Consider the following 144,179-nt stretch of genomic DNA (forward strand, 5'->3'; position numbering starts at 1 on the left):
TTTTTTTCGTTTGCTCTTTTTACTTTGGTAACTTTATTTAAATAAATTATTTGTTTGTTTATTAAAATTAATTTTATATATTAAATAATAAATTAATAAAGACAAGTGATCTGGTGGACGTTATTCCAGAAATAAAAAGTTAAATCAAATTATGGACATTCCTTCTACTTTTCCTGTCTGAATGTGAAAGGAAGGAGCAATCCACTGTCCGCAGGGGCATTGAGAGCCTGAGAAGTGTAAAAGTAGGGACATGCCTGATAGTTTATATCTCCCAAGTTTAGCCGAACATTTGGGACAGTAAATCTTTCCCTGGTTGCCTGAAATGGTCTCACTTATCCAGTCCTGACAGTCAATAAATATGGAGGCGTTGCAGGGAGTGGACATTGCTTTTAATTGGGTTGATAATTCTTGTGATTCCTTCACTTTCTTTACTCTCCAGTCAAATGCGATCTCCCCATATCCTGTGGTATGTGTTACCAGTGCATCATAGTCGAAGAGGTACATTCTGGCGATAATTGTTACAGATATTCTCACCTACATTGACGACATCTAAAACGAGAGTCTGCACCACACAGCATTGCTTTATTTAATAATATATTTTTAAAATTTATTTTTATCATCGTGATATTATTTATTAGATTTATAATTTTCTATTCGTGGATGGCCAGGGTAATTATCCATATTAAGAAATATTTTCTCTCTAAAAGAGAAACAAGAAGAAATATGACTTGTCCTTTGAGTCGTTTGGAATTTTGTCTTTATCCTTGCGTGTCAAAGCAACTGTTCGGAATATTTTTGGGCTGGTTTTTGTCCATTCGGCGTAATATTCTAATAAATGGTTGCTTTATAATCCTGGACTAGGATTGATAAACAGTTCTTTAGTAGGAAGAGTGCAGTGTGACTATAGGCACAGGATAAGTTTCCCGAAAAGAGAAATTCGAAAAATTTTAGCTTTATGACAGAGGGTCGGTTTTCACTCAAATATAGAACATTTAAGGAAAAGCAAGTATTCATTCGAAGGAAGTGCATTTAGGCAGCAGTTTGTCGAATTCTGTACATTCTAATGCAAGCAAAAGATTAAAAATTCAACACGAGTGATTCGAGTGTCTTCAAGATGGTTTCATTATACCGTCGTTCATAAATCAAGATGCGTTTTACAGGAAAAAATAAGAGTGGGCATCAATGATAATCTTGTAGAACTCCACTTGCAACGTCAGTTATGGAAATTTCAAATATTAGCGCAGAAGGTTTAGAGCTGAGGTCGGCAGATAGTGGGCCATTAACAACAATTTGTCCACCGCAAAACCAAAAGCGTGTAGTTGACTAAGGTTTCGTTTGCCCCAGCCACACAAAGAGAACTTTTAAGAAAAAACAAGGAAGTTAATTATTCTAATGTAATTAAATCAACTTAAATAAGACTACGAAAATCGTTAAGTCCCAGCGGCAAGGACGCAGTGTGCGTTGCCCCGAACAATGGCCAGGCCGATGCGCTGGCGGAACCAGAGGCCCTCTCTCGAGTCCTTGAGCCTCCTCCCGATCGACTGCCCGACTTCGTTGAGAACGAGTCAGTCTCCTTTCCCGCAGCTCCAGAGGTCTCCAGGGCGATTGCCGTAACGCGGTAGCGGTCCGCGAGCGAAGAATATTTTTGTATTTTGATCTTTTCGGCGTGGTTTGCAGCCGAACAAGGGTTTGCGGCGGAAGAATGGATCCTCGATTTTGAAAAAATATCCACAACGGTAACATCCCATACGAGGGCCTTCCCCGACGAGTACGGGAATATTGTCATCCCGTCAGGCCTTTTGCCATCTGCCCGATCGAGTCCGACCGGTTTGAGGAGGCACGAATGGCCCGCCGATTCGAGACCGGCCTTCACGATTTCATTGAGGGCCTTGTGTCTGTGTTCCCTGCCTGCGCTTCTCTTGCAGGAAAGTGGGTGCAGTCCCTTTTCGTCAACGTCCTCACCGCATCTGCAGCGGTGTTTTGCGCAAACATCCAGGCCGAGACGATGAGCCACTCCGATGCGTATGGCAACATCGTCTAGCCACGTCCCGATGCTGGAAAGAGGAAGAGCATTCAGCCAGCCGCCAGAGTGAGGGTCGGATGCCGCACGAAGGCATGCAAGGCGGTGTTGATCAAGGGTTGCCGAGAGCTCAGACACACGCGCTCGGCATGCGATAGAGTCCCAGGCACGTTGGGAGGAGCAATCTTCGGGCCTCTCAGAAAAGCAGCGATCCCAGGTAGTGAGCCCATCCGAAAAAGCACCGTCCAGGCAAGATCCGAAAGATTTGAGTAGGATCTCAGAGGCCAGGTTGTTGCACATCGAAAGGGAGGATAGATATGCCGGAAGTGCCAAATCGGATGCAGTGCGGATTCCCGCACCTCCGAATCTCAGTGGGAGCGAGCATTGGGCCCATCCCGGACCATCGAGGTAGACATTGAGGACGGATTCGGCAGTCTTTTTCAGGATTGCGTCGTATGTGGCGAGTAGGTCTATATGCAGGAAGCAGGGATTGCTCCTGAGGGTGAAAATGAGTTTCGGCAGATGAATAGCTGTTCTTCAGGAGGAAAAAGGCAGTGTGCGAGTCCAAGATATAAAGATTTGTTGAAAGTCTTTGGAAGTGTTCGGCTTTGGCGGAAAGCATGCATTGGAGCTTTGGGGTAACGTTCGCGCAAGATAGGGTTGCTCTGAAGCGGGCCACAGCGGATCGGAAGTCGGCCCCCGAACACGAGACATTAATGATCTCGGTCTTCTTCGCGTTGACCGAGAGGCCGAGGGTAGCCAGTGCTGGTACGATGTGTTCGACATCCCGAATAACCTGGTCAGCATGGCCACCCAATGTGGCATCATCAAGATACCACAGATTGAATTGAGAGACAGCAAGTCGAGCTGCCTCATCGATTGTCATCGCGAAGAGGAGTGGCCCTAGCGGATCACCCTGTTGCACGCCGGTCTCCGAACGGATGATCTCATTCCCGTATACAAGACTGCTCTCCGAGCTGTAGGCAAGCAAGCAAGACAAGATTGATTATTTCTGGTGCTCTTCGAGCGCATGTTTCCAAAATAGCATCGCGGCGCACGCTGTTGAAAGCGTTGGTGATATCAAACTTCACAGCGATAAAATCGGTAGTAACTCGTTGGCCCATGTAGAAGAAACCCCTGGTGGCGTGAACGGCTCCTTTGCAGCCGCCACGCACACCAACACCGACTTGCGTAGGCGAAAGCTCGGCCCCGATTCTCGTTGCAACCCTTCTGGCAGCGACTTTGCCGCAGAGCCTTCTGAAGTAGTTGCCAACCGCAGTTGGGCGGACACCTCCGTCCGGTTTTTGAAAAGCGTGAAGGTGGGCAGCGAAAAAGAGATTCCTCGCGAAGAGGGGGATCCTTCCGTCGATGATCCTTCCGACCAGTTTCGTGATTGAACACAAGAGCCGAGAGCCGGATTCCCCGGTGATCGCAGAAGTCATGTCCTTGATATGCCCCGGCCGAAGGCCGTCAATTCCCCCGCTGCTGCTTGCTCCGAAAGATCTGATTCCCGACAGAACTTCTTCCTCAGTGATGATCATCGGTGTGGGGCTTCGGGGGAGAGTCCAAGGCCTTGGGTCTTCAGGGGCCGGCGGATGCTTTGACCTCAGCAGAGTTGATGTTCTGGACGTACACTCGGCAACAGAGTCCCCGGAGCACAAGACTCGGAGGGCAGCTCTCACGTCTCCTTCGAGGAGCTTTCGATTCACCCGATCGATCATCCTGGCGTCCTGTCCGATGCCATTTTCGCATAAGCCGGACTTCCTCTGAGAGGAGGGAAGAGGGAAGGGTAGGACGAGATTGTCGCATTCCTCGCCAAAGGAAACTGCCCGAGACTTAATTGCGGACGAGATTCCCTTGCCGCGATTGGCCGGCTCGTGCATGTTTCCAAGGACGAGAGGTGCAAACAGGACGATACGTAACCACGGGAGGTCTTCTTCGGAACTGAGTGCTTCTGAGATAATTTCTTCGAGGCAGGAAGCGGCCGTCAGGCGAGCTTGTTTGGGGATACGGAGAGGGATGTCTCTTGTGCCACGAAGAGAGGACAGGGACAGAATAAATTCCTCAGTCGAGAGATTGTGGGGGGTAGTAGTACGAGAGGGTCGCCGATTTGGCCCAGCGCCCTTTGAGTTGAAGAGGCAGCGGGCACAGTGCCATGCGCCCAAGGCACTTGCAGTCGCTTTAGACAAAGATACACAGCTCAGGTGGAAATGGGCATCACAGAGGGCGCAGTGGATTCCCCGTTTGCGGGGGTTTGACACGAGGCACGACTGACATACTGTCGGGGAGCGAGTGAACTGTTCAAGTTTTTTCATAGTTCGATTTTCTTCAGAGTTCGTCATATATTTCACACAGATCGAAAAGCGTTTAAAAACAACGACAACGACAACAACGCACGTTGGAATCGCCTTTGATTGTTGTACCACGCCGAAAAGATCAAAATACAAAAATATTCTTCGCTCGCGGACCGCTACCGCGTTACGGCAATCGACTTTGATTGTTGTACCACGCAGAAAAGATCAAAATACAAAAATATTCTTCGCTCGCGGACCGCTACCGCGTTACGGCAATCGCCTTTGATTGTTGTACGGTTGTATTATTCTAATTAATTCCGAATTATGAGTCCTTGTTCTTAAGTTTCCTTTGATTGTTGTGCGGTTGTAAAAATGCTAGCAAGTTCGTGAATTCCTCAATGTACTTATTATTTTTTTGAATTGTATAAAAAATAATAAAGATTTTCTAACTCGTACATATAACTCGTAATTAGACTTGTGACTATTTCATTATTGAAGATAATGTAAAACCCTTATCTTTGATATGAAAACATGGAGTTGCTCTCCAAAAACTTTATAACATCAAGCGACATTACAAAACTTGTCATTGCAATAAATTCAGCAAAGTTACAGGAGAACTACGCTTACTGAAAATTAATAGACTCGATGACAATTGCCAAATGCAGACATCTTTCTTTAATTTGAGTTGTAAAAATGACGATATCACTCGTACTAGTTTTAAAATTTCAAAGATAATTACAAAACAAATGAAACCATTTACAGACGGCGATTATATCAAAGAATGCCTAATTGCATTAGCAGAAAATTTATTTTCTATCAAAAAAATTTTGAATCTTGAACTGCACGATAAAAATAGAAGAAATCGTTGGATTTAAATTTCTCTTTAAAAAACGTTTTTGTAAATTTTGATTATTTTTCAATAGTATTGACAAAAAAAATATTTCTCAACTTGCCGTATTTGTTCAAAGGCTAACTGATACATTCCAATTTTTAAAAAATTTATCGGGTTCATTTCAATGATGGGCAAAGTCAGACGTCTTCAGACATTTAATGCAACTTTTAACAAAATCCAATCTCCCAAATTCAAAATTTGTTGGAATTACGACAGATGGGGGTTCTTTTATACTTTATAACCAAAAGGAAACAATTACATTATTCTGTCTGGATTCTATCGCAGTGGAAAACAGAGTGAAGGCATATATCCAAACACTCGTTTTAAGAAAAACATTGGAAAGTATGCAGGTGGAGACAAGACATGGAATATCGGTTCCCGAAGAGGAGCAAGCAGTGATTAAGTGTCAACCGAAGGATTCTTCTGAATCAGCAATACGAGTGGACGAAGACCTCTATGTACCGACTATGATAGTTGGGTATAAGAGACGAAGATTGTCCTAAAAAAGTATAGATGCTTAAAAAATGCTATTATAAATTTTTATTACTCAATAAAATTTCGACATAGTTTAATAATTGTATTATTCATCAAAAGGCTTTGATTGCTAAATCAGTCAAATTCGGTAAGACACTACTGTTAATGTAGTTTTTTTTCAACTGATTGATTTTTGTACAAGTTAATGTAGTTAATTTTATTTTATCCCGTGGCTTAAATTATCGGAATTTCAGGCAATTTTTAATGGATACTGAAGCAGAATATCAAAATCTCTTATTTTTTGACTAAGAGATTATTTAAGCAGAGGGAAGTACAGTTACAGAAAGGAAATATCACGCATTTTGTGCATTTTCCAACCACAAATTCATTTTAAGACATTTATTGATGACCAAAGAACCAGGGTAAACCAGTTAATTATAATCCAATTAATCACCAATGCACTTCGCAGGCGACGGAGTTTCTTCGGAAGGGTTCGATCCTGTCAGATGATCGACCTGAGACGACGATGTCTCCCAGGGTCCGATGTTCATGAAGATGCAAACGTATTTATAAAATAGAGATTACAATTTTTATTACTGTTATTTATTATTCTATTGATATGCGTTGGAAAAGCCATGTCCGTTCCCGATGATCATTTCTCCTTCTGCTTGCTAAATCCTCCAGTTTAATAAGGAATTTTTTACCGAGGACTCCCGATGTCTCCACTGCGATCGGGGCAAAGATATGGCGGTGAGATAATGCACTGTATTTCTTGATTTTTAGCGTTTCGGCCAGGTTAGCTGCGGAGCCCGGCTCTGCGGCTGACGTAAAGATGTTTCCGGCAGAGAAGGTGTCTGTGCAAGTTGCGTCCCAAAAGAGCGACTTGCCATTTTCGAAGGGGAAAGTCGTTAGGCCGTCAGGACGTTTACCATCCTCCGAACCAGGCCGACCGGTTCCAACTGTGATGGGAATCCGGCAGTTTCGAGGGTCCGCTTAACTATGTCGTTCAGGGCAGTGTGTCGGGGAAAGCGTCCGGAGCTTCTCTGGCACGATAATGGGTGCAATCCAAAGGGGTCAACAGTCGATCCACAGCGGCACCGGTGTTCTCGGCATACGTTTAGTCCCAGGCGCAATGAGACGCCGCTATCAATAGCCATCTTGCGTGGGAATTGCCATTCCATCTTATCCTCTGCTGCTAAATAAATACTAAATAACAGATTCAAAAAAAATAATAAAAATCAAAAAAATAAATAAATTTAGAACATTTTTATTACTTTACGTGAATTTAAGAGTAAAATGTTGTTTTATTAATTTTCCAGGCTCATAAAAATGTTTTCTCAAAATAGTGTCGCGATTTGCATACATTGCGTGTGCTTAATGAACAAAAAGTAACATCAATGGACTAATGAAAATTACCACTAATGAAAAGACGCACTGATCATTTAACGTGTTCTTCCTCACTGACTGTCGTTGATTTTTGAATTGTGATTAAATGAACTACCAGATTATCCAGCTGCACAATTAAGCCATTATTGGTGATAAATATGCAGTTTGATTTGCATTTTAATGAGGATGACTGATTCGCATTTTGATGATATGTTACTTTTAGGAACTAGTGAGATTAACTTGGATTTTTATTACAAAACTAAATTTATTTCATTGAAAATTCAATATTTTTTGTCGTTTTTCTCGTTTTGCCTGCATCACATAAAAATAAAATTTTGACTCGCGAAGCCAAAATTGGTTTAGAGTAAACCAGGCACTGATCGGTAGGGTACGTTGAATATCTTTTCTCTTACTGAAATGAGCTTTACAAATACAGCCTCTTCTTACTGAAATGAATCCATTCATTAGGTCGATCGTGGGTAGAATTCTTTAGGAAACAATTATTTTCCAGACGAATGGGCATATAAATAGGATCCTTTTAGAGATTTCAATGTTAGTTTCTAGCACCTCAGTCCCATTTTTCTCTGCGGTCCTGCACATTAAATAAATATTATTTTCAAAGTTAATATAAAACAATATGTAAAAATGACAGTTTTAAAGTAATTAATTAATTAGCTTAATCTTCTCTTTTTGGGCCCATAATACAGTGACCGTATGGGTGTGTTCTCGTCGAAACACACTCCACATTCTGAGGCTGCCCTTGGTTGACATTCCGTGTCAGCTTTCTCCTCACTAGGTATCGATATACCATGCCTCTCTTCAGCCTGCATGCTCTCCAGTGTCTTCCTCAGAACCACTGTCTGAATATATGCTCTCACTCTTTCTTCCAGCTTGAGGACATCAAGATGACTCTTGAAAAATCTTCAACTTCGACCTGCTTGAGGCAATTTTGCGAAGTAATCTCAAAGTTAATAAAATAAGCAATATTTTTAATTAATTTAATTACATTTTATTTAAACAACATTTATATTCACGAAATTATTCAATAAATTCCTTAATTACCGACTAATGTCGCATAGCTGCATAGATGGTAATATATTCAGAGTTAATCCGCAGACAAAACAGATTGTTTTCAGCCAATAAACACAACAATTCTCTCGCTTAACGACGTTTATAACCGCAAAACAAACCAAATAAATATCCAAGTCTTGGAAAAACACCTTTTTTCCCAAGGCCGACTCACTCCCGAGGCTGTAATTAAAATAGTGTCCATGGCAACTCTCCTTTTTAAAAAAGAGTCGAATGTTCTGGATATTAGTTCCGGTCCTATTACTAGTATCACTCTCCCCATATTTTTAGCAAAATAGTCTGCGGAGACATTCATGGGCAGTACTATGACCTCATTAAGCTATTCCAAGTCGGGGGAACTGCTTCTAACAACAGGTACCTCTTCCTGGGGGACTACGTCGACCGAGGATTCTTCTCAATCGAAGTACTTTTTATAACTAGTCCGTTAGTGTGTCCTTCATCTTTGGTCGTTAAAGATAAATAAGCCAAATGGAATATTTCTCCTCAGAGGAAATCACGAATGTCGGCATCTTTCTGACTTTTTCACTTTTAAGAGAGAATGTATTAAAATCCTCAAAAATCGTTTTAGGCCTTTTAAAATACAACCAGGAAGTGTATGACGCGTGTATGGAATCGTTTGACTGGCTTCCGCTTGCCGCGGTCGTCCATCAGCAGTTTCTCTGTCTTCATGGCGGGCTTTCTCCGGATATAAAAACCCTCAGAGATCTGAAATTGGTTCGTATTATTCAGTTTATGCATCAAAATACGAATTTGTGATGTTCTAGATTGAGAGGGCAAGGGAACCTCCTTCTGCGGGTCCCCTATGTGACTTGCTGTGGGCAGACCCTCACGAGAATTATGACGACACCACTTCCCCTGCCACGTTTACTTGTAATGTTCTTCGAGGGTGCTCATATTCGTTCTCATTTAACGCTTGTTGCAAATTCTTGAACCGAAATAATTTGATTTGTCTTATAAGAGCTCACGAGGCTCAGGATGCTGGGTTGTCGGATGTTTTTTTGATTTAAAGTTATCGGATGTATGCCAAGAACCCCAAAACGGACTTTCCGTCGTTGATAACCATATTCTCAGCTCCCAACTATCTCGATGTGTACGGAAACAGAGCTGCTATTTTAAAATACGAAAACGGAGTTTTGAACGTACAGCAGTTCAAGGCCAGTCCTCATCCTTACTGGCTCCCCAACTTCATGAACGCCTTGACTTGGTCCCTGCCCTTTGCTATCGAGAAAGTAAGCGAAATATTGGTCCAAATGCTCAACGTGTGCACAGAAGATGAATTAGTCGAGGAAGACCCTTCAATTTGTATTTTTGTGTTGAAATATATTCTAGTGTCGAGTACTCTTCGGAAAGATGTGATCAAATCAAAGATCATGGCTGTTGGTAAGATGGCTAACAGTTTTTCTGTTTTGCGGTATTTTTATGTTAATTTATTTTTAGAAATGAAAGTGAATGTATTCTCCAATTGAAGGGACTGACTTCGGACGGTCTCCTCCCTCAGGGAACGCTTTCTGGTGGTCGTACGGGAATTAAAGAAGGTTTTTTAGTTAGTCAAAAACTGAAGCTCTTGCCAAACTCGGATTTGATGAATGTCCTAAATTTAATTTTGAGGAAGCGAAAATGATTGACAAAGTAAACGAACGATTCCCCCCTCCGCGGACGGATAAACATTAATTTAGTAGCTTTAGGACTAACGTGACGATTTATAATTAAATAATAACATTTTTCATTGAAAAGGAACCAATTGATTATGGTTATTGTTTAGATCGATTTATTTTGTTATTGTTTATTTGATATTTACACATTTTGAACGATTTTTATTGGAATATAAAATAGCAATTATACATTGAATTATATTATAATTGCAGATTACAAAGAAATTATACTCTTATTTAATAAATCTCTTATGCTTTAAAAGTTTGACCCAGGCATTATTTTCTTATCCTTGCAGACGACCTGATTATCGCTGCAAGAGATAAATCTCCTTCTGTGGCTGTTGAAATGGTCCAGTCGCACCTCAACCGTGTATGTGATTGGCTATCTGCAAACATTTTGTGTGTGTCTGCATCTAAATCCCAATTCACCCTCTTCACTACTGATAGAAGATTCAAGAATGGACCGGAACTATTCATTGGAGACAAACATATTCCCTCTTCGCGTACCCAAAAGATCCTTGGCGTAGTTTTTGACTCCTTAATGACGTTTTCAAGTCACGTGGAGGAGGCCCTTGCTAAAGGTCTTCGGAAGTGGAACGTCTTGAAAGCTCTGTTAAAAAAGAGTCCCTTCCCCCTGAAAGATTGTGTCAGCAAGGTCTACCAACAAGTGATTGCCCCGACGGTTGAATATGCCTGCTCAGCCTGTAGGTTTGCAATTGCTTGTTCGAAAGCAGAACGTTTGAACTCACTCAGAAGGAAGATTATGCTCCACACTGACACCTCAGTTGGCAGGTTTGTTTCCGAGGAGGCGACGCGGAAGAATGGACAGGGTTTCCTACGTTTCTGCAAGGAACTGGGAGACCCATTAAAGGAAAAGGTGGCCCATGCAGAGGAATTTCGGTCGGTTATAAAGAAATGCACTTCGATTGAGTTCCTCTGCAGAAGGAAGAGAAGGCGTTTCCGGATTACGGTTGGGTCATCAGAAGATCATGTAAGGAGAGTCCGACTGTTGTTGGAGGCAGGGATCATCTAATTAGTTAGTTCTGACCTATCTTTCTTGGTGATCTTGGAGTCAATAAATAATAAATAATGTACAACAGAGATTCTCAACCGTAGCACAACGAGCCACATGAGGCCCTTTTTAGATTATAAAGATATAAGTTAAGTCAAGCCATATTCAGCCAATTCCGGCTATTGGCAATTCTATTGATCAAATTCCTCCATACATTCTTGTCCCTAACAAGCTCTACAATCTCCAAAAGTGATGTCAAGCTATTTTAACGACTTTTGAAGTTCAACTTAATTTGTATCTTTCTTTTTCCTCTTTCCACTAAACGCAGAAAGCAGATTTTCTTTTCTATATCATCCCTTCTAAGCACTTGTTTCAAGTATGATAATTGCTGTTTCCATATTTTTGCCACAAGCGACAATGATAGTTTAATTTTTATAAAATCTTTATCATTTAATACTTTCTCGTATCAATTTACTTTCAAAAGTTTACGCCAGCACGATAATTTCAATAAATCTACTCTACTGCTGTCTGCTTTGAACAAATGCAGCAATTTACAATGATATAGGAAGACTAGAAACACAATCGTGATGAACAGTCTTATCTATGTTCTGAGACAGACATTCTTGCTATTCTACATCCAATACAGTTTTATTACCGTACTTTTTCAAATAGCCATCTGCCTATTGATTTCCGAGATACAACCACCATCTCAAGTTATCAGACTACCCAAAAAGATATTGCTCTCACCACATTCTATTTCTCCTTTATTGACAATAACTCTCATTTTCCAATAAATATACACATATTTCAAATATTCTAACTACTCTTTTTATTTTAAACAGTTTTTGCATTAAATTTTGATTAATATTCTGTGTGAAAGCACAAAACATGTTTAGTTCGGGCCGCAAAGGAACTCTTAATAATCAATTTGGCTCTTGAGCTAAAAAGGTTAAGAACTCCTGATTTATACCAGTAAAAAACTTAAGTGACATTTCTTTTTTCAATAATTGTTTACTCTTTATACATAAAAGTAAATGTTTGTTTTATTAATAAAAGACAAAGAGAAAAATGGTCATTGGCAGATAGCCAGAGTATTGCCTCTGACTATGGCTATAGATATTCGTTCGGTTAAATACCGGTGCTCAGACGGGTCGCCTGTAACCCTTTCGATTAGTGAGCCAATCCGCTGGAGTAGGGTCCGAGTAGAAGGCCCCTGTATTCCTGACATCTCAACAACACTCTGTCATTCCCAATTCCAGCGTATTTCTCATCCTTCCTCTTCTCAGCCCGTTCAGACGGGGCTCCCGAATTTTCGATACACAACTTGATATTCTGATTGGAAAAGGATTTCACGCACATGACGTCCCAAACTAAAGTAAATTATATGGGGAATGAGTATAGTGAGATTAGTGTTACTAGTCGGGTATAGTATGTTATGTAAAGTTTTATTTAAAATAAACACAAGTAATTAATTAGCTTAATCTTCTCTTTTTGGGCCCATAATCCAGTGACCGTATGGGTGTGTTCTCGTCGAAGCACACTCCACATTCTGAGGCTTCCCATGGTTGGCATTCCGTGTCAGCTTTCTCCTCACTAGGTATCGATATACCATGCCTCTCTTCAGCCTGCATGCTCTCCAATGTCTTTCTCAGAACCACTGTCTGAATATATGATCTCACTCTTTCTTTTAGCTTGAGGACATCAAGATGACTCTTGAAAAATTTTGAGACAATTCCATCCCAGATCATTACAACAGGGATTACTTTCACTTTTGCGTGATAAATTGCTTCAAGTTCATTTGCCAATAAGTCATATTTGTGGAACTTCTTAACTTCGACCTGCTTCAGGCAATTTTGTGAAGTAATCCCAACTTCGATAAGAGTAATTTTATTCCTTATTTGTCACGAACAAATATATCAGGTTTGTTATTCGCCACAGCTGTATCCGTACTAATCGTAGTATCCACACGAATCTCCACAAATTCATTGCTAACAACAGATTGAACTGAGTGTGTCTTTAGTTTCTTAGTTTTCCTTATTCCATATTGACGACAGAGATATAAGTGAATACATCTGACTACTTAGTTATGCCGTCTAAGATATGAGCTATTCAGCATTCTCCCGCACCTAGTTGCAAAGTGATCAACTGTTTTTCTTGCCGAGTTACAATGCGTTCACTTATTTTTCTATTATCAAAAAACATGTTGCGGTCCTGAAGTAGACAGTCTCCCTTCAGTCATGGGGGAATGATTTCCATTAACCAACCATCCAGAAGATTCACAAACATTTACTTCCGTGTCATTTAGACATTGAAATAAGATAGAGTGCATCTGCTTTTTTTCAATTTCTTTAAGCAGATATTCATGCTGTATTTCCATCAATGTCGACATTGTCAAATCCTTTGCAATCTCAATGTTGTACTTTCTGGAAATGAATTCTATGATAGTGGCCATGTGTGTTTTCTTTGAATTAATGACCGTAGAATTCCTGCTCTTCCAGGCAATAATTTGCCTTATGTTCTAAGTCATTATAAAATTGGAGAAGCATCCGTTCAGCTTTATTACTAACAGACTCCATGCCTCTTCCAAATTTATTTTTTGGTAGATAAAATCTTTCTTTGTTTGCGTGTTAGAAATGTATACGTCTGTTCATAAGAATTCGGCAAATATTCTTATCAATCTGCTCAAATTCTCCAGGCTTAACATCAATCAATAGTTATAAAGTGAGATTGCATATTCATTTATCCCTTTAAACAGGTTAACTGAGTTTAAATCAGTTTTTGTCAAATTTTCAATACGCGTAGATGCTTCTTTATTGATTTTATTAATAATTTCTTCTTTAAGGACATTACTGTTCTTATCCTCAAAGACTCCCAAATATTGATATCCATCCAATCCATCAAGAAGACGGGCTTTGCCAGACAATAACTTTACATTTGTTGCGGATTTTTAAAATTTCTCTCCAGCCCAGCTGCATAAAAAACAAATCCACTTCTTCCATCATCATAACTATAGAATCACTATGGTGAGAAAACAGTTTTATATCATCAATAAAGAGGAGGTGATTAGTTGCATAAGTGGGTTCCCCATTTCCTGGAGTCCCCATCGTTATTTTCGGAAACTTTCCATTCAGCAATCGACTTAGAGGGTCCTTTAACAAAGCAAAGATCTGCGGTGATGTATATCTAGATTGAGATTATATTACAAAAGTATTCTGTCAGACTGGACTGTACAGGTCAATAAAATGTGTTATTATCAGTATTTTACGTTGTAATATTGTAATACTTAAAGAAGAAAAAAGTAAGCGATTGGGTGGCTAAGGGAATTGTCGAGAGCCTGAGGGTCAGCTCAACGATTATCAGTATTTGTCATGATTTTTATTTATTTATGATTGAACTCAAGGTGAATTATTTTATACAAATGACGTGTGGGTTATTAATATTTTTAATTTATTTTAAATTAGAATATGTTTAATTTGTTATAATTAGGATAACCTCGTTGGGAATAAATATTTAACTAATTAGGACAACTTAGTTGGGAATAAAATGCTAGTATTAATTCCTGTGCTATTTTTAAATATTTTAACTGATCCAATATCGTTCAAATATTGTGGGGGAACTGCAAATATAACATATATTGATATCTCAAATTGTAATAAGAAATCATGCAATGCTTTCAGAAATGAAAATATAAAAGCTAAAGCTAAGATAATTTTTGGTATATAAATGTATTTTATTTCTAGCGGAAAAGCATGATGTGCTTTATTCAGAAATTCACACAAAACATAATTTTGAAGTGATGAAAAGGCACAATTTATGTCAGCTTATTGAATCCGGATGTCCAGTTTTAAAAAATCAAAAAATAATAATTAGAAGGTCAAAAAAACTGCCATTTTACTTTCCTTTTGTATTCTAATTAATTTATTTTAATTAGGGATTTACAAGTACACTAGTTTGGAAAATTTTTGATGAAAAAAAACTAATTTCATGTGCGAAATTTGATATTAATTGCACCACACCGCCAAAAAATGTAATTAATGTCAAAATCAGGGTCAACTAGTTACCATTCGTTAACATAAATTAATTAATTCATAAAGGAAAAGGACTTTAATAAGTAAATTGGTTTAATTTATTTTGAATCTTTTAATTATCCTCATATCCAATGGCTAGATTAATGTGTTGTATTTTCAGGTAAGTTAAAAAATTAAACGTTTGAAAATCAACTAATCGATGTGGACTTGAATTATCCAACAAAATTAATATATTTCTTTCTTCTGAAAGCATTATTGCATTTATTTTTAAGATTCAGGTTTTAAAAATGTCAATTGTCATCCACAAATTTCTACAGGAGTTCATGACGTTAAAAACATCAAAATTAAATTGTTTTAAGCGTCGAGGGTTTTTATATTTGGCAATAACTAATGAAGAGTATTTATCCAAGATAGCTGCGGCAGAGAAGCAGACTAACACTTTCTTTTTCTGTTTAAAACCGAACGAATATTCGCCGTGCTGCACAAATTACTTAGTTGCTGTATATTTGAAATAGAGTACAGTTCCGTCGCATTTAAAAATATTTTCTTTAACATAAAGGACAACTTTAGCGTCCAATGTTTTGTATTGTAAATTGTGTCGCTTCCTAAATCTTTGAAGCTAAACATTAGACGATATGAAATCATTCATTTATATTTTAGATGCGAACATGGATCTAATTTGTTAATCGTAGGCCCAGACAGAGGAACCAAACCAAAGTAAATTATATCAAAAATATTTTTTAGAAATTATTCAAGCTAAACACTAAATAATGAAATTATTTGCAAATGATTATTTATTTTAATAATTTAATTTCCACCCAAAATCACAATTATTAAATTTATTTAATCATATCAATCAATCAGATAAATTTTGCCTGAAAAACTACTCAGTTAAATCTTTAAGTGTTCAGAGACAATTTTTTTAAAAAGACCAAATATCGAGAACACTCAAACAAGACGTTTTGGTTTAGTAAAAGAACTGTGATCTCATATGAGTAGCTAGAGTTAATTTATGTTTTGCTTACATACAAACGTTTTTAAATTGTATACATTTTATTAAATAAAATATAAAACTTTAAAAGTTTCTAGTAGTAATTTTTCGTGACATTTCAATCCATGGCACATCTTGATCCAAATCAATTAAAAGAAACCCAAGAAACTTGCTTTAATAAAGTTTTTTGCCGTTAAAATATTTTAGATTGACCAAGAACCAAAAAGCCTTCATGTTTGGGCTCAAATAGCTCAAGAAACATTTTCATTATCTAAAAGTAAGTAATTGTGTTGTCTTCATAGCATAGCTCCGCCCACAAACGACTGCACTCGCGTAGAACGTGATGTCGAATCATTTATTATTCCTCCAAATGTTATCAATGCTCAAAATATAAACTCCAATCGACGAAAAAGAGATTATAGCTTAGTATTTAAGGTCTATTTTTTAATAAATATATTTAGAAATGTTATTGTAAAGACATGCCAACTGTGAAACCGATAAGCTATAAAATAAGCCCAAAATCGTTGATTGAAGCAAAAAATATTTGCTCATCATTGAAAGAGACAAATATTGAGCTAATCTGTATTTTTATGAATCATTGATAGCACGGATTGTTGAAATTGGCGGGAAAGAAGCGGCAGAGACCGCCCTTTCAAAAACATTGGAAATTGAAAAAAACGGAGGAATGACGACTTTTGTTGATATTCTCTCATTGAGGCTGTCTAGGACGGAAAACGTAGGAGGACGCCTGGCGGAGTGTTTATTTATCGAATTAAGCACGATTTTGGGTTTTCTGCTGGTCGGCTATATTTGATGTTTCTAGACGTGAATGTGAAAAATAAGCCCACTCGTGAATAGTATGTTATTCTTGAATTAAATAAAAGTACAATTCATAAACAGGCTCTACTGGAATTGCAAGATATTTTGTCTACAAAAAATAATTAATTTCTTTTGATATTTTGAATAAAAACTTACTTTTTGAAATATTCTCATATTTCTGTTGAAAAATAAACATTTTTAGTTTAGAAAGGGTCCGCCCCTTCTTTTTCGAGGTGATGGCAAGCACGGGCGATGTTGACGACACAGTTATTTGGTGATAAATCTTGTTTATTCTTTTGTCCAGTTCAAGTGTTCTTTCCCACGTTTCAACTCTGTTTATATAAGAAACAATCATGCTCTTAGGTGTTTCCTTTATAGTAAGTGATTGAATGTATGCGTGCATACTCTTAATGATATTAATGCATATTGTAGAATTATTTCAATAACTAGCCCATCCCATGTTAATACAATACGTACTATTTTTACTCCCGCATGATAGATTAATTCCATCTCTTTAGATGGGATGTCATATTTCCTCATTTTTTCAATATCCACTTGGTGTATGTTTTGGAAAGATGTTATCCTAACTTAAGCCAACAAAGTCTAATTCTTTATATAAATCCTCATTTTGATTAAAAAACTGTGTTGATTTTTTAATTATTTCAATGCTTTGTTGGAATTTAAAACAGAATTTTCATCATGAAGTTTTTCATTCTTACCCTAAATGGAAAGTGAATCAGAATTACTATTAAGGTAGTCCATCTAATTTAATTCCGTAAATTCGTGATAGATAAATTGGTTTTTATCAACTGGATCCAATATTTGTAGCGCTTTTAAGTCACTAGCACAAAATACTTCACAAACTTATTAAGAACAGAAGAAAGGAACCGAGTTGATGAGGTTTGAAGAGGCCTCCATGGATGGCAAGAAGGCTAGGAGGGGAAGATTAAAAAAATAAAAGAAATAAACAGGCAACATGAGCCTCAAACTTCAAAAGACGAGGAATGAGGGACTCGGCGTTTTTCGATTTTCATTAAGGTACCGAGACAAGCCATGAATTGGAGATCCAATTAGAATCAAAATATAAAAGGGGATATTCCTTAATCCAACGATCATATTGCTCATGGGCGAGAGAGATGACTCGACTGCCTACAAACGAGTGTTCTCAAATTTTGATCATTAGGGAAAAACCAATGCCCGAAAAACAAAAGATTATCTAAGATATCAAAAATTTACTATTGTGATCAAGGCCAAAGTTGAATCCAAGTTTCGGACATAATAATTTTGTCGAAAAAAATTAAATAACTTGACGAAAAATAGGCCAAGCGTACAAATAGGTATAAATCAGGATAGCAAATATAAACAAATTAAAGAAAATAATCAGTTTCAAAATAAAAATAATTCCCGTGGGATTCTTCAGAAACATTTGTCGAACGCCGCATAGCGCTACATCGCCAGCTTTTTTGACACCCAAACAGAGTTGGTGTGGCATTAGCAGTTTGTTGAATCTGTGGATGATTTTTAAACAAGCGACTTTTCAGGTTAAACGTCTGAAACGTTCTCCACAACCAGCCTGTCCTTATTCAGGGCAGTTTAATTAGCTATAAAAAACGATCCCGAGCAAATATGAAAATGTCGCCATTCATTATCTGAGTACAGAAATTTCAAAATCTAGTTCGTCCTTCAAAACTGCTTTCTTGAAAACACGGGCGGGAAACAACGCGTCGGGTACATTTTTCGCAATTGTCGGCCTGAGAGTCAATCCACTTAATCGTGGAAGATGAAAGGGCGAATTTTTGAAGCGGAGCAGGCATAGTCTACAGTTTTAAAGATTGTATATTACAGAAACTGACTCTTTTTTTAAATCGTCTTCAGGACATTTAAGTTGCGAAGATTGGCACTTGGTAACATCATTAAATAATCGGAAATTACGTTTTTTTGCTAGAATACGAGTTAATCTTATCCCAATGTAACATCTTTTAAATCTAGTGGTAGACGGTTTTCTTCCATCTTATACAATTGGAATACGTTGAATTTCAAAAAACTTAGTAGATTAGTTGTAATTATTATTATTTAATTTTAATAAAATATTTGTTAATTACATTAATTTGGAAAAATTAAAAGCATGACACACAATATGTTAGTCAGTGACAAAAAAATGATTAGTCAGTGACAAAAAAAATGATTCAAAATTAACCCATTCCTAATTAATATCTGGTATGCTCTCCTTTTGCCGTAAAAATTTCCCAGCATCGTTTTTTAACTAATAGAATGAGTTTTTCAATAAAATGTTTTGGAATATTTTCCCAAAAATAAATTTCTATTTTGCACGAGACAGAATAAGCCTTCAGACCGTAGTGAGTTATTGCCTTTGGCTCATTCACAAAATCGTCAGTTGTACTTTTGTATAGGATGGAATGAAGACATTTTGATAGAATCTGGTCCAGTAAATACTTGTTCTAAGTACCGACCACAACACGTTTTTTCACCGTTATTATCAAGAATTTAAAGTATGAATTAATTAAATAGTCTTCTTCTTCTGATCGATATATCCTCTATTCCAGGGTTTCTCAACCAGGGGGTACATGTGCCTAAGGGGTACGCGGAACATTTTTTAATTTGTTATTATTATGTCACATGCCTCGGCGATTACTATGCCCCACTCGTTATCTCTGAGAAATATGATTTTTCATTTTTTAGAAAAATTAAAAAAATCAATCATAAGGTAGGTAAGGTAACAACTTTATTTAGGTAACAACGAATAGTATGTGGGGTAATAATTAATGAATCGGTAAGGCTTGCTTACCGACTTCTTCCGCGAAACAAAAAGAAAAGAGGGACCCCAACGTCTCAGTATAGAATTACCTTTGCAGGTAAGTCCCAGTGACTGTTGACCAAAGTTTGTAGTTTTTGATGCCTTTTTCAACGATTTCCCCCACCGTGGGCGTTTTAGCCTCGAGCCATGGGGGAATCGGGCATTCCGGGCTTTGGGAGTAGGCGATTTTTAACGCCAGTCTCCGAGTTTTTTCGAACTTCTCGATAATGGAACTCCTCTTTCTAGAGAAGTACCATGCCTCTTTTCCAAATATAAGTCCTGGTAAGATCACCGTGTTAAAAACATAAAGGAAAGTATCTGGTTCCAGATTAAACTTTCTTAGGCAAAACAGAGCGTTTGTTGCTTTCTTTTTCCGAATTTTCGCATATTCAGTGTATTTACCATTTTCTTCAATTTGCAATCCCAGGTATTTTATTGAATGTTGTCGTGGTATGTTAGTAATCAGGCATGGTGAATTTTTAAGATTTCTACTTTCTGTGATTCTCAACAGGGCAGACTTCTCACGTGCGACAGTCAGCATGTTATTTCTGCACCAATGTTCGACCTCTTCCATATATGACAGCATTCGTTGTTCAGATAAGGCAGGTTTCGGTGAAACATCGAGGATGACCACATCATCCGCATATATTAGAATTTCCGTCCGTACATCATTTGGAGAAGGTAGATTACTCATTACAATGTTGAATAACAGAGGACTGAGTACTGATCCCTGGGGGACACCTCTTTTTAATTTTAGCTCATCCGAGTCATGGTTCAGTAAGCTAACCACTGATCGTCTGTCGCGGAGGAAAACGCATTAAATATGATGATCAAAAACGCATTAAATATGATGATCACGGGACCCTTACATCATACGTATTGTCCCAGACCGCAAAACCATATATGGAGGTTTTATATGAGGTTTTTAAACATGAATTATTTGTAGATTGCTCAACTTATAGCCAGAAACAAAGTATCTCATTGTTCTGGAGAAAAACTAATAAAACCAGGCGCGTTACTAATGGCAAGATTACTGATTGGGAAAGATGTTGAAAAAGAATTTAAGAATATACCACTTTCAAATGATATCATCTCTATGCTAATTCATGAGATGTCAAAAGATTTGCTAGAACAACTAATTTTTCGTATTCACCACAGTCAATTTCCAATATGCATCAAGTTGGATGAATCTACAGATATCAGTTCAATATGCTACTTAGTCGCATTTGTTCGATTTGTTGAAGACGATTCTGTCGTGGACGAGTTTTTATTTTGTTTGGAAATGACAGGAAGAACACGAGGAAATGATATATTTCATCTCTTTTTGTCTTTCCTTGTTTCCAATAATATTCCCTGAACTAAAGTTGGGTCGATATGCACTGATGGAGCACCTGTCATGCTCGGACATCGATCTGGTTTTATTGCACTGGTTAAAGATGTCGCACCTCATATTATCGCAAACCATTGCGCAATACATAAGTATGCTCTTGCTGTAAAGAAGATGCCTCAAGAATTAAAAATTGTTCTTGATTCGACCGTAAAGTCAGTTAATTTGATTTGTGCGAGGGCGACTAATCATAGACTTTTTAAATTATTATGTGAAGAAATGGGAACAGAACATTCAGTACTAATTTTCCACACTAAAGTTCGGTGGTTGTCAAGATGAAGGGTGCTTAAACGGGTTGCCGAATGAATTGGTGCACTCACTACTTTTTTACAAGAAATAAATAATATAGAACTCGCTAATATGTTCGCAGATTATGCTTTCAAACAAAAGTTATTCTATCTTGCTGATATATTTGGAATAATAAACGAATTAAATTTACTAGAATTTGGATCGACGTCATCGACGGGTTCGCTATTGGACAACGAAACACTGCGCATCGGGGTCGCTCTTCGGCTGGGGCTCGATGTCTGCGCCTCTCATCCCTGTCGATGCGGAGGTACGGTGGACGTGAAAGGCCTTCACCCCCTCTCCTGCCGCCGGAGCGCAGGCCGCTCGCCTCGCCATGGAGCAATCAACGACGTTATCTCAAGAGCTCTCAACGCTGCTGGCTTCCCCAACGTGCTTGAACCAGACGGATTGGACAGGGGGGACGGCAAACGCCCGGACGGGATGACCACCTTCCCATTCTGAAATGGCAATTGCCTGATCTGGGACGCCACGTGCGCAGACACGTGGTCCCCATCTGCTCTACTGTCATCTGCTTCTTCTTCCGACTCGGTCGCGGCCGTGGCGGAAGCCCGCAAAGTAGAAAAGTACAAGAATCTTGCCACTCGGCATTCCTTCATGCCTGTGGCTTTTGAGACATCAGGCGCTTCCGGTCCGCTGACTTCATGCTTCGTAAAAGACCTCGGTATCCTCATCGCTCGGAAGAAGATGGATGCTCGCGAGTCTTCTTGGTTGAGGCAGAGGATTTCGCTCGCAATCGTGCGCGGGAACGCGCAAGCAATCCGTTCGGCTGGGTTAATTTAGTTAACTGACAATTGTTTTGCTTCTGTGAAAAAAAAAGTTTAATAAATAAAAAAAAAAAAATTAAATTTATCCATACAAGGCAAATCTTTCTTTTTTATCCTGGAAGTAATAATATCTCAAGCATAGAAGCTTTTCAAAAACTATCAAAAGTTGAATTTATGGAGAAAAAAATTAACTAAAAATGTTTTTCTTGTTGAAGAACTTTCTTTTCGTCCCCAGACTGACCTATATTCTCCGTTCCTCCCCGTGTTTCGCTGCCACAGACTCATTATCCAGAATCGATAATCTTGTCCACCAATCGCTAACATTCCACCTCAATTTGAGGTTCACTGGTGACGGTTTTACCCGTGCCAGTTTACCAACTCGCTTCGGGGGGATCGGGATCCGCCCTTGTGCGGACCTGGCCCTACCCTGCTATCTCTCATCCATGTCGGCTTCCAGGAATTCCGTTTGCTCAGTTCTACTTCCCTCTCTCGAACTTAATGAGCTCTCGGAATTCTCATCTGCATGCCGTACGTGGTGCTCACTCAACCTTGATTTTCCCACGATCCCTTCAGTTCAAAGGGGCTGGGACGAAATTCTCTGCTTGAACACATTACGAAAACTTCGCTCCAAGTCGGACCAACTCCAGCTGGCCACCCTTAACTGCGCCTGTCAGCCGCACACGGGCGACTGGCTCAAAGCTCTCCCCACTCCTAGTACGGGGTTACTACTGGACGACGAATCCTTGCGGATTGGGATCAGCTTACGATTGGGTTTGGACATCCGCCAGCCCCACCCTTGCCGGTGCGGGTCCTCAATTTCGTCAAACGGCTTGCACGCCTTGTCGTGTAAGAAGAGTGCCGGGAGAATTCCCCGTCACACTCATCTGAATGACGTTGTGAGGAGGGCTCTAGAGTCGGCTGGTTTCCCTTCCACCCTAGAGCCAGTCGGCCTTTCCCGGAGCGACGGCAAGCGTCCCGACGGGATGACGACCTTTCCTTTTAGGGAAGGCAAGTCCCTGGTTTGGGATGCCACGTGTGTCGACTCTTTTTCGGCGACAATGCTTCCCAGGACTGTCGCAAACCCGGGTTCCGCCAGTGCGCTGGCTGAAGAGACAAAGATGACGAAATACCGGTGTATTTCGGACGCTTTTGAGTTTGCCCCCCTCGCCTTCGAAACCTCTGGAATCGTCGGAAAGGCTGCGACTCAACTCCTCACCGCCATTGGTAGAAAAATCTCCACAAAAACAAACGACCGGAGGGAGACGAGCTGGCTGTTCCAGCGAATCTCGGTTGCTGTGCTCCGCGGAAACTGCCACTCAATACGCAGCGCGGCATCGTTGAGCTGACCCTCAGGCCCTCGACAATTCCCTTAGCCACCCAATTGCTTACTTTTTTCTTTCTAGTTTGATTTTGAAAAAAAAAAAAAAATTCTCTGTGTTGCACATGCGGGGCTATAAACATTATGGCTTTCGTGAAAAGTGCTTATATCTTAATAATAAAATGGTATGGTGTGTGTCTGTCTGTCTGTCTGTCTGTCGTTCTGTCTGTCTGTCTGTGTGTGCACACCAACTTCAAATTGGCAATACGATGTCCTCGACTTACATGATGAGGTCCTTAAAACTTTCCCTCCAAAAAAAAATTAAAAAAAATTTTCTGCATTTTGGTTAAAATGAACAACTACGATGTCCTCGACTTACATGATGAGGTCCTTAAAACCTTCCCTCCAAAAAAAAATTAAAAAAAAATTTTCTGCATTTTGGTTAAAATGAACAACTACGATGTCCTCGACTTACATGATGAGGTCCTTAAAACCTTCCCCCCAAAAAAAATTAAAAAAAATTTTCTGCATTTTGGTTAAAATGAACAACTACGATGTCCTCGACTTACATGATGAGGTCCTTAAAACTTTCCCTCCAAAAAAAAATTAAAAAAAATTTTCTGCATTTTGGTTAAAATGAATAACTACGATGTCCTCGACTTACATGATGAGGTCCTTAAAACCTTCCCCCTAAAAAAAAATTAAAAAAAAATTTTCTGCATTTTGGTTAAAATGAACAACGCGAATGTCCTCGACATTCATGATGAGGTCCATAAAAACCTTCCAGGCAAAAATCTCACGTATTAAGAATATCCTTGATGAAAACGACAGCGAGAATATTAACAATGATGAACTCCTAATTATTCTCGAGAAAGAAATTCAATTCATCCTATGTTTTTCTCTTTAAAATTAAATGCATATATCATTATCGACCATGAATCAAAATTAAAGCTATTATCATATTTGACTTTGACAGAATGTGCAATTAACAGATTTTGAAAAACACTTTGATAGTTTTTTTTTATGATAATTTATTTTAATATAGTTAAGCAATGGAAAATTAACACCGAAAATAGTTAAGTTCCAGCGGCGAGGACGCAGTGTGCGTTGCCCCGAACAATGGCCAGGCCGATGCGCTGGCGGAACCAGAGGCTCTCTCTCGAGTCCTTGAGCCTTCTCCCGATGGACTGCCCGACCTCTTTGAGGAACGAGTCAGTCTCCTTTCCTGCAACTCTTTGATAGTTGAAACCACATTAGCACAATCATTAACACAATTTACCACCAATTGACAGCGCAATCTGAAGAATTTGCGTAAAAATATTCACTATTTAGTTAAGTTTTTCGTAAAGATAGAATTTATTTTCGGTATGTCTCTTTTCCTAAACTTTTTTATTATTCAAAAATAATTTTTTCAATAGATAACCGAAGGAGAGAAGACGACCTTAAGAAAATAAGTTTTTCGTAAAGATAGAATTTATTTTCTGTATGCCTCTTTTTTCCTAATATTTTTTATTATTCAAAAATAATTTTTTAAATAGATAACCGAAGGAAGAAAAACGAAGCTAAAGAAAAAACGGGCACCTTAAGGTAATTAATTAAATCTTTTTTGTGTGTCGCTTTTTTGGCTGCTGCTACTCTGCCTGCCCCATTTCCGCCAGTGGTTTTATTACGAAATCTTGCGCCACCTAAATTATGCAACGGAACGAGGTTAGTTATCAAAAATTTAATGGCTAACGTAATAGAGGCGACGATATTAACAGGTAAGTATAGAGGTGAGGATGTTTATATTCCACGAATTCCGATAATTTCTGATGAATTACCATTTAGATTTAAAAGGCTGCAATTTCCTTTGAGGATGAGTTTTGCAATGACAATAAACAAGGCCCAGTGACAGTCATTAAAGGTAGTTGGGTTATTTTTAGAGAATGAGTGCTTTTCACATGGACAGCTGTATGTGGGATGCTCGAGGGTAGGCAGAAGAGAAAATTTATTCAGATATGCCAAGGAAGGACGGACGACAAATATCAACAGGCGATAGAATAGGGTTACATTAAACCAGGTAGTTTTATACATCTACATAAACTTATAGTTGTTTGATGAAACAGGCCCTCCGCAGGAGCTAGGTCGCGGTGAGCGAAGCGAGCTGCCGAGCTAGTAAATAAATAAAAATGTTATTTCCATGTTTCCGATGTTGGAGGAATTAATTGGAAATAATAAACCTGAAAAATGATTTATTTTACAAATCGACGAACACATAAAAAAAAATTTGCAAATTAAATTCGGAGAATATTTTAATAGCGATCAGATTGTTCCCGATTGGATTTTAGAACCATTTTTGTGTAAGATTGATGTGGCTCAGGAACTTCCTTTTCTACAAGAATTAATCGATTTAAGAAGCTCTGCGACTGCAAGGGTTACTTTTACAATTTTTATGATTATTCCGATACTTTTCAATTCTTGCACACTTTTGGAATTTTGGAGTAAAATGATTCCAAAGTATTCGTTACTGACTATGGCTAGTATGCAATATTTAATTCCTTATCAAACAACATTGTAATTTTTTAGCACGCGGTTGCGCACGTTGGTTTCTATTAGTGTGTTGCGTTGGCCACCAGAATCACCTAATCTAAGGATTTCCTTCAGATGTATGCATATGTCTGTTGTAACGGAGTCGGTTCTACTCCCCTTTCCGAACATAACGGCGACGACTCAGACTTGTGCACATTCCCTGTTGGATCTTCAATGGAAAGGGTTTTCTGGAGACAATGATCTTCTTAATTACACGCGTGTGTTGCGTTGGCCACCAGAATCACCTAATCTAAGGATTTCCTTCAGATGTATGCATATGTCTGTTGTAACGGAGTCGTTCTACTCCCCTTTCCGAACATAACGGCGACGACTCAGGCTTGTGCACATTCCCTGTTGGATCTTCAATGGAAAGGGTTTTCTGGAGACAATGATCTTCTTAATTACACGCGTGTGTTGCGTTGGCCACCAGAATCACCTAATCTAAGGATTTCCTTCAGATGTATGCATTGTCTGTTGTAACGGAGTCGGTTCTACCCCCTTTCCGAACATAACGGCGACGACTCAGACTTGTGCACATTCCCTGTTGGATCTTCAATGGAAAGGTTTTCTGGAGACAATGATCTTCTTAATTACACGCGTGTGTTGCGTTGGCCACCAAATCACCTAATCTAAGGATTTCCTTCAGATGTATGCATATGTCTGTTGTAACGGAGTCGGTTCTACTCCCCTTTCCGAACATAACGGCGACGACTCAGACTTGTGCACATTCCCTGTGGATCTTCAATGGAAAGGTTTTCTGGAGACAATGATCTTCTTAATTACACGCGTGTGTTGCGTTGGCCACCAGAATCACCTAATCTAAGATTTCCTTCAGATGTATGCATATGTCTGTTGTAACGGAGTCGGTTCTACTCCCCTTTCCGAACATAACGGCGACGACTCAGACTTGTGCACATTCCCTGTTGGATCTTCAATGGAAAGGGTTTTCTGGAGACAATGATCTTCTTAATTACACGCGTGTGTGTGCGTTGGCCACCAGAATCACCTAATCTAAGGATTTCCTTCAGATGTATGCATATGTCTGTTGTAACGGAGTCGGTTCTACTCCCCTTCCGAACATAACGGCGACGACTCAGACTTGTGCACATTCCCTGTTGGATCTTCAATGGAAAGGTTTTCTGGAGACAATGATCTTCTTAATTACACGCGTGTGTTGCGTTGGCCACCAGAATCACCTAATCTAAGGATTTCCTTCAGATGTATGCATATGTCTGTTGTAACGGAGTCGGTTCTACTCCCCTTTCCGAACATAACGGCGACGACTCAGGCTTGTGCACATTCCCTGTTGGATCTTCAATGGAAAGGGTTTTCTGGAGACAATGATCTTCTTAATTAGTTCGGATACTTGTTCTCTCATTTTCATATTGTAACTTTTTTTGGACAAAAAAAAAAACAACATACTTATGCGAAACTGCGATGTCTTGTTTATCATTTATTAAAAATAAATCTCGTAATCGATTGAAAGTTGGAGATGATATGCGAATCGCTCTTAGCAACATGGATCCGAATATAGAAAAATTGTTGCAGAAAAGCAACAACAAATATCTCACTAGAATTAAAACTTTACACTTTTTAGGCATAAAATATTTTATTGATTTTATTTAGTTAGAAAATAATTTATATTTTATTTTATAATTAAATCATTTATCTCAAAAAAAGATATATAAAAATTTAAAAATCGATAGCCCCCTTGGCTGAAGACTAAGCTATGGATAATGGATTTGGACAGTCGTGAGTTCGATTCCGAAGAAGGCAGTTTTCATCCTGGGGCCAATTCTCGTTATCGTTCCCCTGCCCGTGAGGCAACGAGTACTTCTGGCACGACACAGTTGGAAATGAGGATCTCTTACCTTCCTTCCGGTCTTAGCGTGGCGTTATGGGGTCCACCATGTCAGTTGAAAAATTCCATTCGGATATGGCAACGCACTTAATGCCTACCGAAAAAGGACTTCTAGATCTCAGACCCTGGGACATCGTCGTCTCAGGCCGATCATGCGGGCAGGATCGAACCTTTCAGTAGGATCTCCCTTGTTTGGATCGGCGATCACGGGGATTATTATAATTAACTGGCTTATTCGTCTTTGGTCTTTAATAAATAAATAAATAAAAATCGATAGGGGTACGCGGGATCCATTTTTAACCCCAAGGGGTACAACTTATCACAAATTTGAAAAAGGTTAAGAACCGCTGCTCTATTCGCACAACAATTCAGCTAGACAAATCCGCCTCTTTCCTTTCGAGGTGATTGCAAGCACTGGCGATGTTGTAGACACCTTTTTTGGTGATAAATCTCTTATTCTTTTGTCCAGTTCAAGCGTCCTTTCCCACTGTTTAACTCTGTTTCTATAAGAGACGATCATGCTCTCAAGTTCAGTTTTTATCTTCAACTGCAAAGTACCGTAATTTTAAGTCAATATATGCCGGTCACATTTTATTTTTTTCAATCATTGTTTTTTACCAATTTTGAAATTATCTCATTTTGTGTACCTTTTTTTGTCTTTAAATAACAAATTTTACTGTACGGAAAAAACTGAAACGAGTTGAGATGGAGCAAGCTGGTCGTGTCTACATCTTCACATTGCTGCGCACTTAAAGAATAAAAAATTCTTGAAGATCAGTGGCAGTAATCATGGATGTAGATCGTACTTTTGGAGTTTTTATACTTTAATTTGTTAAATTTTTTTGTGGATGTAACTTGAACGAGAATTAATTTATTTTTGGCTTCACACAAAAAGAAAGGCGTTTCGAGCCACATTATGTTTCAACTGAATTTTTAGTCCTGTCAGCGAAGAAATCATGTTGATCACCTAATCATAGATCCCTGTTCCTGATTTAATTGATGTCGTTTTTAATGTCGACACTTTCCGCTGAAATATGCAGGCAAAGACCTTTTTCCTCAATTTTGTCGATATTTTTAGAATCAACCAAAAGTGAGATCCAATACTACGACCTGTTCCTGCATCTACTAGACTTGCTCTGAATTTTACTTTTTTCTTTTCAACAAATTCTTGAGTGCTATATTTTTAAAGTCTATTTAGCGCGTTTCACAAGTCCATATTTGACATAAAATTCTATTGGTCTGGTCGATCACAGCTGTCGATGGAATTAATTACCGCTTTTAGACTATAAATAAGTTAGTAAGCAATTCAAACTTCAATTAGTATGCAAGTTACAAAACTGGGCTCTTTTCCTCTAAACCTACTTGCCAAAACGCTGATCAGAAAACCGGATGGGAGGCACTGTGTCTTACAATAAACAAGACAAGGATGTGTATCTAATCTCTCTATTTGGAGTATGAGCCTTTTTCAGGTTGAAACGATTGTTGACTCTGAAGTTAATGTCTATTTTGTCGTACACATATTTTTATAGCTCCCTCAAATAAACTAGGTAATAATAATTTCCTAAAGTTATTTAAAATCGATTTTGAGCCTATTTATGTGTTAATTATTGGAATTATTGAAGGACAAAATACCGTAAAATAACTTTTAGATAAATTCCAAGACAAATAATTATTAGAAAGGATATTCCTTCATGTGGACGTAACTAAAGAACTAACAGATTCTCAATTACTTCTCCAGTCGAACGGCACGGTAGTCCTGTCCCAGTTCATTCAACCTCGCAATGTCCTCCGCGGACAACTCAAAATCAAAAATCTAAAAAAACACAAAAATCTCCCACATCCAAATTGCTCTGAATGTGAGCCGGATTCAAACTCTTAGGAATGACAGCACATCCTCTGTCGATGTGGAATCGAAGGAGCACTTGGACGGCCGACTTGTCGTATTTGGCAGCAATTTCCCTGACTGTTTCATTTTCCACAAACAGAACATCCTTGGTGGTGTCAGCCCTGAAATGAGGACAAATGTCACCATGGACGGTCGGGGGAGCCCAGAGGACTGTAGGCAGTGGTAATGATGTTATTGGCCTTGCCAAAGTCAATCCAATCTCGATTATCCAAAAAAGGGTGAGCCTCGAATTGGTTGACTTCCGGCTGGATGTTAGAACTGGACAGAATTCGCTCGAGTTGAGTGGGGTTAAAGTTGGACACGCCGATATTCTTGGCAAGTCCTGCTCTCTTGGTGGCCTCCATTCCTTTCCACGTGCTCTCGATGTCTCCGGGTCCCTCAATTGTCCGCCCGTCCTTATCCTTGGGGAATAAATCGTCCCCGGCCTAAATGGAGCAATGTGACAACCTTGAAGCTCATTGGCCAATGGACCAAGTACAGATCGACGTAATCCAGTCCCAGGTTGTTGAGAGACAAATGCAGGTTCATCATCACGTCATGTTCCTGGTGATATGTCGACCACAGCTAAGCATGGGGATAACGCTCAACCTTCGTGGTCACAAAAATGTCTTCCCGTCTGATAGTTCCGTCCGCTATTTTTTCGCGGATTGCCTTCCCGACTTGAGTTTCGTTTTCGTAGACAAAGGCAGTGTCGATGTGGCGGTATCCGCAGGAAATGGCCTGCCTCACCGAGTTGTACGCCTCATCCCCTGTGGCCTACAACTCGGTTACTAATTCACAGGCACCTTCCAGGTTCCTAGACCAACCACTGGAAATGCAGTCCCATCAGTAAAATAAAGACACGAGTTCATCAAAATTTTTTAATATATTTAAATTACTTTAATTTTTTTAATAGACAGTTTTATTTATTTAAATGATTAATTTATTATTATTTAATTCCAATAAATGGAAATATTACCACCCAGGGGTGTGGTTGTGGTTTTGGATACCCTTGGATATCTCCTAAGCATTTGATTCGGGGAATAGAACCAAGTTTCTACGCGTTAGACGACTTGGCGGTTAGAATGGTTTGGACATTTGTGATATGCCTAACAGTGATGCTTAGAGATGTATCGTCGATAGGGTTCTAAACAACAATCGGCAAGGGTATCTCGTCACTGCCAATGTCGGCGAGCATTTTTGGAACTTTTACCAATACAACGGATTCTTCACATCACTGACAATAAAGCATTGGAGGTCGTTTAGTATTTCGATATTATGGATTTCACAATTCAAAACTTTAATGAATTCGAACTTTATTCTGAGTGTTGTGTAAATGGTTAATTGGAATGCAATATATGCTTTAACTGCTTCGTAAATTGTTTTTTAAAAAAATCATTTTGTTTATTACTTGTTGATCTCTGTTTAATAAGGCAGTAAAAAATTGTCATTTCACTAATTTTGTAGAAATACTTTGTTACAACCTGACAATTCACTTTTTATTTTCTTATTAAAGAAACTAGAATAACTTCATGTTTATTCTTAACCTAGGATAATAGTTCTCTCTATCGCATCTAACGTCAATGAGAAAGTCCGAATTTTGTATGGGAATCCTTAGAAGCAGAGCCTATGATATTCCAACAGAGGAATTTAATCCCAGTCAAAAATGGTTTGGAAAATATAAGAAATAAACTGCCGTTAACTGGTAGCATGTCTATCAAGTTAGTTAAAAATAAAAATTTTCGGAAAGGAATAGGAAAGATACAAAATTGAGATTTGCAGCCTTCCTGAAATGAAAGTTTCTTCTGGTTTTAAAGGAAATTTCACAAAATACCTTATCATCTTGTTACCGTCAAAGAACTGTCACTACGGTCTTGGCTTTGTGGTGAGGACATACTGAAATAATTTTTTAATGATAATAATTGTCGTAAGTTATAGCGTCGGGGCCAGTTCTAAGTGTCCGGAGTGATAAATCGGATTTATCACTCCAAATCATTATGATTTTGGGAATAAATTTTATTTGTGTCGCCTAATTTTGGTTAAATAACGTCCTATACGGGGATACGGATGAAATTATTGGTAAAATGTACCCGCATGTTTTTCTGGTAGGCAAAAAATTGAAATTTTATTTTTGTTGAATTAGATAGGAAATGGGTCGAATTGGGGATAAAATGTCTATATTTTTTTCCGGATTTTTATATTCAAAAATTTAAATTTTTATTTAACAGTTTTACGTTTTTTAAACTGTAACAATTAAAATTGATTTCGATAAAAATATAAAAACAAGAAAATATCCACTCACTAGTTTTTTTAGCAAGGAACAATTTCTAGTAGTGGAAGAAGTTTCTCTGCATTCCGTTCTCGTTGAGAATTGCACATCTGGTGAAAGGAAGACAATTCCAAAGTCAATGATTAAAAAAATTAACTTTTAAAAATTACATTTTCATTTTATATTCAATCAATTTGTAATGTTTCTTTAAAAATTGTTTCATAATATAAGTGAACTTTTGCTTTGTTTTATTCGACATAGGAGACGTTGCTTCTATACTGGAAGAAGGTCATCTCGTCTAAACCTCTTCGTCACATAAAAAAGACCGGAAGAGTTTGCACAGAATCATTGCACAGAATGGATTAAAAGAATTACAGAGGGACATTACTCGACAATGATCACAAACTTATCATCACACGCATACGGATATAGCAGTTTTTTGACAAGCAAATGAAGAAGAATGAGGCAGTCGGTTGTCTACAAAGATGCTGAAATAACCTGAAAGACATGACATAATGTCGAGATGCTTATATGAAGTTGACATTGTCAAAGACCCAGCTATCGCATTTGAAACGACGTTGAACTTGCTTACGTAGACGGCTGTGAAAAGTGGTCAAAAGAGAGGCTTGTAATATGAAGTTACAATCAAACAAGTATCTAAAAACCAAATGGAAGTACGCCTAATCCTGAGATTATTTATCACTCAAAAATATGGAATGCTGAGAAAAAAAGTAATCAAATTTTTCATCAAATAAAAGAATTTCAGAGGAGCTAATATTTTGACGATAAACGATGTTGATATGTCGCAAGACAAAATAATTTATTTTTATTTATTAAGACCAAAAACACCGCCATAACCATAATTAACTATTTCACTTTCTGACTGGAAGACACCTGGGGTCGATAAGGTAATTTCTTTATAAAAAATTGCAAACCAATCCATGATTGCATGTGTCGAGCAATCGAACAGTTTACACTTGACTCTGGCTCGATTCCAGAGTGGTTATGTACTGGGGTCATTTATTTAATCCCTAAAGTAGATAACCCTTCCGCTCTGACAGATTATCGTCCGATAACCTGTATGCCCAACCTGTACAAGTTGATGACTAAGGTGGTGGCTACTGAGATCAGAAATTTCGTGGAGGTGAATGGGATTCTATCCGAGAACCAGTTAGGTACTCGGCAGGATTGCCAGGGAGCTAAGGAGCAGGCACTGATCAACAAATGCCTCGCGAGAGCCCACGGAAACTCACTAGTGTCGATGAGGGTGGATGTGAATAAGTCATATGACTCGGTTGATCATGTCTACCACGTTGAGTGTCTGCGAAGGCTTTAGTTGCCTATGTGGTTTATCAAGTTTGTTGCAACTGTGATGGACAGGTGGAACGTGCATCTACACTACAACAAATGCGATATAGGCGAGGTTAAGCTAGAGAGGGGCATATTACAGGGCGACAGCATGTCTCCGCTGCTGTTTGTCCTCTGCCTAGAACCGCTGAGTAGAGTCCTCACTGCCCAATTCGAACAAATGTCGATCGAACATGAAGGAGGGTGTTTTAGCACCAACCATCTCATGTTCATAGACGACATTAAACTGTTCGCTCGGTCTTCAGAGATCCTCCACTCGATGGGCAAAGTCTTGGAAGGTTTCATGAAGGCCGTGGGTCTGGAGCTCAACTACAAAAAGTCGGCGACTAACACCCCGGTGTGCGGTGACCTAGTCAAAGTCTTGGAGGAGCACCAAGGGTATAAGTATCTTGGTGTGGTTGAGAGCCCAGCCTCATTAATCACACCCGAAACGAAAAAGTGTGTAGTGGAGGGTGTGCGTAGTAAGGCGGCAATGTTATGTAAGACTTGGCTCAATGCACGGAACTTATTTCATGCCTTGAACGAGTACGCCATCTCATTGCTAAACTATTACGTTGGCCTGATCGAATTCGAGCCGAGTGAGTACGATGAAATGGACCTTATTGTCCTAAGAGTAGTCCGAGAGAATCACGTCCACGTGTTGGCAAGCAATAAGGAGAGATTATACTTGTCTCGCGGGCAGCTAGGACCACAAGCGGTACTTAAGACAGTTGGGTGTAAATAAATCTCTACAGGCTTATATACAGTCAACTGTTCTTAAGAGGACTCTGAAGAGTATCTCGCTTGATGCTTGCCGATCCAGCCCTTTCTTGACGTTTAGTCAGCGAGAGGCGCTGGACTGCACCTTCTCGAAAGTCTACAGTGCCAGAGAAGAGGAGGAAGAAGGGGAGGAGGTGCGTAGAGTGCCACCATCTGCTCACTTCGAAGGCTCTGGACTTAGTTAGAAAAATTACTTAGCTAATTAGTTTCTTTTTTAATAAAGATGTTTAATTTGTTATAATTAGGATAACCTCGTTGGGAATAAATATTTAACTAATTAGGACAACTTAGTTGGGAATAAAATGTTAGTATTAATTCCTGTGCTATTTTTAAATATTTTAACTGATCCAATATCGTTCAAATATTGTGGGGGAACTGCAAAAATAACATATATTGATGTCTCAAATTGTAATAAGGAATCATGCAATGTTTTCAGAAATGAAGATATAAAAGCTAAAGCTGAGATAATTTTTGGTTTATAAATGTATTTTATTTCTAGCGGAAAAGCATGATGTGCTTTATTCAGAAATTCACACAAAACATAATTTTGAAGTGATGAGAAGGCACAATTTATGTCAGTTTATTGAATCCGGATGTCCAGTTTTAAAAAATCAAGAAATAATAATTAGAAGGTCAAAAAAACAGCCATGTTACTTTCCATTTGTATTCTAATTAATTTATTTTAATTAGGGATTTACAAGTACACTATTTTGGAAAATTTTTGATGAAAAAAAACTAATTTCATGTGCGAAATTTGATATTAATATCACCACACTAATGTAATTTTTTTTTTGGACACAAAAAAATATCTAAAAGTAAAAAGATAGCCAAGCTAATTAAGGGCCTCACGAGACACCCGGCCAGCCTCGCGAATGGCGAAGCCGTTCTCTCGGATCACAGCAATCGACAGACGTTCCAGGAGCCAAGAATACTCTCTTGGATCGTGGCTAGTCCTTGAAATCCGTCGACCGAGCGAGCGAAGGAAGCGGAGTGTCTTGGGGCCGAAGATCCCGGAGGACTCCACGGCAATTGGAGTAAAGAACAGCGAGTTGGAGAGGTGGCCGATGTAATTAATGTCAAAATCAGGGTCAACTAGTTACCATTCGTTAATCATTAATTAATTAATTCATAAAGGAAAAGGACTTTAATAAGTAAATTGCTTTAATTTATTTTGAATCTTTTAATTATCCTCATATCCAATGGCTAGATTAATGTGTTGTATTTTTAGGTAAGTTAAAAAATTAAACGTTTGAAAATCAACTAATCGATGTGAACTAGCATTATCCAATAAAATTAATATATTTCTTTATTCTGAAAGCATTATTGCATTTATTTTTAAGATCCAGGTTTTAAAAATGTCAATTGTCATCCACAAATTTCTATAGGAGTGCATGACGTTAAAAACATCAAAATTAAATTGTTTTAAGCATCGAGGGTTTTTATATTTGCAATAACTAATGAAAAGTTTTTATCAAGATAGCTGCGGCAGAGAAGCAGATTAACACTTTCTTTGTGCTGCTTAAAACCGAACGAATATTCGCCGTGCTGCACAAATTACTTAGTTGCTGTATATTTGAAATAGAGTACAGTTCCGTCGCATTTAAAAATATTTTCTTTATCATAAAGGACAACTTTAGCGTCCAATGTTTTGTATTGTAAATTGTGTCGCTTCCTAAATCTTGGAAGCTAAACATTAGACGATATTGAAGTCATTCATTGATATTTTAGATGCGATCATGGATCTAATTTGTTAATCGTAGGTCCATACAGAGGAACTTTTTTATGTTCTAATTTTTAAAATTTCAAAAATTTCGAGATCCAGATTTTTCAGCATTTGAGGATCACTTTTATGTTCAGAAAAATTGAAATAAGTTCCATTATCAAGAAACGAACCATCCTTTAAGAAAAGGAATAAATTCCATTATCAGGTCTATTTTGATCTGTGCATATTCCTCTTAGACATGTCATGTCCAATTTGAATTCCAAACAACATTGTTTAACTATTTCAAATATATCTTGACCCCGTACATTTCCATGTAGTGACTTCATGGATAGAAAATCCTCATGTATTTCAAAATCGAAGGACAGAGTACGAATAAATATTATCAGCTGAGCAGAATCACATATATCATTCGACTCATCAATGGCAAGTGAAAATAACGTAGTTTGAGAATTTAATTTTTGTAGGAGTGATAGATTAAGATGCTCGGCAATATGAAACTGTCGGCGCTGAATTGTGTCACGTGAAAGTGGAATTGCTTCAAAGTTATGCTTCTTGTCGGGATCAATGCATTTAACTGATTCCATGATACATCTTTTCACAAGTTCGCCGTCTGAAAAAGGTTTTCCAGCAGATCCAAGGATATGAGCAACTCGAAAGGATGCTTCAACTCTTGCATTTGCCACATTTAAAAAAGTTTTTAAACATTTTTTTGTTGTCTTAATTTGTATTTCAAATTTTCGACGGAATCTTCTCTTGAACACTTGGACTTGATAACTAGGTGGTCTAAATGTCTTTGAAAATGTTGTTTAGCATTGTCCCGTTTTATAGTTTTCACAATCTCATGGCACAATAAGCATTGCATGCTATTGTTGTCTGTTTCGACTACGAAGTATTCACTTTCCCAGTTGATATTAAATTTTCTTTTTTCTTCATTCAAAGAACGTCGTCTTTTAACAGGTAATGACATAAATAAATTAAGCCGTTTATGATAATTACTTTTAATAAAGGTTAACCATTATATAAAAATAGAATTTTATTTAATATGAATATTTTTAATTATTATTTAGGGTTTTTCTTGTTTAATTAACACCATGAGCATTATATTTAAGATTAGTTGCTCGATGACCTAATTGTGCCCACGGCCGCACATTCATCGACTCACGGCCGCACTTGCGCACCCCTGTGCTAGAGTGTTCAGGGATCTCTTCGTGGATAACGACCTTTGTGAAGAGTATTGTTAAAAGATGGAATGTAAACCTCCATATTGACCTACGAAAAATTGGTTGTGTAGAACTTGGTTGTGGGATTCATTAGCGGATTCATTATCCCCACAATTGTTCGTTATGGTAATGGATCCCCTTAGTCGAATATTAAATGAGAAATTTCCAATATTGGTGATTAACCAAAGTGACTCTAATGTGGAGACTTACTCGACGAATCATTTATTCTTTGTGGACGATCTTAAACTACTTGCATATAGAGAGAATACGATTGTAGAAATGGTGAAAACAGTCCGCAAGTTTTTTGAAACTACCGGGTTGGAGATGAATCCTCAAAAATCTGCGTCCAATCAATTTTTCGTTCTGTAAACCTATGGAAGGGGAGGAAGGATATCGTTATTTGGGGATGTTAGAAGACAAAGGGAGTGTTTTTCTCAAAGAAAAAGTTATGGGGTCAATCTTACAGAAAGTTAAGGAAAGAATAATCAATCTCTGCAAAACAAAACTAAACTCTGCAAACTTGTTTCATGCCATAAACGAGCACTATCGCTATATAATAATTATATTGGCTTGATCGACATTGAGCATTCCAAATTCGAAAATATTGACCTGCAAATCAGGGGCTTACTCGTCTCCCTCAAAATACACTTAAAGCCGGCAAACGGCTGTATTTATGCAGGAAAAATTTTGGAAGAGGATTAACGTCGATTGTTTTTAAAAGTGAATTGATGCTATTCCAGTTCTTGGGTGGCCTTGAGAGAATGTCTTCAGTTTGCCTGAGAGGTCGGGAAATCTGTGAGCAATTAAAACAAACCGCTGGAGCTGCGGGAAAGGAGACTGACTCGTTCCTCAACGAGGTCGGGCAGTCCATTGTTCGGGGCAACGCACACTGCGTCCTCGCCGCTGGGACTTAACGATTTTCGTTGTCTATTCTTCAAAAAAAAGAAAATTAAAACAAATAAATTGCACTTATCAACGATCGCAGGATTTCTAGTCTCCAAATATGGTATTGAGAAAAGAGAAAGCATCTGTGTGGAGTCTATCAAAACAGAAGAATTGGTTAATCAAAAGGATCGAATGTATTCCATATTTTTCAAATGTCTAAATGACCAGAATACTGATATAGAAACGTCAAGTGGGTGGCTTTCGAGTGGAAATGTTTCTCCCAGAAGTGAAGCACTATATTGCCTACTGCAGGACAGAAATCTGTTCTTTTTAACCAAGGGAGCATTGTGCAATCATTGTATGGGAAGCAAAAAACGGTTAAGCATTTGGCAACCCGGTGTGAGAAAATGTTAAACAGCGATTATCTGCGAAGACACAATGAAGTTGTGAAGTGCATTCATCTTCATTTGTGTCGAGCCTATGGTATTAAAAGAGGACGGAAATTAAAGGCTCATTCTGTTCAGTCCATAATATCGACGCATAATGCTGAAATCCGAGTCGATACGTCAATTATGACGGAAACAAAAGTTCAATCCAACAAACCAGATATTTTCGTCCATGACAAAACTAAACAAGAGATAACCTTAATCGAAGTTGGGATCACTTTACAAGACCGCCTCAAACATGTCGAAACCGAGAAATTCCATAAATATGATCTGCTCGCAAACGAACTTTCGATACTTTATTATGTAAAGATAAAGATTATCCCGATTGTCTTGAAGCGCGATGGCGTTGTTTCGAGATACTTCAAAAACTATATGGACAGATTATCGATTGAAAAAGCTACAAGAACTTATATTTAGTCTGTTGTTCCAAAAAGGACTCTAGAAAGCATGGTGATTGAACACAGACATGGAATGAGAGTATCTGCCGAATAATAAACCTCTTACCAGCTTGCAGAAGTGGCATGCCGTCGTGACACGCCGGTGAAAGATATGAGACAAATAGAAAATCTATCTGACCGGGAAATGGAGAGTGTGGAGGAACTGGTTGCAAACTCTTCTCCTAAGAGAAGGAGAGAGATTTCCAATAATCGAGACTGAGAATCTAAATTAAATAATCTAGCTAAAGTTATATACAATTAACGTCTATTTGTCTATTAAAATTTTGTAATTTCATCAATTTCCCAGTGAATTACATACTTGAGGATAATTTAAAAAATTACAGTTCACTTTCTAGATTTGTAAGTTATATTGTGATAGGCTGAAATTACAACTTTCGGCGGACCAGCATATATGCGAGGGGAGTTATGAACTCATCTTTGGTGTCTGAAAAATCGAAGGTATGGATTGAAATGGATACTCCAACACGGCCTCGATTGTTGTCCATGATTAGGTGACCGAAAAGATTAAGTGACTCGCATTTATCACTACGAAAACTCATTTTTAAATAGTTTATTTATTTAAGTTATATTTGACAATATTTACAATGACCTCTGATGTTGTGACACAGCCCTTCAGTAATTTGGATATGTATTCAGAACAAAAATCTATAAAATCGACTATATTCAGTTTATTTGTGAATCAACCAATATTTACACTCGGTTGCGCCACCTAAACTAATTTCAGGGCTAACGGGAGCAGGAGTGTCTGTGATTGTCGGACTGCGTGCCATGTCCAGAGGGAACCAGAAACTGTCGCAATCAATGATGAAGACTCGTGTGGTCTCACAGTTCGTTGCCTTCTGTGGTCTTATCTACGCAATATCAAAGACCACTAAGGACTGACTCGCTATATAACTTATCTGGTGCATTTACATTTTACTAAGTTCTTTCCTCAATCAGAAAACAGTCTTTTATTTATTAACAATCAAACTTGACTACCTGCTGCTGCATTTTATTAAAGATATGTCGACATCCAGCCTCATATACTAGCTGTATTGCTCCGAATTACATATTTTCTTCACTAGCTTAAAATTTGGTCTGAATTTGGCTCGAAGAAGTGACAATTCCTCAACGAAATAGGGAATACCACGACAGTACGTCGTAGTTTACCAGTTCTCGGTGGTACTGGTTGTTAATAAAGAAATCTTTTTGTCCACGTTGTCAAAATTGGATTGATGAGACCTACTTTATTAAAATTGAGCACTTGTAAGTCGGCGGTGGGAACAGAGAAATCCAACAACCTCTGCAATCTTCTTTCTGGTTTGAACTTGACTGGGTGACATGATACGGTGACTATTTCGAGTAGTTGAGGCAGAGATATTTTTGATAAGACACATCGACACTTCCATACCTGGCATTCTTCGCACTCCTCCTCCAACAGGTGGTTTTCAGGAAAATAAAAGTCACGGTCCAACTCAATCACCAAAAAAATGGCCTTCTGCCTTTCACGGACACTTTTTTGTCAAACTCTCCGAGTACTATTGCTCACTGAAAATCCCTTTTTTCATTCCAAATATAGGCAGCTAAATGCTTTTCCGTCCTCATTAACAATGGTTTTATTTTGAACAAGTGGAAGCTTGGTTTCGCTCTGTCTGCTTTGCTTTCCTGGAACACGTATTTCTAAGTGCCCTTCAAAAACACAGAAATGTTTCCAAGTAGACAATATTTTAACATATTTTTCTAATGCTATTCTACAGGCACATTTCTACTTAATGGAGCTTCCCTGAACCTCCCATGTCATATAAATGGTATATATGAACACAAACGGGAAAAGTCTAATGTTGTCCACATATTTGCATATAAGTTAATATCTCATAAAGTGTGCCTTCCTGAAGTATCCTGTACACCACGTGAGGCATTAATATCTGTTTACGAAAATTAATCATAACTTGTTTTTTAGACGTGGCAGTGTACGTCCCTTTAGAATCATCCGGAATTTTTCGATAATTCGTCTGCGAGCTGTCTATGTGAGACCGTGGAATTTGAGTGAAGGTTTCCCTCTGCTTTTTTGTCGAGTTTTACACGTGTTTTGAAATTTAATTAAACTTTCATTTTGGATTTGTCAAACTTTAATTAAGTAAATGTCCTCTAGAAAACATTGGAGAATATGATAGTTGAACATAATCTTTTCAGAAATAGAGGTGGAGCCTGAAAAGAGATTCTGTAAAAATAAAAATGAAAAACTAGACCAAACGTGTATAATCCTCTTTTAAAATAAATGACTGCATCCTTCGACGTAAATATGATACGTTTTCTTTACTTAATTTTTTGTTTTTATACCCTGCCTTTTCTTGCATCCAGCACAGGAATACTGCCCTATAGGATTTCTTTTTGTTTGGTGCTGATGTGTATTGGCAGTCCTTAATGCCGACTTTCCAATTTACGACGACTAGATAATTAAATTTTAAAGTTCTTCCAAGACATAAACGACATTCTAAATTCCGGCGACTTAGTTAAGAAAAACTATGATTTCTGCATTCGACCGCACGTGACCGTCTTCAAAATATCGGCCAAATTTGAAAAGAAAGTGGGGAGAAATTATTGTCTCAATCCAGTCAGTTATATCAAATTACTTAACCTGTTTATTCTTCCAAATGGTTTAATGACAAAACAATTAGATGCTAGCTAGGTGAGTAGCTAAGAGAATAATCAAGAGCGTAAGCGTCAGCTCAACGACCATATTGAATGTTAGTTTTTGCGGAGTAGAGCGATCTAGATTTGCTGAAAAAGCAGCCACCTGCTTATACATATCCTTGTCACGACAAAAGAGTACTTACATTTTACTATTATGAGGGACCTACTCCGTAATGCCAAAAAATCAAGAATAGGTTGGCTAAACTCTTAGAAACCAACAAAATCGCCGTTTTAATGAAAAAACCTCCAAAAACTGAGACCTAAAATTAAAGATATGTCAAGAGAAACTACAAAGTTGATGGAAAAGTTGTCGGAAGACCAGAATATAGTAGATATTGTGAGGACCTAAAGTAATGAGTAAATACAGAAACCAGTAGCTGGTGAACAAAGCTCAACGTGATTTGAAAAAGCTATTTCTGAGTCTTTGAATGCACTGGATATTAGTGACATTAAATAATCAGAGTATGCAAAACTCTGCCGAACTAATACAGTCTGTTATGGACGTGCTGTGTCCTCTTACATTGAAGGTCATTATTCTCTTCAATTTAGAACCTACTTGTGCTCATGGTCCTGGCAGAGAATTTCGATTTCCATTCTCCGAGGGGACAATCAGGAAATTCTTTCTGCACAAAAATGATATTTCGTTATTTTAAAAATAATTTGTCTAAATTAAAAAATATTAATTCAACGTTTGTGATGACGTGCGAATTTGTGATTCCTGGAGACATAGTTCCAAACACAAACGATGATACCCGCATTGTCGGATTTGGAATAAGAAAAGACGAAAGTAATATTTTTCGGTGTGTTATGGCTGGATATATACACCGAGATGGAAATAATATATCCATTGATTCAATTGGAAAGATTGTTTCTTTTATTTTTATTATTTCTAGTATATGCCCAAAGTTGGGGACTACGTAATCGGTGTTGTAACCAGCACAGGAGAGTACCACCGCGTCAACATCAACGGCACTGGTCCTGCTTCTCTAAACTCGAATGCCTTCGGTACCAGTAAAAAGAGTCGGCCAAACATTAACGTTATTTGTTGACTGATTTCAGATTGGGAGCATAGTTTTGGCCCGTGTTTTAAACTGTGGGCGAGGATGTGAGACTCAACTAACCTGCGACTCCCTCGTCAAGAAAGGTTCAAAGCTGGGACTGATTGGAGAGAAGAACTTGCATTATTCCAGCAACGGAATGCTGTTTTCACTGCCTCCCCACATTTGTCGTAAACTAAGATGTATGCAAGTCCCTATTTTGAACGATATTGGGAATGAATTTGCTTATGAAATTGTGGTTGGAATTAATGGATATGTTTTTGTCGATTCAACTAAACCTGAAAACACTTTGCTTATTTACAAAAAACTTGGTTCTCTTGTAAAATGAATTTTGTTTATATTTATTTCTGATGTGAATTAATTTCACCACCTAGATAATGGCGGATGGCCAGAGAGATTTGTTCGGATAAACCAGTGCTCAAACGGGTCGCTCTCTCCATAAGTAAACTAATCCTTCGATATTTTAAGAGTAGATTTCTGTATTTCTAACGTCTTACTGTCATGGAAACAAACTTCGGTGTTTATCACGTTTTTTTCATCTCGTTTATATCAGGCTCCCGGATTGTCGATTGGAAGTTTGATGTTCTGGTCGGACTAGGAAATCACTCCAGGAGTTCGGATAAACCGCCGGATGATCTGGTTTAATACGACATACTGTTATTCTAGAGCAGGAGTTGTGGAAGTAGCACCAGCAGGTCAAGGAAACAAGTCCCCGTTTCCCTAGATTGTGTTGGTTGCTGTAAGTGATTCGGCAAATAAATTAGAAAGCTGCCACTAGAAGAAATGATAAGAATGACATAAAAAATAGGTAGAAATGAACTTTATATTTGTATCTTGTACTTTAAAAGGAGAATTTATGGAAATCTTTGGAGCTTCCATTAGACGTTAAAAATTACTTCTATATTTTTGTATTAAAAAATTAGCAAAGTCTTATGTTGGCCGCAGTAAAGGGGGAAGACTGTGACCATTTGGAAGAGTTGTTTCAATTAGAAAAAGATCTGCAAAAAATTCATGAAAACAAGCATCTCGGGCGGAAATTCGATCTGTGGGCGTATAAATCAAAATCGAATCCATCAGATCTTGAACCAACTCAGCAGAACCAGTCAACAGCTACGAATATATTAAGGAAATACATTCTTCCAAGGTATCTTTTCCATATTCGGAAAGTTTCTGGAAGCGGATCGATCATTCATGGCGTTCATTTCGTTGTTGGTTGGACTCCCCAAAATCCTGACGATTTGTACAAATTGGTCCATATAATTCCTGCCACAGAAAATGGCAGTCCCAGTATAAAACTCCCCAATCACACATCCTGCCGACCACATATCAGAAATAAGCCATTTAAATAACAACCAATGCTGTCCGTGTATTTCCTGGCCCCAATCACCAGTTCGGGAGCTCGATAGAACCGAGAACATATATAGGCAACATTTGGTTCTTCGGGGACTAATTTCTTGGCACTGAAACTGGTTAAATAATAAAAACCTCCCAAAATCACACAATTTCAGAACACCCGTCTCAGGATTGACCAGCAGATTGCTTGGTTTTATGTCTCTGTGTACAATCCCCAAGGAATGGACGAAACTTAAGCTTAAGAACAGCTGGTATGTGTATAACTAGGACTGCTGGATTACAAAGAAACCTTAATTAGGATTTCTGGAATTTTGAGTCTTTCCATGTGATAGTAACGAATTATCCTCGCAACGGTCTCGGGAAGGTATTCGAGAACCAAGTGAAGTACTACATCATTATCCTTGGACATAAAAAAACTCGCAAACTTTAAATTCAGAGTCCACTGAGTAAAAATAGTATATCAACGTGACTATATTTATATGCTGAAGTTGTCGCATTATTTGAAGCTCTCTGTTCTGAGAAATAACTTTTAATAAAACTTTGTATTTGTGACGTTGAATTACGCGTTTTATTGCCACAACGGTGTCACGTGGAATTATTTTGGCACGAAAAACATGACCGAAATTACCACTCCCAATCAGAGTTAAATCTCTTATTGATATGTATTCGCTTTCGGAGTCGTTGTAGCCTCCATTTACTTTTACAGTAGTGTTTCCGTTTTCTGGAATATTATTGAGTAAATTACCCAAATTGTTCATTTTTTGGAAATTCATTTTTGTTGAGGATTCTTATTTATGATATAAATTACGTTTTAAGTTTTTTGACCTAAATATAAATGGTAGTATAAACAACAAAGATCAAAATGGATTTATATTGAAAATTTAATAAATTAAATAAAAATGATGAACCACATATTTAAAAAAATAAATTAAATTATCAAGACATTTCAATAAAATTTACAAGTTTTCCAAGATATCCATAAGGACTTTCCACGTGTTTATGAGATCAATTTTTTTGTATTTATCAAACTAGTAGCGAGTGGTTCTTACGGTCATTGTATTCTAGCCATACAAAGCAATAATATTACAATCAGATTGTGTAGCCTACAAAAAAGAAAAGCTTTACCTTCGAAGAGGCCAATTCGAAAGAGGACTTGTATCTATAAATGTGAACGGATACTTCTCCAATTCCTCCGTGATTTTGACAAAAAGTATAATCTGTCGATCTAAAGACAAAGCAATTTTTACCGACCAAGATCGTATCGACGAACTATTGACAGTGACTACAAAATGGTTATCTCCAGAATGTCATTAATTAAAAATATAATCAGGAACAAAACAAATATCCAAGGGACACATGGTATTCACAGGAGGAGAAAACTCGACCTAAGTGGACTATCATTACAACAAATGGGTGCTAATTTCAGGAAATGCCTTGATTCTTATCAGAGAAGCGTGGAAACCAACCAATACCCAAAGTATGGAAACAAATTCAAGTATTAATGGGGGAGCCGCGGAAAAACAGGTCCTATACTCAGGAATTATCAGCACATCAATAAGTATTCTTGTCTACGGTTGAAACAGTACATTTTTCGATGTAGCAAGACTATTTTTAAAATTGACTTTTCCAATTTGACTTTGTACGTTGGGAGACTAATTGAGGTGCTAAAAGGCTTTCTGAGTCGGTCAAATTGATTTAAATCATGTTTTCAAAGAAAAAGTTTAGAGTTCGTGTGCAATCCCCAAGGAATGGCGTTGTGGGGGAACTGTTGACGAGTACGGTTTGCATCCCCTCGCATGCCGGCGGAGTGCCGGTCGTGCCCCCCGTCACTGTGAACTCAACTCGATCATACAGAGAGCCCTCGCTTCAGCTGGCATCCCGTCAATCCTTGAACCTGTTGGATTGGATAGAGGATGGCAAACGCCCAGACGGCATGTCCACCTTCCCATACGAGCAGGGGAAATCCCTTATTTGGGATTCTACCTGTTCGGACACGTTCTCGCTGGGAAATCTCGCTCTGTCCGCCGCCAATCCTGGGCACGCTTCGAGGCAGGCCGAGGAGCGAAAGATTCTCAAGTACGGCCACCTCTCCAACTCGCTGTTTTTTACTCCAATTGCCGTGGAGTCCTCCGGGATCTTCGGCCCCAAGACACTCCGCTTCCTTCGCTCGCTCGGTCGACGGATTTCAAGGACTAGCCACGATCCAAGAGAGTATTCTTGGCTCCTGGAACGTCTGTCGATTGCTGTGATCCGAGGGAACGGCTTCGCCATTCGCGAGGCTGGCCGGGTGTTTCGTGAGGCCTTTAATTAGCTTGGCTATCTTTTTACTTTTAGATATCGTTATTAGATTTAAAAAAAAGAGTTCGTGTTGAAAGTTATATTTCATTTAAAGTAGACTGAGAGCTCTCAACGAATCACACTTCAAAAAATTCACTATCTCTTCTGTTATTTTCATTATATCTGGAATCTACTTACTAAACAACAAAGACTACAATGATACAATTATGTAGATTGCATACGATGACTAGTGGATTTTGTTTAAAATAAGAAGAAAACCCTTCAACTGCTTTTCAAAGTAATGGCACCTGTCAAAATGGTTTTGCATAATGAAAACCCAAAAATCTGAAGTTACATAAATAAAACGAAGTGACTCGCAAAAATTGAGAGGAAAGCTAAAAGACCAAGAAACTTGGATTTTCCCTAAAAAATTAAGAATATCAGAAATATGAAGTTCATGTCTGCTGCCAAAATGGACAAACTGATAAAGGATTTGATAGGCCGACATCCCTTCAGGTTTCTGCTCCAAATAAGAATTTATAAAACATTTATGAAACCTGTTTAAAATTCTAGGACCTGGGGAGTCTATTTTCCAACTTTTAAAGTATTTAATCAAAAGACTCTTAGATTCAAGTGATCACGGAGTCGCGTTGGAATCTTTTTGAGTATATCTAAAGATTGAACCTAAGCACATTAGCAGATACAGCGAAAAATCACTGAGAGACGGTGAGATCTCAGAAGTCAACGTCCGACCATATAAAAATTAGATTTTGTGTTTTCCTTTCTGGTTTGGACAATTCCACGACTCAACGAGTTTTTAAAACAAACAAAAAATCATCAAAGTTTATGGCAAAGTTAAAAGAATTTTATCGAAAATTATGTTAAACAAGTATCAAGCCATCCATGATTATATATCTATTCTTGCGATCAAATTAGTTTTCGCAAACCACATCTTCACGTACTCACTTGAAGGTTCTATCGTTCCAAGCGTTCTTTCCACAGAAATTGCAGCTAAACCTCACTCAAGAACGCTTTTGACACCACAATGGACTAGAAACCTACTTTTAAATATGGTTTGAATAAAACTCTGAACTGTCCAAACTGTGACTTACTCAACCTAGCTTCATGATTATTTTCATAAGCTTTTCGTTAACTTAACCATATGTTATTTATGGTATATGTAAATATGTGTTCTATGGCAACGATAAAAAGAAATTTTAAAATTAGCAAGATTTGATATTTCAAGTGCATTTGATTTCTGAACAATAAATAATGTTCAAAAAAATCGATTTGTTTGAAACTCGAAATTCTTAATGTCTAATATGAAATTAGCTAATCATAATGATATCAGAATAGTTCTTCATCCAGAACAAAGCAGGTTTTAATCCTCCTTCAGATAAAAACAAATCCATGTCTGTTTATGCCAGCATTCAACAAAATGTCTGTCGTTTGAGGTTTTCATTTTCCTTAGGTCAGATATCTTTCTTGATTAAAATATATTCTTAAATAATATATATTTTTCACAGAACTTTCAATCTTCAAGTTCACTAAAACTTAACAAAGGTGGATAAGGTTATTTTCAAATGAAAAAATGTTTCTAAATTAATCAGATGAAATATCAAAACTCCGACAATGATTTAATCAAAACTAAAAATTTTATTAATGCGAAATTCTTTTAAAAGAATTAAAACGGCTTGAATATAGTTTAAACAATTTTCAAAATTGAAATTAATAACAGCATGTGATTAGGGGGTTATAACTCTTTAAATAATTTAATTTTTAACTTAAAACAGGAAAAACCAATAACCAAAAATTATGGTTCTGAATGATTTGTTTAGATAAAAATTTTTTTAAATAAGATAAACTCAAAATAACAAGTAAAATAGAGAAGTTAACTAATTTAGATGAGTCGCCGAGCGGATGGACAGGCAATTTCCACGTAATATCGCGAACGATATCCGCTGAAAAAGCCAGCTCGTTTCACGACTGTCGTGACTCCTCCTGGTTCTGAATAAGCAATGTAATGTTAATTAAAATAGTTAATTTTTTTAATAAAAATTATTTTTGAAATTTTTTAATCAGAACGTTTGTATTGAATAAAATACAGTTACAGTGAAGTTTTACTTTCCATTTAATAGGATTTTAAATAAAGTACTAGAAAACTTGATTAAAGACTTTTCGAATAACTTTCAGTTTTAATATGTCACAAGCGCTACCGGTTACCAAGCGCTGCGTGTTACCGAATGCTCGAATTTAACATTTTAAAAATTTTTTATAAAAATTAACACTTCCTCACTTTTTGGAGATCATTTTGCAACGCGACCGGAAACGTCATCCTTCGTCGATCACGAAAGCATTCCCCTTCGAACATGAAATAATCTTTCATCGATCCGTCGGCTGGGGCAGCGAGATCCATACGCAGAATATGGACAAACAGTCTTCATCTGGCGACAGTAAAATCCTAAATTAGAGGCCTACTCCTGCATTGTTGTAGATTCTAGAATTCGAAATTCTGGCAGGCCAGCTCACATCAAATAACAGTCTAAGCTGTTTTCTGTAAAACGCTTCAAGAGCCGTTGATTCGGCACTCATACAGGTCCAAGTGCCGACATTGTATAACATAATTGATTTCACAATATGTCTCTTCAACTAAAAGGAAAATTGCCCCATGCATCACTATTTGCTTATGTGATGCAATAATTTGTCAATGGATGGCACAGATCCTTCCAACTTTGTGGTTAATTTGGATTTTAAATCCAAACTATACGCCAATTTAACTGAAATCTCCGTGTTTCATTCAAAAGTTTAATGTGTTTTGTTCCCTCGCTGCTTTTGAACCATCCTTGAAATCCATAGATCAGGAATGGTTCTATGGACGCAGAGTATACGTACAGAAGGATCTTCGGTTTGAATTGAAATCGTTTGAGAGCTTTCAGTTAGAAAATAAACCTTTTCTGTTCTGTTCTTCCAATCCTGACTGAGAGTTCAATATTGTAGATCAGCACTCAGATGATCCTTTGCAGAGATTCATACACAAATAGTTTAAGAACCTTCATAAGCTGGTGGCTGCTAATAGTCTCAAATGCTCTAAAAATATTAATCCCATAGATGTCGTAGCAATTTCAAATCTTTGAGCAGTGCACAGAGACACCTATGGCACCACAGAATGTCCGCTGTCGACCTTCCTTCACAAAATACACTATGGCATGCTGACGTATATTTTACTGCCGGGTATTTTAACGAGTTCAGAGCGACAGACGCAAGAGCTTTGTTCAATAAAATTCTTTATAAGTTCACTTAAAAAAATAAGTTGTTATTTATTGTCGTATGTCATAGTGTTCGGGCTGTTGATAGTGTCCGGGCTGATAAGATCGACTGATCACTTGAAAACATTAACCAACTAAAATTTTTCGACTTATTTTTTCAATTTAGTCAAAAGTGCTACTGAAAAAGTCCCCGAAAATGTGTTCCTCTTCCACGACCTCCTTTCCCTAAAAAAATTTTCGACTTATTTTTGTTCAATTCAGTTAAAAGCATTACTTAGAAAGTCCTTGAAGATGTGGTCCTCACTTCCACGACCTCCTTTCCCTAAAAAAATTTTCGACTTATTTTTGTTCAATTCAGTTAAAAGCATTACTTAGAAAGTCCTTAAAGATGTGGTCCTCACTTCCACGACCTCCTCTCCCTAAAAAAATTTTCGATTTATTTTTTTTAATTTAGTTAAAAGTATTACTGATAAATTATTTCAAAATTATTTTTTAAAAAATAAAATTGCACGCTTTATCTTGATATTTGTTATGCCTTCTTCGTTCAGCATTAAAACTCCTGATGAATTAAAGAACATTATGAACTGATGAATTAAAGAACAAGAAGCTAGAATTAACTCAATTTTAACTAAAGAACACTCTATCGGACATCCAGGTGTTACCAAAATGTGCCATTTAATTTCCCAAAAATATATTGGTATCAGTCAAAAAGTTATTCGCCATTTTATATCGACTTGTGAATCCTGCAAATCACAATAATGAATATAAATGGATTCTTAATGTGATCGATTGCTATTCAAAATTTGCATGGTCATTTCCTCTCATAAATAAGACATCACAAAATATAAGAAATTCATTTAAAGATTTGTTTTACTCAGTTGGGCCACCAGAAAGTCTACTTTGCAACTCAGAAGTGTCAACATTATTACGTGATTGGGGAATAAAGGCAATTCATGCAAGACCAAGACACCCTCAATCACAAGGTCAAGTAGAAAGATATAATCAGACGCTAAAGCGTTGGTTAGCGAAAACTTTATTTGAATCAGAATCTAACAACTGGATTGACATATTGAAAAGTACCGTCTATAGATACAGTACCGGTCATATGTTTTAGACATTCTGAAAAAATCCCAGTGTTTGATTTTTCTAAGAAAAATCCAATAAAATAAAAGTTTTTTAGTAAGTATTATCTATATTATTTATATATTTATCATTTTCATATCTATCTTCGCTTTATCTTCGACTTCTTCATATGTTAAGGATTTGTCGAAATTGGCCCAGTCATATGTTTTAGACATTTTATTTAAATTCATTATATTTCAATAAAATTTATACTTTTTTTTTCTATTTTTCGTATCGGAAACGTGTTTTAAATTAATTTGAAAGCAGTATGCCACGACTTTCTGTTGAACAGCGTCATAGAATTGTTTTTATGCGAGAAAATGGTCATACCGTACAGGAAATATCGATTTTACTTGGAATATCCAGATGCGCCGTAAATCACACTTACCAACGGTATTTGGATGGAAATGGGTTTTACGACAGACCAAAATCTGGAAGAAATTGTATTCTTTCGGCACGTGCTCAAAGGAATCTTGTACGTGAGTCTCGACGTTTTCCCAAAAAAACAGCGAATGAAATCAGAAAAGACCTAAATATTACGGAAACCGTCAGTGTCGAAACTGTACGAAGAATCTTACGCAAAAATGAACTTTTCGTAAGAATAGCAGCCAAAAACCTAGACTTTCAACTAATAATATCAAGAAGAGAAAAATATTCTGCACTAGAAACATTTCATTCGATTGGAATAAGGTCATTTTTACTGACGAGTGCCGCATCGAATTAATTTCGAAAGCACGAGAATTCGTAAGGAGACCTCCTGGAAATAGATTCAATTCGAACTACACAACGAAAACTCAGAAATTCGCACCTTCAATCATGGTTTGGGGCGGTATCAGACACGATGGAAAAAGTGCCTTGATATTGTGCGAAGGAAATGTAGATTCCGTAGAATATCAACGAATCTTGGAACAAGGGCTTTCTGAGATATATGATGATAACTTTATTTTCCAACAAGATGGTGCATCATGTCATACTTCACGGTCTACAAAAAATTATTTGCTTGAAAAGGAGTGAATATTTTAAACAATTGGCCTGCACAATCGCCAGATCTTAACATAATAGAAAATTGCTGGCATTATTTAAAGAGCAAAATCAGAAATAGAAACCCTCAGAACGTTAAGCAACTATGGGAGATGGCAAAAGATGAATGGAACAAGATGGGAGATGATTATATTCAAAACTTGTATTTGTCGATCCTAAATAGAATACATGATGTAATATCGAAAAAAGGAGATGTAACTAAATACTAACTTGTGTTTTAATTAATAAAAACTCGTTTTAACTTTTAAAAATTCCAGATTATGGATGTGCATCGTAAATGTCTAAAACATATGACTGGGCCAGTTTCGACAAAATCTATAAAAAGATCAAGATGTCGAAAATACAGTGACGATGAGATTGGAAAAAATAAATAACTAAAAAAAATGGATAATGCTTAATGAAAAGCATTTTTTTAATAAGATTTTTCTTTAGAAAAATCAAACACTGGGATTTTTTCAGAATGTCTAAAACATATAACCGGTACTGTACAACATAACTATTCATCGTGCTACCGGACAGGCACCTTTCAGGTTAGCTACATGAATTATATTTCTAGATTATTTTACGGGACTTCAGGATTCAATACAATTTCTTTGCTAGATAGTAAAGAAACCGAATCAGACAAAACCACTGATAATTTATCGGAAAATGAAACTCTAAATTTACAGTCCCGTCCAAATGTTAGAGGCACCCTATTTTTTCCCTAAAAAGGCACTTATTTATTATTTTTCGAAAGATTTTAAAGAATAAATTAAGTTTTTAAAGGAAATTAAACATTTCCAAAGTTTTTATAAATATTCGACCGATAGTATTCTCAAACTTGAAAAAAAATAATTGGTCGCTCAATGTTAGAGCGGGGGTGTCAAAGATACGGCCCCCGGGCCAGAGCTGGCCGCGGACGATCTCAAATGGCCCGCGGTAAAAGTTTAAAAGTGTATTTAAATCTAAAATATTATTTAACTTTTAATTTTTAGTAACTAATTATCGGCAGAGGACAAGATGGAATGGCAATTCCCACGCAAGATGGCTATTGATATGCGTTGGAAAAGCCATGTCCGTTCTCGATGATCGTTTTTCTTCTGCTTGCCAGATCCCCAATTTAATAAGAAATTTTTTAGTCCTGGGACCGAGGACACCCGACGTCTCCACTGCGACCGGGGCGAAGGTATAACGGTGCGATAAGGCGCCGTATTTTTTGATCTTCAGCGTTTCTGCCAGGTTAGCTGCGGAGCCCGGCTCTGAAGCTGACGTCAAGATGTTCCCGGCGGAGAAGGTATCCGTACTTCAGGAGGAGGTACTGTGCACCAAATCGTTAAAAATAGACCATGTAATGGAGGTGGTCGTCCGGACAGTAAATTTTATCCGTGCTAGAGGTCTATATCGCCGTCAATTTGACAATTTTCTGAGTGATATTGGTTTTACTCACGGACTACCATATCATTCCGAGGTAAGGTGGTTAAGTCGAGGTTTGGTATTGAAGAGATTTTTCGATTTAAAAGAAGAAATCAAACACTTCATGTTTGCAAAAAACAAACCTTTACCAGAATTGGAATCTCTTGATTGGTTGCTAGACTTGGGATTTTTGGTGGATATTCAGAACACCTGAACACGCTTAACAAAAATTTGCAAGGACGAAATAAAGTTGTTACACAATATTTCGAATGCATACAAGCTTTCACCGTGAAGCTAATGTTATGGGAGACACAATTGACAGTGGGAAACACTGAGCATTTTTCTTGTTTAAAAAATGTAAATTCCACCACATCGAATGTTGATATGAGTCGTTATAAAGTGAAAATAACAGAATTACTTCAACAGTTTGAAACACGTTTTAAAATTTTTCGTGAATTTGAAAAAGAATTTACTGTTTTTCGATCACCATTCACTGCAAATATTACACATCTTTCAGCTAACTTACAATTGGAAATTATTGATTTGAAATGTGACTCAGATCTGAAGAATAAATATACCATGGTGGGCTTAGACACCTTTTATAAATATCTCTTGCCGAAGTATCCCAACTTAACAGCTTTAACTGCGAAAATCTTGTCAATGTTTGGAAGTACATATCTATGTGAACAACTTTTCTCTTTAATGAACATAAACAAAACAAAATTTCGATCAAGCCTCACCCACACTCATCTAAGTGAGATTCTAAGATTGACGGTAACTCAGGATTTCACTCCAGATATTGTCCCTATTATGAAGAAAAAAAGATGTCAAGTTTCTGGAACATATTTTAATTATAAAAATTAATAAATGTGTTGTTAACTGATTTTAAATTAATATTATAAATTAAAAATCATAGTATGAATTTTGTTAAATCAGAAATAAATAGTCTGGCCCGCGGAGTTTAAAATTTTTTTAATCCGGCCCGCGGAAGAAATGAGTTTGACACCCCTGTGTTAGAGGCATATAATTGAAAATCTATGGGCAATTTTAAAAAAAGAAGTAAAAAAATGTGGAGCATCAAAGATTCAAGAATTATGGAATGAAACAAACAGGGCCTGGAAAAACATTGATACAGGTGTGGTTATTAAACTTTTTGAGTCAATTCCAAGAAGAATATCTTCGGTAGTCATAAATAATGGAGGAATGACTAAATATTAAATTTTTGGATATTTTTGTCTTTCGTTATTGAAATGTGCTTCTAACATATGAACGATGTATTATTTTGAGTTTCTTAGTAAATACACATTATAAACTAAATGTGCTCAAAAATTTTAGGTTAAGATTTTTTATTCAAACAAAAAACTTTTTTCAAAAAATGACAAATAAGTGCCTTTTTTAGAGAAAAAATAAAGTGCCTCTAACATTTGGACGGGACTGTATATCAAATCAGATTTCGATAATTATGTGAAAACAAAAAAAAGTCCTTTAGAAAGTTTTTTCGAAAATGAACGATATGTTGTTATTGATTACAATTTGTTGTTATTTGTTTTTCTGGTGGTTTATTATGGAATTGTGTATTGATACAAATTGAATTTTTACATATTCTTATATATTATGATGAACATATTTTTATTTTTCTATTTGCTGTTTATTTTTCATTATTAGTATATTTATTGGTATCTCAAGTCCTCTCGTATACCAAGGAAGTCTATTTGAAAGCATTTATAAATCCTGAAGAACTCGGCTGAAAAAAAGAATAAGTGCCATTGAAAAATCACTTTGTCATACAGCCCAATTTGAAAAAGAACGTGCACCCGATTACTGAATCCGAGACCTGGAAAGCAATAAGTGCAACTAGAAATGCGGCTCCGGGATATGACAAGATCCCTATGTCCTGCTTCAAGCTTGCACCAAGCTGTTTGGTGTCTCTGCTCACAAACCTCTTCAATTCCAGCCTCCAGAGAAAGTACGTCCCAAAATCATGGAAAAAAACTGAAGTTCGAATGGTTCGAAAACCTAAGAAACCTAAAGAGGGAGCCTCGAGCTATAGGCCCATAAGCCTAATCCGCTCTATATCAAAGATAAGTCAGGAGTCGAGGTTTCAAAAAATCTCGAGTCCCATTTTCATCTTAATGGTCCCTGTCAGATTCTACAATCGGACAGAATTCAAAAATATTGACATTCGGGTTCTTTGCGAGAAGTTCAAAATTCTGAAAAATCTATGCGAAGAGTTCAATGTAGTTCAGATACATGGAAGAGAAAAACAATCCCCGTACACAGGGGATTGTAGAACGTTTAAATCAAACCATCACCCGAAAACTCTCCAAAATGATAGACACATATGAAAAAGGTGGCTGGAAATTCTCAAAAAGCAGTGTACTGTTATAACAAGCCTGTACACTCATTTTTCAAATCAGAGTCTTAAACGAATCCCCAGAAAAGGTTGGCCGCTCATTGCTACTTATTTTAATCCCAAATTTGGAAAAAAGAAATCAATCTATGAATTAAAAAACTCGCTTCTGTCTTTGGGAATAAAAGTGAAATTACCAAAAATGAAAATAAAAAATAATTCCCCTGATTTTGCACTATACAGCAAGGTGCTTGAGGAATCATTAATTCAAATTGATGCTATAACTATTAAAAAAATAATCAATAAAATAGTAGAAAAAGATAGAAATACTAAAAAATCCAAATAGACAATAGAATAGAATTAAATTTAATGTAAAAAGTTCTTATGAATGGAGATTAATTAATTGATAAAGTGAATATAAATTCGCTTGCAAAATAAACTTTATCCAAGATATTTTACCAGTAGTAAAATTAATTAATCTTCAAACAAATAAATAAACAAAAATATTAAACAATAAAACATTAATAGCAAGAAAAAAATGAAATAAAATTTTACAAACAGAAGCACAACAGAAGATAAAAAACATTAATAACACGTGATAATTTATTTCAATTAATTCGATAAATTTTGAACATTTAGAAAATTATATAAATAACATTTAATATTTTTTTTTTTTTTTAAGCTTAAAATTTATACAAACAAGACAAAAATTACAGATAGCTAAGTTAGTTAAAGGCCTCACGAGACACCCGACCAGCCGCGCGAATGGCGAAGACGTTCCCTCGGATCACAGCAATCGACAGACGTTCCAGGAGCCAAGAAAACTCTCTTGGATCGTGACTAGTCCTTGAAATCCGTCGACCGAGCGAGCGAAGGAAGCGGAGTGTCTTGGGACCGAAGATCCCGGAGGACTCCAAGGCAATTGGAGTAAAGAGCAGCGAGTTGGACAGGTGGCCGTACTTGAGAATCTTTCGCTCCTCGGCCTGCCTGGAAGCGTGCCCAGGATTGGCGGCGGACAGCGCGAGATTTCCCAGCGAGAACGTGTCCGAGCAGGTAGAATCCCAAATAAGGGATTTCCCCTGCTCGTAGGGGAAGGTGGACATGCCGTCAGGGCGTTTGCCGACATTTAATATTATCAGTCATTTTGAATTCAATTAAGTTTATTTTTTTCCAAAACGAGCTGCTTCCCGGATTCAAAAGCGAAAAGCGTACAGCCGTCTGGACGTTTTGCATCTTCAAAAACAAGGCCCTTCGGTTCCAGAATAGAAGGGAAACCAGCTCTTTCCAGAGCTTTGTGAATTAGATTGTTAATTTCAGTGTGTCGAGGAAATCGGCCAGCGCTCATTCGACAAGACAGAGGATGTAGCCCAAAGGCGTCAACTTTATCCCCACAACGACATGGGTGAGGTCTGCAGACAGGAAGTCCAAGGCGATTGCAGATACCCAAACGGAGTGAATCCCTATCAAGGACAGTATCCAAAAGCGGAGAAGGGAGTACATTCAGCCAGGAGCCTGAGTATGGCTGACAGGCGGAACGGAAACAAGCCAGTCTGTGTTGGTCGAGAAGTGGTTTTAAGTCAGTTGAAGATCGACGGCAAAGAATTTTGTCCCAGTCTCGTTGAGAAAAGACATCGGAAGGGACTTCAGAGAAATTGCGTTTTCAAAGAGCGAGGGCCAAATCAATATCAGAGTCCAACGATGATCACCATTCAATTTATGGTACCTGGACCATTGGCGGCTCTGTGGAATCCATCACCGAGAACCTATCCCGCCTAATCCCTGCTTTGCGCATCCCTGGCCTAAAAGTTAACGTGAATAAATCGGAACTCCTAAACCTCAACTACCCTGAGGCGGATTTTCCGAATGTCAATATGATCATCCAAGACTTCATCACTGGTGCACAAATAACCCAGCCATTAGAAGCAACCTTTCTTGGATGCCCTTTAAGCCCATCTGGCGAAGAAGGACATGGAATTCTGTAACCTCAAAAGCAATCTCTTGGAGTTAGACTCGCACATCGCTTTTTTCCTCATGAAAAGCAGTATACATATGCCGAAACTTCTGTACACGCTCCGCTGCCTGCCATGCTACTCGCATCCAGACATTCTGTCTTCCTTGGAAAAATCATTGAAATCCTGCGCGGAAGCAGTTTTAAACATTTCCTTTGACGAAATCGGTTGGACTCAAGCAAAACTTCCCGTCAGGTTCGGAGGGATCAGTCTTCGCTTGTCTAAAAATCTGACGCCACATTTCTCTTCAATTTCCAGAAGCCGTCAACTTGTCCAAGAGGTTCTACTCCCCTTCAACGAACTCTCTCTGGAGTTGCCGACTGCCGACCTCCTAGAATTCTGAACTGACGCTAACCTACCCCTCCCGTCCGACATGTCCGTGCAACGGGAATGGGATGGAGGGGGTCAGCCTACCGCGAACAAAACTCTCTACGTGACCCCCGAAAAGATCAGTGGGAGTGGCCTCCTGTTGAAAATTTTTGACAAACTTTACAAACAAAAACATTTGACACAATGTGTCATTGACGAGGTTCACTGTGTTAGTCCGGTCAATACATTGTGATTTTTAGTGGGGAGATGACTTTCGTCCCTATTATAAACGATTTTATTTGCTCAAAACCGGGTTTAGCTGAGTTCCATTCATGTTGTTAACAGCCACGGCAACTGAGCGTGTGAGGATTGATATCCTTCATCAAGTCCAAGTGAGTACTCCTAAATGGTTGACTTTTAATAGAGAGGATCTTTGCTAGGTTTATCTTCAGTTTCAACCGTTCAAACCTCAAATATGAAATAAGGCCTAAACGTTCTTCTCAAATAGTAAACGACATTGTCAAAATGATCTTCGACCGTTTCCAAGGCTGGGATAATTTACTGTCTTTCGAGGTTTTTTTGTTTATTTCTATTTGGTCAATATCATTTTTAAGATCATGTTTTCCAATTCCTTTCTTGGACGCTATACTCAGCTTAATTTTAAACACAAAAATAATGTTAAGTAGGAAAAATTAAGTTAAAAAGTGAAAATTTAATAATAGTATCGAATAATTATGATTTTTAACAGTATTTTATTTAAAAATATTTTAACCTTATGAAATCAGGTAAAATTTTATGCTTATATTTTAGCTGTAAAATACTTAAAAATCTTTACATCAAGTTATTCCATGTTAGATGTGCCGTTCATCTATTACACAATTGATGTGAGAAAATAAGAGACTCTTAACTGAAATTGATTCAATGATAGCTACTGTACAAGCTGCAATTATCAGGAACAATAGAAGAAAATTAATATTCAAAGACAGAAACATCACCATTTCATTTGACAAGATGGGGTTCCTGGCATAAGGCCGCTACATACTATTCAGAAAATCTGATCGGAATTCAAAATATTTTTGAATCATTCGCGGATAATGGATATCTAATTTGAATATCCGAAGCTATTCGAACAATCCAGGTTTCCAAATAATGTCGCTATTGCAAATATTATTACAAAATTTGAAAGTTAGGATTTGGAAATGGCAACAAATTTATTAAAAATACATATACAAAAAGCTTCAAAAATGACATTTTAAACATAATTAAAATGATCAATTTACATATATCTCCTGCCGAGTATTTATTACTCCTGAATTGTCAGTCAACTTCGTGCTGGGTTGAAAGATGTGCCTCTGAGATAAAGAGTTTTCTAAGATCCAACCGAAATTTTCTACCAGAAAATTTAAAAAACAATGTAATTTGGTATGTGTATAAATGTTGTAGTGTTTGTAGTTTTTTTATGACGAACGTTCATTAAAAGACAGTTAGAAAAGGGAGAAGGATTGTTTAAGACTACGCAGGTTAGGGCGCTCTTCCAGTCTCACGGATTGCGAAACAGTTGCCGAGGATTACGGCAATGGAGAGGCGTTGAAGAAGCCAAAAGAACTCTCTCGGGTCGTCCCTCCTTTTGGCGATTCTTCTCCCCAAACCGCGTAGGAAACAAAGCGACTTGCGGCCGAAGACCCCAGAGGTCTCAACGGCGATGGGCGTGAAAACAAAGCTGGAGAGGTGACCGTATTTCAGGATTTTGAGATCTTCTGCGCGATTTAAAGCAAAGCCTGGGTCGACGGCTAGGTTCCCGTTGGAGAATGTGTCACAGCAAGTGGAATCCCATATAAGGGATTTTCCCTGCTCAAAGGGGAATGTAGTTAAGCTGTCAGGGCGTTTGCCGTCACCTCTGTCTAAATCGACAGGTTGAGGACGAATGGCAAGGAGATGGCGATTCTTAGACACTCGGAGTCCAGGAGGTTCCCAATTGAAGGAAGAGGGAAGACATCAATCCAAGCACCGCTGCCTGGGTGACAGCCAGCACGAAGGCAGGCAAAGACCGACACACAATCTCGTCCCACTGGCGCTGGTTGTCCTCGACTCAAACCGGACCTTCCATAAGAGACCAGCCGCGACAAAATTTGCAGACACTTTCCGTTCGGGAAGGTTTCGAAGAACGATTTCTGAGAGAGTGCGGGAGGCAGAATGAGAGGACAGATAAGCTGGAAGAGCCAAATCGGAACAGGATCTCAGACCAAGGCTGCCCCAGCGCACAGGTAAAGTCGCCTGAGACCAACCATAATCATCGAAAGCAAGATTGCATAGGGAGCTCATACCAAGCTTAAGGATGTAATCGAAATCAGATAGGAAATCGCTTTTGTGGAAGCAGGGTGCATATCTTAGCGTATAAAGGACCTTGGGGGCGGAAAAGTAATTTCGCAGGAGGAAAAATGCGACGTGAGGCTTGATGTTTTTAAGCCTCTCGATCATTTTAGCGAGATTTGAAATTTTTTCAGAAAATGAAGCTTCTAGGGAGGAAGGGCCTATGAGAACCCCAAGGATGGATAGATTGGAGTTTCCGGTGATACGAACCTCTGAAAGAAAATTGGAGCAAAAAGAAGAGGCTGCAGAGAATAAACTATGTTGAAGGCCGATGTTCGCGATTTCAGATTTTTTGCGTTGATAGATAGGCCAATGGCTGAGAGTAATGGGAGGATGAACCGGAAGTCGTCGAAAACGACTTCAAGAGGACTACAAATGGTGTCGTCGTCCAGGTACCAAATGTTAGAAGGGGACCGGACAGAATGGGCGATGCCAAAACACAGGACCCAGGGGATCGCCTTGCTGGACCCCAGTAGACGAGGTCGTCAAACATAAGTATGCTTGGGGATGCGTAAGCGAGATGTACGAGGGGGTATGCAGAAGGAGCCATTTTGCGGCAGCACTCCAGTAAGTGATCCCGTCTGATGGGATTAAAAGCATTAGTTACGTCCAGTTTGACCATGATAAACTCCTCGGAAGATTCTAACAGGTCACGATTGGAATGAGCCGCGGCCTCGTAACCATTGGAAACGCCGACACCAAGTTGAGCGGGCAGAAAGTTTGGAGACAAACAAGGGACAATGGCATGACAGAGAAGCTTAGCGGAGAGCTTCCGGAAAACATTTTTAGTTTTTGGTTATTAAGTTAAATTTTAGGGTTAATTTTTTTAGTTTTTAGGTTCATAAAGTTAAATTTTATGTTAAATTTTTTATTTTGTAGGCTAAAAAATCGCTCTAAATATAAGTAAGAAAATGGTGGCATTTCGTGTCAGCGATTAACTGGATTCTCAAACATATTCGGTAGGCACAGTTTTGCACCTTACTTGTCTTAAAACTAATTGGCACTTGATATTCCAGCTCTTGAATATAAATAAAAAAATTTTCTATAATTTAAACTAACTTTGTAATTTTTTAAATAATGTAACAAAAACTAGGGGTGCTTTTATACTTTTGGGAGAACTTAAATAAAAACAGTTATGTTATTGAAAATAAAATTTTATTAAAAATAAACAAGTTTCCCAAGACTAATTTGACCCACTGTATATTCTGGAATAAATCTTCAAAAATAAAAGAATTGGGATTTAAAAAATTTGAGGTGATTAAAGGGGACCTGGCTATAGATTTGGCGACAGTCTACTGTGAGCAATTCAATACTCAAAGAAACCATGCAGACTTGATAACGATGATTTGAAATGAAAATGCAATCCTCATTTAATAGCGATGACATGGGGTTACTCTTCTCATTTAAATGATTAAATAATTTCTTTTGTTCTCGTTAATTTTGTTTATTTCATTTAGCCAAAGTTTTACGTTTTATTTTAAAATCAGAAAAACGTAATCGAGTAAAAAACCCCTCTACATACAAAGTTAATCAACTAACTTTGCCAATGATATGGAGGAGGACAAGTTTTTTCAAATATAATGATAATTTTGAGATATAGCTAAGGATATAAAAATGAAAATCTTGATAAGCTAAATTTTCTTATAAAAAAATTATAAAAAGTAAGCTCATACTAAGACATGAATACCCGTTCCAAACCGAACACGGCAGTGGAATATATAGAGTAACTTTGGACTTGGAAAAAAACATTAGTTTTTCAGAAAATTATTGGAATTGGAAATGTGGTTTGAAAAATGGCGGATCAGCCAAATGAATGATGACATTTTTGAAATGAAAAAGAATTAAAATGCGATAAAGTCATTAATTGACTAAGATCAGGTGCTCCGGAGAAAATAACTCAACGTTCTTGCTCATTAATGAAAAGAATAGTCCGTAAAAATCAAGAATTACTCGAAAAGAATTGGCTGATGATTTAAAAATTACAAGAACATCAGCTTGGCTTTGTACAATTAATTATACATCAGGCAATGAATGTATCAATAAACAAAGGTCACGTCGTGTTCCGTTATTAAAAAAATACACATCTCTACACAAATTAAATATTCCAAATATCTTTTAAATTAAACTCGTCGCCTTCGATTTGACATAAATCCGATCAGACAAATAACCAAAAATGCACCATACCTATCATAAAGCACTGGGGAGGAAGTTTCATGCTGTTAGGCTGTTTTTCATTAACAGGAAGTATCACGCTGTTGGGCTATTTTTCATTAAAGTATCATGCTGTTGAGCATTTATTTGTAATAGATGGAATAATGAATTTGCTCAAATATTGCAAACTCCTGGAGCAATGCCTATTTCGTGCGGTCGATAAATTAAATTTGACCAGCAATTAACATTCCAGCGTGGCAGCGACTGAATGGTTAATAAAAAAATGTTTTGACATGGCTAAGTAAATCACCAGACTTCAATCTAAGCAAATATCCATTAAAAATAAAATATTAGAGTTGAGAGATTAAATAGTAAAAATGAAAAGATATAAATGTTGAAAGTGAAAAAAAGATTAAATTATTGTCAAAATAAAACCAATTCAATTACAGAATATCCTATATTATAAGAACTTCTGGAAATCGACAATATTTAACCAATTTTAAACAGATCGACATTTTTTTGAATTGGGCAGTGAGGACTCTACTCAGCGGTTCTAGGCAGAGGACAAACTGCAGTGGAGACATGCTGTCGCCCTGTAAAATGCCCCTCTCTAGCTTAAATTCGCCTATATCGCATTTGTTGTAGTGTAGATGCACGTTCCACCTGTCCATCACAGTTGAAACAAATTTTATAAACCACAAAGGCAACTTGAGTCTTCGCAGACACTCAACGAGGTAGGCATGATCAACCGAGTCATATGCCTTCTTCACATCCACCCACATCGACACTAGTGAGTTTCTGTGGGCTCTCGCGAGGCATTTGTTGATCAGTGCCTGGTCCTTAGCTCCCTGGCAATCCCGCCGAGTACCTAACTGATTCTCAGACAGAATCCCATTCACCTCCACGAAATTTCTGACCTCAGTAGCCACCACCTTGGTCATCAATTTGTACAGGTTAGGCATACAGGTTATCAGACAATAATCTGTCGGAGCGGAAGGGTTATCTACTTTAGGGATCAAATAAGTGACCCCAGTACAAAATCACTCTGGAATCAAGCCAGGGTCTATTGTAAATTGTTCGATTGCTCGACACGTGCAGTCATGGATTGGTTTGCAATTTTTTATAAAGAAATTATACACCTTATCGATCCCAGGTGTCTTCCAGTCAGAGAGACGGGTTACTGCTTCATCGAACTTCTTGCGGATGTCAGAGACACCACAAGACTCGCTCATCAATTTGTTATTATTAATAGCACGTATACAGAACCAAAGAAACGTTAAATTAGCCAAGGTCCCGTTTGTGCCACACGTTCAGAAATCTTGTTCACCAAGCATCTCCATCGGGGTCTGCTTTGAGCATATACTCATAGGTCTTCAAGGTCGTCAGCACATCCAAGTTTTCTTCTAATTCCGTTTAGATCCTTGTTTAGTGCAACAGGGAGAGTGACCCTGGGCCTTCCTCTGAAGGCTGTTTTGTTGTTATTGTTAAAGTAATCATTTATTATCGTGTTTGCTGGTGTGTTTACGTCCATTCTAAGTACGTGTCAAAACACCCTCCATCTTGATTCTTAAAACTCTCCGGTACATCATGTTCTCACTATCACCAAGTAATGATCCCAATTTCCTTTTTTCCTCCAACTTTCATCAATATATTTTGATTCCCCTGCGATTCTTACGTGTTCAGTCTTTTCTTAATTAACGTGCAAAAACCATCACTCAAATTCGTCCGGAATTTTCTCCAAAACAGATGCAAGTTCCTGATCATTTTCTGACACAAAGTCTATGTCGTCTGCACATATAATTTCCATCGGCATCGATTCTTCGCACTTTGTTCTGAGATCTCTCAGTGCTGCCTCCAGATATACTATGAATAGAACCGGAGATAGAGAGTCCCCCTGAGGTGTTCCAATTGTTGTCCCGAAAAGATTTGATAACTCGTTTCCAACCCGTACAGTTAATTCAGTATTAGAAAGTAGGAAACGGACGAGCCTAGTGCTATCTTCATCAAGAAAACTCCAAAAAACGTTCAACAACGATTTCTTATTTACAGTGTCAAACGCACTGGACATGTCCACTCCTAGAAGTTTAAAGTCATTTTTGTATTGTTGACACATAGCACATATCCATCTATGAGACCAGACAGCGTCTGCAGTCGAGCTACTCCTTCTGAATCCACTCTGTCCTGGCGACAGAAATTCGCAAACATCAGAAGATATCCCATTTAGAGTTATCAGAAATGTAATTTTTCTCAGTGTCTTCAGTAGTATCACTGATCTTGGATTTTTTAGCGGACCCTTGCTCTTTCCTAGTTTATGTAAAGGAATTAAAATTCCATCCCCAAGTTTAAAGGTGAATTTGTCTCAAATATTACATTAAAAATGTTCGTAATGAAGGCTGTCAATTCGCTTGGTGTTTGTCTATATAGCAAGACAGGTTTTGGTGAAAAATTTGCTAGTTTTTGGTAGCCTAAAGATAAAGGAACTACTGCGATTTCACAAAATAAGGTAATTTGAATTTGTTATTTAAAGACTCAGTCAATAGTCTCTTACAAGCCATTGAGGAAATGGCTAAACTCAAGAATTTGTGTTATGCAAAAGAAGTAAATAAAAACTGTTTCGGGATTCTTTTTTTTACTAAGACAAACATGAGTTTAAAGCCAGTCGTGGATGGCTTGAAAAATTTAAAAGAAGACATGGGTTAAAATTGAAGAAACTTTATGGAGAATCTTCTACAGAGAATTTCTTAAATTCTGAAGTTAATGATTTTCTCATTAATATAAGAGCAAAAATAAAATTATATGGTCGCGAAAATGTTTATAATGCAGATGAGACAGGATTATTTTATAAAGCTCTTCCATGTAAAAGCATTTTCAAGATCAAGAGATATGGGCATAAATTATTGAAGGATCGAATATCGATAATGTTCTGCTCAAATATGACTGGTACCGATAAACTAACACCATTCATAATTGGAAAATTCAAAAATCCTAGATGCTTTAAAAATTTTAGCTATCGAAGTTTTGTGACCTATCATAATTCAAAAAAAGCATGGATGGATTCTAAGTTATTCAATACATTTTTGTTCGAATGGGATATCAGGTTGGCTAAAGAAAAACGCAAAATACTACTCGTAATTGACCAATGTCCATCTCACAAGATTTTTACAAATTTACAGCAAATTGAAATAATGTTTTTGCCGGCAAATGCTACGTGTTTATTACAGCCGATGGACCAAGGAGTCATTAAGACATTCAAGACGCTATTCAATAAATTCAAATTTCTTGAAATTATTGAAAAAATTGAACTCGGAAAATCGTCATCTGAGGCATGTAAAGAAATAAACCTTAAGGATGCTTTAATTTATACCTATCAAGCATGGATAAAGCTAGATAGTACAACAATAATAAATTGTTTTCGACATGCTAAATAAACCGAAGATTTTATTGAAGAATATATGACGAGTCTTCGCTTGAAACCTATCAGCAATTCGTGTCAAGACTACAAATAAATGATCCAATTCCTGAGGAAGAGTATCTTCTATACGAGTATACAGAGAATGAAGAGATCCTGGACAATTTGGATGAAAATGATGATGAGGACATTGATTCTGGAGAAAAAAAGAATGAACAAGTCGTTTTAGACCACGATGCTTTGAATGCTCTCCATACATTGAGGAAGTACTTCAAACAAAAGGATGAAATTAATTTAAATGTCTTCAATCACCTTGATGATGTTATAAAACTAAAATAACTGACTATATTTAAAGAAATTAATGTCTTCATTTTTTAATTAGTCTATAAAATTTAAAAAATGCATTTTATTAACAAATAAAAATATTCAAATTTGTCTCTCGAATCCGCCAAACTCTCGAATCCGCCGTAATTTCCCAGGTCCCAAATTTGGCGGATTCGAGAGGTTTTACTGTATTTTTATAATCTGTCTACCCATTCCTCAACAGGTAACATTTAAAAAATATTTTAAGGCAATACTCCATTTTAAAAATATCGTGGGGTCAATGGATTCAACAGCATTGAGATTAATACAGATATTGGTAGTTTAAATGAGAAATAAAAATTTTTTAGATTGTGAAAAAATACTAAATTATGAAACTGTGCCGACATTTCTTTTGGGCAAAATGAGCAAGCAGGTTTTTATTAACATTTGATTTTGAAGTCACGTGATTTAAATTTACCATTCGGGTAACCCGTAGCGCTCGGTAACGCCCAGCGCCTGTGACATAATAAAATAAAAATTGAGCTGTTTACTGAACATTTTTTAACGAGAATCAAACATGTAGTAGAATTGAAAGTACAAATAATTAGCTCTAAATAGAACTTTTAGCACTAGAACTTTTACTACGATATTTCCCAACACCAAATTTTAACGTCGATTATTTTTTTTAATTTGAAGTATATAATTCAGCCGACTGATTCAACTTTGAGAAAGAAATATCTCAAATTTTCCAAAATACTCTCAAAAATAAAACAAACAAAAAAATCTTATCTCCAAATACTCAAAGAATGTCAGGTTACTATCAATTTTTATCGAAAAGACAAAAGCTGGGGCATTTGCTGTTATAACAAAAGTCAGCTACGACTCAAGTTTGTACGAAGGAGTTCCAGTGAGAGATAAAGCGGTCTCTTTTCGTTCACTTGAGTTTATTCACATAAAAGAGGTAGAAATTAAATTAATTTAAACCAGAAAATCAACGATGAATGGTGGGCAGGTCGGTTAGTCAAAGAAGGAGCAAAAGTGGGATTTGTTCCCAGTCCCTAAAGAATAGAAAAGATAAGACTACAACAAAATATAGCATTAAAAACTAAATTTACAAAGTATGAACAAAAACTAATTTTCAGAATAAAGGATACAAATAAAATAGTAGATGAAGACCACGGAAATCAGGAATACAATTAACTAATCAATTCTCGAAATATATGGAAATATTTTTTCAAAAAAGTAAAATAAATCTAGTAAGAGTAGTCCGAAAATACTCCTCCATATGAAATAGTCCCTGCGATGAGACCAATATTCATACTCAGAGTCGCCGGAGCACAAGACACGGAGGGCAGCTCTTACGTCTCCTTCGAGGAGCTTCCGATTCACTCGCTTGATTATCCTGGCGTCCTGCCTGATGCCATTTTCGTATAAGTCGGACTTGTTCTGAGAGGAGGGAAAAGTAGGACAAGATTGTCGCATTCCTCGCCGAAAGAAACTGCCTGAGACTTAATTGCGGACGACATTCCCTTGCCGGGATTGGTCGCCTCGTACTTTTTTCCAAGGACGAGAGGTGCAAAGAGGAACAAATTAAAAAAATACAGGGGCCGCAAATAATTTTTAACAATTATTTATTAACTAAATAATCAAAATTAGGTTTAATTTTACTAGTTGAAGAACGTAACAAATGACTTAGATGACTATTAGTCAATCTGCTGCAAAACTTTGTTTTAATTCGAACAAGTTTACTAAATATCGATTCGCAGATTACATGTCATTAGTAAATTGAAATTCTGCTTTAAATATAAGTTCTATAATAGCATAATTAATAATTATTACACAATTATTATTATTAAGTAAAAATATTAAGCGTAAGTTTTTGATTTTTCATATTTAATAAATAAAATCATCAAAAATAGCTTGTCCGGTTTTCGGTGAGGAGGTGTATGTTAATCCAAACATCGCTAAATTTTTCTTTGCATTATTGACTAGATTCGGAAATCGGTTCTCTGGAATTCTCGAATAAAGGTCAATTATTGAAATCTTGCTGAACAAACTTTTCAGTTCAACATCATTTTGCAAATCAATCAATTCCAGTTGGTAAATGCCGGTAACCTCATCACCCCATAATCAACAAAGTATAATGAAGCACTCTGTTGCGAAGCACTCTCTATGGCTGTTATCTCAGTCGGTGGATACGAGAGGGAAACTTTTACTTTCCCAATTGAAATCTTTAACAATTCTAAACGATCCATCGAGTAACATAGCGACTCTCCTTAGAGTGACTGATTAAAGGTCTACAGATTAACCGAACGTTCAGGACCGACATCTCTGGAGGATCTGATTAAGCAGAACTCCGGATTGCCGGCCAATCTCGCAGCGATACCGCCCGGTGAGATCTTGTGTGAATTCGTGGGAAGTTCACCGAACGAGAGTGAGGTCCTTAGTAAATTGCATTGAGATCACGTGACTATTTGTCCCCTTTCTACCGTGGTTTTGATGTTTAAATAAATAAAAAACAAAGTCACCTTTTATAAAATAGAGTGCTTAATCAATATGTTGTGAAGCTCTGAAATAAACAAGGAGTGGCATTCTTGATACCTCCCATTTTCTTTTCTCCGTTTTCTTAAAAACAGTTAACTTATATAAGCCTCAAGACTTGACCATACCCAATTGTCTGGCCAGTTCAGCCCACCTCAGTACACAAGGAATGGAATGGACTTACTGGCCAGTTCAGCCCACCTCAGTACACAAGGAGATCAGTCTTGAAGCGTTTGAGAAAATTCAAATTTAGGAGTGTTTCGGGTAAAATTTCTGAACTCTGAGACAATTATTGTGTTTTAAAATTGATTAAATTTTAGGTCCTCAAAGTAAGGCAAAGAGGACAAATTTGGATCTGTAGAGGCTCGAGAATTCCCTATAATTATACTATATTTACTGAAATAAATTACAAATTCCAATCTTTTGTTTGGAGCATCCCACGGACTGGTACTTGGATTAACGCCTATCCTTCCATTTCAGCTGAAGCCTTGCTAAACATAGAGTGTTTAAGAATCGGAATATCTCGTTGGCTCGGCTTGAACATTTGCCAGCCTCACCAATGCCACTGTGGGGCCTATATAGACCGCAAAAGTCTACACCCGCTCTCTTATTGCAAAAGCCCTGAAGGCAGGCAGGTGGAGCTTAATAGCATCGTAGGCGACAAACATGAGATGGTGTTGTAAATAAATTTTATAAACATCACTGCGACTAAATCGGTCTCAAAAGACCCACACGAGCTTCCATCCAGTATGTGGTCATCCGGAAAACATTGGAGAGGATTCGTACAGAATAGAAGTTTGGGATGTACCCACCCGAAGATCGTCAAATGACCCGGTTTGCAAAGGCAACGACGAAGGAAGCTTCCACAAGTGAGACCATAGAATCGGACTCGATAACCACCACAAAAGTGGCCTGCACTTTAAAATAGATAAGTGTGCTCGTCGAAGACATTGACTTGGGTTCGGAGAGAAGGAAAATCGACTGAAAGGCACTAATTAAAAACTAATTTTATCTGAACTTTTCAATTTATAATTATTTTTCGTCTAGAGAGCTTTTAATCAATATCAAAATAAAGAGCGATATCTCCACGTGTGTGTAATCAATCGATCTGATTTATACGGAATAAGATATAATATGATAGTCAACTTATTAACTTGGTCGGCCTTCTCTATATCCTTCTTCACTTCAAAATAAAGAATCCAGGGACACGTTTAATGGTGTGGTACCAACCCTGCAAATAAAAAAATTAATGATTTTAATCCCTCGCCCCGTCGCCAAGTCGTTACGCCTTCACGCCGCATTTTGTGGCTAAATGGTGTATGATCATGACCATTTAAAGAATAAAAAATCAAACAAAATTGTTTAAATTTGAGAAAATAAACCAACTAATGCTAATATTAAATATTATCTCCTTTGAGTGACGAGCCCAGACTGTAAGAAGTGATCTTGTCCCAATCAATCTTGCATTTTGTCAGTGGTAGGACACGTCTTAAAGACTTGAAAGAGCTCGAGGACATTTCATCAAAACTCGAGTTTACCGAAAGTTGGAAACTATTTTCAAAATTGCAAATTTTCCCGACTACAACCTCCGCCAGTATTTCAGACTTTTGAGTTTATACAAAATTGAATACATTTTCGATTTTTGCAGAAAATTCACGTTTAGAGTACAGCTGGACGTTTCCATCCTCCATGTAATGAATTCTACCCTTAATGCACCCTTCAAGACTCCAACCGTCTTCACCATTTCCCGCCAATTTCCACTCCGAGCAAATTAACCCACTCCTACAAAATCGATAAAAACCCCAAACCAAAAATTCTTTGAGCTGTGTTGTGACGAAGAAATACAAATACGAAATTCAGTGCCTGTAAATACAACAAGGGACGATCCCGTGTCGTAGTGGGACCAGACGTAGTCCCCCACTTGGCTCTGCAGGGATTTGGCGAGGGGGGATTGATCACACTCATAATCCACGACTTGGGCGACTTTCAGAGTGAGAGAATCGACCCTGTTTTATTTTATTCATAAATCACTCAAAGGATTTTCCAATCGACGGATCAAAGTATCGGCTGTTTCCGAGGTGATTATATGATGATAACAAGACGTGTGATCCTTCGACGTCCACCGAAGTGAAATTCAGACGATGAAATGATTCAAATGTTCTAAAATTAGGGCAAATTGAATACTCTTTTAGGACTTGACGAGTCCGAGGGCTGTCGGTAAGAGCACAGAGGTCTACTGTGGAGGAATTTAACTGCAACCGTATATTATGTGCTCCGATTGGCCAGGTGGACAGGAAGAAACAAGACTGTCAACTGTTTGCTAAGAGATTAATTAATTTTGGTGAAATAAAATTGTGGTTTGAATCTCTTTTAAAGAAAATAGATTTATGGTTAGGAGTGTTGAAATTAATGAAAATTCTTTATATTCATTACCTTAAAATCAGAATCGAGCATTAGACAATAATGAACAAAGCGTTCAACATTTATTTGATTTATTGATCGAGATATGATTTTATTAATATTTTATATCATTTAAATTATACTATAATTAACTGAAATTAAAAATTATTTCTAAAAAATATGTTTTATTTAGCAAACAGAACGATTCTCACCGGGCTATTTGCAAATAGAAAATCTTAAATTAGTTATTTTCAGCAACTTGTCTCCGAGCAGAGAGCCGAGTTTCTTCGCATTCGTCCTGTTTCACCAACTTTGATGAAATGCGTTTTATCTCAGTGAATTCGGTTTTAGTAGTGCAGAGGATGTAACTCTATGAATCTCCTTCCCTTTTTCATTATTTTCTCTGGCACTGTGACCTTCGAGAAAGTGCAGTCCAGTGCCTCTTGATGACTAAATGTCAGGAAAGGACTGTATCGGTGAGCATCAAACAAGACATTCTCCATGACTGTATATAAGCCTGTAGAGACTTATCTACACTCAACTGTCTTAAGTACCCATTGTGGTATTTAGTGACCAGTCTATACCATTTCATCACACACGGAATGACATGGATTTGATGCATCAGCCCTAGCTCGTTTGCAAGTAGGTTTTCTCCACTTCCACTGTCTGCAAACGGTCTACGCACGTCATGCCCACCTCCACGGTAACAATCTCCCCGGTGACCTTATCGTGGACCACAATATCGGGTCTGTTGTGCTGGACAACAATCATAATCATGGTAAAGCATACTCCCGCACTTCATGGCTAAATGGTCAACGGTCATCGCCTTACTTTTAGAGTGATTACACTGTTTCCGTTGACTATTAAAAAAGTTTGTCCTGCAAATATGAGAACAATTCTTCTAATCGGGGAGAGTTATTCCCGTATTTCAGCCACGTTGATGACGACGATACGTCAATGTGCAGGTTGTCCAGCCTGCTAAAGATATTGTGATTGCCGTTCGGAGGAATGGCGTCAATTCAGTAAGTTCTAAAGCTGGCTATTTTGGAAGCTCAGAACAATGGAAGTGGGAAATCCCATTTTTAAAAATTTTCAGTAAATCCTTGGAGTAACTAAGACAGTTGTGGTTCCACAATGGACACTTACTGTCTATATGTCCTTTCCTGCAAGAAAAGCGCAGGTTGCATTTTTCGACATTCCCTGAGCTAAAACGTTTCATCTTTTGTATTTAGGGGCAACCTTTATTTTAAGGGCGATTTTTTGAATAAATATTATTTTGGATGATTTTTACATTTTTTAAATATTTTAAAGCATAAATTTAAAATACAAAACCACGCTTATTTGGGCAGTTTTTCAATAGATACTATAAAAATGTATTATTTCGCCAAGATTCTTAAAAATATACAAACTAAGGATTATGGGACATATTTAATTAGGTTATTTTTAAGTATTGTACACAGCTTAATAAAAAGTTCTGATAAACTCGAATATTATAGAAAAAAAGAGAATTTAGTTTTCAAAAAGTTAATATCAAATAGCTCTGTTATTCTGAAAGCCCTCTTCAAAGAAATCCGTTGTACCAAAAAAAACTTTTCACATGGCTAGCAGGCAAAGTCACATGATTTTATCCCAGGATCCTATTAAATTAATTATATTTTTGATTTAAACAAAAAAATATTTCTAAATTTAAAAACAAGAAAAAAAGTGTTTTATGATTTCACGAGAGGGATAAATTAAGTAAAACAGGATTACATAATATTAATTAAAACAAAGAATTATGAAATAAATGATGCAATGTATAATATAAATAAAGTAAATAGTGGATAAGTAAAGTTAGTTTGAAAGTTAATCACAGAGATTTGTAATGTAAAAAATTTATACGGGCAAATTAAAGACAACACTAAAAATAAACTAAAAAAGTAAATTTTAAATGATAAGTAAAATATAGACTGATAAAGATGATAAAAAAACTTTAATAAGTAAGAGCTCAAACACATACATATCATTTCAGTAATAGTTCGATTAAATAGAACATTTCAGTGAACATTTGTAATCGAAATAACAAAAAAGTGCTGAGGTGATTAATTTTATATAGCATATATGGATGAGATGAATAATTTTTTTATCCTCATTAAAAAATGCCAACATTATATGGATTAAACATCTGTTTAAATCCAACACATCTATGAGAGTTTGTGCTCGAAATAATAAAATTGTGCTGAGGTAACTAAATTTTTTGGCATTGAGACCGGACTAAGTTTTTCTTAGTCTCATAAAAATGCCAACATTATATGGATTAAACATCCGTTTAAATCCAACATATCTATGAGAGTTTGTGCTCGAAATAATAAAATTTTGCTGAGGTAACTAAATTTTTTGGCATTGAGACCGGACTAAGTTTTTCTTAGTCACATAAAAATGCCAACATTATATGGATTAAACATCTGTTTAAATCCAACACATCTATGAGAGTTTGTGCTCGATTAATAAAATTGTGCTGGGGTAACTAAATTTTTTGGCATTGAGTCCGGACTAAGTTTTTCTTAGCCCCATCAAAATGCCGACATTATTTGGATTAAACATCCGTTTAAATCCAACACATCTATGAGAGTTTGTGCTCGAAATAATAAAATTGTGCTGAGGTAACTAAATTTTTTGGCATTGAGACCGGACTAAGTTTTTCTTAGTCTCATAAAAATGCCAACATTATATGGATTAAACATCTGTTTAAATCCACACATCTATGAGAGTTTGTGCTCGAAATAATAAAATTGTGCTGGGGTAACTAAATTTTTTGGCATTGAGACCGGACTAAGTTTTTCTTAGCCTCATAAAAATGCCGACATTATTTGGATTAAACATCCGTTTAAATCCAACACATCTATGAGAGTTTGTGCTCGAAATAATAAAATTGTGCTGAGGTAACTAAATTTTTTGGCATTGAGTCCGGACTAAGTTTTTCTTAGCCTCATAAAAATGCCGACATTATTTGGATTAAACATCCGTTTAAATCCAAAATTTATGATTGTTTATGCTCGAAATAAACTCATTGAGTGGGGTCATTATATTTTTTGGCATAAAGCACGGGCTAAGTTTTTCTTAACCCCATCAAATATACTCACATTATATCCATTAAACATATGTTTAAATCCTAAATTTATATTTATGTTTGTCCTTGAAATAACCAAATCGTTCCTTGTTCATTTTATTTTATCGGTCTACTGCATTCTTAGTTTTTCTTAACCTTCGTGTAAGTCTTTTTGAATCCAACATTTTTTACCCTATCGAAATATTGTCCACATATCACTTTTGTTTTATTTCAATTGATTGCACACAGACAGTCCGATATTTTTATATCAATCGATATTGATTCCAATTCAATGCCTACCATTTATCGATCATATTTTTTAATATCTTACTTTTTAATGAACTATGATGCTTCAATATAAGTATGTAACTTCAATATTGTTTTTGTCGTAGCATACAATTTTTGTCCATGATTTTCTTGTGATTTTTTACTTTTAGTTTTTTGCTTCTCAATTGCACTTGGAGAATTTCTGAAAAACAAACACATGAGGTACTTTTATTTTTATTCCATCTCCTTACCTCATTATTAATCGTATTTTATTTACATAAATTTATCTCTTCTATTTTAATTCACAGTTTCTTTTTAAGCATTACCATAACGGCCTGCAATGTTCAGTATTTGTTAATGCTCACGTTATTTCTACTTCTATTTTATTTAACTTTTTTGAAATAAATTAAATTAATTGTTAGTTTATATCAAATTATTTTAAATAATTATTTTTATCTACAGACAGAACCTCCGGACCATCTATGCCTATTGCTTCGAGAAGCTTTCTCCGGACCGGGGTCTCCGATGGGCATTATGGACTTATGGAAGCGCCCTCCTACAAGCTAGAGAGGTCGGGGTAACTAACTAACTACAATTGAACAGGATTTTGGATTAAACATTTTTCAAAGGCACCATTATTGGATCGAATGGTGGTTTTTCTCAAGGCAGTTAACTCTTCAGCCTGAGAACTGGCGAACCGTTCTATATTGGATGACTACCACCACTCTTGGTATGAACTGATTGTTTCTGGTGTATAAAATTTTTTGGGGACACTCGAATAAAATGTTGTAATTTTTGCTTTCTTATACTACTCTATATTAATAGTATTCGGGAAGTAAAAGAGATTGGTCTCTAAACTTTGCAAGCAAACGGGTCTTCGGATTAATTTAGCTAACTTTTAATTATCTCGGTTTTTAGTTAAATAAAGGTATGTAATATTCATAATCAAAGATTACAAACCCGCATTTTATCTTTTATAAATATCGTAAAATTGTTAGATTTGCTAATGAACAACTTTTTTTAACAGTTACAAAGAAAAAGTATCACAACATCAAACCATGCAAAGAACCTATATTCTACCACCTCGGAGTGCTTAGAATGACGATGATTTGTTAAAACAAAACATAAATTTAGTAGGTATTGGAAGCATCATTGGGCCAGGAATTTATATAACTTGTGGATTCATAATTAGTAAACAGGCAGGGCCAGCAGCAATAATCTCGATCACAATTGCCGGATTTTTTAATATTTTACATGGCCTGTCATCCAAATAACTTAATAGGACTTGTATATGCAGAAGTTGGTACCAGAATGCCACGTCCTGGAACATTTTATTCATTTTGTTTTGCGATATATGGAGAAATGGTTGGATTTGTAATTGGCTCGTTAATTATTTTGATACATTTATTTGGTAAAGCATTTATTTCTTTGGGAATTAGCCGGAGTCGCAGCTGCTCAGACAATATCCTTTTATATCGCCTCGCTAAGTAAAAACTTCTCAGATTTTTCCGATTCATTTTTGAAGATAAATTCTGACTATTTCTTGGATCATTTAAATTTTTTAGCACCTCTGATAGTCGTGTTGACAGCATGTTAGACTTAGCTTTTTAATTATTTATAGGCTCGTTTTTATTAAAATACGAAAATTCAAAGATTGTTTCTCTTTCATTTGTCATTTTAAATTGTTTAGTATTAATCACCGTGGTAATTGGTGGCGCTAGACTGACTAATATCAAAAACTGGAATATAAATTTTGTTGAACTCGTAATAATATTTTAGTCAAACGTTTCTTATGATTCAAGTCGAGGTAAAGGAGGATTTTTACCATATGGAATCTCAGGAATATTTTCTGCAACGATTGAAGTGTTTTTTTCATTAAGCAGTGTCGATATCATAGCAGTAATCGGTTTCAATTTTATTGATAACAGTTTCATAACAGCCAGGGATGCAATAAACCCAATGAAATCTATTCCAAAGAGCATCTTATTCTCAATTTTAACAGTAACTCTGATCTATATTTCAATCACCGTGGTGATCTCCCTAATGATTCCATATTATTTGATTGATGTCCAGTCTCCTTTCTCGTCTGCTTTTACTCTAAATAGGAGTAAATATCTCCGCATTCCAATATTAATTGGCTGCATCTGTGGAATGCTTTCGAGGCTTAGCTTTATATAGTTTTATTATTTTTAGTTTGCAGGGAGAAATTTTATCATGTTCACGACTGTTTTTTTCAATGCTAAACGATGACATTTTCCCAAAATCTCGAGAGAATGTAGACATGGAGGCTCTGGTTACCCGATGTTGTCTAATATATGGATTTATAATAGGCGATATGAATTAATTAATATTTAGGTATTCTTTCAATGTTTCTTTCGACCAAAATTGCAATTGAACTGAGTGTTATTTCGATATTGATACCTTCTATAATAATTAATTTGACTGTGATTAATATCCGGTTTTATTATAATTTAATTTAAGATATTCCGATAAATATTGTTTGATTGGAAGATTTTGGAGGCACCCTAACCAGGAAGGAATACTACTAACAAAATCAAAAAAAATCAAATCTAGAGTACTCATTGGAGTTATAAGTTAACAGTAATTTTTTCTATTTTACAGCGTTTTGCTCATTTTTTATTTCCATTTTTATAAAAATTGGAAATTTTGGAGACAAGATTTATGTTTATGTACTAATTTTAGTTGTCATCATATTTTTCGCATGTCTTATCACGCTTTGGAGGATGCCCACGTTAATAGATCATGCAGTTTTTATGGTATGGTAAATTATATTTTTTTAGACCCCAATGATGCCTTTTCTTTCCATTTTTTCTAATTTTTTTACTTTCATCGTACTTGTGCATATTAGTAAGGAATCATGGATAGCATTCAGTGTAACGTTTTCCCCAAGTAAAATTTTTTTATTTTAAATATTAATAATAGTATTGATTGTTTATATAATTTCAAAATCAATTCAAACTTGTGATAAATCTGGCATCGTCGAGACCACAGAAACCACTCAATTACTCTAATTAATTAAATTGGCATATATCAAAAAATATCATTTTTCGGTTCACGATTTTTTTATTCGCTGAATAACACACTTTTTTAGTTATTAGTGACAGATAGCTTTTCTGTCGCAATCCTAACTATGTAGTGAATATTGTACTATTAGAATAATTCAGCGTCACAATCAAAAGCAAAGTTGCCTCAGATCCAAATAATAGGTTTTCTTAATATTTGATTTTGAATGTTTGTATCAAATAGAAAATAATTGAAATAAAATTTTAAAATCATGCAAACAACTGTGCTCTTAGAACATGAGATTGATACTATGCAAATTATATGAACTTTCAATGTTTTGAAACAAAAAATCCTTTGAATGGTTTGATTTTTATCAGAGCTGTTCGATTATATGGACTATACTACATGAAACAAATGGGATTTTTAAATGAATTGCCACTCTTCATTAACTATGGATCAACAAATTCTTTAGAATGGAAATTATTATTCACAATGAATTAAATGTAAAGCAACTGAAATTCCGCTATCAACTTTGTCGCGAGCCGAGAGTGAAACAGAGCCGATGGTGGAATTATGAAACGTTTTATAACACTGATAGCCGTCATAAGTTCCCATAAAATAATAATCCACGTTAAAATAATTACGTTGACATATCATGATGTTTGTTAAAAATGATTCAGCTTACAAATTACTAAATCCATCTTTGAAAGGCAAGACGTGAATATTGCGAAAGTTAGAAAGTTACGACTAAAAAAAAACTGTAATTTTTATCCATATTGACGGAAAGCTATATTTGCGAAATACTAATCGATTCCACAAGCTTTCTACAGTTTTAACAAACACAAAAAAAATAAAAATCATTTCCCAACAAAATCCACAAAAAACCATCGTTTTTGTATTCAAGCGAAACATCATTTGTCAAGTCGTAAGTGAGTGCAATATGTGAAAATTTACTGTGCCACTGAAACAGTATGACGATTCGAGCCATATTGTCTCTGATTCACCTAATGAAAGGTTAAGTTGATTATCTTAAAAAGTTTAAAGTTTATTAGTTATTGTAGATTTGAGAACCAAAATGATCATTTTTTGTTATTGTCTGTAGTAGACATTTAAAATATGCATTCACCAGGAACCAACTGAACACTAGTGGAAGAAAAATACTCAACGAATTAGAAAAAATTTTTAAGGATGATAGGCTTTGTAAATGCTTGTAATTAGAAAATGGCACAGAGTTCAAAAATGACAATATTAAAAAACTTTGTCAAGAGTACAAAATGATTCAAATTTACGGACGACCCCACAATCCACAGAGACAATAAATTTTTGAAAGATTCAATCAGATGATCTATCAAAAATGATGGCTTAGGTGACAAAAAAAGTAGATAAAGAACACTCGAAGGGCTGTGTTTTATACAATCAAACGCCCCTTATCCAGAGGTAAATTTGTGCTTTTATTTTTTTTGGTTTTAGTCCATTTCAGAGATATTGAAGAATTCCGGGCTACAACACCATTAAGAAAAAAACTCTAACAGAGACAGAAAATGAGGAAAACCTGAAAGTGAATAATATTGGGGAATCAACAGAGTCAGACTGCAAAAACAGCCCCAAAACATCTAGTAGAGCTTTATAATTTTATAAAAGATGATTATAAATTAAATTTTCCTTGAGTAGACTTGAATTCTCCTTATTATAAAAGGATGAATTAAAAGATGGGAGTAAATTGATTGAAATATGAATATAACAAAAGAGGATAGTGTATTCAATTTATAATTACTTAAAAGATTTGTATTCAGAAGCACTATGTGACTAATCCTTAACTACGTCTGGAAAGATTTGACAAAACCTACGGAGATGCTGTCACTATTGTTGTAAAATTGTCCAACAATGTTGTGAACGTTAAGGATAGTAAGGGAATAATGAAGAAAATGCATTTTAAACGCTGTATAAAGATAATTAACAATAATTAGTTAATGTTTACTAATGATCGGGGGTTCGAATCCTAAAGCTGCCTGTGCTGGAAGCTCCCATCTGGATTGACAAGTAGCGACGTCATGGACATTTTATCACATACGGACTCCGGATGAAACGGATCTCCAGATGGGTCGTCGAGCTTCTTATCGTTTAATCAGTCCCAATACAATAAAAAGAAACGGGCAATAAATTTTGAACAAATCATACATTTTCTCAATTGGAGAATTAATTATTTAGTATTTAATTAGCAGCAGAGGATAAGATGGAATGGCAATTTCAACGCAAATAATTAACTTTCTTGTTCTCTCATGACCTTGAAAACTGTGTGTATGTCCCTCTGTCTTCGCGGAAGTGCTGTATTATATATTTTCTGTAAAATAATTGATTATTTTATTCTTTGACAATGATTGACATTGATTTCAGCTGTCATGGTTTTACCCTCGACTCGGCTTCATTTTCGGGTTGTGATAAACATAAAGATAGTATCCACTCTCACTGGCCTTTAATAAAAAATGACAAGAAACCTCCCTTAGTACCTCATTATATTAACAAATAATACAATAATTCCCGTAAAAATCATAAAAAAGCTTGAAAGTAAATAAGTACTCAATATTTACAAAATTAATAACTACACATTATTTTTCTCGTGCCATCTCGAATAAAACTCGAAGCCGATTCACTAGTCTCTTAAACATAAATGTTTAAATAAACCGATCTGACGTCGATTTGGAGAATTTTTCTGAAACTGTCGAAATCAAACGACTCGTCATATGTCAGCAGTGCACCATTTATTCCATTCTGGCTAAGAAACGGAACATGTTTCTGAAATCCTTCAGAACTCAGCCAAGAAGCCACAGAATCCGCCGACCAGCACTCCGTCGGAGAGTCACGAAATGATTTAGAAAATTCCTCATCTAATCGCATCCGAGAGAAGGAAAATTTCTCCAAAAGAATAATGGAACAAAAAATGGACCGACTGTGTCTAAACAGTTTAACTGAACAACCGGTGAAGGTCAGTATGGACTGATAATGGCTGGAAGAGGGCAATATTCTCTCTAAGGACGCCCAACAGTCTTCCATCAATCAAATTATGGCGGAAAATATGCATATATTGAGAGAGTCCGATGTAATTAAGCCACACGTCACAGACCCACTGATGGTTGAAGAGTCCCTCAATCGACTCCTTTAAGTAATAACCAGAATAATAAACCGAAGGAGCACCCCCGGAAGAGGAAAATGCAATGTAAGCCCTCAACTCAGTTACGGCATTTAAAATTTTCAATCGGTGGAAAGAATTGTTCATTTGGAAGGATTTTTGCAACTTTGAATCGGACAGCTCACATAAAACTTGCCCATCCACCTTCCCAACGAAAGAACTGATGATTGAAGTGGGAAACCCAACCCAGTTCTACATCAAACTCCAACAAATACTTGCAGCCATACATAAACAAGATCTGCACTCCACGTTTCCAATGCTTTTTTGTTCAAAATGTTTTCTTTGACAAGTTTGAGGCTAAAATAAATCAAAAGTCAAACTTTCGTTTTAAAATATGTCCAAATTCCTTTTTTAACGTGGTGACACTCTCATTTGTCGCTAAATTGGTTTCAGACTTTGCCAATTTCATTTTCCTCTGCATGATTATATTCAGTTTAGACTGCATCGCCTTCTTGAAGCCTTTCAGAGATGATTTTTTCCGTCTATCTCAAAATAAAAATTTCACTTTTTGGTTTTTTCGTCACTTTCAACCTCTTCTGACTGATATACGGGCACGGGATCCTCTCCGCTGCTCGAGGAAGAACAGACTTGCTTGTCAGTGCCTGGATTGTTAAGTCCTGAGGACACAGATCGAGTCTGTCTGAGCCCGACAATCGTTTTTGATAAATCACAGCACCGATTTTGCAAAAGAGCTTCAATTTTCTGGGAATTTTGCAGTTTCCTTTCAAGTTCTTCCACTTTTCCACAATCCGTCTGCCCAACTTGAGCAACATCAGGGGCATTGAAGAGTTCCTCTCTCAGTCTAAACGCTTCCTCGTTCAACAACTCTACTTCATTCTCCAAAACTGCCACCCGAGTCTTTAAACACTCTTCAGAAATGGACTAAAATGCAAGATCACAAAATACACAAAATTCAGGATCCTCTTGAGGGCGAAAGAGGGACTGAACTGCCTCAACGGCCTCTCTCAACTGATTCAACTTGTCTGAAGTGCGGCTACAATAAAGGGCAGATTCAATATGGTTCATAACAACTCGCATATTATACAATTCCGCGGAAAGTAGTTGAATTTCCCGTGTAAAAACAGCATTATCGACCCGTGTTTGTATGTATTTAAAAAGTTGAGTGCAATATACTTCTTGTGTTCCAAAACTGAGTGTTTTTAATTGCAATTCAAGTTGTTCGATTTCGCTATTTTTTCGATTGATTTTAGAAAGGAGAGACGAATTGGTTTCTTTTAACTGATTTATGGTTTCAATGTGGAGGTCCCTCTCTTCAATGAGAGATACGACCAAGGGATCAAATTCAGTTTGGTTTATGGAATTGTTTCCTTGGTTTTCTTGCTCGTCGTCCTCTTCAATTTCCATAATTGAAGATAATTGCTTTTTTCCTTGATTAAACATTCTGAATAATTAATTACTTGAAATTAACTTTCAGTTTATTTTATTTATATCAAAAAAGTTTCTGAGAAATTGGGAAATGTAGATAACCAACAACAAAGCTGTATGAATTGAAGAAATAAACAAAAAGTTAGCAAGTCACACCTTTAATCTACCGGTTTAAAACTATTTATTTAAATTATATTTATTATGAATTTATAATTAATTCAATAAAGTATTCATATAAATAACGTCAGCATGTTATGATTTTTTATTTAATTCCGCAGTAATGTTTGAAGATTTTTTTATCAATAATGCATTAAAGCTACTTAAAAGCGAAAAGTCTCACGACAAATTAAAAGGAGCAAAGGAAATAGAACTGTAAACCCACCCATATCCATTCTAGTGTTATACATAAAATTTCACCCGGCCATGACGGGCCAGTAAAAGAGATAATAAATAGTTTGTTAGAGCTGATAGACTCAAGAATCGCAAATCTTCGTGTTGGGGGACTAGTTGGTTTATCCGCTACCGTAATTGCCCTGAATAAGGTATTTCCTGTTGGTTATATTTGTAGAGATCCACAGAGTTCTTAGACCTTTTACTTCCTTTGATAATCCCTTGCATTAACTTTGATGATAGCCGCGTACGACTTTACGCCTGCGAGACTCTCACCAATCTTGCTAATTTTGCTCAGCAGGCGACAATGCCATATTTTGACATAATTTTCTTGAGTCTTTACAAGGTTGGTGGATGCTTTGTTTATACAGATTTCAAACGATCCCGACAACTCCGTGATCAATGCTTTCGTTGTTTTGGACAGACTGATCAAAGTGACTTCATTACCTCTATTCTAGGACATTGTCATGGCTAATGGATGTACTGGAATGGATAAGTTTTTACCAAATATGAAGGGCTACATGTATCCGGTGAATCCTTCTACGTGTCTTTTTCTTGTTTCGTGGGTTTTCGTGGGTTTTTGACTTTGTAGCTTAATGTTTTTAATGAAGTGGCGGATTTGTATTTGGTGGACTATTTGTCGGATATTCTCGACGGGATTTTTGTATTGCTAGAAGTAAAGGAAACGGAAATTATTCTGCAGTAAAAAATTTATGGTTCGTTTTTTAAGAACGACTCGACTTTTGTCGAATTTGCTCGCCTCTGTTGAAGCGAGGAACCCATCGATCGACATTGAAATATGTGCTCAAATCATCATTAGAAGCGTTACTGATCAAAGTATTCAATAACAATCACATTTCAGGGCGGCGAATAAAGGAGGTCGGAATCAACTGGCTCTACTCGTTTCTACAACTTTCTGGAAATGAAAAAATGATTGGAATGTCCTCTCAGATATTTGAGGCTCTCATTTCTTGCATCATTCCCGACTCCAATGACGACTGTAATGTTATGAATTGATGTATTTAGCTGTGATTGAATGTGCAGGAAAATGCTTGGAATTGCTTGTTCTGCTTGTCTCTACTCGTGGCGACTTTGTTGAGTTGACCTGTTTATTTAGTTTTTTAGTTCAGACGATTCTATTATCACGACAATGATCAGGTCGCTGGGGACTGGGAATGTCCACATCAAAGCAGCCACTCTCAAGACTCTGATTATGTTTATTAAACACATTCCTAATAAGGTCGCACGCTTGGATTGATTTTAAGATTATTTACAGACACGAGTCACTCTTTACTGCCATTTTTGTCATTTTTGAGAACATTGTTCCCTCAGAAGACGCGGTGGAAATTGTAAAATAATCATTTTTTGTTGAAAGGATTCTTTTTCGATTGCTTTGGCCTTTGATTTGATCCATTCAATAGTTGCTATTGAGGAAGTTCAGCAATTTCCAGAGTCTTCAAACTACGAGTCTCAGAAATGGTGGGTAGAACTCTCTTCCAATCATGCCTTTTCTCCTTTATTCAACATTTTTATATTTCGATCTGTGGAATGGTTTAAATGGAGGAACTCCCAAGACGAAGTTGCTTCTGTTGTGATGTACAGATAATATATTACATATAGTGAATTGGCCAAACGAATCGATCCTTCAAAAGTTTACACTGCTCTTGCAACCGTCCTCTTATATGAGGAAAATGTCGCGTTTATTGCAAGATCTGTCAGAGTCCTTAACCTTGTCATGATGACGAGTTTTACTTTCTCTTCAATGCGGTCATGTCTGAGGGTATTTAATGATCAGGTTGATTTGTTAAGCCATTTACTAGTGTGCCTATTCGCTATTTGTGACCCTTTATAGGACATGGGTTCACAATCCAGTCTCATTGGTCTCGCTCTGCTTTCTTACGAGGAATTACCAACACGCTTTATTCCTTGTGGAGTCCATGTTTGTCTGCTGATTGTCATTTAGTGCTTTCATGGAAATCGATTTGGAGTTTCTTTTAGACGTCGACAAACTTGTCCAATTAATTGAATTGCCTGTGTTTGCATGTAAGGAGTGTGTAGATTGTAATTCGTATAGACCTTAGGCTTAAATTGGTCGAGTCTTGTAGAAATGGACCTCTTCTGAAATGTCTCTACGGTTTGTTGATGTTGATGCCACAAACAAAATCTTTTGATACTCTTTACAGGAGATTGCAGTGTGTCCCACAGAATATGTCTTCAGATGTTCCTGGTAGCGTTGATTCTGTGGAGATTGACTTTGACCAGCTAAAAAAACATTTTCTAAAAATTAACGGACTTTAGCTCTATTTTTTTCGAGAGTTCATATTTCATAAGAAATAGTTTTTCTGATGTAAATGTAGCGAGTAGTTTTGAATTTAAATTCAATACTTAGAAATCCCATATGAAAGAAAATCCCTATTGCTTGTAGCCCCAGAAACATCGTCCTTGGGAGACCTGAGTTGACTCTCAATGCAAAGAATTGGGAATATAATATTGTATTTGATTTTCTGTATCGGTAAAATTTTATTCCAGTTAGCTTTACAAATTTTTTTGTCAGCAATCGTTCAGAGAACAGGCAAACACTATCATGATTCACTATGCGAAAATCAGTCACATGGGGATGGACAAAGATAACCGATGCCGAAAACTCAAACTTAACAAAAACTTCCCCTCTCCAGAAATCACAATATCAACTTCTGAAATAAGTCAACTTATCGAGAACGCTAAGAATTCTCACGCCTGTGGACCGGATGGTCTTTCCATATACCATTTGAAAAACCTTGGCCAAAATGGGTTAAATGCTCTGACAGATATCTTCAAAACTTCGCTAAACTCAGGTCTAATACCCATGGTCTGGAAAAAATCTATTATCATTCCAATTCTGAAGCCCAACAAAGACCCCTGCGACCCCGCTTCGTTCAGGCCAATCTCACTCATCTCTGTCCTATCAAAAATCCTCGAAAAATTTGTCCTGAAATCAATCTACCCTTCCCTCACTCTATCAAAGTCCAACATGGCTTCCGTCCGCAGCACTCAACAACTACACACCTATCTTATCTAACAAGATTCATTGCAGACGGATTTAATAACTACTCCCCTCCCCATCGAACAATCCTGGCCTCAATTGATATCAGTAAGGCTTTTGACCGGACTTCACGACATGTCCTGAGCTCAAAAATTCACTCTTCTCCTATTCCCCATCATCTGAAAATCTGGTTGTGTAGCTTCTTATCTGGTAGACTGGCTCAGACAAAATTCGGGTCAAAAAACTCTCTGTTTCGCTACTTACCTAATGGGGTCCCTCAGGGCTCCTGTCTCTCTCCAGCCCTCTTCAATCTACACCTCAGTGATATGCCTACTAATTCGGAAACACTACTCCTCTCGTACGCTGACGACATAGTGATTGCTTCAAGAAACAATTCCATCGAAGCTGCAACAAACTCACTCCAAACTCATCTAGACTCTCTGACCAAATGGCTAGGATCTAACCATATGACTCCTTCTGCGTCCAAATCGTCCATCACTGTTTTTACATTTGATAAAAGACAATTCAACCTAAACCCAGTCCTCTATGTGGCCGGTGAAATAATTCCTGTCATAAAAAACCCGAAAATCCTTGGAGTCGTATTCGATCAATGCCTATCTTTCACGCAACACGTGGAGCTCATTTCCACCAAAGCCAAACGAAAACTGAATGCACTACGTGCCTTATCTGGACAAACTTACGGCCAAGCCAAAGAATGCCTCACTTTGGTTTACAAACAATTTGTCAGAACATCAATGAACTATGCTAGTCCGGCATGGTCATGAAACTTGTCTTATTCAAACCTCCAAAAACTCCAAAGAATCCAAAACTCAGGCCTACGCACAATAACTGGCTGCCTTGCATCCACTCCCATCGATCATCTTCATTGGGAATCTTGTATCCTTCCGGTCGATGACCATTTGACGATGAGAGGACTCCAATTCCTACAGGAAATACAAGACTCTTCTCATCCAAGTCACAATATCTCTATTCCAGAAAACAAAAGACACATCATTTCTACTCTGGCCGATCAATGTAGATGTCTATCAAAAATACTCTCAACCAATAATGGGAAAACTGCGAATAAACTAATCCATGACTACATCTCCACTCGTGCTATCAGGATGCTCAAAAACAACAAACTTCTCAACTCTCCCCCCCCCGCCGGTCCACTCCTCAGAGCAATCACTCGGCAGATATTTCCATGTCCAGCTTGCTCAGATTCGCTCGGGACATCATCCACTGATTTTCGAAACATACCGTTCCTTCACCCCCGAAGACCTCTTCCCCTGTCCTGGACCGCCTCACTTGTCTCCGCCTATTGGGATTCGGGATCTCTGGGAGCGTCCGATCTTCGCGTCTCGCTACCTGATCGCAGCCGGCTTCCTACGTGTTAGTGAAACCGGGGTAACATAACTAACTAACTAATAACTCTACAATTAATTAAATTACTGTTAGTTTTTTAATTTTATGTATTCAATGTCGTAGGTCTTATCTTTCAAAGTTGCATGTGTGAATAAATTGAAGTTTATTATCACATTGCGGTATTTATTTGCGTGGTTCAATTAATTATTAACAAAAATTCAAAATTGAAATATTCAAATAAATCAAGTAAACATGAGAACATACTTCACATATTTAAGGAGCAGACAACTTGCAATTAATCCAAAAACCTTGAAAATAATCACAATACAATAACGTGAATTATAATCGCCAAACTCCCCAGGAAAGGCCAATTGGGAATAAAGCAGTGATATTTCATTTCGATCATAGGAACACATCCCTAAACACCAATTCCGAACAGAATTTACGATATATGACTCATTTTCCGTACAGTTCTTACCGTCTGACGGCTGAGGACAACAACTGCCAGGAATTTCAATTCCAGAGACGACATAGTCTACCACTCCATCGGCTCCACAGCATTTCAGCTAAACTTTCCGACCTTGAAATACCTCTCTCTGTACGCGGTCCACATTTAAGGCCTCCGTTTTGATTGCCTTTTTGATGAGGGTGGACACAGTCTGGACGGCCTGTTAGTGAATATTAAAATTATAACTGATTGTTGGTGGAAGATCAAGACCAGGACGTATATGCACAAAAGGACAGTTGAAATAAGTAGGACGAAAAGAAAGCACTTCTGAATGTCACGAGTGCTGATGAGTGCTGTTATCAGGCCAAATAGGCCACAAAGGAGCATAATAAGTCCCATTATTGCAGATGCCACCGCATATGGAGTGATTAACGAGGGTTTGAATAATTTAGCCCAGTCGAGGTGCACTAATTTAATCTGAGAATTTGCAATTTTGAAAAAAAAGCCAGCCATGATCTAAGTTAAATATAGTCGTGTGAATTAGACAATTATTAGCATTGAATTGAACATGGCGAATACTTTGACGTAGTTGTCCTTGACCATTACAGAGTACAAGATTCTCAACTAAAATTTCATCACTTATTAGAATTTATTGTTTACATCTGGGTAGATATTAAAATAATATAAAAATATTAAACTAATTTAAAACCCATTTTTTAGAAAAATTAAATAATTTACATTGTAATCTGTGATGAATCTGAATTTGTCCGAATCTGAATTCCTAACCCCCCTAAACTCATTTCTATTCATAAATACGTCTTGTTTCTCATTTAAAATATTAACTAAACAAGCTCATTGTGACTGAGATTTAAAAAATCTCAAAATTGCAATTTTTAGAGGATGAACAAAAGTTTGATTTTCATTGAAAAAATAAGTTTAAAATAATATTGGTAATTGTTTCGTCATCACAGATTAAGGGACAAAGAGGTGCTATTGTGAAGTAAGAAATCAATAGTTTTTTATTGAAACGTAATAAACGTATTTTTAATAACACGATTCTACGTTAACCAGCAATGAACTGCAATTCACAAACATTTGAAACTTTAAAATCCGAGTTGATTAATGTCAGTTTACAATTTTGCATTATAGCTCGAATATGACGAGGATAAACTCCGAGTTTTGTGCCGAAATAATCTAAGTTTGACTGTCCCAGAATGCCTGTTTATTTTGACCAACGTCCACCTCAACTCGACCAAGATTCGAGCTTTAAATCTTGTGAAAAATTTAAGAATTTTTATCAGAAAACTCTCATTTTATAGAGATTGGAATCAATGTATCTGAGCGATGCCAAAAAACTGATCGACGTCTTCATTTGCGATAAGGACAAACTTACAGCTCTCCAATATATCCGAGGGTTGTTACTTTATAAGATTTTTAGATCCATAAAAAACTGTCAGGATGCCCAGGAAATAAAAGTCCAAATCTGCTCGACTTTTTCATATCCAAAAGATGGAGACATGGCTTTTGAACTATTACATCAAGTCCACATTTGAAAATATATAATCAAAGGACATCAACTCAATGTTTGATCAAAAGTCGGCTGGGGGACATCAAAGATATGTGGTTATGGGGCAAGTCAATTCTCAAAGTTTTCCTTTAAAAAAGAATTTCTATGCACAATTTGATTCTCAAATGAAAGTTTTTGTTTATTTTATTGTAGAAACAAAACACATGTCATCGGACTGCTGTGGCGGGACTAGTCCCTTCCCGATATAACTCGTATTAAACAATAACACATCTTAACAAATACTTATTGATATAAACATATCTGTACTAGTATTACTTTAAATATCAATATCTTTCATACTAATTACTCCACTTAGTCCATTGAATTTCTATAATTAAAAAAACTTAAAATCCATAAATGAGTTAAATTTAAAAAATACACGTAAAGATTTCTAATGTTTAGAAAAGTATAACAACTGATTAATTTAAAATGTTAATAAAGTCATTTCATCATGAAATATTTAAATTCTTGTTTCAACTGAAATAAATAATAAATTAAACCTTTTGAAGGTTAAACTCAGAAGATTTGGTGCCTGACATATTAGAATTGTTTAGAAGGATTTCACTATCAAACTCCAATATAATTCCATTGAAAAGAAGTCCATCCAAAAGTAAAAGAACTTGTGCTATTTTGCTCAGAAGGGTCTCCTTCCTCACGTCATTGCAAAGCACGGAGAGCAGAGCCGAAAAGAAAGTATCCAAAACACCCGAAACCAACAGCTTTAATCACTCAAATAGCAACAAACAGCATTTTCGTTAATGTCAGACACAACAGCAAAGAGAAGGTCGTTTGAAGGCCTGAAGACGACGAAATAGTTGTCTTGAATCATTATTTCCGCTATTAATAAGAAGATAATGAATATACGGCCGGATAGCTCGTGATTCTTGACTATATCTTGCTCAAACCGTCGTTGTTCTTTATCAGTAGCAAATAATGAGGTGTAGTACTATTAAGGTGAAAAATGGTAATAATAATGAATACTTTACTCAATATTCGTTCATTTGAATTCAAGTCCAAAATTAAAAACGCTTTAATGACGTTTAATGAAGGTTCCTAACTTTCAACCATAAGGACAACAACCATTATTATTCGTGTTAATAAAATTTATTAAAATATAAATTTTATTTTTTAACTAATAAAATTAAGATTTATAAAATTTAAAATGTTATTGTTTACCATTGTTTCACCCGTGCTGACCAGCTTGAGCTGAAATACTTGCTGCCTCTTCTGAACCATATTCAGGTTTGACACCTACTCTATTTCGTCAGTCGGGCTGTTTTTTTAATTACTTAGTTTGTATTTAACAAAAAATAAACTCGTAGAACTTTACTAAGTTACCTTAAGGTTAAAAAATTTTTATTACTTAAAAGAAAATTTTGGATATACGAAAATTAATTTTTCAGAAAAGCTGGAATTTATTGAGCTGACAGAACATAAAAACACAAATTGCCACATTCACTGAATTCCTGCAATTTGTTTCATTAAAAAATATTATCGTAGAATACAATTTTTGTGCTGAAAATATTATTTATTCTCCTAATCAATTTAACGAGAAATGCTAGAAAATCAAATGACGGATAAATTTAATAAATTACTCAGATAGATGGTTTTTTTTCTTAACAGCCCTGAACTCTTAAATTTTTGAAATATACGACTGGATATACGCCATAAATATATTTAATAATAATGAAATTATTTATTTAAATTAATCATGTGGAATGAATTTTAAATAGTAATCAAAATAAATTTCAATTCCCTTATTGTTTGTTATCCCGCAAATTTATTTATAATTAAGATAAATGGACGATTCACCCATCTCTCCTGCCAAGGAAGAGATCGATCTTCTATCTTATATATACGCTCTAGAAGAATTTGGGGACGAAGAATGTAATATGAAAGTTCTCTACTTTTATTCACATTTTTATAGGCAATTAAACTGACGATTAAATCCAAACAAGACACTTTTACTTGCGAGGAAATTGTCCCATCAATCGTCCTCACATACCACTATAGCCAAACATATCCAATTACGTATTATTTTATTACTCAATATTTTTGTTTTGTTACTTAAAGTTATTACGTAATATCAAACCACAGGGTACCAATTTTCGAGATCACGGAAGTCGTGGGTATTACTGATGAAACTGTCACCGAAATACACACAATGTTGGATTTCTTTTTTGAAGAAAAAGAGGCGGGAAATTTAATATTTGAATCAGTCAAACTAGTTCAAGATTTTATGAATTCACTCGATCTTAACAGTGTGGTCAAAATTGAGGTATTTTAAATGTATGATCATAAATTAGTGTTCCAGTCACGCCACTTCCCATACGAGAGAGGAACCCAGTGAGTGTGAGTCGATCATTCAGGAGAAGAAAGAACCTCAGTCCCCGTCGACTCCTATGTCGAAATTCCACCCTGCGGAGTATATGGTTTGCGACCGATGCCGACTGGCTTCTTTGGATTATCCCACACCAACCCAACCAAGTTCTCCAGATTACAGATCAGAAGAGAGAAGATTCAAATTCCGAAAAAGAAAACATTTCCTAGGTCCATGCTTTGGTATACTTTTGACCTAATTTGTTAGGCCATAACAACCGTGGGGTTAACTACCGTTTTTTGATGGAAGAGAAATCCACTCGGAGACTCTTCATTGTGACGGACTGGTCATTCGTCACCCCGAGAATTGGGACTCCTCTGGGGACAGTCGTTAGAGAGGTTGTTTGCCTTACAATAAGTGTTTAGCGAATAAAACAGTATGCTTTGGAGGCAAAGAGAATGAAGAGCATTTCCAATAGAAATCTGATTAATTTTGCGAATTTCCTCTATTCTGAGACGTCAGACCTGGAGACTATTAATTTCCAGGTCTTTTAAAATTGATATTTTTGAGATTCTTCGGTCTTACGTCAACGGAATTAATCTCAAGCAGTTTTTGGTAGCAAACCAAACGAGCGCGAACTTTGAATTTATTCGACAGTGTGGACTCGATATCCTTTCGGCAGTGACATTTCTACATGGAAAGAATCTTGCCCATGGCCATATTCGAGTCAGTTTTGTGTTTTATTTTTAGTTGACGAGTGTGTATCTCTCCACGAATTCATATTTCGTGTTGGGCGATTTCTATTTTGAGACGAGAATGGAGTCTTTGATTAGAATGATCAAAGGTGGTGACGTTCAAGATGAAGCCCCAATTTCGTCAATGCAATCGAATGATATTTTCCGACTTGTTTGTCCGCCCAAGTCATTTTAGGGGGTTGTGTTGTTTTGTCTGGCTACGGGGAACACTTTTGAGATTGATTCTGACGAAATAACTAACATTCCAGAACATTTGCCGATTATGCTCAGAGATTTTTTGATGAGGTTTTTTAGTCATTGCTAGTTAAGGTTCCTCCCTTCGAGGAAAGAAGAAAGATGGAATATAGACCAGTTGGGGAGACATCCGTTCTTGTGTAGTTTCAATATACAAAACGGCAAAGATGAAGAGGAAAATGGTAAGATTAATCTATTGATACAGAAGATACAAACTCCCAGGATGCATTGATCAGCATTGAAGACTTGCCCACGAGTAGTCGGGTGATGAGCGAGTTTAAAGATCATGAATTGCTGGGGAAGGGGGGCTTTGGGCAGGTCATTAAAGTAGCTATTCTATGTTTGATAGTTAAGGCCAGAAAAAAGTTGGACGGGCACATATACGCCATAAAGTGGGTTAATTTGGGCAGCAAGAGTCGGCAGGTGCAAAAAAGAATCCTCCGTGAAGTACAATTGTTGTCAAAGTTGAACCACGAGAACATTGTCAGGTAATTTGTATTGGTCAAACAAAAAGATATTTTAATTCGTGGGTCAACCCTGTCCCCATTGTGGGGTTTGAATATCCCGAAGATCGAAATAAGGAATCGACCGCTGGAGACACCATCTCTACTGAAGAAGACGTTCAGTCACTCTACGGCTCTACAACAGAAACTGTACAGAAGATTGAAGAAGAAGACAACCTTTCTATTCGTTTTGAGGGGACTCGGAATGAAGGTGATGGGTGGTGTACTACGGACATTGATGAAGAAGCTTCGGGCAGTGACACCACATGTGTCCCACGGCAAGAACCGGGGGATGACAAATGCCCGTTTTTGTTCATTCAGGCAATTTTTGAGTTATATTTGTTTAGATGGAGTGTTGTGCCAATAGTACTCTCAAACACTTGATCAAGTCTCATTTATACAAGAACATGGAGATTGTGTGGCAATTGTTTCGGTCTATTCTGAACGGATTGGAATACATGCACAAATATGTACTTTCAAGTCTTATTCGCAGAGAATAATCCACAGAGATCTCAAACCCGACAACATTTTTCTGGACAATCAAATGAGAGTCAAAATTGGCGATTTTGGACTGGCAATCCGCGGAGACGTCGAAAAGACAAATGTAGGCTCATTCCTAGTCTATTCCAGGTTGAGCAAATAGACCAAGACACGCCGTTGGAGTATTCTGAGAAAGCAAAGCCTTCTGGAGCTGTGGGAACTGCTTTGTACATTGCTCCTGAAATTCTGAGCACCTCAAAATATACTAACGTAGCACATTTTGACTAATTTGGCCAGAAAGTGGACATGTACAGTCTCGGACTGATTCTTTTCGAAATGTCGTACTTGCCCATGACCACAAAATGCGAAAAAATAAACATTTTTACAAAACTCAGATTGCCTCAAGTCGAATTTCCAGCAGACTTTGGTTCATCTGAGGACGATAAGCAGGTTTGGCTATAACGGGTCATTGGCAGCACAAGATAATAAGCTCACTGCTCGATCATGATCCTTTTATGAGACCTTCCGCTGGGAATCTTCTGTCTTCTGGACTGATTGCCCCTCCTTTGGTGTCTGAGCCACAAGCATTGGAAATGATCAAAGTGGCTATTGCCTTGCACGACAATACGTCGGCACAACTTAAGAATGTCCTCTTTGAACAAGAACAAAGACTGTCGTTGGAAGGTTTGGGATCATTCTACCATTCTGTTGATAATTTAACTGTTTGTTTGTAAATTCTCAATTTAGAGTTCTCTCGGGCATCATTTTGATTCAGAACTGCGATCTTTCATTCTTAAACGAATAAAACAAGTGTTCACAACTCACAGTGGCTTGGAGCTCCGGACTCCTTTAATCATGCCGGTCTGCGAGGCAGAATTTCCCGGATTTGGGAGTTATGTAAAATTCTTGGACAGAGAAAGCACAGTTGTCGCTCTACCTTCCAATCTACGTGTGCCATTTGCTCGCTATGTCGTTCAACAGCGAATAACATTTATGCGACGTTCGTGTGTTGACACAGTCTACTTCCCCGTGGCCAAGGATGACACGATAAAGAAGAGAAGCCGTGACTCCTCTTTCCATCCGAAACAAATGACGGAATGTGCTTTTGACATTGTTTCCGATTTACCAAGCCCGTTTTATGATGCTGAATTACTTGTCATGAATCAGCAGATTGTCAATTCCTGTGGTCTTGGAGGCTGTTCTGAAAAAATTGACTATCCTTATTTTAAAATAAACCACGCGGATATTTTGACAGGAATTTTGAACCACTTCAACATTCCCAGTGAAGAGCATTCGTCGTCTATTTTTTGGTTGGGAAAGCCAGAACAAGTTGACGAGCCCAGTTGTTTCTCACTCAATCCCAAACGCCTTTTAATTTATTCATTCACCGAGGAACAAAAAAATCAATTGAAAAAACTCCTATCGTTGGAATTTGCAGATTTGGACGAGGCCAAAACATATTTTGACAATTTATTAAAGCCCGGCCATGTCAGGGAGTGCTTGCTGATTCTTAGGGGCTGGAGGATGCTGTCCAAGGGTTTGATAATTTGCGGGAGATTCTCCGTCTTGCTGATTTTATGGGCTTTAAAACGAAAGTATAATTTTTTTATAAATCAGTTTTATGTGAGCATGACTGTGTGTTTCAATCTGGATATGTATTCGGGGATGATGTTTGAGTTGTATGTACGACGAGTTCCCTGGCAGTGTCCATCTGTCAAATCTCAACAGAAAGGAACAGTCAGGAAAAATCCCCAGCATATTATTCCCCTTGAAGAAGCGTGTTCATTTGGAGGGAGATATGACCGAATGGTCTAGTTTAAGCAAATTATGAATAGATTGAGTTTTACAGACAAAAGGAGGACGACGAAACTAGTTTTTTGCCAGTTCAATATGCTGTGGGCTTTGGGTTTATTCTTGATCGAGTTGCCGACATTGTGCATTCCCATCGAATACAGAATGTTTGAAATAAAACGAATTGTTGTAGAGTAATGCACTCAATTGGCCTTCCCCGTCGGTTGGAGATGTGCTCGTGACTTACCAATTGGGATCAGCCAGGGAACATGTTGATAAAATGATTTGTTCAATTTTGTCACGTTTCTGGCAGAGATCAGTCAGTGCTATTCTTGCTGTCTCCAATAAAGTTGGCTGAGTGTATAATCGTGCAGAGCAATGAAGAAATGGCCGAGATGTGTCACGAACATAAGATAGGTCACTTACTGGTGGTGAAGGATGTCTCGGACTACTGCAATGTATATTCCTGGGTTATTCCAGGTTTGGAAATGTTATCCAACTGTCTCTCAGTACAAACGATTCGAGGTGACCCAGGCCATTCAGACGATTGTGTCGTACAGAAATAAAAACAGGTTTGTTTTTTGTTTCATTCCCAGGGAAAACGAATGTAAAACACCATTCGACATTTTAGGAGTGACGGATTTGTCCTCGGTTTTTTTTAAGTTCTACACGATTTTAGCCCAAACACGAGGCGTCCTTGGTCAAGTATATTTACTACGATGTTGACGGACACAAAAACGAGAGCCGAATCGAGCAGACCGTCAAAACAAGAATAAGGGGGACACTTTCGAAACTTAATTCATCGCAGCGAATATACATTGTGGTCACTGATTTAATGACCAAAGAAAACTTGAAGTCCTTTCATTTTTATTTGGATGGGGTTGGTTTTGTCGTATTATGTAGTCCAATCCGACGGAGAATCCCAGAACTGTACTATCGACGTTCCTACAATCACTGTAAGTTTATCTAGTGATTGGCGTAGTGATGATAGCGTTGGCAAACATGTTATGAGGTTGGCGGACGTCGTGCAGGATTACAGGAATGAGGAATGCAGTCCTGTTGTAATTGTGTATGGATATAAAGCAAATCACTACGTACTTTTCATTTCTCCGTAAACTCTGTTTAGTTTTGTAATAAATACGTTATCCTTATTTTTAAATTATTCACCAATTATTTAAAATTTTAATTTAATTACGTTATCAATTTAATTTATTTGTTTGATACTTAATAAAACCAATTGTTTAAAAGCGCGAAAGTATAATAATTTGGTTTTAAGTATTGTTGTGGTCACATGGAAGATTTATGTAATTTTTTAATATAAAAATATAATAGTAAAGAAATATTCAATTATATTTCCATACAAAAGCTTTAATTCTATTCAAAGTCAAATTTTCAGGGATGTTTATCAAAACAATTTATCGTTTGTTCTGAGAGCTCCTACAGGCTCAGGGAAAACAGTTGCATTCGAGTTAGCAATCATTCGTCTGTTCGAAAATTCCATAAATACTAAGGAAATTAAAGTCGTTTACAGTTTGCTAAGCAACTCACTTCCAGTCGCACCCCTCAAAAGCCTTTGCAGAGAAAGAACCTTAGACTGGAAGAAATTTACTTCGATTAATTTAAGCTGCTGCGAGATAACAGGAGACTCAGAAGAAGAAAAAATCTCAGAATTGAATTCCTCTCAAATAATAATTTCAACTCCAGTCAATGATTCATTTTATAAAATAGGAAAAACTTGAAGGAATTACTAAAAGAAAAGATTTGGCATATTTTTTCAGAGAAGTAGATTTAGTTCTCATCGACGAAGTTAAAAATAAATATCGAATTTCCCAGATTCACACTATAAGTGAAGACAACAGAGGCGCAGTGCTCGAGGTGGTTGTCACCAGATTGATGATGACTTTGAATATTCGATTTATTGCCGCCTCAGCCACGATAGCTAACATAGACGATGTTTATATAGTTCTAGCAAGTATTTTAGATATCAAATTGGCTTTCCTGTAACAGCCCTAACGCAGGACATTATTGCAGGTAGTCTGATCATAAAATTGTCAGAATTGATGAGAATAGACGCATTGTTCCACTCAAAAAAATAGTTTTGGGCTTTTCTCAAGGCTATCGATGTGCCGACTTTAAATTTGACATATCCCTTAATTATAAGTTGGCAAATATCATTCAAAAATACTCCAATAATAAGCCAACTCTGATTGTAGTCGTATATTCTCATCTTCAAGTTCTGTTCGACTCGTAAAAGTACATTAATGGCTGCAAATGTGCTAATAAACGAATGTTTTGTCACCGATATGAATATTTTGTCTCAGCTTGACAATTTTTCCGACAAAATCAAAGACAAGGGATTAAAAAGTACATTTCAACCAAAATTTAACATTTTAAGGTTACGTTCGTAAAGGAATAGGCCTTCATCACGCAGGATTAGATTACGATGATCGCCGCTTGGTTGAAGAAATGTTCAAGTCTCAACTCTTGTCGATTCTTCGTTAATGAATAACCAACCATATTCTAGTTTGCACATCCAGTCTGTCCCAAGGAATCAACCTCCCAGCCCACTTGGTTATAATAAAGTCGACTTTCCATTACAACAATGGCCAAATAAGACCTTACGATGACTGGCAATTGATGCAGATGATGGGTCGGGCAGGCAGGCCACAGTACGATGACTGTGCCACTGCGGTTATTATGACTAAAGAGAACTTGGTGGGAAAATATCAGAGGTTTGTAGACGAATCTCAGTCCTTGGAAAGTCGGTTGTTTAAATATAAGCAAAATCTAAGGTTGGGACAGTGTTTAGCTGAGTATATCAACGTGGAAGTGACAATCGAGACAATTACAAATTTAGACGAGTTATTTTCCTGGATTAGATCGACTTTTCTTTTTGTTCGTTGTGTAAAAAATCCGAAATTTTATGGTAAAGAGCAAATATTCTTATTACAACAATTAGGCTTAGGTTTGAACTCAAGTTCTCCTGAAGAGATAAGAAACAATTTAATAAGTAGAAAAATATTTGAATTTTTATTTTTAGAAAATTGTCAGAAAATTTTTGAAGAAATGAAAAATGAAAATATAGTCCAAGTAGACAACCAAAAGATACAAAAAACAAGTAACTATAAAAATCTCATTTCAAGGTTTGGGAGTTCTAATGGCTAAATACAACGTAAGTTTTAAAACAATGAAACATCTCAAATTGTTGAAAAATGATAACTCTTTGGAAGCTCTGGTTTGTTTTAAAATAAGTGTTGATTTTAGTTATTGAGAATTATCCATTCTTCTGAATTTCAAGACTTTCCACTACGACGAAGTGAGAAAAAAACTCTCAACGAACTAAATAAATCAAAAGAAAATCTTTCGATTCGTTTTCCCATCAAAAAAAGAATAAAAACCGCTTCAGATAAAATAAACTGGTATTTTCAAATTTTAATCGCAGCGTTATCCAAGCTGTGTTGGGTTCTTTGAAAATTGAGGATTTCGGAATTATTCAAGACTCTTATAACCTTCTCCGCATCGGCGCAAGAATCAGTCGATGTGAGAATTGGGAGTTTATTTGTAGTCTTTTTTGAACTTGTTTATGAACAGAACGACGATTATGAGATGGTTAAAAACGCAGCAACTTTAGCTAAATGTCTACAAACTCAACTTTGGGAAAACTCTCCATTTCTGAGCCGACAACTTCCCGGAATAGGTTTTAGATAAATTTGAGATAACCTCAAACTCAGGACAGACATTAGCTGTCCTGTTATCCCGTTGTGGTCTTACGAATTTTACTAAGCTCGCCAGTTCTTCCGCAGAACACCTTGAAGCGGTCATTCTTTAAATAATGAATTAAATATAGATATTACATAGAAATCGACCTTTCGGTAAGGTCCTGCTGGACAAAATTAAGACTATTCCTAAATTAGAACTGAGTGTAGTCCAGGAGGTAGCTTGTCTAAATATTATAGCCACAAAATTTACATTCACTCCAAATACAGATTAAATGTTTAAATCCAAGCAATTTAAACACGAGAAATTCATTTTTGTACATTTTGTTGATTGGGTCTAAACAGAATCGACTACTTTTCCGAAGAAGGATTACGTAATTTAATTACAACCAGGACTGTTAGGGGAAGGACAATGCACGGAGAGGGGATGTGGAAATCCAATTTGTTTGTCAATGACATTGAATACTTTCCTTTGGAGATTAGCTTAATTTGTCTTCACATGGGTTTATCTACAACGGATATTTTTAGTTGGAATTGATATTTGTGTCTCCTACGTTTCACAACCAGAGACAACAAACAAACAAGAAATCCCCCAAAGACTAACACGGCCAATTGCAATTGTGGACGAAAATAAAAAGTCCGAAGACGCTGAAGAACTTAATTTTGATCTTGACTGTTCAATAGGCGACAGTATTCTTTCAGAAGAACCTATCAAAGACAATAATCAAACCAACAACAGAAATCGTCGTATAACAGATTATTTCTCTACATATTCTAAAACAAATTCTACAGAAACAACAAACAACGCTTCTTTTAAAAGCAAAAAATCAGTTTTCTCTGCTAAAAACAAGGAAAAACAGATCAAAGAACGTTCTAACCAAGACTTAAAAGACATTCCAGTTGAACAGTCTACCAAACTTGATGAAAGTAATAAAAACAGTTTTATTCCAAATAATATTACTGTGGAAAACTCGATCAACAAATCTGTCAAAAATATCAACAACTCAATCGTTATATCAAAACAAAAATATTCGAAAAAATCTTCAAATGACTTTTTGAATTTTATCAAACAAAACAAAAACTTATCAATTCAAACAGCGAGAGAAGAAAGTCTATCTCAACCACACATGAGCGTCAATATTAAAGAAGCAAGTAATGGATTTGTAGATGCAAATTGTACAACCAATTCTCAATTGAATTCTAAAAATACAAACGACAATGATAAAAGACAGGAAAATGAGTCTTTTGATGAAATAGAATGCACAATGACTATCGAGCTAATAGACAGTAGTAATATTGACAATTACATTTCAAATAAAACTAAACCCACCAACAAACAAACTGAAAATGGCAATAAAAGCACCTGCATCCAAAGAAAAAATTTGATAATCGATAAATACAGTCAAAAAAAGAAAAATTTCCGGTCTCATATTTTCGATATTAAAAAACCAAAAAATAATTTGAATCAGCAAGAGTCGCTTGAAATTCTCCGAGATGTTGACGATTTTATAAATAACAGAAAAGGAATGAGTCTTGAGATTTTGAGTCAAAATAAAAGAAAGATGCTCTCAATTAGCAGCGACAATAATAAGTTGATGGCTACGATTGACTAAACATTGTTTTACGTTTTTGTTTTAATGTTACAAATTTATCACAATTCATATTTGTCAGGACATTAAAACCTGTCATCAAAACTTAGCCAGTTTTTCCTTTAGTTTTCGATTTTTCATAATATTAAATCCAAAGTCGTAAAATTCTTTAAGCAATTTAACAAAATCTTGCGTTTCTCTTGCAAATTTTTTAACAATTAAGGCTCAACTTTTTTCCAATAGAATTGCAACCATAAAGTACAGTGACTCATTTTTTCCCATGTTTAAAGTCGAAAATGTGATCATTTATTTAATAAACGACTTTAGTGGAAAATGTTTCTCCGAAAATTAATATAAATCTCAGATCATGTCGCTTTTTAAATTTGTCAAGCCAGCGGATTGATGTTTTGAAAGTGTTAAAATCAATTTTGAAGCCGTATTTATAAGAAAACTGGACGTTCAGGAAATGATTTTGAATGTTTGAATTCTAAAAGGGCACAATACGATATGCAAGGAAAGCTTTCGGTGTTTGGATTTACTTGCATTGACCGTTAATTTTGGCCTCACTAAAAGTAGCATATGAAGTTTTTTCAACCAATTTAGTGAGGTTTGACGACCATTGCAAAAACGCACTGGAAGTTTTTGTTCCATTTGAAAAAACTTAGATATATAAATCTAGATTTTTTTCTCTACTATATATAAAAATAAGTACCGAAACGTTCGTAACGCTGAAAATAATTCTCAGAGTTACAGGAATATGCTTTACCATGATTACACATGGAGGCATAACAAAGTAGTAAGGCAGCGTTTCTCAACCTTTTTTAATAAGGATCCCCAAAGTGCTTTAAAAAAATTTCAAGGACCCTCTAGTATCTATTTTATCTTAAACAAGAATTAAATCACATCTTGTTTATAAAAATTTATAATGTAATTAAACTGCCTAATGCGACTTTTGTTCTTGCATTTTAGAGATTAAAATATCAATGTTCGGTTTTGTCTCAGATAGGGCAATACGTAAATCATCTTCTACTTTAAGACGATTTCGATACTTTGATTTTAAATATACAAAATACCACATTGCCGTTTCACATAGATATTTTGTGTGAAATGGAATTAACTTTTCTAGGGCTATTAAACTGAGTAATGAATATACAGTTCTTAGTTAACGCCACAATTCCATTAATATACTGTTTTTAAACAATGTCAAAGCACTTTGAGAGCTTTTTAATTCAATGAGGGATTCTTGAATTTTGAGATCGTCATCTACATTCACGAGAGAAAGGAAGGGATTTACAATCAAATCACAAACAGAATTTTGTGCAGGAAAATAATTTTCAAATTTCTCAACAAGATTTTCAAGATGTTCATCAATAATTTCCAACAACGAATTATCGGGATCTGTAATTCGATAAAAAGTTTCAAAAAGAGGAAACATTTATAATTCATTGAGTTAAATCAGTTTGTGAGAGCTCGAAGGTGCACATTAAAATAAACACCCCAAATACACACCTTGATTGTTGTGCAGCAAAATAAACCAGACATGTTGGTCTGTGATATGGTAACTGGGGAGATTGTGAAGGTAGGCATCAAATGTCTACATTCCATGTGCATGAGATGGACTGGTCACCAAATACTAAAAAAATTAAGGCAGTAGGGTGTAGATCAGTCCCTGTAAGCATGAAAACTCAGTAATTAGTTAAGCAATTAAAAAGATTCTTGTATCAATAAAGCTTCGAACTCCCATAATCGTTAGTTAGCAGCTTCGAACTCCCTGACATGCAGGAAGCCGACTGGTAAACAAACCTCAACTGAGGCTATTATCAGTGAGGTTGATCTTCGGAATTTACTTGTATTCCTCATATCGTCGATGCTAAGAAGAAGACTTGAAAGAATTTTAAAAAATAAATGAAAACTTATTGTAACAGACAAAATTCGAAATATCAATGTAATGCCAATAAATTGACAAACTCAAAGAAGTTTGATAAAGACAAAAAAATAACCAAAAACATGACAATTTATTTCCAGTGAATGTGGACATTTTTTAACCAAATATACAAAACTAAAATGTTCTTCTACTCAATGTCCTTCCATACTCCTCACATAACATACCTGGGAGAAATGGATTTGTTTATGCAAGTAGTCGCCCAGTCCCGTCTGTATGTTGTGTTGATCTGGCAAACAAAGATATTGGAACCGGGAATCACTATTGTCGAGAAAAGGACGTGTGATTCTCGCAAGACTTCGCTGCAAAAGGGAGTACGTGATGGCGTAGATTTGGAGGAGTTCACAATATAATTTGTATTTAAATTTTTAATAAAATTTAAAACTTCTAATAAAATAATTTTTGTTAGAAGTTGTTGTAATGTCTTTTAACAAAAATGTTAATTATGTTAATTCAACTGCTGGTGCTGTTCCATTTAAGAATAAAAAAGGTATTAATTCCAAAAATACATCTCATAGGTGAAATATCTATGCAGAAAGTAAAAGTCCAGCGTTATATATCAGGACGAAGGTTCCTTAATATCATTAATTCCTAGGCCTAATTTCGATACAGTAGAAGATCACGAAGAGATCAAAGAGGAGGAAGTAAAAAATATCAACACAATTCCTAATTTCATATCTACATATGCCATATCTGACATAAATATCAAAAAAGAAATGGAAAATTTAGAGTTTGGCCCTCAATTTATTTATATGTTAGTCTAAATAAAGAAATCAAAAAAGAAAATGACTCGGAAGACGAAGATCACTTATATGAGAAGAGACAAATGCTGAGGCAACAAATTTTGGACAAAAAACACGAACCTGAACCGGAATCTGAGGAGGAAGACGAATTTGTCTCAGGTAGTCATTACTAAATAGCATATTTTGTTAGAATACGAGGAATATGAAGAAATTGTAGAAGAGGAGGTGAAACCTTTGCCCAAACCGGTGTTTGTGAGCAAGAAGGACCGCATAACGTTGAAGGAGTTGGAAGAGAAAGAAGAATTGGAGAAAAGATTGGAAATTGAGGCCATTAAAATAAGAGAAGAACAAAGACAGCATTCATTAAGAGTAAATTAATATTTTTGTTGACTTTCAAGTTGATTGAGGAGGGGAATAGAATTGGAGCAAAGAAAAATCCGGCTCCTACACAAATTGACGAGATTGACTCCGAGGACGAAGATGATGAAATTGCTTATAAATGTTGGGTTCTTAGGGAGATGAAAAGACAGAAAATGGACAAGGAGGAGGCTGAAAGGCATTAAAATGTTAAAATTTGTTTTTTTAGAATTGAAAAAGAAAGATTGGAAAATGAACGATTCCACAACATGACTGAGGAGCAAAGACAAGAAGCTTTTAAAGCGCTTGGTGGCAAAAAAACAACAAATAAACAAGAGCGCGGAACAATGAAATTTCTGCAAAAATATTTCCATCGAGGAGCATTTTATTTGGTTGGATTACATAACTCATTTAGTGTAGGATGAAGACGAAGATGTTCTAAAACGTGACTTTAATCAGCCAACATTGGAAGACCATTTTGACAAATCAAGACTGCCTAGTGTTATGCAGGTTAGCCATTTATGAATTGCTATTTTATTATTTTTAAAAATAAAAATTAAGGTAAAAAATTTTGGTATGGCTGGGAGAACAAAATATACTCATTTGGTGGATCAGGATACGACCGTCTTCTATGATTCTCCGTGGGGAGACGAATCTAAGGGTGGAGTCAGATCCGTCGGAGGAATTGGAGGAGTTCGGGATCGCCAGGTCTTTGTAAGGCCTTCTGAAAAACGGAAACAAATGACGTTTGATCGTCCTTCAGCATCTAAGAAGAAATTGAAATGATTATATTTTAAATGGAAATATTTTTTCCCAAATATCCCATTGACTATTAAGATTTATTAAAGAGAAAAATTGTTCGCATGTACTTCCAAACATTGACAAATCTTTCCAGCTAAGGCTGTTAAGTTGGGATAATTCGGCGAAAGATATTTTATAAAGCTGTCTAAGCCCAAATTTATTTTTCAGATCTCAGTCATATTTCAAATCAATTATTTTCAATTGCAAGTTTGTTGAATGGTGATCAAAAAACAGCAAATTCCTTTTCAAGTTCACGGAAAATTTCAAAACGTGTCTCAAATTGTTGAAGCAATCCTGTTATTTTCTCTTTTCATCAACATTAGATGTAGTGGAAATTAAACTTTTTAAACAAGTAAAATTCAAGTGTTTCCCATTGTCAATTGTGTCTTCCATAACATTAGTATCGTGGTGAAAGTATTCGAAATACTATGTAACAACTTTATTTCGGCCTTTCAAACTTGTGTTAAGCGTGTTCAGATGTTCTGTAATATCCACCAGAAATACTAAATCTAGCAACCAATCAAGAGATTCCGAATTCTGGTAAAGGTTTCTTTTTTTGCAAAAATGAACTGTTTGGTTTCTTTTCTTAAATCAAAAAATCTCTTCGATACCACACTTCGATTACTTCGGAATGATATACTAATTCCTAAGTACAACCAATATTGCTGAGAAAATTTTAAAATTGTTAGGCCTCTTGCACAAATAAAATTTATCGTGTGAGTGATCACATTCATTACATAGTCCATTTTTAACGATTTGGTGGAGAGTACCTACTGGTGAAAAATACAGTGAAATATCTAAAAATCAAATCCTCTATTTCCACCCCGTATCTTCTCTCTGAATTGAGCCACAACGTTAGTTTTTTCCCCAATCATTGATAAAGGATCATCTGGAATCACACTAACAGCACGAGAGATTTGAATATTTTATTTACTGTAGTAATGTTCATCATATACCAAATCAAGGAATTCCAAATTCTCGTTTACACCACGAACAAATTAGCTAATTAAACCATATTTGTAGTGTCAGTACTCTAGTCAAAGAAAAGGTAATGAATGAACTGCTTTTTCGTCTTGAGTTGATTATGAAAATCAGTAGCAAAATCCTATTGCCCATAGTATTTCTTGTAAGGCTAATGCTGAGAAAATCATGTCGATTAGTAGAACATATGCTTTTAGTAGCTTTTATAATACATGATTTAAAAAAATCATAATCCCTATAAGGTTTTGACGCCCACGGTATTTTCCAAGAAATAACGTACCTAGGTTTGACAGCTGCCTCAATGTCTGGAAATTTGGCAAAAGAAGGTTGCTAATTCTGCAAACATGCAAGTGGTAAATCGTATTTGCGATGCCATGGATCATGACAAAGCTTGTGCAACACATGAAACAATAAGAGTTATTAGTTTTATCCATTTCCCTCTATCTTGGACGACGTCCAGTAATACGTCAAGATAGTTCTCTTCCTCTAAATTTTTTCACACTTCGAAGGTATCTGTCCAGTGTAACCGGGAGAGTATTTCACGGGCGTTCGTAAAAACGAGGGCCGTCAGCTTCGAAATAGCCTTCCATAGCCATGCTTGCCGGTGCCTCCAAATCCATCCTTAGGCAGTGTCCGAATAGCCTCACCTGCATGCAGTAATTTCGAGAGGTTTGCATGACGTAATGGCATAAACTGTTTTAATGCTAGGCCTTGAATGCCATTTGGAGGCTAAAGTACGCCGAAGTTGATCTCTATAGAACGAGTCTAGATTGAGATTGTTCGTATCAAAAAGTCCCCATGTTCCTTAGACTTTTGCTTGACAAGTTTAGTAAATTCTGTTTTCTCCACATTTACATCGAAAAACAACTCGACAAATTTATTTGGCATCGCCTCCAATAGGCTTTCCAGAGCATTCCTGCTCGAGAAAATAAAATCTACGTCATTTTTGTATGCCACCACATCGATCTTTCCTTCATATTATAGTTTTAATTTTCTCAATGCAGCTTCCAGATATATAAAAAACAGCATAAAAAATGATGGATCCTCTTGAAGTGTTCCCGATGTTGTTTCAAATGACATAGAGGACTTTTCTTGTACCCTGATCGATAGATAAGTTTTTGATAAGAGTGCCCTGATCATTCTTGTGGAAGATTCGTCAATCAATTTCTGATAAAGACATCAATCAATTTCAAAAGCTCTTGACACATCGATTTCGAGAATGTTTGTCGCATTCTGACCCTTTGAATAGCGAAACATTCCCATATATGGCTCCAAACAATGTCAAAAGTCGATCTTCCTTCATGAAAACCGCTGTGAAAATCGGATATAAATCGTTCCGTAAGAGGCTTTATTCTTTTTAGAATAATAATTGCCAACACTTTCCATGTGCTATTCATAAGAATTACAGGTTCTTCACATTTTTTTAGCTTTGTTTGGATTTCGGACCGGGACCAGTATCTCTTGTATCAGAGACAAATGGTCGTTTGTTTTAAACATTCCGTTGAAGAAGTTCAAAATGAGTACATGTAGGTTTTCATTTCAATACTTAAGTAGGTCTGGACCTAGCCCATCTGGTAATAGACTAAACAATTAAAATAATATAAATCCAAAAATATTCAACCAAAACAAAATTTATTGCACTATTAACTAATTAAAATTTTCACTTTTAATTGTTGGAGATCTCTCTCCTCCTTTTAGGAGGAAAATTTGCTATCAGTTCCTTCTTCGCCTCGCTCTCTATCTCTCCGCCAAACAAAGTTGTTATGTCTTTAATTTACGTGTCCCAACAGCATGCCAGTTTCATAAGTTGGTCGGTAGCAGAGGCATATTCTTTAGCAAATAGATTCTAGATTCTTGTATTTTTATTTGATGTTAAATAATAATTCCAGATTTTAAATACACTTTTAAACGAATTTTGTGGCCTTATCTTTAACACCCCTGGTTTAGACCATAAATATTTTAACTAAAATTGATTTAACTGAAAGCTCTTTAAGAGCTTTAAAAACTCATTACTTACATTTTGAACAAAACTTTCGAAGAAAACTTCAGAATTAACATCGGAATCGGAAAGTTAATCCCCTTACATAAAGCGGGGAAGGAAAAAGGAAGGCTAAACAGCTTAAGGCCAATCATACTACTTAAATCACTGCGTAAAATTTTATCACTAATTGTTCTGGAGAGAATTAAAGGCCTACTACGTGGATTTATCGGACTTAGCCAAAGTGGGTTTGTCTCTGGAAGATCAATTTCCGATGCTGTTTGGAGCCATAAATGGATGTGTGTTTCGTGCCAAAATATAAAGAGGAGTACCACATAATTAGAATCGACCTATCTAAAGCATTTGACTCAATCAGTAGAGTTAAGATGATACAAATATTAACGCCACTAATCGAGGAAGATTGCATCAGAATAATTCGTTATCTACTCTCCTCCAGTCAACTATTTATTCAGCTCGGAAATCAGAAATCCTGAGTATTCGAAACAAACAAGTGCACCCCCAAGGAGACGCCCTACCCCCGGTCTTATTCATCGTATATCTAGAGGCGACCCTACGAGATGCCAGGAATAATATCCCCAGACATATTAGAGAAGTCATCTTTGGAGATGATATAGATCTCAATTAGAATGTATTATGGACAAATTGGCCAACACATTTGAAAAATCATTCCTAAAAATTAACAGAGAGAAAACAGAATACACTATAGTGAGGCGATGTGAACAACGACACGAGGAAAATGGAGGCATACAAAGAAACTTGGACTCTCTTAGGAGATACAGAAGACTTAATATGAAGAAAATCACTAGCAACTTTCGCGCTTAAAAAATTAAACAAGTTGAGAGGTAAACAAATTTCTGCGTCTTTAAAAATCAAACTATACAATATGTTCGTAAAACCAGTCTTATTGTACAGCACCTCCTCTTGGACACTCAAAGTGCACAAAATGAAAAATCTGAATTCCTTCTATAGAATGCAGCTGAAATACATCCTAAGAATCTTTTGGCCAAAACGAATATCAAATTTATTACAATGTACATTCGTTGGACGAAAAAATAAGAAGTAATAGATGGGGCTTATTCGGTCACATCCTAAGAATGGACAGGAAAACTCTAGCAAATCTCGCAATGGAACACCACTACGCTCCTCATCCAGGAACGACCTTCCGAGAAAGACCACAAATTACTCTACCAACACTTCTGCATCAATACCTAACTTTGATTGGAAAAGAGTTGAAATCAGCAGATGATCTTGAGCACCTAAGGGAACTATCGAGGAACAGAGGGACTTGGAAGCGATTAACAAAACGCATTCATTTTGCGGTGTCCTTGTTAATAATAATAAAATTGATTTTGTTTAAAAATGAAATAATATTGAACAATGTTATATTAGGTGGTTGATTTTTCAGCAATTCTTTTGATTCGGATGTGATACGCAATTAAGGATGTCCTGGAACTTTTAACTAATCTCCGTGTTCCAACTTTTCCATTACGTTTCTTGTTTGACAATAATAATTCCGATTTGTCGATTTCCGGATATGGTTCTTGGAGTATTTTGTTTGGTGATTGTCTCCGAATGTTCCTCTTGGGGATAAAGTCGTGTATTAATGCTGATCTGTTACAATTTCTTTGGTCGGATAATAAATTAATTATATTGAACTAAGATATTGGATAACAAATCGTAATTTTATACCAATATGTAATTTCTGATAATTTTTCTATTAAAAATCAATTTATCGATTTAGATGAACACACTCGGCAAAGAAATAAGAAGGACAATTAAAAGTAGAGAATTCTCCGATAGAAGAAAGCTTGGACTATATTATCAATAGTAGATTTTCAATTTTTGGAGATTGTTCCAGAAACTCTCTGAAATTTCGCACCCATTACTTTAAAAAATAATGAAAAATTCGAAAAGATTAGCAATTATGAAAAGGAGGCTTCAATTTTGAAAATCTCTTGAGCCGACTAATTTCGAATAAGAAATTAATTAGTTTACTGGGCGAGCGTACTATCGCGAGGGATATCCGCTCAAAGAGCCATCTTGATTCGCGGGCGTAGCCTGTGAGTGTCGACATTTGAGACCCGATCTCCTGAACGAAGCTGATTGCCTTTCCGCCCAAAGAACCAGACGTCTCAACTGCGAATGGAAGGAATTGGTACTTCTTGTCAGGTGAAGAGTGCTTTCGCATCTTTTTACATTTGGTGGCGATTGATCAAGGGGCGGATGCGGACATTAATTGATTGATCATTTGAATTGCGTTAATATTAAAACTATCGTCTTGAGTATATACTTTTCATATTATGGAATATTTTAAACGAATCTTTATGATTTATTTCATTCTAATGTGTTATCTCTTTAAAAATACCATGTGTTTGTTTCTCATTTACGGCATCATTGTTTTCGAAGAATTTTTTCACTTCGTCTATTTCAGTGTACGTGCAATCAAGAAAATCGAAATTTCCGATTCTAGTCCAAGGAAATTTTCCGCAAAATAAAAGACTTTTTTCGTAGCTTCAAATTTGTGAGTAAACGGGGTTTGACTGTATGTAAAACAGAAGGTATTTAACGGGTTACATTCGGGAGTCAAAATAAAGTTTCGAGAGGTAAGTTGATATTTTTGAACGCAGCTACTGCTTATTGCTTATAAACTATCGGAAATTAAACTCTCAAAGTCATTAAAATGAAAGCCGAGAAAATTATATATCAATATGAAATGAGAACAAGCAGAAATAGTTGTCACGATTGTTTTTTACTTAATTAATCCAAAAATTTGTAACGAAAACCCAGAAATCATATCTAAAATTCTATTTTATCAAGAAATTTTTACTATCTTTATAAAAAATAGCTATTTAATTACCAAAACGCTATTCGTTAATAGAAATTAATATACTAGAACAAATAAAAAATAAGTAATTACACCAAAAGAATGTTACTTGAATAATAATTAAAACCTAAATAATTTCCTTAATTAAAGAACATTCAAATAATAACATTTTTAGAAAGTAAAGAATCAGAATCCTACACCAACTCTTTTAATTGATACAAAATATTAGTAAAGAGTTCTCGAAGAGGTTTGTTCGGCATAAAACAATCATCCAAAAAAGTCTGATCAGTAAGTGCCTCAAAAATATGATCCAGTCTACATTTACTTCTATCGGAAAGATGTCGACCTATCAAAAGAGAAAATCCATTTTCCAAATCCCTGAACCGTTCGACCAAATATTCGTAATTATAAGTATAGTCGATAATCAAAAAACCCGAGCACGCTTGAACAATCTTTTCAAGTACTACTCTACAATGATCCAGACAGTCGTAATCGTTATCATTCAGTTTTCCAGAACGGTCAAGTATTCCGATCTTTATTATCAGCTTCATAATGTCTTTTATGATTGATTCAGAGAAAGATTTTGACTTTGAGAACTCCAAAAATAAAGCGACTGAAGAATCTAAAATTCCTGCCGTTTTCTCGTCGATTACGTTCTTGGTTAGTTTTAGTGAGCTGGCTAGCTTTGAAGCCATCTTCTTCTGGATTCTTATCCCCCAGGTGAATGAATCGCTGTTTTTTTCACTCACTAAGTATAAATAAAGTCAACAACAAAAACTTTAGAATGCCAGGAAATATGCGCATATTTTATTTTAATTACTAATGTATATTTTATATGTAATATTTAATTTTAAATATATTCTATAATTATTTATTTTTGTCAATTTTATTATAATCTTTTTTATTTTCTGAATTATAAAATTTTATTGTAAATTGTGATTTTTTATATTAATGAAGACAATCGACGACCGTGTCTTTAAAATAAAATACCATTCATTAGTTATCTACGATTCTTATAAAAATTAACTTTAAAATTTGTGAAAATTAAAAAAACTCAAATTAGTTAAAAATTACTGAACTTTATTCTGGCTGTATAATCATTTGTCAAACTTTTACATGTTTATGGGGAACTAGAAAATTCGTGGGCTAGAATTTTTTTGGAATTGAATCAAATACCATTTTATATCGTTTCAAGGATGAATAAAATTTTAATATAAAAAAGATCAGGTTTTGGTGAACAAATTTTAGTTTACTGAATTTATATAAGAAAAAATCTTGGTTGCGGCAATATTGCTGGAAAGAGAAATCCCGGCCGACCGAGGACTCGGTGGCTATCAACGGTAAAAGACGTCACGGGATTTCCTTTGCAGTTGGTTCTCGAAATTACGAATGACTGCGAGGGGTCGAGAAAATTGGCTTATGAGATCTCCAAGCGTCGGACTTGACTTAATTGGATAACCTAACCTATGATTGACAGGTGGAATGATTATTTACATTACAACAACTGTAATATAGACTGAGTTCAGTTAGAAATAAACATATTACTACAGCATGACTCAATTGTTATTTATTCTCTGATTCGAGCCCAAATGTCTTTATTGTATTACATTATTTTCAACAATTACATAAAACTTTTTTAGAAAAAGTCTTCCCGACTACAAATTGAGGCACTAAGTGCGACTGAACGTATATCCTAAATTGCCCAAACTACAATAATCCATTGTTTCTTAACAATAAAGTGAAAACCACAACTTAATTTAAAAGATGAAGGACATTTTAAAAGAAATGTATTTTCACTACAATTTTGGATGGTTATTTTAGCAACATTTTTCAATTATTTTTAATATTTTTGAATTTATTTTTATCATTTGTATAATAATTATCGAATGGCTAACCACTTAATAAGATGATGAGCGGTGACTTTTTCTGTTGTTGTTGATTTTGATCAGAGATATCTAACATGCCAAATAATGACCAAAATGGATTTAAAATTAAATTTAACGACACAATGTAAGATTTATATCAAAATTAGTAAAATAGTGATCAATTTAGCCTGCTAGTCCCTGGAAACGACAATCTTAGTGAAACTGCCGATTTGAGAATATTAGAAGCATTCGAACAACAATATGAGAAGAGATTTGGCAAAACTGAAACTGCCCCTATTAGTATTGAAAATATTGTTCAAAACGAGAATACGCAGTCTGATGCGACAACAGTATTCCCTTTAAGTGAAGTGGAAGCTCATAGTAACCTCATCTCCCTAGTATTCCCTAGCCAAGTATTCCTTCTTGTCATTGGCAGTCAGAGAAAGCAGAACAACCATGTCGTCCTGTTTTTAATCACCCAGCCATTGCTAATGATTTTGCTTGTCTTAATCAGGAGATGGATGCTTTGGCGAACTCCATAGAAAGACTCGTGTCTCTCTCTACTAAGATGGTTGACAGGATTGGGAATCTTTACGAAGATCGACTCAACCGACAATCCTCTTTAAAAGAACGTGTCCAAAGACTGGGCCAGATGTGTAGTGTGAAGGAACAGTCTAATTCATAATATATTGTTTATTAGTGCTGTTTTTTCTATCTCTGTTTGAATTTCTATATTTGCCTTGTAAAAGATTTTTATATAACATTCGAGTTATTGTTTTAACCCACGATCACGGGGTCACAGGGTTATAGCATTTTTCTTTGTTTTATTTGCTCAGAAAGGCTTTTGATTAAACAGTGTAGAACTGGCATCTGTGATATGCTTTTTCCGTTTCTCAATGAGACCGTCTAAGTAAAAGATTTGTAATTGCGAGCTTTTAGTCCTTGGGTAGGGAGATTTTGAAGATGTGTGTCTTATCACTCATAAATAAATTGAGACCTCTACATGTGGATGTTTAGAAAGCCGTGTTAATAAAGGTTTAAATGAGTTAATGGAGTGAAAATAGAGATAGGGACTGATTGCTGTGGGATTTGTTTGGTTTGAAAATTTATCTTATGAAAAACCCTTTTCAAATTTCCGGAAGAGTAAGATAGATATGATATGTTTATTTTTGCAGAGATGCCGGACATTAAGTTAAGGCCCAGTAGGATGCCTGACTCACTAAATCGTCCGTGGCTTGGTGTTTTTTTGCTATTTCGATTTCTGCTTAACTAATCTGCCATCCTGTTTGTTTTTAATTCAAATTTAATTTTAGTTACAGATAATCAGCATCGCCCTGTAAATAAAAATCGATTTCCCGGTGTTATAATTGATGCCTGACATTATAGCATGTCGATGTTACAAGGAAATGAATTAATTTTGTTTTTTAGGTCGATAAATCAAATCTTTCAAATCTCTGAAGACTTTAAGGGCCAACAAAAATAGAATTCAATCTTGAATTTTTTTGTCGTGGTCAATTACAGTTCTCGTTGATTCAATTGGGAAATAAAATCATAATTACTTGTCAATGTTTGAATGAATAACGTTTTTATTAATGATTAAAAATAACGTTACAATATATTTATTTTATTTTAATATTGTCGGAACATATTATATTTTGTGTTAGACTCGGAAAGCAATTATTGCATTCTATATTATACAAATAAATTATTAATACCATAGGCTTCTTGTGTTTGAATTTGAACATTCTCTATTACGATTTTATCAGGGTGACTGATATTGGTATTAAAATATAATACTTGTTATAAATGTCTATCGGGTAAGCTGCACGTTTTGACTTGATCCTTTTATTGATTATTAAAAACTTACAAAATTGGTTGTGACTCCCAATATAAAGCACATGCTTTCATAACATATAATCTGAAAATAAAATTCACTTAAACTTACAACACAGTGTTATGTTGAGAACCAAAATTAAATATGATAACTGTAAAATTAAATGGCATTACTCTAGATGTATACAGTCTGTACCAAAACATTATAATACTCGTAAATTTAGTTAAAATATAACTCTATTTTCACAAATATCCATTTTTATGACTTAATTTTTTACATTTAAATTCAAATTTACTTTCTTTAACTATTTAAAAAATTATTTGATTTTACGAGATCACTGGTTGGGTGATACAAATTGTCATGTACCATAACATTATAATAATTTTTGTCATGTACCATAACATTATAATAATTTTTGTATTTTTCATACAAAAACAAATTTATTTTAAATTTTACACGTTATTATTTAATTGACATGGGACGAAAAAGCGACTTGTCATTTGATACCAAAAAAATTATTTTAAATCTCCATACTTTTGGACTTAGTCAAAACAAAATCGCGGAAATCACAAATTGCTCACAAGGATCAGTTTCCAACGTGTTGCGAAAGCAGAATAACGAGAAAAACAATCGTGTCGGAAAGGGAAGGCCGAAATTAACGTCTTCACGAGAAGAAAGAGTTATTCAAAGAGTTTTGATGGAAAATAGATTCATCTCTATTAAGGAAATTTCCGAAAAACTTATTCCTCACGGAATTAATTTGAGCCGAATGACAATAAGCAGACGTCTAAACCAATTGGGATTTTTTTCCAGAACCCCTGTTTGCAAGCCCTTCCTAACATTAAAACAACAGAAGCAAAGATTAGCTTGGGCTAAAGGGAAAATAAACTGGACTATAGAACAGTGGTCCAAAGTTATTTTTTCTGACGAATCTAAGTTTCTGCTGTCAATTGGTGAAAAAGGTGCGTATGTTTGGCGTAAAAGAAATGAAACAATTCATCCTTCATGCATAAATCAAAAGCTTCATTACAGAAAAGGAGCTATGGTGTGGGGAGCGATGAGTTTTAATGGGTTGAGCCCGCTTTCAATTATTGATTCAACCGTAAATGGATTAGTATACAGAGAAATATTAGAAAAAAAAATTAATTTCAACGGGTCAAAAGTTATATGATGGATGTAATTACATTTTTCAACAGGACAATGCTCCTGCACACACTGCAAAAGATACGATTGAGTGGATTCAAAACCAAAAAATTAATCTTATGAAATGGCCTCCTAATTCTCCTGATCTCAATCCAATCGAAAATCTTTGGGAAATAATGAAACGCAAAGTTATGGCTCTTGGAATAAAAACGATAGAGGATCTGAAAAATGAACTGAAAATCATATGGAATGAAATTAAAATTGAAGAAATAAAAGTTTTAATTGAATCAATGCCAAAAAGAGTAGATGCTGTACTAAAATCTCGAGGGAAAAAACATCAAATACTAGAAAATATTATAATCTTTTGTTACATGACAAAAATTATTATAATGTTTTGGTACATGACAATATATTTTTAGCATGTAATATATTTTTAAGAATTAATTTATTTAAAAATAGTTAGATAAGTCAATTTAGAAATACATGCTAAAAATTAACACTTAAAAATTGATATAAGTAGAGATACAAATGATTTATTGATAAATTTGCCAATATTATAATGTTTTGGTACAGACTGTATATAAACGAATAAAATATACATAGATGCCAACGATGGGTTTTCAGAAAAAGCATCAATATTTATATAGTCAAGATTAGGACAATAGAAAAGTACTCTATAAATTGTATAAATAGACAAACATTGAAAATAACCGTAATAATCCTCTGAAGGTCTCGTTGGTTATCGCGTTCAAAGAATGACCTCTGCAATAACTATTTATATTAGATTTAGAAGAAATACAAAGTTTTTAATTCAATAAGGTTAGTAAAGATTGGCTCATAGAAGAATGTTACATTTTCCAAAACAGAAAGTTTATTGACGTTTGAATATACAGTTGAATTATTATATTCACATTCACTCAAAAATCTTAAATTATTAGTTAATAATCATACATTTCACTGTTCAATGCCAAATTGCAGTCATTTCCAAATACTAAATCAAAGAGGATGACGAAAATCAACATTAATAATTAATTAAATATAAGTCAAAATTTTAGGTCAGTATTTCCTTGCAGTCAAAATTTTAGGTCAGTTTTTCAAGACGGAGTGACGGACGGGTGGTGCAGTGCTTGAAGAATTTGGCAGTTTAGCGAAGCTCTGGGTTCGAATCTCACTGCTATCATTCCGGCTGAAGGTTCCATGCATTACATGCACCCAGGATTGACGAGTGACGCCGTCATCAGTGATTTCACTGCGGAACCGGATGTCTACATCAGCCACAGCACGAGAGAAAAATAGATGCGGGGAGACAGCTCGTTTGGATTCGTTCGTTTGGATTAGTTAGTTCCTAATAACATGTTCTCTCTTCCTATCTTGATCTTATGTGCTGGCCAGTGCGAGATTTCACATTAAGTTGCGATCTTGCGGACGTGCCTCTATTATAAGTCAAAATTTGTTAAAAAATGTTTTTCCTATAAAATAAATGTGCTAAGATTAATAAATAAAAAAAGTCTGCCATGTACACGTTAAACAATAATGAGCTGAGAACTGAGCTTTGAGGTACTCCTCTTTTTCGGAGAATGGCTTTTTAATCTTGACCAAGATATTTGACAAAGGAGATCCTCCCATTGAAAAAAAACTCGCTAACCATCCAAGGGTTTCTGCATCAATGTCACAATTTTCAAGATTTTCCAGCAAGACGGAGTGACGGACACTGTCAAAAGCCTTCGACACATCCAAACAGATAATACTGGTCGATAAGCCAGAATCTCTTGCCTTAGATACTATCGAATTCAGTCAATAGATGCAGTCAGCACAAGACCGTCCCGGGCGAAAACCCCACTGATCATGAGAGAGCCAGTGATTTTTTTCTATATGCACTACTAGCCTTCTATAAATTATTTTCTTCATTATCTTTGATGTAGACCAAATTAGGCTTATAGGCCTATAGTTCGAGGTTTCTTCTTTAGGTTTCTTAGATTTTCGAACAAATCGAGCTTCGGTTTTTTATACTTTGGAACATATCCTCTCTGGAGGCTGGAATTGAGAAAGGTTTGTAAGCAGAGACACCAGACAATTTGGTGCATACTTAAAACAGGCCATTGGAATCTTGTCATATTCCTGGGCCGCATTTTTAACTTCCCTTATTGCTTCTCGGGTCTCAGACTCACTAATTGGAGAACGTTTCAATCTGCTTATGTATTTTACTCGAGGAGGCTTTGATAAGGAGGCAGATGGATCTGCTTCCAAAACCGCTGTAAGCTGATGTTGATTGATGGGTTAATCATGAGAGTTATTATATCGCGAGTTATGCTTTTATCAATTGTCTGCTAGTAGCATCAAAGCGCATTGAAGAGCTAAGTTTTTTGTGAATAATTGAATTAATGCATTTATTTTTGAGATTTGCCAATAGTTCTAAATGGACATCGATTTATTTTTGGATTGGTTTGCTCATTGGCAATTGGCCATAAAATTGGGTTGTCGCTAATACCTTAATGTGAAATCAATTTAGAAATTGGGATATTATAATTCTGCAAGGAAATACTGACCTAAAAGCATAATGATTAGGTCAAAACAATACAGACCTGAAATAAAGACGACACAAAGTGCGTCAGCTTTTATGTGATGACATAACATTCCCTGTCATATGTATCAAGCCTATATGGAGTCAACTATCCTAAAATGAATTATTCGATTAGCATTTTTATGTTTTTGAATTAATTTGGTTAATGAAAGTACGGAAAGTCGCTTGTAAAAAACGCAATTTTAAAACACCTTTCCTAACCCCTCAGCAGTGACTTCAGACACCCCTCTTCCAGGGCAGAAGATATAAAAATATGTTTTTTCAAAGATTCTTTTTTGTTCCTCTTGATTTGAGACCAGTGGTGCGCGTGCTCCTCTTTCGGAGATCGGATCACGGATTTCGAACAAGATTTACGACCCTCGCGAGATCAACTGGAAATTCCAAAGTGCTTGATGAATAGTGCACATATAATAAGTGGTTTTTTGTAGGTAAAGAAACTGAAATCTGGCACAATGAGTATCGGGCTGGATATTGCTGTGGAATCTTCTAATTTTAAATCCAAGACTTAAAAGGATGTATTCCCATAATTGATTAAAAAATATATATATTTCCTAGATTATGACAAAAAATGCTTTTTATTATTGTCAGCTGTCACTCGAAAACCACGTGTGCCAATTTCTTTTTAAATAAAAGAGATACATTTTAAAGAAATAAGTTTTATTATAATTTTTCTGAATATTTAATTGTATTGTTAATATTTTGTAAATAAATTATTTTTAATTTAACATAATCTTTTCAATAAATTAATTAATTGGTTCGCATGTTCTGTGTGGCAGAAAAGAGAAAATTGGATTCTTATTCCCCGTCCAGCAGTTCTGATGATATGTCAGGCCGAATATGCGAGGAAAGTAGAAGACATGCTCGCAGATTGGCCGACAATATTATCGGAAAAAGACGTTGTTCAATGTCCCACATGGCCGGCGAGGATCACCGACAAAGTATATTTACTCCCCATGCGAATATTTTGGCTGGTTTTATACTTCATTTATATATTCTGGCAGATTATGTTGATTCGTACATAAATAAAGCAGTCCATAAAAGCCTCCTCAGCAAAAGGAGTTCAAACCATCTCCAACAGCCTCATCAGATCGAGAGACATGACCCAGCAGAACCATGTTTCAGCGTACAAACTGTCAAAAAGCTGTGTAAACGTCTTGTGGCCGACAGACTGACAGCTACAACAGATCTTTTTGAAATGATCATGCAGGAACGATTGGATGGTACCTTGTCGTTGTAATATTTAAGAACATGGACGAATTCTGTCGAAATTGGAGAGAACACAGCATTCGGACGAACCTATGTGTTAGGCTTTGTCGTGTAATTGAATTTTAGATATTTCATAGGCTAGAGTTTATAATGATTTTCGATTTTTAACATTTTGTTTATATTGGCTATAGATTTATTATGTAGAATTTAGGTTTAATTTATTTTGTGATGATCTAATTACTGCGTCATTATCAATTAAGATCCGAGTAGCCCTTGATTGTTATTACGATCTTATCGAATTGCAACACCTCTTGAACATATTTATTGGGATTTTATGAGTCATTATGATTAGTTGATTTTTTAGTTCCACAGATTAAGAAAAATATATTTTTTAAAAGACTATATAAGTAGGTCATAATTTAAATTTGGTTTAAAAACATAATTTGCCGTTCTTTGTTTCTTGTTATTTAATTAAGCTTGAACGATTTTTCTATTACGGTTTTTTGTATTGTTACAGTTATTAGAGTTTGAGTCAAATTATAATTATTTTTTTTGATAAATTTATATTAGTTAAAGTTTTGAAAAGTTATTATATCGAAGAGAAGAGATTGATTTGAGAAATCAATTGAGGAAGCCCGCTGCCTGTATGGAAAGCGAGTTCCCTCGGAGTATGGCTATTCCGATCCTTTGTCTTAGCCATACTCCTTCACGAGGATCATTCTTCTTTGTGGCGAGCATTCTTCCGAGTTCGCGCAAGAACTCGGCAGTCGCTGGGCCAACTGCTCCTGATGACTCAGCCGCAACAGGGGTGAATCTGTAGCGGTCCCCGAGGAAGGAATATTTTTTGGTTTTAAGGTTTTCCGCGATTGAGGCAGCTGCTCCAGGTGTCTGAACCGATTTAAGGAGATTCGTGCTTGAGTAAGTATCGACGCAAGTTGCGTCCCAGACCAAAGATCGTCCGGAGTTGAAAGGGAAAAGAGTCATCCCGTCAGGTCTCTTTCCATCACCTCGATCGAGACCCACTGGTTCAAGCTGTGCTGGGAAGCCTGCAGCCTTCAGAGCTCTGACGATCACGTCGTTCAGAGCGGCGTGACGTGGTCCTCTTCCGGCGGATCTCCTGCAGGATAGCGGGTGCAATCCCTTCGCATCGACCGTTTTCCCGCAGCGGCATCGGTGCTCCTGGCAAACGTCTAGTCCAAGTCTTTGTCCGATTCCAATCCTCAAAGAATCGTCGTCCAAAAAGTCCCGAGATTTGGGCAAGGGATTGCACCAAGCCATGCTCCGCTCCCTCCACTTGAGGCTGACACCAGGCAAGCAAGACGATGTTGATTTGCTTCTTTTTTAAGCCCTTCTGAAATTTTGGAGCAGACAATGTTATCCCAGTTCCTTTGTTTCGTTGTGTCTTCGGGGATTTTGAGTCCTGACCCGTTCCAATCCCGGCAAGCTTCATCAAATGACTCATTCCAGCGAAGTCCAATAGTGTGACGAAGGACTTGCCGTGTCAAATGGTTGCAGCTTGAGAGAGACGAAAGATATGCCGGGTACGCGACCTCCAGCGCCGATCTTAGACCGACACCCCCAAATCCAGAGGGAAGCTTACATTGCTTCCAACCGAGTTCGTCGAAGCGGACGTTGATTAGTGACTCAACAGTTTGTTTGAGAGATTTGTCTATCGAAAGTAGACTGTCGTAATGTTCGTGGCAGGGTGAACTTCGCAGTAGGTATAAAAGCTTGGGTAGTCCGATGTTGTTTCTCATCAGGAAGAAGGATGTGTGAGAGTCGAGGCATGACAATCTTTTTGCGAGGCGAGATAATTCTTCATTTTTAGAAAGTAGATGGTTCCTGAGTTCGTCTTCACTGAGTGGACATCCAAGGAAATATAGTTTATCAACTGGCACAGTCGGGATCCCGGGAAGCAGTTCGTTGAAAAACTCCTTGATAGAGAGAAAGTCGGTGTTTGAGTATGAGACATTTATTAACTCTGATTTGTTAATATTGATGTCCAATCCCAAGTGTTTTAATGCGGGAAGTGCTTGACGTAAAGAATTGTATGTTTCCTCGAATGATCCTCCAATTGTGGCATCGTCGAGATACCAGAGATTTAGTTGTGCGTCAATTGATCTCACAACATCATCAATTGTCAGGGCAAATAAGAGGGGTCCGAGCGGATCTCCCTGCTGGACACCAGTTTTTGATTTAATGATTTCATCATCAAAAACCAGAGACGTATCTTCTCCGTATGACAATTTAACAAGAGGGAAAAGCATGGGAGCCCTCTTCCAACACGTTTCCATAATGGAGTCTCTTCTGAGAGAATTGAATGCATTGGTTATGTCCAATTTGATTCCAATGCATTCGTTTGCAGTATTCTTCTGTGTGAAGAAACGCCTTGCTGCATGAACCGCTGCCTCACATCCGTTCTGGATACTAACACCCATTTGTTCTGGGAAGAACTCCGCACCGAGTGGGCGGCTCACGAGGGTCGAAGCAATCTTCGCTGCGAGTCTTCTGAAATATTTTCCGACCGCAATGGGGCGGATTCCTCCGTTGGTTTTTTGAACGCGAGTAGCCTTGCGGAGAAGAGCAATTCTCTGGCATACTCCGGGATGTCGCCATTCACCATTTTCCTTATTAGGTCCGTGATCGATTTAACAAGACAGCGTCCTGCTTCCGAGGTGTAGGTGGACGTTAGGTCCTTGATATGGCCGGGGCGTAACCCATCCAAGCCTCCGCTGCTGCTGGCGGCAAAAGAAGCGATTCCGCGCCGCACTTCTGATTCGGTAATCATAATCTCTTGGGTTCCTTCAGGATTCGAGAACTTTACATAATCACTCGGTGCACTTGGGTGCTTCTGAGTTAAGGTATTCAGGACTCGGGGGTGCTAGACAGCACGGTGTCATCGGACGTAAAACCGTAGGGCTGCCCGCACATCGCCCTCCAGAAGTTTCCGATTCACTCGCTCCTCCTTCAGTTTGTGGGGGCATCTTTGGTGAATGCTCCTCTGGTTTGGCTCAATTTAATATAGAAATTTTTGTCGATCCCTAACTGACGTTTTTAGATATTGATTTATCTTTTTCGAATCCAATTTATAAATTACAGTTATTTTGACATAATGAAATATTTTGGATTCCAGCGGTAAGGATAGTGCGGCTATTGCCTCGAAGGTGGCTAATTCTTTTTCAGGAAAAAATATAGCATAGAATAACAACAACAAATTTAACTATTTTAATATCAAAAAGGTAAAACTTCATTAAAATATATTTATAATAATTTAAAAAATATGATATCAAAATTAATTTTATTTCTGAGAAAACTCCTCGAAAAATACAGTAGAGGTCTTCTGATTAAAAAATATATACCATTATAAGCTTTAATATCCGACATTTATAAGCTTTAGTTAGTGTTAGTTTTATATAGATAATTTTCCTGCAGTGATGTGGTTTTCCACACGTTAAGTGCTACGTCAAATCTAGATATTGAATTAGAAGTTAATTTAATTTTTCGCATCAAAAATTTTATTAATAGATAAAAGTGGAGAAAAGACATCAAAACTGTATTTCACACATGTATTTACAAAAACAATTTTAAATTTATTAGAAATACTGTACTTATACAAAATTGAAAAATGAAAACAAGTTTTGGTGAAAAATATCAATATTTTGCGTCATGAACAATCGTAATAACATTAACAATTTTAGTTTTTTACATTATTCATTAAAATCAGTCAAAATTTAATTAAGTGCACATTTTCACGGTGATTAAAAATTTGATTAAAAATGTTAGACAAGCAAATTATTTTTATTTTTCACCAGAAAATGATGAAACGTGATGAAAAGGACAGGCAACATCATTTTTCCACGTGAGGATTTTCTTAGGCTTGTCTAACCCTTTCAAGACTCCATTTTCAGCTAAAATAATTACCACCAACAGACTTAATAAAGAGTGATTACATTTTGGAATGTAAGGAGTAAAGTGACTTTTCCAAGGGTTATGAATCGACATTTTACATGGTTGTTTCGAAGAATTAAAATATGAGTTTAGGAGAGGAATTCTGCCTTTATTCATAGTATTTGTAAATATTTTGTCACATTCGATCGTCCAATTTTTATAATCGTGCCTGTGAGTTGTCTCAGTTTTGTATTCAATATTTGCCCACTAAAATGTAATGTAAAAAATGACATTAAGACGTTCCTCAAACCAGTTACCAACAAGTACGGCACTGTTATAGCTATTTATTTGAGTATCATCAAACATTCAGTAAAAGAATTAGTTTATTTGATTTATATTCAAGGATAAAATTAAAAAAATCATATTTATATTTAAAATAAAAATTAATGTAATTAAATTATCTATCACAAGAAATCAGAAATAATATTTTATTCATTTTTAATAATAAATTAACACTATATACTATTGAATATCTTAAATTTAACATCAAATTATCTCAAAATTATTGATTCTACTTAAAAACAAAATTAATAAATATTTTAAATAGTATTTCAAACACGTTCTTGTGTATCTTTTATATTCTCTAATGGGCGAGACTGATTCTAAAAAGTAATCAAACTTGAATTTTAAACCACTAAAGTACAACAAAATCAAAGTGTCAGAAATGCCAGTCAACTGATCATTGGACGTATGAGTGTACTGGAAAGAGGAAACTTCTTCATCGCCCGTCAATGAACGAACTGATTGATAAAAAAGAAAAAAATGAGCAGAAATCAGTATCCGAATCTAAACGGTGGTCACAAATCCGATATTTTAGACCAATCCAAGAAGAAGTGGAATCTGATGACTCTTCCTCTGTCGAAGAATCTAGCAGTGATTCAAACATTGCGTCCATCACCGGCTCTGAGGATTCTTTTTCCGATTAATTTCCTTGTTTTCAATTCTTTTTCGTTAAATAAAATTTTTTGAATTTTTTCATTTTTAAAAATTGATATTCATTTTAATGGATACCTGTACAGGTGAGGGAAGGGGTAAAACCATAAGAGAATGACTAAGGGCCAATTGTCCAAGGTGGTCGGGTTAGTGACTTCATGGGGTATTTTAAAGCATCGAACATAAATAAGAAGAAACATTCACCGCTAAATATAAAGAAAGCATTGGAAAGCATGATTGTCTTATATCGGAACAGAATCGAGTTTTGGCAAAAGAATACCGAGTTGGACCGGAGGGAACCTATATCTATTTCCACGCCGACTTCAATGAAGCCTAGTTTTTATTTGTGCAGGAAATCTTCAAATATAGAAACAACGTCTCTAAAGGGTGGAATGAATGCTTAGATGAGGAAGACTTACTCGAGTAGCCCGTAGACTTGAAGGAGAGTCTATTCCTTTTATCACGTTTCATAGTTATGCGACATTAAAGGAAGGACAAAGTCATTTATAGGTGTTATTTTGTGGCCAGCGATGCATGGGACTTTTTTAGTTTTAGTAGAGAGCCTAATTTTTAGTTTTTAGTCAACATTTCTCAAATATTGTTGGTTTACGGTTTATGGCGTTTGTGGTTTTAAATATAGATAATTTATGTTGTAGCCTATAACTATACGATCTATTGGCAGGGGAGTTGTCCATTCTTTACGACGCTCAAGTGAAAATAATTCCACTGGTTTTGACTTGGGAATAGCTCGTTTCCAATTGGAGACAGGATCAAGGAGTGGCGTTGGTTACTTCTTCCTTTAAAAGGAGGAGATTAACCTCCAGCGGAAAACGGTCGGATTAACATCAATTAATAAATATTAACTTAGTTAATTCATTTTGTTTACTAATAGCCTACAGCTTATAGGTCTTTTTGAGCTTTAACGTGGAAAGCCCAAACATTAATGTTGAAGCTTTAAGCATTAGTGTCGAAGCTTGGAAAATTCTGTGTTGGAGTGAAAGCTATATGAACAAAAAACTTATTGTTAAACATTCATGGAAAATCTAATAAAGAAACAAGTGATTATCTAAATATGCCCAAATCTTTCATAAGCTGATTTCTTTGTCAATTGAGCAAATTCAAGATATTAAGGGCAAACCTTGTGGTGGAAATTATTTTTCCAAATCGAATGAATTCTACAAGCAATACATTCTTGATTTGATCGATCTAGGCTCCATGCAGAGGGCCTTTAAGAACAATTAAATTATAAAAAAATATTGTCAGTTTGTGTCATTACTGATGAACCAGTTTATGATACTCCACTCATTCCATTCTGCGATATCTTTACTCCTAGAAATATGTTTCTGTCACATCGATATAAGGAGAGCGACGCAGGGCTCAGCAACAGAGTTGCTAGTCCCACGTGAAAATTGTTCATCGTTTGTAGGGTTATTCCGTCCTGCAAACAGTCGAATAAGGCCTCGTCTATTAGGTCATTCAGTTTGTCCAACAGTTTCTTGAACAGTAAAGACTTTTAAAGCACGACCTCAAACATCACGATACACTTTATTCAAATATTAATTAACTATCTCCTTTAAATGATTTCGTCACCTTCTGGCATGTGGACTTGTGTGAACTGATCAACGTTTGCAATGTCAGTGTCCTATCGAGAGGGAATCCCCATATTCTAGTCCAAACGCCTCTAAGAGAGAAATTTCAAGCGTCTACTCATACGTTTCAACTCTGTTTCTATAAAGGACAATCAAGCTCTCAAGGGTTTTCTTTATAATGAATGATTGAATTTATGCGTGTATTCTTTTACTGATGTTAAACAAACGTGCATATTGTCGAAATTTTTGATCTACCAGTACATCCTAAGGTAATATGAAAGTGGATGCATTTCACTATTTCATCATGCCTCCTGACAAAGTCCCCATGTAGCATCCTCTCACATACAGTATGGTCCAAAATAGTACACCCCCTTGTTTTTTTGTCGAAAAAGTCTTTATCTGCTAAAATAATACATTTATTTAATTATTTTTTTGTGAATTATATCTGTTTTAGAGTTTAATGAATTTTTCACTTAAGAAAATCGAAATGAATTTTATTACCATATATTTTAAAAAATTAATGATTTTTTAATGGTCCATAAATAGTACACCCTTAACAAATTCAACATCTGTTGTGCTTTAAAATTACCTAATAAGTTTTATTTATTATAAACAAAAATTTTTTATTTTTAGTTTATGTTTTTAATTTTTTTAAGTAATTATTTAACTAAATAATTATCTTATTGTCAGATTTTTTTTATTTATGACGTCAAATGTTTCAATTTTTCTTTTTAAATAGCACCACATGTCTTCAATTGGATTTAAATCTGGCAAATTTTTTTTTTTCTGTCAAAAAACTTTTAGTCTTCTTTGCAGTATGCTTCGGATCGTTATCTTGTTGGAAATTCGGATTTTCTGAATGATCGTTGATAAAGGCATCATTTTTTCCTCAAGTATATTAATGTACATGTCTGCATTCATGATTCCATTTATGGTATAAAGTTCACCAGGTCCTTGGAAGCTCATAAATCCACATATCTTTATATTTCCGCCGCCATTTTCATTGTAGATACTATGCATTTTGGATTTAGTGCACCGCCATTTTGCGCCACATATGCTTAATTCCATTTGATCTGAACAAATTGTTTTGGTCTCATTTGACCACAGAATTCTATTCCAAAAATCCATATTTTTGCCTACATATTTTTTTGCAAATTGTAAACGGTTTCTTTTGTACCTTTTGACAATAACGGTTCCTTCGAAGTATCAGCCATATAAATTGCATTCATGTAGTCTCCTTTTTATTGTAGATTTTTATATTTTAATAACAGAATAGATTCCAATTGTTTTGCAATTGCAGATGAAGAGATTCTTGGATTTTTTCAGCAGAACGTCTGATAGACGGATAGATCTGATAGATAACTTCTTCGGTCTCCTCTTTCTCGATTTAAAATGCCGTTTTATTAATTTTTTATTCCGTTTTTTCGGATTGTACAATCTTAGCACGGTGTTCTTGCTAATCTCAAGTTTTTGGCAATTTTTTGTATCCATAGTTGTCCTCGTGTATGGAAATAATACGATTTTTAATATCTGAAAAGAGATCAACATTACGAAAGTTCATGTTATTATTTTGACAATAAGATAATTATTTAATTAAATAATTACTTTAAAAAAATAAAAGAACCATAAACTAAAAATAAAAATATTTTGTATATTAAATAAAACTTTATTAGGTAATTTTAAAGCACAACAGATGTTGAATTCGTTAAGGGTGTACTATTTATGGACCATTAAAAATTCATTAATTTTTTAAAATATATGTATAATTAAATTCATTTCGATTTTCTATAAAGTGAAAAATTCATTAAACTCTAAAACAGATATAATCACAAAAAAATAATTAAATAAATGTATTATTTAGCAGATATAAGACTTTTTCGACAAAAAAACAAGGGGTGTACTATTTTTGGACCATACTGTATAGTAGCACAATGGTCAACGGTCTTCTTCCATCTCATGCAATGGAAAAACATTGAGTTATGTTCTGCGAAGAATAAGCCTTCAGACCGTGGGGAGTTATTGTCTTTGGCCAGCTAGTAACTAGAATTTTTGACATTCACAAAATCCTCCGTAGCATTTTGTATAGAATGGAATGAAGACATTTTGAAAAAATCTAGTCGAGTAGGGACTTGTTCTGTGCACCGACCAACAGTTTTTTGTTAAGTAAAACCGATTCTTCAAGTAGATATTTATGCTTCAAGTATTCTTCAATAGTGGCTAGATTGTTTTAGAGATACACCCTTCGACATTAAAATCCGAACACTTATTTTTAGCAAATTTTTAATAAAATAATTTATTTGAGCTTCTTTATTTGTATTATTTTAACTATTTATATATTTAAATATATATTCGAACATATAATTTTCAAAATTAAAGCAGAAACGTGTTTTCTAGTGACAAAGAATTCCGAACGGTATTTTGTTCAACTCGCAGAGTACAATTTTTATTAGACAGAAATGAATAATTTCAAAAAAGGACAAATTATATCTTTATATAATCAAAATTTCTCCTATAAAATGATTTCGGACATCGTAAATATACCGAAGACAACTGTTTGGAACTTTGTTAAAAAATATCTAAAAACCGGGATTACGTGCAGAAAGGCTGGATCTGGAAGGCCACCCAAGTTCAGTCAAGATGAAATTAGGATTCTTTTATCATTATCAACTGATAATTTTCGAACCGCAGCTACCTTGTTTTCAGAAATGGAAAAAATTACACAAAAAAAATCTCAGCACGCACAATAACAAGAATTCTAAACTCAAAAGGTTTGTATGGACGAGTTGTAAAGAAACGACCATTTAAATTTTGTTCGGTTTTTTTTGTCATGAAATTCTCGTTTTTTGCTTTCTTCTTTAAAATTATATGTTTCAATATATATTTAAATGTTAAAATAGTTAGAATAATACAAATAAAGAAGCTCAGATAAATTATTTTATTGAAAATGATTAAAAATTTGCTTAAAATTAAGTGTTCGAATTTTAATGTCGAGGGGTGTATTAAGTGCATTTTATAACTTTAAAAAGTTAAAGATGGATCAGTTAATTCGAATGTACAAATTCAGAACGAAAATAACGAATCATTTTTCAACAAGTAAAGACTAAAGATTAAAATTGTTAAATGAAATTTAAAATAAACATCCTTTCAGTGAAGGCGGAGTAATTGTAGCACAACTATTTGTTTTAGTGTTTGGTGTATTAGGTGTTGTATTCGGTCAAAATACAAAATTCGTCTAGTTCTAAGAGAAGGAATAAAAAGTAATCAGATTTGGAGACCACCAACCAAAATCGATTTAGTAGATAATTGGTGTCCATATCCAACTGTTGATCAGTTCGATATTGATGAAAGACCTGAGGATATGGTTTACTCAAAATATGAATTTATTTTGTTAAATACAATAATATACAGACTGGAAAAGAATGAAATTGATTGGACATCCATAATATGTATTAAACGTGTTGGGCACAAATTGAGTTTATGCGAAAATGTTTTTATTTTCAAAAGCACCGTCAAAATGTGTTATGATCACTAATACAGTATTATTGTAGTCGTTTGCCACGTACAAAGGCAGGTATGCATCTCTTAATGTAAACTAACTGATTATTTTAAAATTAAACACTGTCAGCCGGTAGTATTTCAATTATTCAGTTCTTGAAATAGTTGTCGGCGTATAAAAACCACTTATCCTTGAACATTTTTCATCCAGTCAAGTAGGCCCCGTAGATTTCATTGTGAGTGAGCATATGCTTTCAGAGTAACTGCCAATAAATACAAATGACAATACTTCTTCACTACTCATTTCAATCTCGTAGAATAATAAATTCACTTCGATAAATCCTACCAGATTATCCTTTTGGCTTTGGTTTGGGTCGGGTCAAAAATAAGAAACGACAAATCTACAAATATGATTTGATAAATATGATTTTACTTTAAACTGCAGATATAAGGTCATTTAGTGTTGCACCAATTTTTTGCATTCTTCAAAAGGAAAAGATTTCTTCGAGCTTTACAAACCCGAATTCGTCTGAAAGTTTTTTAAGATGCCTAGCATTCAGCATATTTGTGCTAATTTATAACTACAGTTTAGTTACTCTGAAAAATGAAACTCTAATTGATACTGAATCTGGTATGACAGGTCTTTTTCTATGAAAAAGAGACGGTTATGCTTATTCTCAAGATTGTATGGGTACATTCTCAGCGACTTCAACTGCAAACATGGGACTATATATTCCGCATTTAAACGGATGAAATAATACGTCAAATTACGTTGATTAATTGGGGTCTTGATACAAATTTTAACCCCTAATCTCTTAATGTACACTAACTGATTATTTTAAAATTCATTGCTATCGAGGGATTTCAAAACAGATAACTCCTGTTTAAATTCTGCACTGTAAATAACCGTAGGTTAATTATGCTACTAAATTCGACAAAAAATACTGTCACATATTGTTTTAAAGTATACTTCCATTTTAGAAGAATATCTATCCATTCACAAAACGATTTTAGTAGTGCTCTACAACAGTCATAGTTTAGGTCCATTAAAGAGATGTCAACAACTCCGAAATAAAAAAATAAATTCATCTCATAAGAAGAATACTATTAACGAAAAAAATTAAAAAATAATCGATCCAATACTAAATTGCGACAGTCAACAGAGTCCTTAAATAATTTATAATCACATAGTCAATAGAGTAAATCTATTACTAACGGATAACTCCAAATAGTAAGATGTTTTCAAGAAGTTTTCGGCCATACTATTTAATAGCATAAATATCCAAATAATATGACCAAAAATTTTTGCCCGCTTCAGCACTAATTTGAACAAGTGACACTAGTGAACTCGAGATCTACACTCGTATTCTTTGATTGCTTAGAGAAGATTTTCAAAAATTTTAAATAAGTTTTCTTTAAACTGCAATTTTGTTAAAATTTTTATACATTGAAAATTTTCATGATCCATATGAAGAAACAAAATTCTTAAATTGCTTTTTAAAAAGAAGTAATTGCTTATATGGAGACAGGGAAGAGTTGTTATAATGCCTCAAAGCATTTTCGTGAAAGAGAGTATAAACACTCTAAATTAGTATGATCTTTTTCAAAAAATTTTAGGTCATACTATTGGAGTTATTCGTTAGTTGAAATTATATTTTAGCTCAATTTTTAAAATAATTATTAGAATGTATGGCAAACTATTGTGACAAATAAATGATAAATAATCTTCTTTATAAAATCTGATTAATGAGTGGACAAACTTGTGTAATTGATGTTGGAACAGGGTAAAATTACACAAAAAATTACTAGACGAACAAAAATTGGTTTTAGTGGTTCAGAGACACCCCAATTTACCATCCCGTCATCGGTTGGATTGAATGATTTAAATTCCAAAAAACCAAAAAATCAAAAAGTTTTATCTGACATGGACTACTGTATTGCTGAAGATTTACTGGACAATAAAAACTACACTCCAACAGTATACTTTCAAATAATATCTCAAGTCTCCGATGAAAGGGGGGATCATACATGACTACACTCTTTACGAAAAACTCTTAAACAGCATAATTCACCAGTACCTTAACGTTGATCCTACTGAACATAATTTCTTTATGGTCTTTGAGAATTTGTTATTTTAGACTGAACCTCCCTTCAATACTCCAGAAAACAGGGAATTCTTAGCAGAGTTGATGTTTGAAACCTTCAACTCTCGCGGACTCTACATCGGAATGCAGGCAGTGATGGCACTCATGGCCTCCTGGGTTGGGAGGGCACCCACGGACAGACCAACAACTGGAATTGTGGTAGATTCTGGTCATGGACTGACTCACATAATTCCGGTCGTACAATGTTACGTAATCGGGACAAGTATGCGCTATATGCCAATTGCTGGAACTGAAATGACAAATTTTACTCAACAACTAATCAGGGAAAGAGAACCTGACCTCCCAAAAGAGTGCATGTACGACGTGGCTGTTCGAGTCAAAGAACAGTACGGATATTGTTGTAAAGATTTGAAAAATGAGTTTCCTAAAATTGAAAATGACCCCGACAAAGTTATCAAAAAATATACACATTATAATACCTTTACCAACAAATCATTTTCTTTTGACATTTCATACGAACGCTTTCTCGGTCCCGAGTTGTTTTTCAGACCGGAAATGTATAACTCAGAGTACACGACTCCTGTCACAGATCTTCTTTACGACTCGGTTCTCAACTGTGCCGTGGACTGTCGAAGAGGACTTTTGAGGGTAGTGCCCTCAGTTTATGGTAGAACATTGTTTTGAGTGGGGGGTCGACTATTTTTCCTAATATGGGCAAACGGATCCAAAAGGATCTCAATGAGAAAGTTCAAATATACTGCACTGGGGTTATAGTTTTTATTTTTTTATGATTTAGGGAAATCCGATGGAGGTAAAGGTGGCTACCCATTCAAGACAACTCTATGCCGTTTATTTTGGAAGTAGTATGATGTCAGCAATGGTTTATAGTGTGGGTTCATCTCTAGCCTGAGTTTAAAACTGCTGTGCATACTAAATCTGATTATTTCGAACACGGCCCCTCTATTTGTCGTCATAATGCGATTTTTGGAGTTTTATCTTGAAACTGTCTAAGTTTACTAATTTGAGGACAATATTAATAGAATATTTTTAACATTGTTTAATTCTTTAAAGTAAAAAAATAAAACATGGTTATTGTGAGGTTTCGGAAAACCTTTAGTGCTAAAAATTTCGAATATTCAAAATGGTTTCCTGGACACATGCACAAAGGCCTAAAACAGATAAATTCCAAAGTCAGACAGGCTGACTGTTTGATCGAAGTTCATGACGCACGTGTATGTCTTTATTTCACAATGGTCAGATTCCATTCACAGGAAGAAACGCCACATTTGCTAGTTTTATGAGGGTTCGACCAAGTATTTTAATCCTGAACAAAGCGGACTTGGCCGACCAGTCATACTTTCCTTGGACACAACAGAAATTGCGTTCTCAGGGAGTAAAGAATATCTTTATAACAAATTGTCGTGATTCAAGTGACAGCAAAGTCCACAAAAAAGTATAAATTAATCATTTTTAGCCACTAGTTGATCACAGTAATACGTGACTGTGTTGCTAACAGTGAACGATACTCTCGAGCCGAGGTTGTATTGATATCTTCATGTTCTAGACAGAAGAGATCAATGTGATGGTCCTTGGGATCCCCAACAGTGGGAAATCTAGTCTTGTCAACAAATTTAGAGCAGTGAGCTTAAATAAGAGTAATTGGCTGTTTGTTGAATTATATAGAGAAGACAGTCGCAGTGGGGAGCTTGCCGGGAGTGACATTAACAGTATCGAATAAAATTAGAGTTTTTGCTAATTTTTGACTTTAGATTTACGATAATCCCCCAATATATGTCTATGACACTCCCGGTGTGATCGCCCCTGTCATTTCAAATTTGGAAAATGGGCTAAAACTGGCAATTTGCAGTATTTTGTGTTTATTTATTATTTTTAGACTCGATTAAACAACAGTCGGTTGGAGAAATTACAATCGTTGATTATTTGTTGTTTTTACTTAATAAAACAAGAAATTTTGGGTATTTATTCTTTTTAATATTTATTAACTTAATTAATATTATTTTATAGGTATGTTGATCATTTCGAGCTTGGCTTGCCTACAGATGACGTATACGAGTTCCTACATAAGGTGGCAATCAAGGAAGGACTTGAGCAGAGAGACTCATCTGGTTGAGTATTTAAGCTAATTACTAGGAATGATTGGTCCAAGCTACCATTTAGCTGCAATTAAGGTCCTTACAGAGCTAAATCGAGGAAGTTTCGGTTCATTATTTCTTGATCCACCAGAATCGGAAATTTAAATTTTGATTTATTTAATTTATTTTTATGTAAAAATAAATGAATATCTTATTTAAAAATCACGTTTTTTTATTATTCTCGTGGGTTTGATATCTAATGGAAACTAACGATATATTTGTCGGAGGTGATCGTGGAATAATAAAGGGATACAATCTCGGAGAGTCTGTGGGGACAACATACACCGATATATCCACTTTGGGGAAAAACAAGTCAATCGTCACCATGCGATGGGACAATGACCAACAAGACAAAATAATATTTGCTTGTAAAACAGGAGTCATAAATATGCTTGATATCCTCACTGGAGACATTACTGAAATTATTCAGATTAATTCTGAATATTTACTTTGTGGCTTGGAGAATATGTTTGTTTTGTAAACTTAAAAGTAGGGGAAATTATTATTTCTCGGCCGACGATCACGGAGGATTTTTTACGTTTGCAAAAAACGGAATAATGGTTTTTTGATGTAGTTATAATTCAGAAATATGCCTGTAATCTCAATAAAAGCTCAAAAGTGGTCAAAAAACTAAATGAGAGGGAAGTTGTGTTTGGGGGAGAACAGACCAATCTCCACATATTCGACTTGGAGTCTCAGAAAGGGACCTTCCAGGCAAAAAACGTATTTTTAAATTACGAGTTGTACACAGCCAGGAAATGATTGGCTCAATTTGAAAGTCTCACTTAAAGTCACTGATTTGGATGTTCTTGATGACCGCCAATTTATTATTTCCTGTCTACAATCGGGCCGAGTTGAGGGATATGACAAAAGAAATAGCGGGAAATGTCCTCAAATAGAATTTCAGGCTATTCCCGGCAAATCTTTAACCTCAATTGATATTTTGGACAACCAACAGTTGTATTGCTAATTTAACTTTCTGCAGTGACATAGTGGTTGGGGACACAACGGGGGATGTCGTGCTTGTGGATATCCGTCGGCCGAGTATTTTCCGATTTAATTTTTAGAGAATGTGTGCAAGTATAAAGGCGGGAGAGGGTGTATTAAGGCAATTGAACATATTGGAGATTGCATTACTGTGGTCTCTCTTGATAGGTTTGTTCGACTATGGAAGGTTGGAACTAGATCTGCCCCTTTTAAGCAAGTTATTTTTGCCTGGTTTTTTATGATAGATCTATTCTAAATTTTGTTTGACCTCACTTTTAATGCGTTCTGATTGGAGTGATTTGGATTCTCAACAGAAGTATGATTTGTAAAATTTTCAATTATTTTTTTGGTACTTTTGTCGAAGTGGTCGCAGTTTTTTTAGGCCTTTTAAAAAATCTAATAATTTTTGAGGTGGAATATATTATATTTTATTTAAGTCGCTCTATCAATAATTTAAAATATTATTAAATTTTTTACTAATTTATTTTCTAAATTTTTTAATATTATGGCGAGCATGTACCTAATATTGATATAAACTGGCACTATAGGTCACATGGAAAATTCTGTTGTGGACTTATGCAACATCAAATTCCGACAGCTCCCAATAAGTAAGGAGGATGCAGTGCATTTTCTGCAAAATGTGGATATCCTTTCAAAATCACGTATATGTCCGAAGGGACATCAGATGGAATTAGTCTTGGGACCGAAGCTCAATTGGAAATGCTCAAGAGTTGGTTGTAGAGTCCAATGTTCTATTAAAAAAGGTATAATTTCTCTCAAATAATTCTAGATACCTGGTTAGAGAATTGTAGATTGCCATTTGAGGATGTCATCGCCTACATATACTTATGGAGTTACGATAGGCATACCTTCAAATGGCTACACACACGAAACCGTTAACCATAAGTAAGGAAATATAATATATTCAGAAAATTCTTTGTGGATCCAACGACGGGAGTGCACACCCAGACAGTAGAACGAATGTGGGGAAGTGCAAAATGCAAGAATAAAGCTCAAAGAGGAGCTGTAAGACATCATCTGGGATCTTATTTCGCAGGTTTTTTTAGTTAGTTATTTTTTCAGAATTTATGTGGCGAAAACAAATACAGAACTATAAGGAATCTTTTGCACAGATTGTAAAAGACATAAATTCCTTCTACAGTCCTGGAATTTGGATGCCGCGTACTAAAAATGACTAAATTGGTTAAATAAATTTTTAAATAATTTTAATAACCATTTAAATTATTGATAGAGGGTTATAAATTAAATAATCTATTTTTCACTAAAAAAATTAATTAATTTTAATTATCTTCTAAAAAAACTGCGACCACTTCGACAAAAGTACCATTTTTTTCAATGTGAATGAAATAGTGTTAACTGTCTCTTGTATGATTTCTTCTTTAATTTTAGTTTCTGTTATATTGTAAAATCTTGTTATTAAATCGATTAGGGTAGCTAGGTTCGTTTATAACTGAAATATTTCTAGGGATTTTAAGAATTTGTAACATTTTTATTATTTACGATGTATTTCGTCACGCCATTTTTTTCAATGAGTAATGTGTGAAATGAAAATATTGCCGTTCATCCAAAAAATTTTCTCTTCATTGTGAAGGCAGTCACTTTCTTTAGTAAATACATATAATCTGCATTAAAAAATACATGAGTCTTTTCAAATTCCTCCAAGTCGTAAAAAATTATTATTTATTATCAATCTAGATCAAAATAGGTCTTGATACGATAGTTTGGTCATTAACCGACTGTGACATACTATACCTTAGAAACAAGTTTATTGAACAACATAATAATTTTTCAAAAGCTCCATTAACTTTTCAAAAGGATCACCAATTACGTTGTCACGCCACATAAATTCGTTTGTTTTTATTCCAATAGGACTCCACATGTTGGGTATGAAAACCGGTGGTTGGTTCAATAAAGTTAATTGAGTGGTTTACAGTAGCGTGGTCATACCCAAAAAAATTCAAATTGGAATAGGCCCTCCATGCATCACTATGGATAATTGATCCTGGCAGAATTACTTCACAGATAATTGGTTTTAAAGTGGCCGCTGATCGATTTGGAACCACTCGTATAAAACCTCTTGCCGGTGAAAATGAGGTATCAACAATACCGAATACCCACACTTGAGAATTAGCAAGTCTACCCCGATGGTACTTTTTTTTTTATGACAAAAGAGACTTTCATCGATTTGGCAGACTACATTTTCTCCACCCAATTTTACGGGATTACTTTCAAAGTGTCTGTTAATACATTTTCTAATGGTTTTAAAAATTTCTATAAGTGTTGGAGATGATACAGTCAGTGATTTTTTAATCATAACAATTGATTCTTCATTGCTCCACCTATACAAAATATTTAACCATGTTTTGAGACTTATACTCGAAGTAGCCAAAACAGAACCTGTTCGTATTGACAATGTGGTCTTGTATTTTGAACAGTTTTGATTCTGACATTTCCAAGTATATTGGTCAGATAAGGTACGCTTGAAAACCCAAACCATTTCTTTTCTGCAGTAAACACACATCATTTTTGATTTCATTAGTCCTTTTGCCTTAAAAAATGATATTATCCCGATTGTATCACTTCCTAAAAGTTTTTTTAAAGTTGTTTCGTATGTACTACCTACAATAAACATGGGAAAAATTATAAATATAATTTTTTTATAACATCAATATAACACATATTAAACAACGCCCCTAACTCACACATATTAATAAACGCCCCTGGGGGCGTTTTGTTTTATGTGATCTCAATTTAATCATCTAAAGCAGACGTCACCAACTACAACCGGCCCGCGGCCGGGGCCGGATCCGGCCCGCGACGACAACATTTTATCCGGCCCGCGCACTATTTCGAGATATTCAATTAATTCCTTAATAATTAACTTAAATAAAAACTTTAATTAAAAATTAAACTATTTTGCAAGATTTAATTCGAAAAAAAACTTATCAGCATTAACGTTAAATTTTTCTTTGTTGCTATCTTAATAATAAAATGGTATGGTGTGTGTCTGTCTGTCTGTTGTCTTTCGCGCGACGATTCTCCCAAGTCTCTTGTATGGGATGGAGGCGTGGCACTATTCTAACCAATTCGGAAAAATATTGAAAAAATGTGAGAAGATCCGTCGCTATGCGTTAAAGCTAGCGTACAGATTGGATCTACGCGCCCCCGCTACACCCAACTGGGCAGAGGAGAAATCTCCACTAATCGAGAAAGTCATCCTTGATTCCATCCGAACTTTTCGTCGGCGGTCTCAGGTGACCGACCTTTTCGTGGATCGCGTCTGAATTCAATCAGAGAGTGACTCTCAAAAAACCCGGCTCATATATTCCCTTAGGACGAATCTCGGCAGAGCTCGACTGTCTTCGCAGTCGTCTCGTTTAACCTCGTCCAACCTTTTTACTTAGTCTCTGTTTTACTTACAATAAAACTTTCCTTTCATTCCATTTCCTGTCTGTCTGTCTGTCTGTGTGTGCACACCAACTTCAAATTGGCAATACGATTCCTCGACTTACATGATGAGGTCCTTAAAACCTTCCCCCCAAAAAAAATCAAAAAAAAATTTTCTGCATTTGGTTAAAATGAACAACTACGATGTCCTCGACTTACATGATGAGGTCCTTAAAACCTCCCCCCAAAAAAATGAAAAAAAAATTTTCTGCATTTTGGTTAAAATGAACAACTACGATGTCCTCGACTTCACAATATGAGGTCCTTAAAACCTTCCCCCCAAAAAAAATTAAAAAAAAAATTTCTGCATTTTGGTTAAAATGGACAACTACGATGTCCTCGACTTACATGATGAGGTCCTTAAAACCTTCCCCCCAAAAAAAATTAAAAAAAAATTTTCTGCATTTTGTTAAAATGAACAACTACGATGTCCTCGACTTACATGATGAGGTCCTTAAAACCTTCCCCCCAAAAAAATTAAAAAAAAAATTTCTGCATTTTGGTTAAAATGGACAACTACGATGTCCTCGACTTACATGATGAGGTCCTTAAAACCTTCCCCCCAAAAAAATTAAAAAAAATTTTCTGCATTTTGGTTAAAATGAACAACTACGATCTCCTCGACTTACATGATGAGGTCCTTAAAACCTTCCCCCCAAAAAAATTAAAAAAAAATTTTCTGCATTTTGGTTAAAATGAACAACTACGATGTCCTCGACTTAATGATGAGGTCCTTAAAACCTTCCCCCCAAAAAAAATTAAAAAAAAATTTTCTGCATTTTGGTAAAATGACAACCTACGATGTCCTCGACTTACATGATGAGGTCCTTAAAACCTTCCCCCCAAACAAATTAAAAAAAAATTTTCTGCATTTGGTTAAAATGAACAACTACGATGTCCTCGACTTACATGATGAGGTCCTTAAAACCTTCCGCCAAAAAATCAAAAAATTATTTTCTGCATTTGATTAAAATGAACAACGTTAATGTCCTCGACATTCATGATGAGGTCCATTAAAAATCTCACGTATTAAGAATATCCTTGATGTAAACGACAGCGAGAATATTAACAATGATGAACTCCCAATTATTCGCGATAAAGAATTCAATTCATCTTATATTTTCTCTTTAAAATTAATGCATACCATTCAAATTAAACCTATTATCATATTGACTTTGACAGAATGTGCAATTACAGATTGCACGACCTTGAATAGAGTGTGCAATTAACAGATTTTAAAAAAACACTTTGATAGTTGAAACCACATTAGCAAAATCATTAACACAATTTACCACCAATTGACAGCGCAATCAGAAGATTTGCGTAAATATTAACTATTTAGTTAAGTTTTTCGTAAAGATAGAATTTATTTTCGGTATGCCTCTTTTCCTAAACTTTTTATTATTCAAAAATAATTTTTTCAATAGATAACTGAAGGAGGGAAGACGACCTTAAGAAAAGAAGTTTTTCGTAAGATAGAATTTATTTTCTGTATGCCTCTTTTATCCTAATATTTTTATTATTCAAAAATAATTTTTTAAATAGATAACCGAAGGAGGAAAAACGAAGCTGAAGAAAAAACGGTCAGCTTAAGCTAATTAAATCTTTTTGTGTGTCGCTTTTTTGGCTGCTGCTACTCTGCCTGCCGCATCTCCGCCTGCCGCATCTCCGGGTGCCCCATCTCCGGGTGCCCCATCTCCGGCTGCCCCATCTCCGCCAGTGGTTTTTCTAATCAAGGTCACTAAGCTAAATCTCCGGACTATAAAGGCTCTTAAGCATTATCTTAACTGGCTGTTAAAAAAATTAGACAGGTTGTTGCCGTGGCGGCAGAGATTTTTTGTTTATACTTTTTTACAAAATTTTTAAAGTTTTTTTTTGTTTTTTCATTTCTTTTGTTTTTAAATTATTTATTTTTATTTGTTTTTTTTATTTTTTTTGTTATTTTCTACAAATTCAACCGGATTGAATTTTTAAACTCCTTAGATCCCTCTGGAATGCCGAATCATCTTTTAAGTTAAAGATAGGCGTTCCAGTGGTTTTATTACGAAATCTTGCGCCACCTAAATTATGCAACGGAACGAGGTTAGTTATCAAAAATTTGATGGCTAACGTAATAGAGGCGACGATATTCACAGGTAAGTATAGAGGTGAGGATGTTTATATTCCACGAATTCCGATAATTTCTGATGAATTACCATTTAGATTTAAAAGGCTGCAATTTCCTTTGAGGATGAGTTTTGCAATGACAATAAACAAGGCCCAGGGACAGTCATTAAAGGTAGTTGGGTTATTTTTAGAGAGTGAGTGCTTTTCACATGGACAGCTGTATGTGGGATGCTCGAGGGTAGGCAGAAGAGAACATTTATTCATATATGCCAAGGAAGGACGGACGACAAAACTCGTTTATCAACAGGCGATAGAATAGGGTTACATTAAACCAGGTAGTTCATACATCTACATAAACTTATAGTTGTTTGATGAAACAGGCCCTCCGCAGGAGCTAGGTCGCCGGTGAGCGAAGCGAGCTGCCGAGCTAGTGTCTAATATGAAAAGAAAGGGTTGACCGCGAATGCCGTGTATTCAATAAATTATGGGAATTGAAGTATTTTTTTGCGAAAGATGATTAAAGCAGAAAGCTTATTGTTTAATATGCCACGAACATCTCTCTGTTATGAAGGAGTAAAACATTCGACGTCATTATGAAACGAATCATGCTCCGATATATTCCAAGTACACTGGAAAGCTACGTGAGGATAAAGTTGAATCATGAAACGCACTTTACAAATTCAACAAGGCCTTGTAAAAAAAAATTTTGAAATAATGAAAATGTAACAAGAGCTGGATACGAGATAACGAAAATTATTTCACAACACGGGAAACCCTTTATGATGTTATTAGGATGTATATCAAAAATTGCATATTGAAGCAGTTAATTGTTTGTGCCCACTAAATTCTTCCTTATTGGAGAATAAGTTTGTCGGCGAGTTCTGTATCACGGAGAACTGAAGAGCTTGGAAAAAATATATATTTACAAATTTGTGAAAAGACAAGTAATATGTTGTGGTATTCTCTTGCATTGGATGAGTCAGTTGACATTTCGGGAACATCGCAACTTCTTATTTTTATTCGTGGAGTTGATGAGAATATTTCCATAACTGAAGAACTGGCATCTGTTGTTCTATTCATGGAACAACCACTGGAAAAGATATTTTTGATGAATTGGAACCAACTATAAGTGACTATAACCTTGAATGGGAGAAACTGAGTTGTGTTACGATTGACGGGGCAAAGAATATGGCTGGTTCTAAAAGGGTCTAGTTGGGCAAATAACTAATAAATTGGAGGAATTACATATTTCAAACACTTTGTTCATTCATTGCATCCTTCATCAGCACGCACTATGTGCGAAGGCTCTTATATTTCATGTGTGTTGAATCCAGTTATTCGCATAATAAACTTTGTTCGAGGGAGCTCACTTAATCACCGTCAGTTTAAAGTTTTACTTGACGATTTTGGATCTGAATTTTGACTTACCATATTACACTGCAGTTAGATGGCTTAGCTGTGGTAATGTATTAAATAGATTTTATAAACTCCGAAGTGAGATTGATATTTTTCTAACCAGTAAAAATAACTATTATCCCGAATTATCAGATCTTGCTTGGCTATCAAAATTATCATTTTTGGTTGATGTTACAACTCACATGAATGAGCTAAATCTGAAATTACAAGGAAAGGAAAACTTAATTTGTGATTTCTACAGGATAATTAAAGCATTTCGACAAAAATTGATGTTATTCGAGTCACAACTTGGAGTACGTCAGTTTTCACACTTTTCTTGTTTTAAAAGTTTTTGTGAGGCAAACTGTAATGAGATCGACATTACTTTCCAAATTGGAATTATCAAAGAATTAAAACATCATTTTTTACATAAGTTTTCTGAACTTGACAAAATTGAAAGCGATATAATTTTGTTCGAAAATCCATTTTCTTGTAATGTTGAAAATGTTCAACATGAATTACAATTAGAAGTTATTGACTTACAATCAAATGAACAGCTCAAAGATTGTCACAGACGGACCAAACTCGCTGAGTTCTACGAATATCTCAAGGATGATGAGTTTCCGAGACTAAAGAATTTTGCGATAAAGATGATTTCTATATTTGGCACAACTTACCAATGTGAGCAAACGTTTTTCGAGGATGAAATATGTTAAGTCTGCCCATCGTGCAAGATTGACTGACGGACACTTAAAATCAATTCTCATGATAGGATGCAGCATTTAAAACCAAATATTGATGAACTTATCAAAAAAAGATCACAGTTCCATAGCTCTCATTAAAATTTTTGTTTACTTTATTTTTGTTAAATTAGTTTTTATTGTAAAAAACACACTTATGAATTTCTAGTAAAATTATAATCCTATGCACGTGCTCCGGCCCGCGTTCATTGTGTTGGGGTCAATCCGGCCGCGAGTGCAAAAAGTTTGGTGACCCCTGATTCTAAAGCGTACAATTTCCCTTGATTTTTTCAACATTCCTATAAAAATGCTGTATTTTCTTTCGCATTAGATGTGTTATAGAATAGTCCAAAGCATTTTGTAGTAATATGCTTGAAACTTGGTCAGGGTTTTATTTCCTGCTGCATTAACATCATTGTGGGGATTGTTGTGATTAGATAAATACGTCTTTATCTCATCCTTAAGAATGGAAAAACAGGTTTCGCATGGATTAAGTTGAGGAGAATATTGTGCAGCAAATCTTCGTATAGTATGTTCTACTCGTATGCCTTAATATTTCCTTGTTTATATGGATTTGAGCATTATCCATATAAGTATCTTATGGACAGCAATAATTTCCTTTCCAGCTAAACTGTCAGATAATTCTGTCATAAAATTGATAAATTTCGATTTTATAGATCCAATGTGTGATTCAATTTTCAAAATTGTTCCATTTTCATCAATTGCTGTAAAATATGAATAACGATATCTAAAAGTAAAAAGATAGCAAAGCTAATTAAAGGCCTCACGAGACACCCGGCCAGCCTTGCGAATGGCGAAGCCGTTCCCTCGGATCACAGCTGTAAAATTATGTAAATTTCTAAGCGTGATTTTTAGTTATCTTTATAGGTCGTGTTTAAAAAAAGTCAAAATGTATAAAGATGAATATATTTCTCTTGGATTTATTAAAGATCCTCAAGATCCTAACAAACCACTTTGTCTTCAAAGATTCTTCAAATATTATGACCACTATTTCATTAAGCAATGACACTATACGGAGAAGAAATGAAATTTCTAATAAAATTGAACAATCCTTAATTTTATTTCTCAGAGAACGCACATTTTTAGTCCAATTTGACGAATCAGTTGTCTTTGATGACCATTCATTTTGATGGCATATGAAAGGTACTACTTTTTATAAATACATTTTATAAAGATATTTCAATGATGGTTCTATTTTGCAAGAAGAGTTATTTTTTGCAAAATCTTTAGTCACGGATACTACAGGTTTGTCAGTATTAAAGATGCTCGAATCTTATATATTCTTAAATAATATTCCATTTGAACAGATTTTATCGCGCACAACTGGTTGCGCAATAGCTATGGTTGGAAAATATCGTGGTTTTTTTAGCTTTTCTAAAACAAAAATCTTCAATTTTTCAATTGCACAAAAATTATTTGAAGAATTGAATATATCAATGAAAATTGTTATCAAAGTTATCAATCAAATTAAAGGAAACAGCAAGTACGATCGTATTTTTCGTGAATACTGCACAAATCAAAATGAAGATTATATTAGGTTACTTTTACATACCGAAGTAAGATGGTTATCCAAGAGAAATTTTATTGAAAGATTTATGATATTATTTGATTAGGGGGCGATAAAGAATTTGGAGAGGCGAAAAAAATTCCAAGGGAGCAATACAAAAATAAAAATTGAGAACCACTGCTATATAGGATCGGTTGAATTTTTTTAATGTAAACTTGCTTTTTCCTACGACTTAAGCGGCTTAGCATGTAAAGAGTTAAGAATTGTACATGGGATGCTTTTCTGGATCCCTAATCATAGAAATGTGCAGGAAGTTCTCAGAAAACAATTTAAGAATGGTTAAAGAAATGTCTGCAAATATCTGCATGGAAGAATTCTTTAAAACAGCAGGAGGAAAGTTCCAAGGTCGCTCACGTACTAAACGATGGAATTATAGTTTATAAAATCGACATGAGAAATTAATAGTTATTTAGTTCTCAATGCGCACTCACGATCATCGGGAGGTGGACTGGCTATTGCAACGGTTCTTGATCGCCGTTATCCGGAGAACAGTTTAGCGATCCGCCAAGCTGCTGGCCTTCCCTTCGATTAATCGATATTAATCGTCGTATGTCATACCAGTGTCTGAATATATGTCTTCACCCTGTTCTCCACTCCGAGCGCCTCCAGATGGTTCTTGAAAAATTTTGACACAATTCCGTCTTAGATCATAACGACAGGGACAATCTTCAGATCGCCCGGTGGATTGCTTCTAGTTCATTTCCTAGTAAGTCGTATTTGTCTGTACTTTTCCATTTCGACCTACTTGATACAATTTTGTGAAGTGATCCCCACCTCGATAAGTGTAGTTATATTGCTCGATTTTTCGTGAACAAATATTTCGGGCTTATTATTCGTGATAGCATTATCAGCCGGAAGGTGTGTGTCAACTCGGATTTCCACAAATTTGTTGGTGGTAACAGATTGGACTAAATGAGTCTTTAATTTTTTTAACTTTTTAATTCCATATAGAAAACATGGATGCAAATGTAAGCATTTGACCATTCCGTTATGGCGTCTGAGATAGAGACCGCATTCGCCCACATCTGGTGGCAAGGGAATCAACGGTCTTTTTAAATACGTTGCAGTGGCTTCATTTATTATCTCCGTTATTGAAAAACAACTTTTGGTCTTGCAGCAGACACAGGTTTCCTTCAGTCTGAGAAGAATTGTTTCTGTGGTTTAACCGCTCGGAAGTCTCATAATATGAACTTAAGTATTTTTTAGACATTGGAACAAAATACAGTGCAAGGATTTCTTTTTGATTTTTTCCATAAATATTCACGTTATATTTCTATCAGGTCCAATATTGTCAATTTATTTACATTTTCAATGTATCTTCGAGATAATAATTCTGCGATAATGGCCATAAATTTTTTCTTTGAACTAATGAAACACAGAATTCCTGTTCTTTTTATGCAGTAATTTCCCTTATGTTTCAAATCACCGTAAAATTCGAGGAGCATTCTCTCCGCTTTATTAATAACTGACTCCAGGCCTCTCTTGAATTCCTTTCTTGGAAGATAAAGTCTTTCTTTGTTTGGCGATTTCAAGTGGATATAACTGTCT

The 144,179-nt window shown here is 35.9% G+C and overlaps 8 protein-coding genes and 1 pseudogene across 8 annotated transcripts; 6 read left to right on the plus strand and 3 right to left on the minus strand.

Moving 5' to 3' along the window:
* The first annotated feature begins 8,193 nt into the window (after positions 1-8,193).
* LOC115227292 lies at positions 8,194-9,162 on the plus strand (annotated as a pseudogene).
* A 20,250-nt stretch (positions 9,163-29,412) lies between these two features.
* Positions 29,413-32,347, minus strand: LOC115227293 (aldo-keto reductase family 1 member B1-like). The gene is given in 4 exon segments (XM_036498587.1): positions 29,413-29,676; positions 29,708-30,010; positions 30,012-30,341; positions 32,258-32,347. Coding segments are annotated over 4 exon segments (915 nt in total). The 3' UTR covers positions 29,413-29,484.
* Positions 32,348-33,361: 1,014 nt separating this feature from the next.
* On the plus strand, positions 33,362-33,925 carry LOC115227294. Its single transcript, XM_029798173.1, has one exon. The coding sequence runs from the start codon at positions 33,362-33,364 to the stop codon at positions 33,923-33,925; it is 564 nt and encodes a 187-aa protein (XP_029654033.1).
* Positions 33,926-38,195: 4,270 nt separating this feature from the next.
* On the plus strand, positions 38,196-38,651 carry LOC115227295. The gene has a single exon (XM_029798174.1). The coding sequence runs from the start codon at positions 38,196-38,198 to the stop codon at positions 38,649-38,651; it is 456 nt and encodes a 151-aa protein (XP_029654034.1).
* Positions 38,652-44,171: 5,520 nt separating this feature from the next.
* Positions 44,172-44,549, minus strand: LOC115227297 (protein kinase shaggy-like). Its single transcript, XM_029798175.1, has one exon. It carries the CDS (start codon positions 44,547-44,549, stop codon positions 44,172-44,174), a length of 378 nt encoding a protein of 125 aa, XP_029654035.1.
* Positions 44,550-64,996: 20,447 nt separating this feature from the next.
* LOC115227298 (tigger transposable element-derived protein 6-like) lies at positions 64,997-74,660 on the plus strand. Its single transcript, XM_029798176.1, has 3 exons — positions 64,997-65,390; positions 74,242-74,293; positions 74,534-74,660. The coding sequence occupies exons 1-3, from the start codon at positions 64,997-64,999 to the stop codon at positions 74,658-74,660; spliced, it is 573 nt and encodes a 190-aa protein (XP_029654036.1).
* Positions 74,661-102,557: 27,897 nt separating this feature from the next.
* On the plus strand, positions 102,558-102,911 carry LOC115227299 (microfibrillar-associated protein 1-like). Its single transcript, XM_036498588.1, has 2 exons — positions 102,558-102,692; positions 102,724-102,911. The coding sequence occupies exons 1-2, from the start codon at positions 102,617-102,619 to the stop codon at positions 102,909-102,911; spliced, it is 264 nt and encodes an 87-aa protein (XP_036354481.1). The 5' UTR covers positions 102,558-102,616.
* Positions 102,912-109,689: 6,778 nt separating this feature from the next.
* On the minus strand, positions 109,690-110,190 carry LOC115227300 (tumor necrosis factor alpha-induced protein 8-like protein). Its single transcript, XM_029798178.1, has one exon. It carries the CDS (start codon positions 110,188-110,190, stop codon positions 109,690-109,692), a length of 501 nt encoding a protein of 166 aa, XP_029654038.1.
* Positions 110,191-122,633: 12,443 nt separating this feature from the next.
* On the plus strand, positions 122,634-123,045 carry LOC118760961 (zinc finger CCHC domain-containing protein 10-like). The gene is made up of 2 exons (XM_036498591.1): positions 122,634-122,681; positions 122,713-123,045. The coding sequence occupies exons 1-2, from the start codon at positions 122,659-122,661 to the stop codon at positions 122,996-122,998; spliced, it is 309 nt and encodes a 102-aa protein (XP_036354484.1). The 5' UTR covers positions 122,634-122,658; the 3' UTR covers positions 122,999-123,045.
* The last annotated feature ends 21,134 nt before the right edge of the window (positions 123,046-144,179 follow it).

This window comes from Octopus sinensis, unplaced genomic scaffold (assembly GCF_006345805.1).
Source record: "Octopus sinensis unplaced genomic scaffold, ASM634580v1 Contig02586, whole genome shotgun sequence".
NCBI classification, from domain to species: domain Eukaryota; kingdom Metazoa; phylum Mollusca; class Cephalopoda; order Octopoda; family Octopodidae; genus Octopus; species Octopus sinensis.

What these genes read in the sequence shown, in the direction of transcription:
- LOC115227294 (XM_029798173.1), top strand. Translation starts at nt 33,362, where the DNA reads ATGTCGATCGAACATGAAGGAGGGTGTTTTAGCACCAACCATCTCATG.
- LOC115227295 (XM_029798174.1), top strand. Translation starts at nt 38,196, where the DNA reads ATGTTAAACAGCGATTATCTGCGAAGACACAATGAAGTTGTGAAGTGC.
- LOC115227297 (XM_029798175.1), bottom strand. Translation starts at nt 44,549, where the DNA reads ATGAATTTCCAAAAAATGAACAATTTGGGTAATTTACTCAATAATATT.
- LOC115227298 (XM_029798176.1), top strand. Translation starts at nt 64,997, where the DNA reads ATGACTGGTACCGATAAACTAACACCATTCATAATTGGAAAATTCAAA. An exon ending in AAAATCGTCATCTGAGGCAT is followed by an intron (nt 65,391 to 74,241) that starts GTAAAGAAATAA and finishes TTTTACTTTTAG; the next exon opens with TTTTTTGCTTCTCAATTGCA. An exon ending in CTGAAAAACAAACACATGAG is followed by an intron (nt 74,294 to 74,533) that starts GTACTTTTATTT and finishes TTTTATCTACAG; the next exon opens with ACAGAACCTCCGGACCATCT.
- LOC115227299 (XM_036498588.1), top strand. Translation starts at nt 102,617, where the DNA reads ATGCTGAGGCAACAAATTTTGGACAAAAAACACGAACCTGAACCGGAA. An exon ending in GGAAGACGAATTTGTCTCAG is followed by an intron (nt 102,693 to 102,723) that starts GTAGTCATTACT and finishes ATATTTTGTTAG; the next exon opens with AATACGAGGAATATGAAGAA.
- LOC115227300 (XM_029798178.1), bottom strand. Translation starts at nt 110,190, where the DNA reads ATGGCTTCAAAGCTAGCCAGCTCACTAAAACTAACCAAGAACGTAATC.
- LOC118760961 (XM_036498591.1), top strand. Translation starts at nt 122,659, where the DNA reads ATGGGCGAGACTGATTCTAAAAA. An exon ending in GGCGAGACTGATTCTAAAAA is followed by an intron (nt 122,682 to 122,712) that starts GTAATCAAACTT and finishes AAACCACTAAAG; the next exon opens with TACAACAAAATCAAAGTGTC.